This window comes from Anoplopoma fimbria, chromosome 8, assembly GCF_027596085.1.
Source record: "Anoplopoma fimbria isolate UVic2021 breed Golden Eagle Sablefish chromosome 8, Afim_UVic_2022, whole genome shotgun sequence".
Classification (NCBI taxonomy): domain Eukaryota; kingdom Metazoa; phylum Chordata; class Actinopteri; order Perciformes; family Anoplopomatidae; genus Anoplopoma; species Anoplopoma fimbria.
Genome location: NC_072456.1, coordinates 19,385,197 through 19,529,375, shown reverse-complemented (window position 1 = coordinate 19,529,375; position 144,179 = coordinate 19,385,197). Strand labels below are relative to the sequence as shown.

The 144,179-nt window shown below is 40.4% G+C and overlaps 5 protein-coding genes across 12 annotated transcripts; 1 reads left to right on the top strand and 4 right to left on the bottom strand.

Moving 5' to 3' along the window:
* Window positions 1-24,267: 24,267 nt before the first annotated feature.
* dmrta2 (DMRT-like family A2) lies at window positions 24,268-26,682 on the bottom strand. Its single transcript, XM_054602817.1, has 2 exons — window positions 25,825-26,682; window positions 24,268-25,313 (listed from the first exon to the last, which is right to left on the bottom strand). The coding sequence occupies exons 1-2, from the start codon at window positions 26,300-26,302 to the stop codon at window positions 24,439-24,441; spliced, it is 1,353 nt and encodes a 450-aa protein (XP_054458792.1). The 5' UTR covers window positions 26,303-26,682; the 3' UTR covers window positions 24,268-24,438.
* An 11,462-nt stretch (window positions 26,683-38,144) lies between these two features.
* On the bottom strand, window positions 38,145-99,794 carry faf1 (Fas (TNFRSF6) associated factor 1). The gene is made up of 19 exons (XM_054602476.1): window positions 99,437-99,794; window positions 97,041-97,109; window positions 93,709-93,755; window positions 90,559-90,824; window positions 90,357-90,448; window positions 89,682-89,773; window positions 81,598-81,703; window positions 76,534-76,620; window positions 68,565-68,660; window positions 68,291-68,414; window positions 68,133-68,196; window positions 67,930-68,011; window positions 61,292-61,446; window positions 56,350-56,486; window positions 56,157-56,245; window positions 51,153-51,233; window positions 50,332-50,409; window positions 46,406-46,621; window positions 38,145-39,198 (listed from the first exon to the last, which is right to left on the bottom strand). Exons 1-19 carry the CDS (start codon window positions 99,494-99,496, stop codon window positions 39,115-39,117), a joined length of 2,025 nt encoding a protein of 674 aa, XP_054458451.1. The 5' UTR covers window positions 99,497-99,794; the 3' UTR covers window positions 38,145-39,114.
* Window positions 99,795-101,360: 1,566 nt separating this feature from the next.
* On the top strand, window positions 101,361-111,486 carry cdkn2c (cyclin-dependent kinase inhibitor 2C (p18, inhibits CDK4)). 6 transcript variants are annotated; one of them, XM_054603124.1, is made up of 5 exons: window positions 101,361-101,509; window positions 101,735-101,784; window positions 102,607-102,724; window positions 105,550-105,902; window positions 110,915-111,486. In XM_054603124.1, exons 3-5 carry the CDS (start codon window positions 102,608-102,610, stop codon window positions 110,940-110,942), a joined length of 498 nt encoding a protein of 165 aa, XP_054459099.1. In that variant the 5' UTR covers window positions 101,361-101,509; window positions 101,735-101,784; window position 102,607; the 3' UTR covers window positions 110,943-111,486. The 6 variants fall into 6 exon arrangements, with proteins under 6 accessions (XP_054459099.1, XP_054459098.1, XP_054459097.1 ...); XM_054603123.1 differs by having other exon boundaries at window positions 102,425-102,724; XM_054603122.1 differs by lacking the exon at window positions 101,735-101,784.
* Window positions 111,487-112,070: 584 nt separating this feature from the next.
* rnf11b (ring finger protein 11b) lies at window positions 112,071-127,108 on the bottom strand. Of its 3 annotated transcripts, none has more exons than XM_054602466.1 (4): window positions 127,037-127,108; window positions 126,563-126,747; window positions 115,949-116,118; window positions 112,071-115,386 (listed from the first exon to the last, which is right to left on the bottom strand). In XM_054602466.1, the coding sequence occupies exons 2-4, from the start codon at window positions 126,683-126,685 to the stop codon at window positions 115,215-115,217; spliced, it is 465 nt and encodes a 154-aa protein (XP_054458441.1). In that variant the 5' UTR covers window positions 126,686-126,747; window positions 127,037-127,108; the 3' UTR covers window positions 112,071-115,214. The 3 variants fall into 3 exon arrangements, with proteins under 3 accessions (XP_054458441.1, XP_054458440.1, XP_054458439.1); XM_054602465.1 differs by having other exon boundaries at window positions 126,858-127,098; XM_054602464.1 differs by having other exon boundaries at window positions 126,563-127,098.
* Window positions 127,109-127,647: 539 nt separating this feature from the next.
* Window positions 127,648-143,781, bottom strand: ttc39a (tetratricopeptide repeat domain 39A). Its single transcript, XM_054602446.1, has 17 exons — window positions 143,677-143,781; window positions 136,649-136,780; window positions 135,842-135,882; window positions 135,564-135,631; window positions 135,383-135,447; window positions 135,142-135,241; window positions 134,666-134,731; window positions 133,686-133,794; window positions 133,534-133,601; window positions 133,386-133,445; window positions 132,405-132,566; window positions 131,720-131,811; window positions 131,300-131,420; window positions 130,485-130,596; window positions 130,168-130,282; window positions 129,802-129,918; window positions 127,648-129,469 (listed from the first exon to the last, which is right to left on the bottom strand). Exons 1-17 carry the CDS (start codon window positions 143,739-143,741, stop codon window positions 129,355-129,357), a joined length of 1,608 nt encoding a protein of 535 aa, XP_054458421.1. The 5' UTR covers window positions 143,742-143,781; the 3' UTR covers window positions 127,648-129,354.
* Between the last annotated feature and the right edge of the window lie 398 nt (window positions 143,782-144,179).

Sequence of the window (144,179 nt, the reverse complement as noted above, 5' to 3'; positions counted from 1 at the left end):
AACAACTATTTGCTGTGGAAGGATATAGTGATGTAATGCTCTGAATTTGGAATTTAGCATCTTTAACATATCTTCTTCATACTAAAGTAACGATGCTGTACCACCATCAACATTTACAGAATCAGACGCTTATAGCAGTAGATCTCCCCTCACAAGTGACTGAAACCACCATTCAGTGTGATACTTCCTCTTTAAAAGCTTATTAAAACACCCACAGCAACATTCATAATGTGATTAGTCACAAAAAAGTGGCAGCTGAGCTATTAATCTCATAAATAGAGGATGTGTAGGCATCGTTTTGTTCTAAATTAAACACCTTGAACCAGCAAGCAGACTGAATACTATCGAACTCAATGTCACTCAAAAACCGAAGTGCATTTGAGAAAAATAATTAAAATCAGCAAAGTGATTTGCTATTTGCAGCTCTAATACAGGTATTTACTTAGTATTTAAAGAGACCTTTAGAGTCTGCCTTAGGGAGAGACCTTTTTGGTTCATCAATTATTCACCAATAATAATAATAATAATTCACAAATGGATCATATTAGCAAAGTTTTAACCACCCAGCAATACATTTTCTAGACTCGATGATGTCTGGAAAAGGAGCCCTTAACCCGTGGACCCTCTCATAGTTTGACATCACACAAGTTAACCAACACAATGTGTGAAGATCATGACCTTCCACGCAATTAAACATCCGGCAAGCGTGACTGTCTGCAGATTCTTCTTATAGTTTTGGTGCAAGTTTATACACACAAGCATAAATGTGTTTGACCTTTTTCTTCAGTAGCCTAACAAAAACAGCAACATATGCCATCCTCTTGGGATTAAATATAACTAATTATATTAACAGCCTCGATCGTGAAAATCACATTGTTATGGTAGCCAGTTAAATAATCTACAACTCGGCAACAAAGTGAGTGGAAAAGACATTTAGGCTTTTGTTACTTATCAGGAATACAATGTCAAGCAACAATACAAAACCCCATCAATGCACTTGAATGTAAATTTGAACTAAAGAAAATATAATATTTTCTTGTAAAGGTCTATCCCCGAACTGATAACGCTAATGAATGCATCCTCTTTCTGCCAGTCCTCCATCAAAACATTACCAAATTTAATCGGGTTATCGCAACCCTATACCTTGTGTCAGTCATTGCACTTCCTGTCAGTTTCTTCACAATAAATGCCTTCCATAGTTGGTATATTTTTTTTTACTTAAAGCAGATGCAAGAAGTTCTCAGTGTGAATCAGTAAACTGTAAAACTGCTATCAATATGAGAATGAACGGATGCATAGAAACAGTGTTTGTTCTCATTTTCAGGCCAGATAGAGAAGGTGTCAAAAGTGAAAGAAGGGATTATTTGAGGATATTTTAGGATGTGAAAAGCACTCTGAAACACAAAAGCATGCATGTGACGTAAAAAAACACCATATGGTAAATGGACTTGTACTTGTAGAAGGCTTTTCTGGAACATTTAAAATGCTTTACCACCACATGTCATCATTCACCCCTTCACACCCATTCATACACTGATAGAAGGAGCTACCATACAAGCTGCCACCTGCTTATCAAGACTATCTAACATTCATACCCATTCATACAACGCAGGCAGGCCCTACAGGAGCAAGTTGGGGTTAAGTGTCTTGCCCAAAAACACATTGACATGGACTAGCGTACCCATGGATCGGACCGCAGATCCTCTCATTGAAGGATGACCCGCTCCCTCACTGAGCCACATATGTTAAAAAAACATAGCTTGACACAAACTCTTCTGATTGAAGTTCAGCAAAGTCTTGTTTTATGTTCAGTTTCTGTCAGCAAAGATGAGGCAATGTTAATACTCGGCTCAGGCTCTATGACTATGACCCGTGCTTCAGGGTGTAATTAACCAGCAATTAGCCAGGCCCAGAATCAGAATCCCTCATGATTGAGTTCACGTTAAGTTTACACGAGTCAGAGGGATTCTGGAGTGCAGCACGACTACGTTCATGTTTGGGGTCAGATGGGAAATGAAAGAATGCCTTTTCAAAATAAAGTCTTTAAATTCCCCAGTTTCCTTGACGCTACTGGTCAAGTGCATTAGACTCAAAAACAGCACATGGATTATACAAAAGCTGTCCTCCTGAATGGACATTCAGGCTTCATATTTTGTGATCTTGTGAACCTCTGAGCTGATTTGGACTGAAGACGGAACGGGCGCAATATCAGCAGGAACCACAACTAGAAAGTGTTAAACCTCACGATTTATGCACTATTATCTGTGGCCGTTTAATCACTGGCTTTACTCTGAAAACACACTGGATAAACAGCTCTCTTGGCCATTTTCTGTAATTGGACCATCAAACATCAGCGCTGCAACAACACAGCAAAAACATGAAGCACGATTTCTTTTTTTTTGACAAAGCAAGCTGAGCAGCACAATGTGAGGCTGTTAGCTTTGAGGCTGAGGCTTATGAGTGCTTTGGGAGAAAATGTCTCCTCCAATGTTGTGTATTAAGTGTTTTTCCACTAGTCCTAAATGTGCATGAGGATAAACATGATGAGGAACACAAGTATGGAAGTATGATTGTCAAATTACTGTAATTTTCAAGCATGACCTAAACGTTTTTCTTTTGTGCACCAGTTGACAAACTTTAACATACAGTATGTCAAGTGAACTAGTATCTCAAAAAGGCAAAACCAAAAGCACACAACAGTCCCACAGTTCAATGTAAATAGTTTAATTCGATGTAACTAATTTGTAATAAGATTTCCGGCAGCGATAAAGTCTTTAGATTATGAAACACGCACTGTTGACTTCAAAGAGGAGTCACATTTGGTCTTCGACTGAATCATCACCATGAAGATATGAGGTGAACTAAAAAAAAAAAAACATGGGGATATTTTGACAGCATAATAGCACAGTAATTTCTTCATTGTCTAATTCGTCCACATGGTAAAAACTATGAACCATTACTGGAAATCCACTATGTTTATTGGGAAGTTATCTTTCCTTTGTCAAAAAAGGAATGAAGAGCACATGTAATCCAAGAGTACTTCATCCTTTTCATTTAGGTTTTACAAGACTACATGATAATTCTCTATTTAATATGCTTGTTTTTTATGTTATTTTGTTACAATTACAATACAAATAGTAAGTTAATAAGCAAGCTTACGGTTCATCATAGGGCCATCAGTCATAAGAGGAAAATAAATCCAAGAGGTTTTCAAACAGTAGAAGTTAGGGAACAGATTAAGGGTGAAGCCAAGTGAAGAAGTTTGAAACATGCAGCAGCAAAGCAACACCAACACTCTTACAGCTAAAGATAGGAACCTGGTACTTTATACACTGTGAGTTAATGACCAATTAAGACCAGGTCTACAGGCAGGTGACTGATCATGTGACTGCAAAGGAGGAGGAAACAGTGAGGGCACCTAGTGGAGAGATGAGGCGGGACATGGATCGGAAAAGATCCATAAGACATGTTGGTCCAAATACAGGAAGGATGGTGTGAGGGTGAAGAGGTGGAGGAGGGAGACAGAGAGCCTCAGCTTATGTTTGTGTTAATAAACATGACAATGAGAACTGTGTTTCAATTTCAACTCCAGTTTATTTATACATTATTATTAAAATAGTAAATTAACAAGTAAAAACTGATTTGTGTACAAACTGAAAAAATGAGGGAGTGGACACAATGTCCTTATTTGAATATGACACCTAAAAACTCTACTCTTTCCTCCAACCAGCCTCCAGTGGAAAGATGTAATTATAAAACAGAAAGGATCCACCTGTTCTGTTGATGAATCATGGATTACATCCTGTATACAATAAATTGCACAAAGAATGAGATAGGCATGTTTCCACCTATTCATACTGTTGATGAATCATGGATAATCACATAAATTGCACAAAGAATGAGATAGTAGCAGTGCTCTAGACAGGAGGCAAGAAAGATTAGAAAACCTCAATCTAACTTGTTCTAAGGCTACAGACTGAGCCTGCAGCCACATGATGATCTCCCAGCCACCAGTCACCCTCTTTGAAATTTTGGCTTTTCACAATTTTTGCCTTTTCATTCTCTCTCTCTCTCTCTCTCTCTCTCTCTCTCTCTCTCTCTCTCTCTCTTTATTTCTCCCCTTTTCTCCCACTCTCTGGGATCTTCTTCCTGTAACAAGCCCCAGCAGCTGCAGTCGGCGGAGCAGCCCGGCTCGCTTCTCGATTCAGTGGCATCTCCACAGATGCCTCCCTGGAACGCTGCAAACGGCTATTACATAAAAGCTGAGTGACTTACAGGCAAATCCTCTCCACCCCAAAACTGCCAGAGCATACTGCCAAACCACAGAGAGAGAGAGAGAGAGAGAGAGAGAGAGAGAGAGAGAGAGAGAGAGATGGTGGTGTATTTTGGGGCGTTGAGAACTGCAGAATGTCAGCATTTAATCCCCCCCCAGCTCTCCCCATTTTTTCCTTTTACTTCTTTCTTTTTCACTCAGTCCTCAACCCCCTCCTCATTCACTGCAATTCCCAAACCACACCACACACACACACACACACACACACACACACACACACACACACACACACACACACACACACACACACACGTATCTTCATTCAACATGAACACACATTGTGGTTCAGTCTTTACACAATGTTGGAGGAGCAGCTTGTCAGAAGTGCTTCATCCTTCACGAATGTAACGATTTCATAAAAGGTGCATGGGTGAATATGTCTGTGCGTGCGTGCGTGAATGCGTGAGTGCTTGTGTGCGTGTGAATTCCGTGTGTGCGTGTGTGTAGCGGCAACTGGTCCGTTTTAAAATCTGGCTTCCCAACTGACACCAAATCTGTGTTTGTTGCTTCAGCTTCTGTGTTTCTCTGGATCTCCCTCCAATTCTCACCAGTTCTGGGCAAACAGCTAAAAGTGATGAGTTTAAGTATGAAGTTGTGTTTGAGCCGCATTCGATGTGTCTCTGTGTTTGTGTGTTTCCTGTGGAGTTGCTCTGGAATAGGAACACACAAGTTCATTGGAATGAAAATATTAATGACAACACACACACTTGCTTACACAGAGAAAATACATTTAGAACAAGGCCAGTGAAGCGTGTGCACACACACATTCACACACATAATCACGCATACACAAAATGTATATTCACACAAACATGCACTTCCCCGCATTCGCACCCTCTCTACACACAAAAATGCTTGTAGGAATACACAAACACTCACGCACACAGACACTCACACTGTGTCAGGGATCCTGCAGCATCTCTGGCTGGGCTACGGTGTCACCACAGTGTGTGAGCGCCACACTCTGTCACGCTGCCTCGCTGGCAACCGGCCTATCAAAACGCAGCAGCCCACACTTCCTGGTGTGATGGAACTGAGCCCGTTTCTCTTCTCTGTTTGTTTTTTTTTTCACTTCCGAAACGTCCCGCAGTTGTTGTCAGGAATAGTTGTGTCGGGAATTTTTTCAGATGGGAGATGCTAATATTCCTAAACACCTCAGTTGCTATTGACTCAGATGGATTAAAAGTCATTAGAACATGTGGGCTTTTGTGTGCTGAGCTCATTTCTGGCAGCAGCACATCAAAACAATGTAATAGGATTTCCTAACAGTGAAATGCAAATTTTAAATATTTTCCCTTTGAAGTGTTAATTAGCATAGGTAAATAGAATCCATATAACCTGCAGTACATGAAGCTATAACCGTTATAAACATTCAGCCGTGCTCTGTCATTCAGTTTTGTATTTTAACTCATGTGGTGAATAGTAAGACCCTGAATCGGTCATCTGATCCAAAGAACTCCAGCGGTTGCAGGTTTGATTCCCATGTGCTCATGTGCTCAACATCAGCTGTTTGTCTCCTCTCCTAATTCTCCTTCAGCAGGTCATTTACATGCTCACCTACAGTAAGGCACTCCAGATAATAACATCAGCTACACTGCCGAAAACCTAAAACACAATTTGTCTCTGATGATTTCATTAATTTTGCGGAGCAAGAGATTAAACTGAATTAAGTTTCCGGACTCCAAAAACAGGTGCTGGTTTTTACTGTAAGTGGTCCCTGAAGGTAACAATGCCATTACCGGCTGATTCTGCTGGGACAATACACTGTTTACCTTCATCCTGGCTCGGCCCACAAGACCAAAAAAAATAATTAAGGAATGCTGATGTCTGTGTCCTTGAGTCTTAAAATGTATCATTCCCGGAGTGCTGGCGGCTTGGCTCAGCGCTCCATCAAAGACAATTAGCAGTGAAGGTGTGAAGCCACTGAGGGATCATCTTCTCTTCACTGCACTAGCGACTCCTACTGGTTGGTCGGGGTCACATGTTCAGAGGGAGCCAGGATATGGGGGTGGTACTGTATCTCTACACAACATGGTCTCACCCCAATGCGTCAAATACTGCAGCTTGGTCAGTGCTCCTGAGCGTTAAACTATGACGTCAGTGACGGCATCAATATTCACTTGTTACATGCATAGTGTCTTTTCAAAATAAACTTCCATCTTCGCAGCAAGTTAAGTTTAGGTAACAAAACCATTTAGTTTAAGGAAAAGAGCATGTTAGATGTTAACTTGACTGACTAATGACTCACCTGACTAGCGAGTGACAAAGAGCCACTCACTAGTGACTTAAGTGAGTCATATGACTAATGACACTTATGACTCATGTGACAAAATGTCAACATTTGTTTTTAGTTTCACACGGGACAGCTGGACAAAAAAGTGATGTGGTAGTTTGACCAAACCTCCTCTTCTCCCGCTGGCCCTGTGTGGACTATCTCGCACTTTATACATTAGTTGCTCTGAGCGTGTAAGAAGCATGCGGGTGTGTTGACATTTGCGCTAATTGCAAGCTCTGTTTCTTTCATATTGCCGTTAAATGGTGCCTCCGTGTGTCAGTGCCAGATGATAAGGAGCAGTGACCAAGCTGCCGTGTTTGAAGCATTCAGAGTGAGAACAGGTGGTTCCAGTCAGACCACACCTTCTCAGGGGAGCCCTTAACTGTTGTGTGTATCATAGAGAATGTTTAAACTCCACCCCATCAATGGGCATGGTAGGGCAAGGGAGTGAATTTAAAAAAGATTTAAAGGGCACAAGTCATCCATTTTGTATTTAGGATTCTGCTTTAATGTTCAAATAACTCTGTCAAAATAACTTTGTTCAAGCGACTGTCTCTTTAAGCCCCATTCCCAGTCTGCTCTGATCGGCTTTGTGAGAAAAAACACGGTGCACCTTTGATTAGGTAGTTCTCAAGCTGTGGGGGGAGATTACATATATGTATATACATAATAATGTATTTGTTTTTACATACTTGTTTATATTCGATATTTTGCTTGTTAAGTTTCTCTTTTTACATAAATGTTTTGTTATCTGGGATTTTTTTGTAATTGCTTGTTTATTAGCAATGACCAAAATGTCACAATTTTGAAAATAACATTTAAAAAAGGAGGTGGAGAATATATTTATGGTTAAGTCCAGGGTCAAAAGGTCAACATTAAATTCTAATTTACAATGATAAACATGTTTCTAGCAGTAGCATTGCCAGTGTATTCTGCATAATTTTATTTTGTGTTTCTTGTAAAAGTCGGTGGAAGCAGCAGTCCTATTTTTGGATTTTGGTCTCGGATTTTTTAACATTCAGAATTTTGATACAGCTTCTCTTCATTCGCCAAAGCTCTGAGTCGACTGACAGTGTACATGTCTCACAGAGACCCCCAATGTTGGAATGAATACAAACGCTTTCACCATGTTTCTCTCACGATTGTCAACTGTCAACAAATTTGCACAGTGTAGAGGAGCCTTAAAGGGGACAATACCTCCTGCATTTACATTGAATATTGGCACTGGAAGTAAGTGGGCTTCAGATTTGTCAAATATGAACGTAATTAGCCATACTGGGCTGTTTCAGTGCCAACACACAGTGCTAGTGCATGATGGCGTGCTCCATGCACATCTGTAGTTATAGAATAATGATGTGCAAGCAATCTGTTAAAAATATTTATGCTACAGCTTTGGATGGCATAAGTAAATGCCTTTTTTTAATATATAGATACCACTGACGATGTTATTGCAACTATAAAAATATTTAGTTGTATAATCTTGACCAGACATTGCTACATTTGAGGATATTGTAAGAATAATTAAATAAATATTGATGTGGAATGTTATCTAGGAATTAGCACAGTTGATTTGGGACATCCCATTTTGGACTAATTAGGAAAAAAAGTATTAAGTAGCTCTGTGGTAATGTGTCAGCAGTCAATGGTACAGTAGGTTACAACAAACAGAGGCTTAGCTGTAACATTTGTCACTAGCACTCAAAACAACAAACATATAATGTGTACGCAGGCACACATTCAGATGCATCTATTGACAAATGCACACACACTCACAAACACAGTAAAAGGCATACTGGGGCACACAAGCAATGAACACTCTCTTCGTCACACACACGCACGCACACACACACACACACACACACACACACACACACACACACACACACACACACCAGGGGTTCAGCAGTTGTGCCTTTCCGTAGGATTCTCCTCTGGGTGCTGCGTCCAAGGTGAGTGTGCTGGCTGGCAGCTCCTGAGGAGTTGGTAGGAAGAGATAGCTGAGCGAAGCTATTAAAATACGGGCAGGAATTTCCCTTATCTCTCCCAGCGAGGCTGCTCGCGCCGCTTTGTGCTATTATGGAGATAAAATGCACAGAGGCTTGGAATGAGGGAGGGGTGGGGGGACGACGAGGAGGGGGACGGTGAGGTTGGGGAGGGAAGGCGCAAGAACGTCAGATTTATGGAGCTAGGGAAGCTTAAGGTTATTAAATCGGAAGATTACTCGACTGCGAAATTGTTGAAGTTTTTACGAGAAGTTGAGGGATTTAGGCCTGTATTAAACAGCAATGCATTAGGAGGCCGGCAATATACATTATTCACAATTCATTTTCACCCTTTTCTTCTATTCTGCTCACCCTTTCCTTTAGTCCCCTAGTCTTTCTTCTCCCGCCTTTCATCAAGCTCACAGACAATATCGAGCTCTCCCTAAATTCCTATTCAGAGGAGCATCTGCACCTCCCATTTCTGCCCCCTCTCTCTCTCCCTCTACGGCAGCAGCGTGTCGACAGAGGGGGAAAAAAAGAGCGAGTCAAAGAGGAAGAAAAGAGAAACAGCAAAAGAGAAACAGAGGGAGACAAAGACGCTCCGACTGAGAGTAGAGGCTTGTCATCCAATGTTCCAGTATTGACACCATTCACAGTGTGAGGCAATGCATACTTCTGCCCAGGACATTCATCACTGTCAACCCTTCAGAGAGGAGATTGAGGGAGAGGTGACTGTAGAAGCAAGGGAAGATGAAAGAAGCTCATATTTTTCAGTTAGATTTGAATAGTGAAAGCTGAACACCAACACTTTTACCGAGGCTAAGGAGTCTCTGGTACATTGTGCAGGCACATCGCTTTCATGGTGATGTGAGCATTAAGTGTTGTGACATTGAGTGTGTCTTTGGGCCGGTGAATAGCAACACTTCTCCGACAATTTGTTAGTGAAGGGCCTGCCCTAACAAAATATTTACAAATGTCAAATATACATCACTGACAAAAGGAGCTTCTACAAATATGTTCTTACATCTATTCTTTCAACATAATACTTCTTAATACAGGTCCAGTAATGTTTGTTGTTTACTCTTGACTCATATAAACGATAGCAGGGTCAGAAATTTGAACCTGATTCCTCGGTTTACAAAACAAAATCACTTTTACCAAAAGGATAATTTATATTCTTAGTGAGTTTTTTAAATGGATGCACTGTGCTTAACATTAGGACTCTGCACTTGTACAGAATTTATTTGTGAATTTGTTATTCCTATCGGTGTGTGAGTCAGAGGGATTGTTACTCCTTCCCCTACAGTTTTTCTGAAGAGAGAAAAGCATTTGTCTCTTTCACAGGGAGTCATATATATATATATATATATATATATATATATATATATATATATATATATACATTTGTCTCCCCTCTGCCCCATACACACACAACACACACAACACAAACAAACACCACCACAACCCTACAACATGCACTCTCCACCCTTCAAATATTTAAAAGGAATGTGTCACTTCAGATCCACGACAACAGTTTTCAAACACACACACAGACAAACACACACGTACTTCTCCTGGCTGGTGAAGTCACACACACACAAACCTTTCACCCACAGTTCCTCCATGTTGTCCATCATTATGTGCTTGGCTTCAAATGCTTACCATGCCTCTCTCTCTCTCTCTCTCTCTCTCTCTCTGCTTGTCTCATTCAGGTCATGCACAGTAAACAGAAAAAACTGTTTCTCAGAAAGGAACATCAGGAGGGGAAAAGTGAATAAAACATTTCTTTCACAACAAACCCTTTTGATAGCATGTACATATCAATATACAGACACACACACACACAAATAAACATCCCTGTCAACACTTCTTGCAGTGTCTCTCTACATATTCCTGCATTTCGTGCCATGGGAGCCTCTCTCCGTATGCATTTAAAGCAACAGAAATTCTATCTATTTCAAATGGAAGACGGCGGAGAGATTTCCTCAGCGATTATCTAAGGGCTTTGCATGTGTGTGTGTGAGCTTGTGTGTGTGTGTTGTTGACGCTGGTAAGCTGGTAAACACACAGCTGGCCATGCTCTTTGATACACCAGGAGGCCTCGAGGATATTTCACACTTCTTTTATACTCGTATTCTGCGGCGCACTTTCTCATCCTCTTCGTCTCTTCACCTAATTTGCACAATTTTCCTCCAACCTTCACTGACTGCAGTAACTCCGGGAGAATCTACGCACCCCCGACTGTGATCTGAGGGATGGGGAACTTTCTTAAAAGCCGGCCAGTCAAGTTATTTGTATGTATTTATGAGTATGATTGCCCATGTTTGTCGATGGGTATCTGTATCCTAGTAAAACTCTCCCATGGATGTTAATGTATGAATGTGTTTTTGGCACACATGTTCGTTCTCATTGTCTGCACTCATTTCCTTGTGTGATGAGACTGATAACATTATCACCAAATACTTGTGAGACGGCAGCATAATGCAGCTAAATATGGCCAGCTACATCTTGTCATTTATGGAGGACTCCCCCACTGTTTGTTGACACTCAGAAAGAGTGCCAGCCATCTTCCGCTTCACTAGATAATTCTCCTCTGTGGCGTAGCGGAGAGAAACTTCATTAACCCCACTGCCACACAGTCAATCCTGGAAATGTGCATGTGTAATGTGGCTGAAAGCAGCCTTTTAACGCCGTAAACACTAACTTGCTAAACGTCAGGATGTATTACACACTCCAGCTAAATCGTGAGAGAGCTGGTCTACCAGCTTGTGTTTCATGGGCTGTGGATATGTGCAAACGTTATGTAATAAATACTATATGAATGTAGATATGTAGTTTCAGCAACACTGCACTCACATCACACGGCCCCATGAAACATTTGTAAGTTGAATTTATGTTAATAGGACACTTTGCACTAGCGCCACATCCAACGCCAAAGTCAAACCTAGGACTGCCTTTCCCTTGTCAGTTCAAAACTCTAAATGAGCTTTGAACCTGCTTTAACTGATTTGTTTGCCACTTGGGGCAGAAGAAACAAGCTGACATACATCAATTTATGTGCTAGTTGCGTGTTTCTTTAGGCCCTGATCAGACAGAGCGCACTGTACTGCCTTTTTATTGCCTAAACTGCAGTATGCTGGCAACGCTAATGTTAGCTAACCTATTCATTAATAGTACAGTTTAAATGAATGAAAGCAATGTACTGCACTGATTTGTCTCCAGGCCTGCTGTTTTCTGTTGAGATCAAAGTAACTCTGTCTCATCATGGCTTTACACATCCAGCAGACACAAAGCACATTAGCATACATTTGCATTTGTGTTTCTGGAGACCTAATGAATGAAAGCCAAATATTTCCTTTTAATTCTTTTTTGGATTCCACCAACTCCTTGAGGGGAATATCTGACTATTTATGGGCTAAATGCTCCACTTTGTTCAGCAACTAGTTGATAGGTGTGTCCGTCCGTCGTTTGCAACGTGTTGTCACAGAAATACTTGAAATAATCACAACCTCTTAACAGCGCATTATGTGGAACAATTTCACATTAGGTTTGGACACAGAGGCAAAAAACATAAGTTTTGTGCTGACATGTGGGGAAGGTAAAGCTGAAAAAACATCATGGTTGGGCTTAAAATAAGTACGTAAACTATGTCAAATTTGTAAACACGTTGCAAATGTATCTTTTGCAACATTGCACCTGTCTTGAACTGTATATCATTATTTGTTATGATATAATAATGTTATTGTAAAAACTTGCTTATTTGGCTACAAAATGCTGTTTGTTTGTTTGTTGTAATCAAAGAGACATGTACACAGGCAATTCCTAATTTAGTAACTTTGCTTGAGGCTGTTAGTGGCTAAATAAAGCCTCCAGGGGCAAATTGAGCAACCCAGAACCCATCCTGCATCCTCCCAGTCCTCCCACTCCCTGAAGCCCACGAAGATGCTTCCTTGCGGGACACTACTCCCACTCAGCCTCGGGGCTGGAGTACATATGGATGTGTTGGAACCACCTTGAAAATCAAGAGAGAGAAGAAAACAGTTAAAATTAGGGTTTGTATTTACAGAATTATGTTTTCCACTTGTGTTTGTGTGCACTTTTGTAATTGTTGGGAGATGGATAGAATAATTTTGAGCTAAATAATGACTTTAGGGGGACAAACAGTCAGGAATTGCCATCAGTGATGGCACCCAGTGTAAACTTTGAGCTGGGCAGCTGCCTGCATGTCGTTTATTTCCTCCAGTATCTGCCTCCAGCACACTAACGCTCACCAGCCAACAGGCTCCTTCTGTTCCTTTATCACGCACACTGATATGCACACGAACTGTAGGGGTGCAAAGGGAGTAAATGAGCACACAAACACACACTCCAATTCTCACAGAGAAGATGAAAGGTACAGCGACTGAGGGAAATATAAGAGAAGACAGTGAAGATTGCAGCTTAACCTCTTGGCTCCGCTGTAAAGCAGCACTCAACTCTCTGGAGCCTCGCTGATAGCCATCTGTCTGGCAGGGTGAGACAGCAGCTTCACCTTCCCCACACGCCTGCACAACACAGGGGCAAGTACTCACACACAACTAGCCTACACTCACAGGTGATAAGTAGACGTGCTGTACAGTTTTCATTCATTCAACAGAAATTAAAATTCAGATGACTCTTTCTCTACTATATTAATCATGTGACCCCTGAAATTCACCTGCATGCCCCCAAGTCTCAACATAAAGTATTTTTATTTCTTCATTCATAAAAGGTTGTCTTTTTAGATATGCAGCATGTGCTGCCATAGCAATGATTAGTGTCTATTTAAAGTGAGCGTGGGACATTCATTGAGAAAGAATGAGCTATAACTTGGGAATCCTGAACAGAATCCAAAACACTTCAGATTTTGGCTATAAATTTAGAGCTTAGTCAATAGCTCCCTCTCAAGGTGATGGCTGAGCTAATGAAAACCTTCGCCGTACCCAAAACCTCACCCTCCTCACCCTCCTCTCCTCCTCCTCCTCCTGCAATCCTCCTGCCCCACTCTTAAAACATAAATTCCTTGAAATCCTCCCACTTCTCCACCTCCGCCTCCGCCTCCACACCCTTCTCCCTGCTCCTCGGTGTCCTCTCCACCCCTCGATCCATCTCTGTCCTCCTGATCAATAATCAATCTGCAGGGGCCGAGGCCAGGGACTCTGCGCCATCTGTCTCCATCGGCAAATCTGAGAGAGAGAGAGAGAGAGAGAAGAGAGAGAGGGAGGTAGGGAGGAGTTAGAGCATAATCCATCTCCATCTATCTCCATCCGTGGTCAGGTCCACTCTGCCGGTATAGATCATAATTTGGAGAGGTATAATTGCTGGTCAGAGACTTGGGGTGGATGCTGGAGGGGGGAGGAGGTGGGGGTGTCAATAATGTTTCTACAGTCTAGTCCTCCCCTCTGCCCCACCTCCGCACTCTCCTGCCTGACCCAGTTTCCCTCTGTTTCTCCTCTTCATCTCTGTCTCTGTCTTCTCCACACTTCTCCTGTTATCTTCACTTTTCGCAATTCAATTTACAAAGATCCACAGACCAAAACAACGTAATTCATCACTCTTCTTCTTCTTCTTATACTGTGTTGGAGTGTGTAGTTCTGTGTGGTGTGTGTGTTTGTGTGTGTGCATGAAGTTTGTTTTCCGCTCTAATCCTGGAGGACCAGCACCAACAACGCCTACCTTCAGCGTCTGTGCTGCACTTGACACCCGTTTGAGCGTCGGAGGAGGATGTCGCTGCTTTGATAATCATCTACCTAGTAACACCTGTCTCGGAAAAATAACTCTTGGCTCGACAAATGAATTGTCAAATACACTCGAGGATGTTGCGCAGAGCTTGCCAAGACCCAGAGGAGATGTTTCCAACACCCTAATTAAATCACACTATTACCTAAGCAAGTACAAGCCACGTGATAGCAGCTGTGAAAGAAGCCTACCCAGCAGTAAACTCATCATGTTTGTTTAAATCCACAGAAAAACATTTTATTTTATTTATTTTCATTCCTGAGGTTATGATGAAAAGAAAATCCATACATTTTGTTTCACTTTTGCCAAATTTGCAGAAAACAAATTACCTCTCATTCCCTAGAACATTGTATGTATATTATGCATACAGTGTACTATATTTCCACTCAGTCAGAAAAAAGCAGGTTTTTTCTGATTTTTTCTTAGTGTTTTCTTAGTGTTTTTCTGATAAATGTAGTCATGATTATCCTGCATTAACAAGACTAAGAGTCAAGAGTCAAACAGTTCTTTAACCTGTACTTTGTCACAACAGTGAGCTAAATGCTAACATGCTCACACTGCAAATGCTAACACGCTGATGTTAAGCAGGTTAAATATTTACCATGTCCACCATCTTAGTTTGGCATGTTAGCATTGTAATATTAACTAACCAGCTCTTAACACAAAGTGCAGCTGAGGCTGATGGGAATCTCACTAGTGTTGCAGGTATTTTGGTCATAAAACAAAGTACTGAACAAATAAATATCTCCAAATATATATCTCCAGATTTCCCATCACTATATGGTTAGTGACAGGATCACCAAAGTGATATCCTGAATGCGTCGACCACATTTCCAGGTAATTCATCCAACAGCGGTTGAAAAAAAAATGTAATTAGGATACATCCTCTAGGGAATATAAACTCTAGTACATGTGAAACTATTTCACAGGATAATTGAAAACTTTGACCTTCTAGTGGCACAAAAAGGAAAAGTTAAGGCATAAGCAATATCGATACAATTAAATCGCCATAGCAGTGTGGATATCTGTACCAAATTTCATGGCCATCCATCCAAAAGTTGTCAAGATATTTCACTAAAATCAAAACTGTCCACCTCTTTGTGGCGCTAGAGGAAAGGTTAGGGGATCCCCCTCCTGCTCCACCAAGCTATGCTAACAATGCTGTTAACTTATCCAATATCTCATCTTCATTAAAAACACAAGTAAGAAGGATGTGCCGATTAGAGGATCATTGGCTCATTAGCACAGTGTGTGTGTGTGTGTGTGTGTGTGTGTGTGTGTGTGTGTGTGTGTGTGTGTGTGTGTGTGTGTGTGTGTGTGTGTGTGTGTGTAACATTGCAGAAAAGATTCATCAAGAAGATTATTTTTGCGTTTTACTCCTGCATTTTATCATCAGTTAAAATCTATACTAAGGCACGACACAAATACAAGGACTAAATAAACATTTCCGCTATTTGTTACAGCTCAACCTACAGGGTGTGTCATAAGTGGAAAACACATAATCTCAACCCTTACACACACATACACAGACACACACACACATGCGTGGGCACTGAAAGAGCTCCTGTGAGTGAGAGTACCTGGTCTGTGAAGGATAACCCAAAGGGGAAACAAAGAGCCGATGAAACTTTAATGAGCTGGTCACGTATCAGCTGAAGCCTGCTGCAGCTGCACAGCTTTCTTTCTCTGCTCCGCTCTCAAAACACAAACTTCTCTCTCCAATCAAACTGATAAGGAGACTCAAAAACCCCTCAAACAATATATACATTAATAAATGGTTAAATTACCAACAGGCCAATACACTCAGCATGCAGAATCAGACAAAGTAGATTTGGAATACTTTTTATGGTTTACATTACTTACTTGGTTATTGGATGTGTGTGGTTTGCTGGCAAATAAGCACTAGAAAGTGTCAACAACTGCATGAAACCCTGTGTATTTTATCCTCATGTGTCTGTATGTTGTATGCTATATATATCAGTATTCCACAGCTTGTCTGGATTGTCCTAATATGACAAACTCTACCTACTTTGGATTTCATACGCATTAAAAAAGGCTAAACATTTGCAAATATTTGACCTGCAGGTCTTTAAAAAAAAGCACTGTTGCCATTTCTTCCCAATCCCTCAATGTATAATATACATACAGTGTACTCTATGTGATATGCTAATAAATTCTGAACACACGTTAAAATGATGCCGGCCTTTCCCAAAGCCCCCGTTCTCGCTGTTCCTCATCAATGCTTTCTGCTGAAACGTACGATTTGCAATATGCAGTTAATGAGTTGTTGAAGGCTGAGAATGAATCCCATTCTAGCCATAATTGTGTAAGGTTTCCCGAGGGGGCGACTGCGTGTGTGTGTGTGTGTGTGTGTGTGTGTGTGTGTGTGTGTGTGTGTGTGTGTGTGTGTGTGTGTGTGTGTGTGTGTGTGTGTGTGTGTGTGTGTGTGCATGAAAGTTTTTTGCATGTGTTCTTCAGCATGTATGTGTGTCTCTGTGCCTGACTGTGTGCCTGACTGTGTGTGTGTGTGTGTGTGTGTGTGTGTGTGTGTGTGTGTGTGTGTGTGTGTGTGTGTGTGTGTGTGTGTGTGTGGGTGCTGTGTGTGTGTGTGTGTGTGTGGGTGTGTGCTTGTCAGTGGAAACAGAAGCGTCTTTAATCTTCATTTGATGACTCTCACTCAGAGCAGAGAGGCTGCAAACACTGTAAGTAAAAGAAAGAAAGAAAGCAAGATGAATGGATGGAAGCAGTGTTGCGAAGGGCAGAGTGAGGAGAAATACAGAGACAGTGGGCGAGGAAGAGGACTGACAAACCTCTCCACAATCGTGAGGAAGATGTTGTGAAGGCGATCTCACCAGAAAAAGAGCCAGAGAGAGGGAAGAGCTGTTCTCACACAGACCTACTTCTGTCAGTCAGTGGAATGTCGCTAAACATTTAGCGAGAAGCTGCTGAGACACACAAACACACACACACACACATGCTCCACTGATACTTCACAACAAACAACAAATAAATGAAGGAAAAACATTAGATATTGTGCAAGTTGTGTGGAGGAGTGTTGATCAAACAATTCCTGAAAAGAGTCTCTAAATTTAACATGTTGAGGTTTACTATGACAGTGAAAGGTAGAGAGCTCATCATGTTTGACAGAAAAGACATGCTACATCTTTTTTTGTAGGATTGTATGCATGCACGCACACACATACTGTACACACGCAGCAGAACATGTGCACATAGCACACACAAACACACTCTTTCACATTCCAGCACACCTTATCTGCCCCAGCAGTGTTGACTGACACTCTCCACTTGAGGAGATTAAGTGTGCTCATGCTGTGTCGGCACAGCTTGACGTCCATTTATCCTTAAAACTCATATGAAGCATCTCCGAGAGCTCTGTGCCAATCACATGCACACACAACACCCACCCATGTGCATGTTCCCCAAATTTCCCCGAGCACACCTGCTACTTTCTTATGATGGCTGTCACTGGAGAAAATAAAACCAGTAGCTGCAGTTTTGCTTTTCTTCCCACTTGAATCAGATGTTTGCATGGTCACTGGGACCACTGGGACTGTGGAAGTAGGTACAAAGAAAACACATTGAAGATTCTCAGAAAATGAAGATTTCTTCGCTCTTAAAAACATTTTGTTGGTACTTGGGTTTTTTTTTAAAACATCAGCTGTGTGCTGTGTTTAATTGCCACGCAGAAAGAAGGAGCCTGTGGTGTTTGTGGTTCCAACAGCCGCAGATTTAACCAACACACTATAAATACATACAGACCATCTGGGTACTTGCAGGGTACAGATAATTCGCTGCCAACTGCTGCTGGTCTCTTTATGCCTATTAACATTAGAATATTATTAATTTTTACCATTTTAAAGACTAATGAGCTGATAATGGGACCAGGGTGGGCTACATGAGGAGCCCTTATGGGTCATACCGAGCAAGTAAGGGCCTAATTTGGTTATATTTAACAACAATTTGTGTACTATTTGGTTTTAAAAGAGATCTCACAGGTAGCAAGTCCACGTGAGGTTGATGGCAGCTGTGTTTTGGCTTTCTTGGATCTGTCCTGGCAGCAGTACACCAAAATGTGAGCTGTTTCTGGCAAAGTTTGGATTACCAACCAGCCAATGGGGACATCTTTACCAGGTTCACTTTGTGTCATTTGGTATTTGGTCATTTGTTCAAACCTACAATATCAGATAGGTGCCACAATTATTTAGTCATCTTCTAGAGGGGTCCTGTGTCAACATGTAGTAATAAAACCTTTAAATGTTTAGATTATGTTGGGCTCAAATGGTGCATAACATCGAATAGAGTAATGTTTAATTAAATTACCCCCAACAATCTGATATACAGACACCCTGAGGCCAGGTAGTATTTCAGTGTAGTAGTTCTGTTTGTTTTTTGTGTTTCTGGGCAAAATATATTGACACTGCCATCTGTAGTGTGCTATATGTACTGTACATGATGGGAACTTGGAGACAACAGGAGGCCCAACACATTAGAAATAAACAGGTTATTCCAAACACAGTTGTAGACCAAATTGAGTCCTAAAACCTGGAAATAAGTTAGTTTCATAGACTGTATAGGTTAGTATTTTTGCACTTCCGGTTCCCTCCTCTCAAAGTCATTGTTTTTAAATGTTTTTTTCATTACATGCCTGAAATAAGGTCTATTGTTAACACAGGCTTAAAACATTTTCACATCAGTAAATATTCTACATGTGATTTTTTTAAGCTTTACATGTCTTTAAAAAGGCAGTTGCTAACAAGTGGCAAAATTAATTTACAAAGTTTGTCGGGGTTGCCTCGCGAAATAATACAAATTGGAAATGGAGTGATGGTGATGTGAAGTCATGCTTGAAGACCTGGTTGTAGGGTGAAGTGTGTTTATTACCCAAAGTTAGATTTTACTTCTGGCGATTGCATTGACGCTTCCAAAAAATCATAAAAGTGGATCATAAACGTTTGTTTGCCACAGGAGGAAACCAATGCCATGCTAACTTCTGGGTTGGTCCACAAATCCCTCATCAGCACTCTGATTTGGACAGAATATAGACTAGACCCAGTTAGCTATATTGTTTTGAGCATATTTGCATACCTGGAATTCCTTTACAGTTGCCAACTGCGTCCTTGTTAGCTTCAAAATGGTGGACAGGTTTCCATCCTGTACTCTTGCTTCATGTCAGTTACAGACTCTGAGGACAAGACATAAATGGTTTTACCTTACATGCTTATTTTTTACAATAACATAAGATAAAATAATGGATTTGTGTCAAAATGTACCACAGAAAACTAACAAATACTGCTTTTCAACAGTGTTATTCCTTTTTTTTAAACCAAACAGACCTGCACAAAACCAAGATCATGAGCAACACTGTGTTTACAGGTCGTTGCTTAGTAGTTGCTTTGATGTGAAAGGGATGCCACATGTGATGGAAGGAAGGTTCGAGAGAGAGAGGAAGAGGGGGCAATATGTGAGGGTGAGGTTAGTGAAGGGCGATCCGCGAGACAGAATGATGAAAGGACCCTTCGAAGGACAGATGGGAATGAGATTCCCGAATCAATACCATCCAAGGGTGTTTTGTTATTAACGCATACAGCGAGGAGCCCACGTTCGATACTCCTCACCTGAATGCTCAGGCCCAGTACCCCTCACACACTCACACACACACACACTCACATATCCCCCTGTGCTTTTAGTTCCCTTCTACCACTTTTACACACTTTGTGACATTTTATGTGACACTGGAAACCATCATAGTTCTCAAAACCTTTTGCTCACAGTGGGAAACTGTCCAGCACCCCAGATTCGTACAGGCCCTAAACGCCTCGGGGTCATTTGTCACTTTGTACCCCTTTGTACTAGATAATTAGATATTTTATTTTGAGAATGCACCATTTAATCACAATACCAGATATCTTAAATAACAGTGGATGATAGTGTAGATGAGTTCAACTCCTGTGTATGGCAACAGTTTTTTGTTGTTTTAATGCTGGTAGCTTTATTATTGAGACAGCAATATTGTTGGTGAGCCAGCAAAGCTGTAAAATGTGCATACTGTAGCCCAACAGGACTTTATTTATTTCTCTATGTTGCTTATTCCATTATCTTTTTTTACTGTTAGTTTTCTTGGCTGTAAGAGTCAAGCCTCTGAATTCAGTGCAGAATGTGCACAATTGTTTTTGTCTCAAGTTGGTTTGTTTTGCCATTATCTATTTGTTATTCTGACAGTAAACCAAACAGCGGCTCCGAAAATGAAAATGGGTTTTATGTATGGAGTAATAACCTAAATGGATTTTTTTTTCTCTCTCTCTCTCTCTCTCTCTCTCTCTCGCACTCTCGCACTCTGGGAGCCTGTGGCCATTTATCTGCCAGTGTCTAATTATTCATTAGTGAACACAGAGAATAGAGGAATGCAAAACATAGTTGTGCATTCACTGTAGCAGATAAGCATTCCTCTGCAAAACTGACTCCCCTGCCTCCTTTTCTCCGTCATTCTCTCACTCTGGGGCCACGGGGGTCAACTGTCTAACATCTGTCATAACACAACATGTTGTAGATGCACTGTGATAAAAATACTAACAAAGCTGTGACTTACAATCAGGCAATTATGACTAAAACACACATAATGCCAATCACAGTGTTTACCTTCAGGTGCTGCCGTCTGCTGTTGTTTCAGACCACACAATAAGTATAACTGAGCAAAACACACAAATACTGCTGAATCGGGGTAATTAGGCAGCAACAGGGCTAATCCTGTTCAGGTTTGGCAGAAGGGCGGCAATACTCTTTGTCAGTGCTTTGCACACAATTGGCCAGCAGAGGACACTGTATGTTCTGGAACATGCAAACCAAATTGAACCTTATGTGTTTTAATGTTTACAAACATACAATAATAACACTAAGTCCTGTTTAACAAGCTTTTGTTAAAAATGGAACTGAAGCAAACACATTAAAACTTTTATTTAAACAAAATGCATATTCTGTACAGATGATAGTTCCAAGTGGGAGTAAAAATTCTGATTAAAACTCCAAACTCTGCAGCAAACACCCATTAACACATGCAGCTATATATCCCCACTGTATATTTGGGTATTACAGATGTCTTTCATGTACAATACTGTAGTTTATAGCAGAACTTTATCCCATTTCTTAGCCAAGACTGTCATCTAGTGGTGCTGTCTGTGTCACACACAACGGCCTCACTATGAAGGGAGTCAACATCCTCCACATAAGCAACCTCAAGTAGCATTGCGGTAATCATTTGATTTTAAAGGATGTCTGTTCTGCTGGATGACTACTGATTCTGCATTGAAATCCCGGCCTAACTGTCTTTCCACATTTATTCTCTTCTATCATTTGCATTCATCGATGTGGAAATGTTTTTAGCGCTCCTAGAACTTAACATCACTTGTCACATCATTTGATAAGACATGAGGGACACACGTCAGTTTATGGGATGTAATATTTAAGATATTTTAACTCCAATGTCACAAAATAATGTTGAAAGACTAAGAACCACTAAGAAAATATAGGCTGCATGAATGTATGTTCACCTTAGATCAATGAGTGTTAAGTGTAATTCACAGGATGCAAGAAATGACTATAAAGAGGATTATGTTTTTTCAATGAATCATTTATAATAAGAATCAATATTTTTGTGGCAGTTACACAACAAACTGCTATTTGGTGTTTTGAGGCCTCTCCTGCAGGTTTATGCTTCAGCACACCTGATTCAGTTCAGGTCTGCTCACCTTGTTCAGGCATTTCTGCTTCTACAGCTCAACCAATCAGCGTTAGCCCCTGGAATGCCATATTAGGTGGACGGACTGCTTGGTACTGACTTTGGTTGACCTGCAGGTGGCGCCACTGCTCTTTGGAAATGGGGAGCTTTCTGTGAAGGAGGTGAAATCCCCGAGTGGGTGGAGAAAGTGTTGTCATCTCCATATCAGTATAACCAGCGGCAAAAAATATGACAAAAAAAAGTCGGACATCGTTATTTACAGAATAATGTTATTAAGACATTTTTTTATTTTTTATTTTTTTTTTGGGGGGGGGGATTCATACAGGATTTGTAGTTTCACCAAAACATGTTTAGGTCAGTTTCTTCCCTGCCATAAAACCCTGTATGGTATGTTCCAATCATTTCCTTATGATACACTTACACCTTTTAGATTTGGTCACGTGAAAATAAATAAAGCATTACTTCCAAACGAAAAATGTGCCTAATTTTTAATTAATGCACAGTCTAAGTGTCCTATACTTAAATGAATGAGCTCGAATTTGACACCTTTTTACTTTACTTTTTTCTGGATTGTCACTGAACTACATTGAATCTGATTGTACCGTCGACTGCTTTATAATTAGGGGTTTATATGATCTAAGAATGACTACTTCATCCAATGATTGGATTTATGTTTTTTTAATTGATAGCCAAGAAAAACCTAAAAAGGCCCTTGGAGCTGGAACTGGTCCGTCATTAAAAGTAAATATTTTACTTCACACAGCCACTCTTGTCAACGTGTATTTACAATCGCTATAATCTCTATGAAACATCCGGTTAAGATGAAAAGTAAGACATTTAAATAAAAAATCTATTCTGCAGTGAACAGCTCTTTTATGAGAGAATTTAGTTCCAAAAGAAAACGCACTTTATGTAATGTGTGCAATGTGTTTCACTAAGGTTCAAGTCACCGCTGTGCTGCTGATACTGTGCTATTGAAACTTCAAAATATATCAGTATGTTGTTGTTTTTTTGAGATTCTGTAGAATGCAGATTGCTTCTGTTGTATTAAGAATGAACAGAGAATACTGTAGTCAGGAAAGAAATGTAGTGTGGAGAGCTAGTCTGTCTCATCTGACTCTAGTCTCAAAATAGTTTTCATCTGAAACGCAGGCTACCTTTTTCTCTCCATGATTTATCAGTACACACCTGCCAGCAGGCCTTTGTGGAAGTGCTGTCTACAAAGATTCTAATGTTTCGATGTTTGGTTGCAGAAACAAATGTTACCCATCAGAGGCCAAAACATCTGACACATGTAGAATGTCTTCAGCTTGTAGAGGCCGTTACAACACGCCTCGTTCTTGATGCTCCCTTCACAATTGAACATATGCAACACGCCGATGATCCCAACGCAAAATGATGATACTTTTCCACTTTCTTTAAAATAACATTTATTTCCAGCATATTCATACAATGTGACAGCACAGCTTGTAACATTTGAAGATGAACTGACTTAATCCAGCACTTTGTCACAAAATATTTGAGCCGACTAAAGGATAAATGAAAAGTCGAAACATAGCAGAGCGTTTCATATTACCAAATGCAATATATAATACAGGCAGTTGGAAATGAACAAAAGTAAATAGGTGAGATAAGTGAAATAATACATAAGGAAAAAAAGGATGGCATTTACACATCATTAGTTCAACTTGTACATCAGGAAATGGGGGTTAATATCCGTATAATCTACATGTTATAATAACTTAATTTTGCCTCATTTAATATTCAATATGTGTGTGAGAGGAATGCATATTTAAAGTTTTATTTTGAACCTCATGTTTCACCAACCAGCTAAATAATGTGATGGGCTTTAAAGAAACACAACTCTGATAAATCATGTCTTTGTGTCTTCATTTTATTTTATATCCTGGTGCAGAATTGACATAAAAAAAAATCAGTAATAAAAGCATGTGTATATAGTTCTAGCCTTTTTTTTGTGCAACTGGGTTCGCTTTTTTTTTTAGTTCACCTTTCCCAGCTTCATTGTGATTTATTTTGGAATCTATAAATATCTTTTTTTCAGTTTCAGGTTGTTTTATTGATCAGATTCAGGAATGTCATCCAAACATATAAAATTATTTTTGAAAATTACACAAGTGAGTTTAGTTTTTTGTTGTTTTTTTCTCTCTCTCTCTCTCTCTCTCTCTCTCTCGGACCTTTTGACTACAAGCCAGACAATCCTATTATGTACAGCAGCCTGCAGCCAAAACACATCACAGATTTTTCGCCAAAAACATTCAACACTTGTGGCTAAACAAACACAATGCAACGTGTCTGCATGCGGTCAGTCCAGCAGCCCTCACTGCTTCTCCGGCGTGTTGTTGACCAAAGGCCCGTACAGGCCGCTGGAATAGCCTTGCTCCTTGTGTAACATTGTCCTGTCCCTGATCAGGTCGCTGAAGGCATAGTCCATCGGGGGTCTGAAGCCCAGGGTGGGCATCAACCCGGCGGTGGAGTAAGGCGTCATGAAGGCCAGTCCCCGGCTGTGCGCAGAGTAGGCCAGCCGCAGCGGGTTCAGGCCCAGGTGGGTGCCCAGAGGGTAGGCGCTGGGGTCGCCGAAGTGCGGGGAGTTCGGCTGGAGGGGAGAGAAGGCCGAGCGGTTGCTGAGCGTCATGGCTCCGGGCAGCATGGGCCTGGTCGGTGCGGTGGTGGAGGCGGAGGAGTGGGGAGGCTGCTGCTGCACCCTCTCGGCCGTCCATGTCTCCTCCGCCCCGGCCTTGTTGGAGCCCTGCGCGCCGCTGTTGTTGAGGATCTGCTCGATGGCCTGCACCACGTCCTTACCGCAGCCCTGCAGGACGAGCTCCAGGACGCTGCGCTTGTGGCTGGGGAACACCCGGGTCAGGATGTCGATGGCGTTCATGTGCCGGGAGGCCGCGGAGGACGGGGAGGGCTCCTGCTCGTCCTTGTCGGTCTCAGAGCCGGAATCGGAGCCGATGGAGCTGACGGAGCGAGGAGTTTCCCCTCCGTCTTTCAGAGGCTTGGAGACCGGAGAGCTGATGAAGGACTCGCTGTCTCCGTTCTCGGAGCCCGAGCCTCCGTGGCGGCCGTCGGGGGAAGAGATGCCCGGGGCCGAGTCGCTCTCGGTGGACGCGGACTTCCCCGCAGTCTGCTGAGAGGAGGCGGATACGGACATGTGGCTCTTTTGAAACAGCTCGTACTTGTGGATGCTTGAATCTGTTGACACAAATAGAACAACACGGTTATTTAGATGATGGGGGGGGCATATGTCAACTGTTAACAGTAAGAAGAGTCAACTTGATAGAGCTGAATGAAACTCAGGACATACAAACTGAATGACTCTCAGTCTGAACATCTGCCTGTTAAACACAAACCTCAGTGCACACTGCATCAGGCCAGCCTCGACGTTAAATACATGACAGATGAGGCACCAATTTTTTAAAAAAAAAAAAAAGCCTGTGCCAAACAAAAGTTCAATATCTTCTTTTCAGGTGTCATGACATTCATATTGCAAACTCAACAAAATAGACTATCACAGTTAAATATGAATGGACGGAATAATCAACAATATTGAGGCCTTTATGAAAGCTACTTATTGAGAAATACCAATTCCTACTTCACTTATTTTCCCTTTTCTTTAGCCTGTGTTTTAAGGTGTTTTTAACACAATAATAACGAAGATCTGCACTTCTTATTCTACATGCTAAAGGCTGCTGCTGCTCCTCACCTGAGTTGCTCTCGCTGACGGAGGTGAACACCTCGTAGTTTTGTCGCGGTGGGATGATGCCGTTGGCGGCGGCCAGCGCGAGCCCCTCCGCGGTCCCGTACAGCAGCTGCAGCTCTCGCGCCTCGTTCTCCTCCTGCGCCTGTTGCCGCCGCAGCGCCACCTGCGCCGCCATCACCCGCTGCCTCTCGGCGATCAGCGTGCACTTGGCGCACATGCAGTCCTTCCAGCGGCAGTAGCGCTTGTGGCCCTTCAGCGCGGACACCACGCCGTGGTTCCTGCAGCGGGCACACTTCGGGGTGCGCGGGTATTTGTCCGCGGCGCGCAGGATGAGCTGAGGGCCGCGCATGAGGGTCCCGGCCATGGACACCGGGATGGAGGCGGCTGCTGCTGCTGCTGCTGCGGCGGCCGCTGCTGCTGCCGTGCCGTGGTGGACTTGAGAGGCGGAGGAGACTGTGGGGAGCTCCTGTCTCAGATCCATGGCCCGTGTTCCTCACTGGTGGGACTGAACTAACAAGAAAAAACGACTTTCTTCTGAACGATCTGTTTGATTTATACTAGCAGTGAGCTCAGCGGGTCATATCTGGGTGGTGAAGGCAAAGATTGTCGAGTGCAAAACAAAAAAAAAAAAAAAGAAAATCTATGATGGAAAGTCTAATGTTAACTGCTCGAGGAGTCTGCAGAAGAAGCTGGGATACTAAGATAGTGTCGAGTTTAAATCCGAAAGGAGCAGGAGCCGAGAGGAGCGGTCGTTCCTCCCCGGGAGAAAGTTCACACTGTCCAGGAGGAGCGAGGTTGCTACTCGTCGCAGCCTGAGACACTAACTTCCTCCAGAGATCGTCAGTGGATACAGATCCCTCTCTCCCCTCTCTATTGTTGCTCCTACGTTTTCATTAGACAAATTTGACAACAATGTGGCGCCTGTCATTGGCCAAAGGGGGAAGGAGCAATCTGATTGGCTTGCCTCTTTTTTTTCAACTGTGTCCACCTGAGTTCTTATTCCAAATATCAAGTGTTAAGAATCTGAAGGGAGTTCCCGGAAAGCTAAAATCGATGCTGTGTATATCCACAACAAAAAAAAAGAAGAATTTTATAGATTTCAAAACAATAAGCTCTATTATTCCATTTATTCAGCTTTATCATGGGCCGATATGCTGCCAAACAGGACACTAGAAAAAATAATAATAATAATAGCCCTGAAATGAGGGGAAAATGCTCATCTCTTCCAGAAACTTTCCGTTTATTTCTCGAGAAACATACTTTATCATTTGACGACATGATTGTGAGAGAAATCTCTACTGTACAAGATGTGTTTATCCAACTAATCATTACAGACAGGAAAAATATTCCGCAAAAATTAAGATGATGCGTGACTGTAATCTCATCAACCCGGAAGGTAAGTATCATTTATTTTATTGATTCAAGAAGAGGCGAAATTTGATCGGTCAGGAAAAAGTCTGTTTGTGAAGATCTCTCTGCAGGCAGTGATCCACCGGTAACCTGCACGGTTCATTTGGCTTCAGGAACAAGTGCGGAGTGTTAAACACTGTGCAAATGAAAACCTCGGCTCGTGGTGGCTACACTATAGACTACATGTAACGAAATCGATTTGAAATTTTAATTTATATCATTTTTGCATAATTAAGTCTATTGATGAGGAAAAAAAAAATCTGCTTCTTTTAACATGATTTTTTAGATGACTCTATGATGTTTGGATGTATTTTTTTTGATATAGCCTAAATAAAATCATAGCCTTTGTCTGGAAGTTGTATGTCACTGATTAAATGAGCATCAAACCACAGGTGTGTCGTTATTTCGTTTCTCAAATGTAACGTTACAATGGCTCTAATTAATCTGAACCTTAATAACGAATTAGTCGCTTTTATGCATTTGCAAGAATGTTTAAAAAACAAATATGTATTTTGTAAAATTGTTTGATTTCCTGCCGTGGGCCGTGTCCCACAATACATGTCTTGCGTTTAATAAATGAATTTGCTCCGCTTTCACGCATGATTGTACACGTGTAATTATTTAATTAATTTCAGAAATAAAACAAAAAAAGGATTTAGCCTTTTTAATTGTCAAATGATTCCTTTACCAAAATATGATTTTAATTTACCTGCGGAATCGGTTATGTTAGTGAGATTATAGCCTATACTGTATTTTTTAAGCTTACATTTTATCATTATTTATTTTTAGTTAAACAAAGTAACGTCACGCAGCACATACAATTTTTTTCAAATTAGAAATTGAAATATAGTATTGTAAAAAATAATAATAATATCGTTATAATAATTTTGTTTTTGTTGTTATTATTATTAAAACTATTTGTTTTATTGTTGTCATTAAAATTAACAACAAAAAAAGGTTAAGTCTACCAGGTTATAATTCATTTCTCTACTCTGACATAATATAATAATTAAAACAATGTGTCCTACTCCTTATTTATAATAAAGGCTAGCTGTATACGGCTTAAACAACAAAACAAAGAGAGGTGGCTGTATGCACAGTTCTCCAATTGCAATTTTTATTTAATTCATTTTTTTTCTAACTTGATAAGCGTGAAAGAAAAATAATTGGATTTACAAATGGTTTTCCTCAGCCTTCACGAAACGTTGTTTTTACTGGGTGTTGTCTCGTGACGGTCATAACGATAATACTCTCGTGCTTCCGCAGATTTAAGAAGTCCACCACGCGCACAGCTACAAAAGGGCAGCTCGCGCGGACCACCTGCTTCCTCACCTGTTCACTCAGCAGATGAAGCATGCAGGTATTTGAATTCAGATTAAAAAGTTATAGATGGTTTTTTTGTTTTTTCTCCTTCTTTTAAATCAACAATTGTCGGTCCCTTGGAGGACGACAACAACAACTGTCTTAGCCGAGAACAACAACCTGAAGGCGGATGAAGAGAGACGTGTCTGCCCGGTGCTCGGCCCTGCCTCCCTCTCCTCCCAGCCTCACTGTTGACTTCCTCAATCACTGTAAGCAAATGCCATCTGTTTCCCCTCGCCGCTGTCATCTGCACCTTAATTACCCAGCCAACAGGCTAATAGAGACGATATTAAAACTACATCTTTTTGACATTCAAAGTAATTATTATCTGCGGATCGGCCGTCCTGCGTGGAGGAGTGATAGTTGCGAACTGCAGAGAGAGAAAGGCCCCGGCGCTCATTGGAGGGAGGAGAGCTTAAAGGCTCAGGACAAGTAATATAAAAAATAATAATAATAATAATAATAATAAATAAAAGCAGCCTGCTCTGCTCATTAGTCTACAGAAGAGGACAGACAAATAACTGGAAGTTCCTGAAACTTGTGGAGATTGATCAGCTCTTATCATCAAGTGTCTCTTGTTAATAAAAGTGGATTTGAAGTGATAATTAGGCTGCTTGGTTTGTGTTATTTGGGCCACATTTATCCGTATGGAGCACTACGATCACACGTGGATTCCTCCTGGAGGGGAGTGCGCTGACATGATGCTTATCATTATCACTGATGTTTCTCGTTGTAGTTTGGCTGAGCAGAACGGAAAAGTTCATTTTTTTGGGAGAAATATGCATTACGATGGGGATTATGTTCGCTATTATTCCCCCAACCGGCCCAATTAAAAATGCCCCCCCGCGCAATTAAAAGTGACTGTGAGCACTTTAAGAAAACCCCACATTCTTTTACCCACTTCATTAGGCCGATGCATCGGGGGGAAGAAACCCGTGCGACGCTTTCATTTCTTTCAGGAAGGCCACAGACGAGTGGGTTTTTAACACCCTTTTAAGATCACAACAAAGGCCATGCTTGACCCAACATATGTAGCAGCATGTTTCCGCTGGCCCTGCACCCCCGGCGCGGCTTTCTAGCGGCCTCTCTCCTCTGCCGCTGCCCCGCTGCCCCGCTGCCCCGCCCTGCAGCCCGGCCGGGCCCGGATCCCCTCCCGCGCTCTCCCGCCGCAGCAGCCGGCTCTGTCGCACAGAGGCAGAGGTTAGAGTAGCAGTTAGACAAGAGGGAGGAAGAGAAAAGAAACGCACGGGGTGGGGTGGGGTTTTCTTTTTTTTTTTTTTTTCTTAACAGAAGTATTTACACGCTTGACGGGCACACGGTGAAGGCCCCGGGTTCACAGACCAGAGGCGGGTAACCTGCCACTTCACACCGGCTCCACTGCGCGGGGAGACGGAGCCGGCTCCAGAGAGGCTCCAGAGCAGGCTCCAGAGTCAGGCTCCAGAGTCAGGCTCCAGACTCAGGCTCCAGGCTCCAGAGTCCTCCAGGCTCCAGAGGCAGGCTCCAGAGTCAGGCTCCAGAGTCAGGCTCCAGGCTCAGAGTCAGGCTCCAGAGTCAGGCTCCAGAGTCAGGCTCCAGAGTCAGGCTCCAGACTCAGGCTCCAGAGAGTCAGGCTCCAGAGTCAGGCTCCAGAGTCAGGCTCCAGAGTCAGGCTCCAGAGTCAGGCTCCAGACTCAGGCTCCAGACTCAGGCTCCAGAGTCAGGCTCCAGAGTCAGGCTCCAGAGGCAGGCTCCAGAGTCAGGCTCCAGAGTCAGGCTCCAGACTCAGGCTCCAGAGTCAGGCTCCAGACTCAGGCTCCAGAGTCAGGCTCCAGACTCAGGCTCCAGAGTCAGGCTCCAGACTCCAGAGTCAGGCTCCAGAGTCAGGCTCCAGAGTCAGGCTCCAGAGTCAGGCTCCAGAGTCAGGCTCCAGAGTCAGGCTCCAGAGTCAGGCTCCAGAGTCAGGCTCCAGACTCAGGCTCCAGAGTCAGGCTCCAGAGTCAGAGGAGCAGTGGACACATGGAGTTTATCACTCTCTATCCACGCTGTCACACAACACTGACATGTGTTCAAGCTTGACTATAGTGCTGGTGTTTTTTTTTATATCGGGATATGATGGCCTGCATTGTGTTCTTTTTGCACCACAGAATCTCATACATGAGGTATGAAATTCATTATCAACATTTTAATTGTGCCTTGAGAAGAACTGGTGGGGGGGGGGGGTATTCAGGATCATTTACTTCAGTAGCAGGAAATTAACATTCTCCAGTATTCAATATTTAAGTAAAATTACAAAAGCAGTATCAGCAAAACATCAAGAGTGCACATTCTGCATATAATAATTGTGAGATTATATTATATATTATATTAACCTATTTTAATACTATTCATTGTTTTAGGATGAGGTGGAGCTCATTTTGACTTTGTTGGCTATAGTTTGATCTGGAACAATCCATCATGTTCTATAAACTCCTGCCATAGTGGAGTAAAAAAACAAAAAAAAAAAAACTAGCATGGATATATTGATGTGCACTTGAGCCCAGCACTTGAGTAAATGTACTTATTCACAACTTAAAAGATTATCTAGAGTGTGATTGGAGCCTTGCAGTCCAGGCGTTCAGAAGTCACAAAAAGAAACAGCCATATAATCTAAATGACAGCAGGACTGGCTGAGGCCATGTGCTGCAAACACTCCAGCTGAAGAGGCAGAGAGAGAGAGCTCTCTCTTCAGCCGCTAGAATAACACTTATCTGTAAATGGGGGATAACCCCTCCACGGCTATATGAATATTTCAAAGATTTCAAGGGTCGCTCTTTGCCAAAGCTGTTGGCCGGCACTCAGGCAACCCCTCTCTCTCTCTCTCTCTCTCACACACACACACACACACACACACACACACACACACACACACACACACACACACACACACACACACACACACACACACACACACACACACACACACACACACACACACACACACACACACACACACACACACAACACACACACACACACACACACACACAAAAAAAAAAAAAAAAAAAATCCGTTTTTATGGCCCCAAGGTAGGTTGGCATGGATTATCTTTGTTTAGTGAATGGGCTACAAGTGTTCATCAACAAGGCGAGATTATTGGGCTCCCTTCTGCAAGCCCTATAGTGGCATATAACTCTAGTGTGTGTGTGTGTGTGTGTGTGTGTGTGTGTGTGTGTGTGTGTGTGTGTGTGTGTGTGTGTGTGTGTGTGTGTGTGAGAGAGAGAGAGAGAAAAAAAAGACAGAGACAGACCTACACACTGCAGCCAATTAAAATGCACTCTCCCCTGCTCTATCCCTCCACATCTGCCTCCTTTTCTCCACCAGCGAATGGCGCAGAAAAGAAGGAAGCTCATGAATAGGCGCTCATTGAGATCACAGATGGAGTATGGCTTTCTTTTTGCTAGAAATTTGAGAAACACCATTGTCCCCAATCAAAACTCAATGTGTTCGCCTACAATGGTGCCGGCTTTGAGCTCCGCCGCTTCAATTGGCCTTGTTTTTGAAACTTGAAGTGTTCAGCACAAAGACTTGGCCCTCCTAGATGTCACGACCGCTTCGCTTCAGTGTGTGTGTGTGTGTGTGTGTGTGTGTGTGTGTGTGTGTGTGTGTGTGTGTGTGTGTGACTGTGTGTGCTCAGTAAAAAAAAAAAAAAAAAACACAATTAATATGAAGCTGTAATTACTCCCCTTCACGCCACTGCACCCATTCAGGACCCCACTGGCCCATTTATTGCTTTATCCCATGCGGCTGATAATCCGAATGCCACAGGTTTTTATAAAACCTCTGCAGCCTGGTGAGGAGACAGATCTGGAGGTGCGCATATAAAACATATATATAAAAAAAAAAAAAAAAAAAAATGTTGTACAGTGGGCTGCATTGATGACACGTTTAAAAAGGCAAGGAAGTTAAATACTGATTAAATAAGAAATTACGACCGTTTAATTGTTGTAACTTGTTAATAGTTGCGGATTTATTAGCGCATTAATATTTAGATTTGGGAATAGACTTTAGGGCTCACAGCTGTGCGGGCATGTTGGTGTAATTATCTACCATATTTATGAATTTAAATAAGCCTTTATCAAATACCTTAATTTATATAAAATGATATATATATTTAAAAAGTCTGCTTTCTTTATTTTCAAATTCGGAAGCGAACAATTAAATCAATACAATTATTATTTAGATGATTGTTTTGTTTTAGAAATATCACTAAATGCAGAAACCGTTTTTTTTTTTTTTTTTCATTTTCTCTCTCATTTTTTTTTTTTTTTTCTATCTGAAACTTTATTTTTCTCCAGCTCCTCTACCTGCTGGAGCCACATTTAAACACGGCTTTAATGAGGCCAGGGGCCACAGCAGAGACGCGCTCTCTCCCCATCAGCGCCCCCTGGTAGCCTGCAGTCCACACCAGCAAAACCAGTACAACCAGCAGCATTTAGTGAGGTCATATTCAATGCACATTGTCGTTATTTAAGAAGTCCTACTGAATATATAAAATACATTTTCTCTCTGAGGAATCTTTCTTTAAGCATCACATATGAACGCTTCTGATTGAATACCAGATGGATTTAAATGTCAAAACGAAGCTATTAATCTATTAAGTTATTGTCAGCACATGCACCACCCCAAACACATTGGTTCAGATTTTTCACCACATACATTTTACGCTGCAGACTGACATTCTTATATATAAATTCTCATATTCTATGATCTGTCTGCAAAGAAAAAATATTAAAACGAGATGTTTAGTTGGTCAGCTGACCCTCACCCCGGCAATTTAACATAACCTTAAACACACACAACAAAAGTGGCATCGATTTCATGAAAAAGACAAATACATTAGGACAAATTATTTGCGTATTAAAATGTACAGTTCTTGATGATCTGGATCAGTTTCTGATGAGAACAGTAGCAGGGATTATTATTAAGCATTATTAAAAAGTTGATTTATTTTTAACATTTTTTTTTTAAATCACCTTTTTATTAAGAATCATCAACGTAAATATTTCCCGGTTTGTTTTTGAATGATACCGACAGCAGACAGCACGATGGAGAATCCACAGGTCTGCTGCATGACCGGTAACATCTTACAGAGAGATGTTAACCTAATACAACTGTGTTGAGACAGTGACAAGTAATTAGAACAGAAGGTAGAATTAAATACATTTAATTGTTGTCCTACTCGTTATATGGCATTTGCTGCAGTACTATTTCTGGCTATTTATTGTTGTTAGATTGATTAATGCCTGTATATTTTCTAAGTTTTTTTTTCTCTATTAAATGAGTGTGCATGTTAATAAAGCACTGAAAAAACAATCCTGGCCTGCACATTAGAGCCATTAAAGAAATTCCGACCCTTTTAAGGCCAGGTTTTTAAAATGAGATTGGTTACATGGCTGCAAGGAAAATGTGTTTTGTTTTTTCAAGATAAAACCCGAAGTCTCTCCATGTCTATTGTGTCATTAACAAACAGTACTGTGAACAGAGAGAGAGACAGAGAGGGAGAAGTGACCCTCCCTTTGTGCCCCCCCCCCAACAGTTTAAGCTGCATAGATTCTGTTTCTTTGGGCAGGACCGGCGTCTCTGAGAAAGTAAACTTGGGGTGACCCTCCAGGTTAGGCCAGTCTGGGATACAGGCGGGGATCCTGTGATTCAAGGAGCCGCCGTGCTCTGAGATCTCGGTGGGTCCCACTTCAAAAGGAGGGAGGAGAGATCACTTGTGTCAGGAATTTTGTTCCCTCGCCAGTGGGCTGCATTCTTGACCCCGGCGGAGCTGGTTAAACATCATGGACGCTTTCCCTCTTTTGTCATCGGAGAATCAAGACAGCAACCTGATGTTGCCACCACTGAATCTGTGTCAGGGGAGCCGGCAGAGTAAGCTCATTACCACACAGACACTTTCTCATCCCCCTGTGTCACATTTAAGGGGTGCTGCTTAGAAGGCGCTGATTAAGACATCTTGCCCAAGTTTGACTAATATGTCAGGGAAAAAAAAAAATTAGCTTTTTCCTTTCTAAAAGAAAAAGGGACTAAATAATCAAAGCCAAAAATAAATTTAAAAAAAGCAAAGGCCTAAAGATAAAATGGCGTAAAATTTGAGATTTTGAAGGATGCTTCATGTACTCAGCTTCTTCAAAAAATGGAAAATATGACATGAAGAAGAGAGTCCATGGCATTCAAAATCATTTTTCTTCCTCATGACTCTGAATATGTCAAAACATAATATATTAATTAATGATTTACTTGAAATTGTTCTTAACTACCAAAGAGGCACAAAAACTGATCTCAGTGTCTCTATTGTGCAACAGGAAATTACAAATATTTAATTGTCGTTTATAATCAGTGCTGTATTCAAACTTTGAATTCCAAAATAAAGAAGTACTAATGTATCTAACCTGTTGACAAACAGCTGTCATTCTTCCTTCCCTAACACAGTCACAAAGCTGATGACTTTTCCCCGGTGAAACAATAACAACTGATGACAGGTTTGGTCAGGACTCAGAGAGGAATATCATTATGTCTCATTGGCATTTTTCCGAGCGTATCACCGTCATCAGCTGCAGCGGCACAGAGGAACATGCCTGTGCACATCACATCCCAAGAAGCTGCGTGATAGAAACTGTAATCTCACACCTGAGAGGAGCTGCACTATGCACACCGTTCCCCGAGGAAGACGCACTCTGACAGACGAGCAGAGGTGCACCTGTCTGTCTCTTAAAGAAACTCACCGGTCCTCACGCTCACTGAGTTCCCCGCCCTGCTCTGACCTCGCCCTCGCCCCGAGCTGCACTTGTGTCTATGTCACACACACACACACATACACACATACACACACACACACAACACACACACACAGCCAACTCAATGATCTATTTGTACCCTATATCTAATACAAATGTCAACCACCGAAATGTAACATTTGCCCTTAAGAGCCTGAACAAAGCATTTCCCTTGAATTAAACTGGGCTCCAACTCTCACTTGTCAACTCAAGGACTCGTCACTGACCTGTTTGGTAGAATTTTAGAACTTTACATTGAGATATTTCAGGGGGAAAAGTCCAGGTACTGATTAAAGAAGTCAAGACATCATGGCCTTATCCCTTTAAAACTGAAAAAAAACTCAGTTAGATTACATGTTTCTGTCCTTTGCTTTTTCCTCAGGATGGACGTAAACAAGTTTGGATGGACAAACATTCACACAGATCTGGCACAAGATTTAAACGGTACTTTCTTGACCAACCATATGCATCATAAAGCATAAGTTCAGGCAGAGCCATTGGTGTAATTTCCTCACAGAATCAGGAATGAATTAACTGGGTGACCCCGTCGTTTGATTTTCTGTAATTTTAGCTGAAAGATCACTGAGAGATATTTGAACTATGTTACCTGTTGTGTCTTCTTGCAGCCATTGCAGTAAATGTCATTCATCCCTCCATCATTCCTACAGCCAGCCAGAGTCAAGGTCACGTCTATTGCTCCGACAGAGAACCTCTGGAAAGGCTGAAAATATTTGCCACAATTCATAGATTTCATGGACAGTCCCAAAGATCTTTATAAAAAAAAAAGTGTCAATTAAACATCTGTAATTTGCTTACTTTTGGTGATTTCCTTGACTGAAGTATTTTCAAAACTTTCGAGCACTTGCTTTCAAGTTTGAAGTTCTTTGCGAGGCAAACCTAAGTCTTAACAAATAAAAAGAGATTTTATTTCCTTGAGTAACAAATATCAAAAGTCAAAATTCAGGATACTTTTGTCACAAATATTTAGTCACACCTTGTCTCACAACAAAGGTTAAACATGACTCGCTAACTGTTTTTTTTTAATTAAGAGTGATAGAGAGACATAATTTGTCCTGGAGTGTTTCTGTCTCACTCTCCCTGTCAGCGCCTTAAGCGAACACTCTTGTCTGGTCAAACCCAGGGAAGTTCGGCTGGCTGAGCACATCAGGGCGACTCATTCCTCGCGTGAGAAACCAGACGAACACATGATGCATGTGTGATATACTCACTGTGTGTATAACACAAGTAGCCCCAGTTTTGCATTTCTTGCAATACCAAAGTCAAAGACATGGCTAAGGTTGACCTTTTAAAAACATTTTAAGACTCCTATTTTCTAGGATTTTGATGGCAGTGTGCACAGAGAGGTTCATGAGATAATTGTCTATTTTACCCACAAGGATTAAGACGAAGCTCGCAGAACTCCTATTTGAAGAAAGACAAACTCAAACAGCTTGAACAGACTTGCTTTCCTCTCCTCATTTATCATCGGAGAAGATTTAAACTACTCTGGGACTAAACAGGGTCTTACTTTGTTCCCCTAAAGAGACAGAGTTCAGTATTGAAGTCAGTTAAAGTCTGTTTTAGTAGAAGCCAGAGTTTACATCCACTGAAGTCTGACTTTGACTTTTACAAGAGATGATATTTGTAAATGTTCCTATTAAAAGCTGCTTCTTATGGAACATTTCAATATCAATTTAGAGACTGACATCAACTTTGTTCTGTTATTACTTTTTGATAAACTTTTCCCGTATCACAGCACTAATCAATATTATAGATTCAACAATTCCTCCCCAGTCTTACAAATCATCAGCTCTTGATCTTCACTAATTACATATTCTTGTAGCGTTTTTTTTTTTTTTTCCTGACGCAGTTTGTTTGTGAGGCGTGCTCTGCTGGGGTTCTCAAACTTTGCCTTTAGCTGACAGAGGAGCCCTGCTACAGATGGAGGGCTAAGCCTATGTGATCTCTCCTCGCTGAAGGCAGGAAATTAGCTGCGGTGTGGCTGATATTACCAGGTGGCATGTGAGTGAGAATATTAAATCACTGCAAAAGATCTGTCGGTGGTAACAGAGATGTCAAGATGCAGATCTAAACTCTGGTATCTGTAAAAACTGACAATGGAGAACCTGGGAAAGACTGGCAGCGTGTTCAGGTCGTATTGGTTATAATCAAAGTGGCATAAAACAGCTCAAACATTATTAAGAAGTAGAACATGAATGGGAACACCGCACATCAAGATCTCTAGCAGCCTGGGTCACAAAAGGACTTTTGTGATTTGCTTCTTTTAACTTTTGTGCCTGGTGTCTCACCAGTTTAAAGCAGCCAAATCTAAAAAGTTTGTTGTGACAGGTTTCAAAGCTCCCAAAGACATCCAAAGTTTCTAACTCAGATTTGTTTAAAGAAACTGATTTCCTAGTTCCATTAATTATCCATCATAAATTAATTATTTAATTATTATTAAATTATCCCCCCACGATGCAGAAATCGATACTGATTGCAAAGTTTGATATTAAATCACATGGTCTTCCATCTACTCTAAAGATTTATCTGCCCCCCATGACAAATCTTTGCATAACTAGAGAGAATTGAGAAGAAAAAGAAAACACGTTTGAATAATTTGAATGTGTGTTGTGTGTGTGTGTGTGTGTGTGTGTGTGTGTGTGTGTGTGTGTGTGTGTGTGTGTGTGTGTGTGTGTGTGTGTGTGTGTGGTCAGGATGTGTTTCAACAGATTTCCGGGCGAGACAAATTGATGTTCATATTCATATATTTTATATAATGTATATCAAACTAAAACTAATACAGCATCAAACTTAAAAAGGATCAAGAGAAAAAAAAAAAGAAAAATAATAACTGAAAACTGAGCAATCCGCTGGCCTGTGGAGCAGTGGGTGTTAAAACCAGGTGGAAAGGAGACTGAGGGGACACTGCAGATGCTGCAGGTGTCCCATCACGTCTCATCCCCACCAAAGACAGCAGACGGAGGGATGCAGGGGTGGAAGACGGGGCGGGAGGGGACAGAAAGTGGAGTTTGGGAAGGTTAAGGGAGGAAATACAGGTGGAGATGAAACAGCCCTGACTTCTGCCAGGCAACATCTCTTCTTTGCTGTTTATTTTATTTCCATTTTTTTTTTTAGCATTTTTCTGATTTCAAACACAAAAAAAACATGTTCTAAAAAAGCAGCCTTGGTGTGTTGAATGTGGACACAAGGGGAACAAGTCCAAGTTTTTTTTTTTTTTTTTTTTTCCTGTGACAAAGATTTGTCTTTTCAGTCTCTCGATTCTGGTATTGTACTGTGTTGTCGGGGAACGTGGAGAGGTGAAATGTGAGAGACAGAGAGAGAGAGAGAGAGATAGAGATAGAGAGAGAGAGAGAGAGAGAGAGAGAGAGAGGTTTGGGGGAGGTGAATGTTTGGCTGTGTGCTTGTGATACTGTCTTTGCTCCTCTGTGCAACACGTGTACACTAGGCATTCATGTGCCACGACCAGGCCGAGGGCAGAGAAGCTTACTTGCACTTGTGTGTCACTGGACGTGCATGCCAGTGTGTCTATGTACGTCTGAGAGGATTGGTTTTGTGTGTTGGTGTGTGTTGGTGTGTGTGTGTGTGTGTGTGTGTGTGTGTGTGTGTGTAGGCCCGGACTGGTGGGGCCCATGCTCGGTGACTAGTGTGTGTCCAGCCAGTTCATCAGTCAGTCAGTCGGTCCTCTCAGCTATCAGAGGACCAGTTCCTATTCTTTAGCCTCCAGAAAGAGCGTCTCCTGCGGAAACAACTTGGCCTCCAGCAGAGTCGACCCCGGATCCAACTGGGTGATCTGAGAAGAGACAAAGTGGGGGGGGGGGGGTAACTTATGATTAGTTTCATTATTGATTAATCTGACATGTATTTCTCTTATAATTAACAGATTAATTATTCAGTCTATAAATGTCAGAAAATAGTCAAAAAAAATAAAAAGCCATCACAACTTCCAAGATGCCAAAATGTCATCTTTGAATTGACTGTTTGGTTTGACAAACAGTCCATAAACCCAAAATATTTATATGTACAATTGTATAAAACAGAAAAGCGGCAAATCCTCACATTTGAGGAAACAGAACCAGCAAATGTTTCGTTTCGTTTTGTTTTTTTAAAAAGAAAGAAAAAAACAAAACAATCATCAAATTTGCAAAAAATGTTTCTGCCAACGGACTAATCCATCAATTGACTAACTGTTTACTCGCTGCTAAATGCCTCATATTTGCCTTCTTTTCCAGCCTTCAACACTGAGCTGCTATTTTTGAAGAAGAGATTTTAAGTTAAAGTGCTCAGCAAATTGGGTAGCAACAATATAGTTAGACAGTAGACAGACCTGTATAGTCTACAGGCCTATGTCACACAGGCAACTATGCTTTAAAATCTCTGGTTTAAACCTAAAATATTAACTTTCTTAAAAGTTGTTTTCAGATTAACTATATTAGTGTGAACAAGGCCTCAATCATTCTGCACTACTGAACTCCTTTGCTGATTGTCTCACCATATATGCCCTGCAATCCAGACAGCGAGAACAGTGTAGCTTTACTGCTGAGTTCATTGAGTGTGTGTGTGTGTGTGTGTGTGTGTGTGTGTGTGTGTGTGTGTGTGTGTGTGTGTGTGTGTGTGTGTGTGTGTGTGTAAGAGTGTGTATTATTCTAACATCATGTTTTTAAAAAGTCAAGGCAGTAATCTGAGCAGCTAGAGCTTCGTTTCCCTAAGAGGGCCTTCAGGTTTATTTTCTTAAAAAGGCTCCAATCCAGAACAAACTGATGAACGTCACAGGACAGGACAAAGTGTGTTGTAAAATCTGGTTGGTGTATGTGTGTGTGTGTATGTGAAAGCAATAGAGAGAGTAGCGGCTATGCAGAGAAGATCTGTGTGTTATTGACGGCTAATAATGCCTAATTTCAGCTGTGACAAAGGTCAAACAGAAACGTAGCGGAGAGAAACATTTTTTTGTGCGTTCAATGCTCTCTCTGCCCGACAGCTATCGACTAAAAGCAGAGGAATAATGCCGTACCACCCACAACGGAGGTGATCGAGTTAGCTGACATGAAGGGGGTCTGACCTATGTTTTTCTCTTAGCTTATGTGAGCTAATCACTGGAGGGGTTGTGTTACATCGGGCCAATCTAACACCTGGGCTGAATGGGCGAGGTGGTGTGACACCGAGATGTGTCCGGGGCTTATCTGATGACTGCTGCGTCGGCCCCTCTGATTAGGGCTCCTATTCTAACCTCACAGTGGGATAATTAACCGTGTCCCTGTACCTGCTGTAGAAGGTCGGGGGGGCAAGCTAGCGTTGGTAAAGGTCGACCTCACAACAAGCAGAGTGATAGGTCTGAGACGGACTATTGTAGGGAATGAAATGTGAACTCTGACCTTGAACTGAACCACAACCTCACCTACACTCACCTCCTGCAGACTATGTGACAAGTGGTCTAGCCAACCAGTATTTTTTTTAAAAATGCAAATAAAGCTCTAAACATAAATCCAATAAAAATCGAGCGTAATTTTCTTTATTACATTTTTTTAAAGCTCTAATGAAGAATTTAAGAGAGATAGCAAACCATCTCAAACAATGGTGATAAACAGTGAAAAACTTATATTTGAAGCAGAAAAGGATAAAACAATCTACACATTTAAACCTGTGTTAAATACAAAATCTGTAAAACTAGAACGTGTTTTTGAGGACTTCGAGACGAGGGTGAAAAAAGAGGAAAAAGGAGGACATATCAGCGTCACACAACCTATCCATCTCCCATGGGTGTTTGGAAATGTCGGCAGTCTTTGACTCCATGTCTTTCATCTCCTTGTCCTCATTTCAACGTGTCATTTAGCCTCTTGACTTTTCAGCGGGGTCCCTGGATGCCCGGCGGTGGCAGGGAGGGGTTGCCTCACCTAGTCAGCTGCCTCGTAGCACAGTGGGGGAGCGAGATGCCATGAAGAGAGCTAAAATGGTGTGTGTCTCTTTATGAGTGTGTGTGTGTGTGTGTGTGTGTGTGTGTGTGTGTGTGTGTGTGTGTGTTTGCTGCAAACATATCCCATCCCCGACAGTAGGGAGAACGACCAACAGGGCTGCTGCGTTCTTTTTCCCACCTCAGGAGCAGCGCGTCGCAAATGGCTGCCATGCTAATGAACCCGACAGGCTGTTATGACACCACAGCATCAGGTAGGAGTAAATGAGGCTTTGGGGTGGAGCAGGTGTGTGTGTGTGTGTGTGTGTGTGTGCAGACGTGTGTCTGTGGTCTACATATAAGCCTGTGTGTGTGTGTGTGTGTGTGTGTGTGTGTGTGTGTGTGTGTGTGTGTGTGTGTGTGTGTGTGTGTGTGTGTGTGTGTGTGCTCTTAGTGAATTCAGGATGAGAGTTTGTGCCTGGTATAGTGCACCAGGGAGAGACGATGGGGGGAGAGCAGCATCTGACTCTGAAAAAGAAAGTAGGGAAACAAGATGCCACACTGACACAGGAGACGGGCGCCATCGGTGATTGTTTACATTGTTATCCAATTAACAGACCATAAGCATGGAGGCATCTGTCAACAAACAAAGCTGTTGTTTTTCCTCTGCTCTGCCTAAGCCATTTTCTCTCCTCCTGTGCCTACACAGCCATGCATACATTCATACATACATACATGCATACATACATAAATACATACATACGTAAGACCGACACAATCTAGCTCTCCGCTTTGCAGTTCAATTTTTAACCTTGAGTCAATATGATTTTCATCCGCCAATTTAGATCATATCAATTAGCTAAATTAGGGACTGACTATTTTAAAAGATGAAATTCATTCACAAAGATTTTTCATCTGTCTAAATAGCATTTGTGAAAAAAAAAAAAGGTTTTCCAGAAGTTAATTAAAAATCCGCAAATGAACAGAATAAATACTCCAAAGAGGTAGTAATACAATATCTAGAGGCTCAGCATTAAAAAGCCTAATTTTAAAACTGGAACTAATTAAAAACACAGATGGTTCTTCTCGGCAATCTTTGATATTTTGTCTGTACTTTCCTGTGCAAAAAAATCATCTAATAAAAAAATAATCAGCTAATATCAACCCTGTGTATTTGATATGCTCAAAGAGCAGATTTCAATCGTCAAAACCACATAATTAGCACTTAACGTGCAGTTTAAAATAAATACCATAACTGTAGGGCACTTGATTAAAATGAATAAAATACACTAATAACAGAGGAGGCGACACTAAGCAACGCCGAGCCGTGAAAGAAAAGAAAGGGAAAATAAACACAGGCCCTCAAGATGTCCGTTTCCAACATAATCAAACGTGCAGCTGAAATAACGCATTTTTAATGAAGCCATTACAGGCCCTACTATGTTAATTAAAACCAAATAACTTGTCTGTTTTAAACTAGTGTTGTCAAGTGTTTATTTGGCCAATTACAAAAGCAGTGGGGGATCATTATCTGCTGCCAGGAGCGTTGACAGCACGTAGCGCCGGGGCGTGAACAGAAAAGAACAGACCAGAATGCGGTACTTCAAAGGCAGAAATGAACCGCACAGACCAGGCGGGGGGTAGGACTGAGGGGGGGAAACAGAAAAACTGGGAATAGGGAAGAAGAGAAAAGGAGAGAGCAAGCTAAAGGAGAGAAAATAAATAAATACGATTAAATAGTTTATGCTTTAAAAATATATTTACAGGGTATTTTTTTAAAGGCTGAAAAAGAAAGGGATTTAAAGGGGGGGGGAGTGAGAAGGCATATGGAGGATACAAAGGCTGGAGAGCAAAACAAAAGTATAATTGAGCAGGGAGGTAGAGAGGCAGGGGGAGAAGGAAAGAGGAGGGAAAGGGAGACAGAGGGAGGGAAAGCTGGGAGGCAGAGGAGCAGGAGAGGGTTGAAAGTGAGGAAGGGGTTGAGATCCTGAGTTAAACTCAGACGTTAACATTACAAATGTTAATGTAACAGGATATGTTTCGAATAATAAATTGTTCCTGGTAAGGTTTTGACACAAAAAGTAAATCATTTTTAAAATATACTCTTTTGCCCTTTCTAAAAATAAAAAAAATCGAGAACACACACAAAAATGTGTTATGCACAAGAGGTCTCCTACTTCACAAAAAAAGTCTGTTTTCAGCTTATGAGATCTGGAGATGTCAAGTTTCCACGTGTCACTTGTGTAAGCTTCCAAAGTAATTGTGAAATCACAAAATCATCTTGTACAAACGCGTCTTAAACAGCCTTCTGGTGTCAAACTCACACTGCAAAACGAAGCAACAGTGAAGTGAAGTAACAATAAGCAAAGCGCGTTCTTCTATCCAAGATCAGTGAGATACCGGCCTTTATATTTAAGTGTATAGAGCCACATTTCACGTCCATGTGACCTCGGAGAAGAAGCAGAGTGCCGAGCAGCTCCATGAAGCTGTGGGTTTGTGTCATGTGGAGAGAATATTATAGGAACAGTCCTGCGGAGGAAACTTTGAGTGAAACTGCTTATAAAATAAACCTCCCTAGTTCTTCCTGTGAATAAGATTCTTTGGTGATAGCAGGACGAGAAAAACCAAAACATTCCGGTATAACAGATGTCAAATCTATTTCAGTACAATGCTCAGCCTCTTCTGTGCCACTGTTTATTTGTCCTGCATCTCAGGTTTTGTCTAAGAATCATTCGGGCGAATTCACCGACAGAGCTGGAAGACGGATTAGGAGAAGGTGAAATAGAGTACAGTATCGCAGTGAGAAAACTAATACGCTGCTTTGACAGTGTTTGGGTGTCTATGAGCAGCCGGGCAGGAAGAGCCGACAGCCGATTATTATACCGGCAGTCTAAACATGTTCACCGCGAGCCGAAGGAAGAAGACCTCAGGCCGTTCAACGGTGGGTTTTGCGCTCAACAAGTATCAAAGAAAAAAGACGGAAATTCTTGAATGGGGAGCTGAAAACTGAAACACTAAAAGTCTCCCCCTCCTTCCTCAAACTCGCTGACAGTCATAGAAACGGAGAAAGGGTTAGCTCCCTGAGCACGGCTAAGCCTAGTACAAATGATGCCAGTGTAAGGCCTGCTGTAGTGCTGAAGAGATAAGCCACTGATACCAAATGTTGGGGAAGAGACTGAGTCCAAAAATTGTAGACTAATAGACACTTATCGCCGGAAAAAAACCATGATTTGAAGACGTGATTTGACTCTAATGTTTTACAATGAATTGTCAAAAGATGATTTACAAAAATATGAATACACCTGTGTGACCAGATGTACTGATGGCAATACAGCCTGGTTAATAGTTTTGTGACGTTTTAGCCAAAAATATTTCAACTCAACTTGAGAAAATCCACTAATTTGTTCTACAGCTGAATGTATGGAAATGAAATAAAGCGGGCTTGCGAGGAGGGAAATAGCAAAAGAAAGAGTGACACTGCACAAAGCTGCTGAAAACTAGAAAAAGGGAAAGAAGGTTTCAACAGTTGTGCCGTATTACAAATGCAATAGTGGTCTATCCTCTATCCTCTGATCCTGGCAGAGCAACAGTGAGAGCGTCTGGACGGGATGGAGGCTTTCTATGCTCCCTCTCATTTAATTACAACACAGAGCTGCAGGATTAGACAGGGGCCTGTGTTCACAGCCTCATACTGGCACTACCACTGAGCTGCTTCTCTCCTCTCTTTCCCCAAATCTCTCGCCTTTCCTTTTTTTCCTGGAACTATCTCCCATCTTCTTCTTTTTAATAACTTCCCCACTTGTCATCTCTATCCTTTTCCTCTTTCAGACTGTTTCTCTGATTAAATCTCGTCTTTGTTTAAGCTTTTGTCTTCTCTGTTCTCTCTTTTCGACTAGTTCTGCAGTCACCATCCCCTCCTCGCTTCTCTACCCCTCTAATCCTCCCATCCTGTTTTTGCCGGAATTTCATCTGCGATGCAGACACATCTTTATCTCTGTCTCAAACACATGTTTACTCTTGATTATAAAGAGACAACTGTGAATCCTTTAAGTGACAAAGTTGTGAGCGGGGCATGTGTTTGCTTGAAAATATTTGTGCATGTGTTGAAGTGTGTGATTGTGACGAAATGAAGAGTGTGAGCTACGCGTTAATGTGTGTGTTAGTTTGAGGTGTTTGTGCCCTGGCGGTCTCTACAGACTACGATGGCACACTGCCTGGGCAAGCCTACACACACACACACACACACACTCGCACACATACACACCTCTATACAACCAACACCACCCACCCCAACACATGCACTCCTCTCTTGATTAATGGAAATCCCATTTTTGTTTCCAGCAGCATGGCTAATTAAACTGGTAGTTAAAACAGAGCTCATTAGCTCTCCGCCACGGAGCGCGGCGGCTCGGCCCTCTAATGACTGGTTGTAGAGGGCTGAGTGCTGCCGGGCGTCAGCAGAAGAGCCATAGAGAATACTGCTGTTAGTGCTGACAACTGTATCCTAACACAGTCATAGTGTACTGTATTCACAATGGACTGATACTAATTAATATTCACTGAATAAGACGTGTGCGCAGGTGGATGGATAAACACCGGGCTTAGCGTGCTCCATCACAGGTACGAGTAAACAAAAGCAGCGACACATCAGTGCTGCTGCAGCAACAATGATGACAAAAAGCACAAAAAATAATAATCAATCAGCCACAACAGATTGCCTTAACTATTGTGCCTGCTGCTCTCCACTCACAGCCATCGACTGAGGTTCAGCCCAGGCCAGAAACGGAGAAAAAAAAAAAGCCAATTACAGCTGTGGATCTCTCCAGCAGAGATGTTAGCTGTGGTCGAGAACACTTCATAACCTGCTGCTACTCTTCTGCAGCGAGGACAAATTTGGCACTTGTTTGTGTGGGCAGAGAACAGTTATGAAAGACAGCACAGAGACAGAGATTTGATAGCTGTGACGTATTTCCCTCTCCACGTGTGAACTGAACAGCTTACATGTGTTGGTCTTCTAAAAGCCCTTTCACTGGCCATACATTGGCAGGAGAAGTGATTTTTTTTTTGTAAACCCGCAGGCTTTCTAAGTAAGAGAGGAAGGTGTGACACTCACATTTTTACGAGGGAAGGTGGTGAGGAGCTTGAACTCTTCGAAGGGGTACCCCTTGGAGGCCACAAAGTCGAAGAGGACCTGAAGCTTACAGCTGCCCTGGAAACGCCTTTCCAGAAACTGGCCACTTGGTGTGCGGACTCGCAGTTTGCTGATTTGCTCTCCTGAATCCTCGTCGGGCTCTGGCGGTAGGGCCTGCTCCAATGACAAGCGGATTGCCTGCAAGAATTTTACTTTGGTCAGTACAGCACATTGACAACTATTATCCCCACATTATAACTAGAGAAAAACAGGATTTCTATTAGGCAAATGGCCGAATTGTTTAAAAGATGGACTTCCCTGTTTGAGGAGAAAAGAGGTCAAATCAACAAGGCAAAGACGTTTCAAATACAAGCCTCCTTCAGACTCTTAAAAGTATTTTTCTTACTTCACAAAATGATGCACACTATTCTGTGAATACTAATACATTGAAATGATTCCAGGAAATGAAAGGAGTAAAAAAAAAATCTAGATAAAATAGTGATTCACTGTGTTGAGTGAAGGCAGATATGTTTACATACAGGTGCTGGAGGGGTGCAGCTGTCATTACTGGTGCTGCAATTCTTTTTTTTTTAACAAGCCTATTAGCATAATAAAGACGATATGAGATCATTTTTTTCAGTTTGTTGACAGCAAAGGGAGCATGACCAATATTGTGACAGGGTGGAAAAAAATACTAGGTTAATAGAGTGATGATTAGTGGATAATTTACTAAAGGGAGGATACATGCTTTCCTGATAAAAACATCTTCTAATTTAGCTTGTTTATTTGATTGCACATTTAAAAACACCAAGTTAAAAGACACATATTCATAAAATGTATTAAATAATTGCAGGAGAGGAAGGAAGCTTATACAATATCCTATGGAAAAGAAACCAAAAAAAAACAGATTCAATAAAATATAACTTCAAAAATGACCCCTGGCTCTCTGTTTATAGTCAATTCAAACCAGACATTCAACAGTAACTTTGGCAGTTATGAAGATGACGACACATTATCCGTACAAGTGTGAAAGAAAAGCCAAGCAGTTGCTCCAAAAGTCTGATTGCAGAACTGTTGCTTCTCATTAATTGAAGGATCTTCTTGTCCTGAGAATGTTATTGAATTAGTTGCCCTGTGTATCACCCTGTTCCCTGCAGCCTGATGAGGCTCAGAAGGTTGCCAGGTAGCATTTCAGTATTTTAAAAAACAGCCAAGTGTTTTCCTGGTGCTTCATGCTTTCTTGCTCAGTCTTTTAGGGGAAATTGAGATTGTGCTTGTTGAATATCTCAGCGTCTGCCACAAAAAGCTTAAAGTCTCATAAGAGCTGGTTTTTAAAGACACTACATTTGTAAATACATTCTACACCAGAGAGAGAGAGAGAGAGAGTATCTCATGGCACTAAGACAACCATCAACTGTCACCCTCAACAGTAAAAGTAATCAGCTCTCCTGTGTTTCAAATATCGCGCTTCAGCTGCTCCCTGGAGCCTCTCTTCTCTCCCCCTCCTCCCCCCCCCCTCCCCCCCTCGCCTCCCCTCCTCCCCCGGCTTGTTGTTCCTGTTTGGCCAGCCGGGGAGCATATGCTGTGACAACACGCCCCGGCTTTATTTACAAACCATAATGCAATTATATTTCATAAGAGTGTACAACAGTAGCTCATTAGCAGCTTCTGGTGTTGGGTGGGCAGGGTAGCACGCGTGCCGCTCCACCATCAGCTCCCTCAGGTATAGGAGCTGATGCTGACTGAGTTAAAGGGGCCCCCGGGGACTGACTTACACACAAATACACACATAATAGACAGGCGCGCGTGTGTGTGTGTGTGTGTTAGGTGGTGGTGGTAGGGGATATACACAAGCAGACAAGCAGTCAACCACAGACACAAGCACAAACACCAACACAGGTAAGATGTAGCGTCCCTCAAGAAACCACAGGACACGCGTCTGGTCGAGGCTCGGGGCCCCGGGCTGCTCCACACAAATAATCAGGAGCATCTATCCGTCCATTTATCTGCCTCTCCGGCTCCGCTCGGCTAACCACAGAAAGCAAACAGATGACGGGTGGGGAGGGGGGAGCACACCTGACAGCCGCACAACTGTATGCTAAGATCCTTGAAGGAGGTAAATAGTAAAGTCAACCTACACAGGTGCACGCACATACAACCCCACCTCAATTCACCAGCTCCTACTTTCATCTCACTCTTCTTTGCACAAAGGCACAAAATCTCAGAGAAAGCATTCCCACTAGCATTGCCCCGCTCTCTGGGGCAACTGATGTTTTTGTTGTGTCTGCAGTTTCTGTCGTATACTATTTATACCAGATTAATACTTCATAAGACCCAACACAAAACTGTCAACAACAAGAAGAAAAAATATCTTGAGTTCAGAGGTAAAAAAAAAAGTATAAACAGTGTATTCTTGAGCTTAAAGAGTTGTAAAGTGCAACAACATTGCAGTATTATATGAAAATATCTATTAATATTACGAATCATGGCACAGTATTCAGATTTATTGATCTTTATTTAAGGATATTAGAATGTTTAAGTGCCAATATAGTAAGCCAGGAAAGGCAAAATAAGTAGATAAAACATGTTTACTTGAATAGGTATATGCAAATGAGGACCATTTTTTTCCTTAAATATACATTTCTTCTACAATATATATTGTAGAAAATACAATGTCTGATTTAAGCAGCTAGTGAATTATTGTTAACTTCTTACATTACTGGTATTTCAACTTTTGTGGTTTCTTATGTACAGTATACTGTACGTTTTTTAAAAATAATTTTTTCCAAAAATAAAAATAAAGCAACAGATGATTTTTAATGCCAATTCCCAATAGTGTTTTTCTTTCAGTCTATTTGTGGACCTTAAATTCTTCAGAATTAGTTCCCATTTCAGATAAATTTTAGCTCCTGCTTAACAGTTTAAGAAACTTAAGTTGCAATTGTCCGGGTCCAGCAGCTGTTGTTAGCGCTCATATTTATGAATATCTAGACTGTAGCACAAACACAACACCAGTATGTGAGCACAGGAGACACCATGGAAACCATTGAGCTTGGGAAAAAGGGAAAATTGATATAAGTAGGCAACACAGGGCCATAGTGGCTATTGTTGTTTAAAACACACAAGCGTGCATATCGCAGTTTGGTTAGTGGACTACAGTGGTATAATTAAGAAGGGCCGACCCGGGGCTCTTTTGTTGTTGTCTGTTTAACTTAAGTGACAAATAACCTGAGCGAGCTGGGTCACCCAATACCCCTCAGCGTCCTGAGGCTCTCCGCTCTGCTGTTGAGTAAACAACAATCAGCGGGACTACACTGTATGACTATAGACTGTTTTACAACATTGGTGCCATAAGACAATTATTGTTTGTCTTGCATGCGTGACGGTTTGCGTGTCTGCCTCTGTGTGTGTGTGTGTGTGTGTGTGTGTGTGTGTGTGTGTGTGTGTGTGTGTGTGTGTGTGTTTGCCCCCTCTTCACAAACAATAATTGTTTTCAAGTGAATATGTGTGTTTGCTTAGGTTGTGTTTGTGCACAAGCCTGTGTATATGAATTGCCTCAGTCTTTTGTTCACTTGGGTTTCAATATGAGGCATGTCTGCTATTCCAATGTAAAGCAGTCAAACAGAACAATAACTGTGTGCATGTAAGGTGACATTAACAGGAACGTGTCTCGCTGTAATTAGAATATTATATTCTTCGGAATTGTATGCCTGTTCGGCCACACTGCACACGCACCACTGACTGGGAGGCTTCGCCAAAACCACAATCTAATTGACTCATAATTGGGAAGTGAAAAAAAAAAAAATCACTGTGCGCTGGCAAAACATATCCATGTTCATCCCTGCACTGATCAAGTTGGAATATTCATTTTTATGTGAGTATGATGTGCGTCTGGCTGTTCTTCTCACCTCCTTCTCATCCTCCTGCTCCTTTCTCATCCGTTCCAGGCGAACCTGCTCGGCCTCTTCTTTCTCTTGGGCTTCTCTCTGAGCAAAGAAAAAGATGCAAAGGGATCCAAATCAAAATGTGACGTTGATTGCCAATGACTGGTACTATGTTTGCCACTGGTTGACAAGTTTCCTCTGAATAATTTTTACAGATATCTAATTAGAGATCAAAGAAAGTTCGTTTCTTTTTTTTTTTAGATGCTCAAGTATCTAAATCTAATAAAAGCTAATGACATGACACAAAATCTGAGAAATCTATGCATTTGTAAAGCTGGAATGAGTGTTTATTTACTTGATATATGACTTAAATGATTATGTAATTATTCAGAAATTTGCCGTATAAATTTCTATCAATTGACTTATCTATGAAGCGAGTAACAGTTTTAGCCCTAGGTTGTTGTGTTTCATTAATATACCTTTTTTGCTAAAAAAAGTACCAAACCCTGAAAACGACAGCAGCACTGTATTTCACTTAATTTAGCAACACAAATTAGTTAAAATTGTACAATAACAACATGGAGGTGATGCCTGTTTAAGAAATAAAATGTAAAATCGTAGTTGAAGTGGTGCTTATGCTTTTTTGGTTTAACCTGTACATTTAATTTATTTATTTCCACATTAGCTGGAGCCGAAGCGTCAGCTAATATTCCTTGGGTCCACTACAATGCAATATTCTATACATGCCAGCACATAATCACAAAACTTGATGCTGGTTAGTATACCACAACTGACTCAGAGCGCATTCATTCAAGAAGATGATTTGTTTCATTTTTCTAAAATACCTTTTTACGGTCAGCCTCTAAAGACACGCGGTAGGCCTCGTCCTGTTCTCTCTTCACGGTCTCTCTCGCCTCACGCTCGTCCTGGGCAGAGACAGGGAGAAAGAAAGTATTTTTTTTCCATTAACTAACAAACATAATAAAAGGACACACCAGGACAAAACATCTAAGCTGAGGTGCCGGTTGTGGGAGCCAGAGAGAGTCAAGCAAAAGAAAAATGCAGCATGTCAAGTGTGGTAACGTACAAACACCAGGTATGAAAGAGTAGCACCAGAGGGGATTCTTTGTGACCGTGCTGTCATTTACCAGACCTTGAGCCTCTTTTATGTTTCCTCATCTCAGTTTCACCGTCCCTTTCTCTTTCATTCACTCTGCCTCTCTCTTCCTGTTTGTACAGAGGGAAGGGGACAGGCGGCCCTTCTCTTTTCTACCTGCTGTGGCTACAAAGTGTTTTATAAAGACGGGGACTAAATACGAGCGCCCATTGTGTTAACAGTGCACAGCCATTAGTTTTCCATTTTCTGAAGGCCCATGCTGTGTGCAAGCCCCGGATATGGCAGAGGAAGCTTATTGTGATGGTCAGAGGGCTACTGTGCAGCTAAGCAGTGGCTGAGCAAAAGGACAGTGTGCATTGTTGTATTCAAACAGAAAATGCAAAGGATACATTTTGTGCTTTTGGCCCCGCATAATAGATGGACATTGAAAGGAAACTGTAAAAGAATGGCAGACAGGGACAAAAGCATCAAAAGTGGCCGACTTCAATAGACTGGCCCTGAGTCACGCAAACAAGACACACAATAGTTCACGTTTGATACCCATTTTGTACTGTTGTAATGTGTTTTCAAATGCACCATCTGCCTTGAATGACCTAATGCGCATGAGAGGCACGAGGTGAAATGTAAACCCACCATGTATCTGCTCAAAAACAATGTGATTTTAACGATCTTATCTTTGGAGGACTCAACAGCCTTTTTCTACATCTATATCTTGGCTTCTCATCATGTTGGCTAGACATGTGCAGTCTTATAATGGTGCTAATAAACTCCCATTTCATTGGTCAGAAGTCAGAAATGCAAGCTATCACACGTGTCATGTTTGATCACATAAGAACTTTTTTTGCTTTTGGCAAAACAAATTTGCTGTTGTCTGTGTGGCATAGAGCTACTTTAATTGGTGGAAATTGTTTATGTAACTATTTGATTTTGGACAGCACTGGGGCTGTGTGACTCACTGTCACTTCACAGGAAGAAGGTCCAGATGTTACGTAAAATTTCCCCAGGGTGCTTCTAATATCAAAAGATATGCCTGCGCCGAAAGATGCTGCCCATCTTTCGGCGCAGGCTGAAAACTCACCTCTTCATGAAGCACTACCCTGAGCCTTCCTCGTAGCACTTATTGCATTCGTAACAGTTCGTTGCACTTATTGCATTCGTATCAGTTCGTTGCACTTATTGTATTCGTATCAGTTCGTTGCACTTATTGTATTCGTATTCGTTTATTGCACCTATCCTATTCGTATTAGTCTGTTGCAATTATTGTTTTCGTAGTAATTTGCCTCTGCACTATACTTTTGCTCTGGTTTATGCTTTTACATGCTTGTTTAAGAAAGGAGATGCACTTATGACTTCTGGTGACTAGTAGTTCTCTTGAATACCTATGTTGAATACACTTCCTGTAAGTCGCTTTGGATAAAAGCGTCTGCTAAATGACTGTAATGTAATGTAATGTAATGTAATGTAATGTTCGTGCTCTTGACCAACGCTGAATGTTGGTTAGTTTTGGCTGCTTACTACATGAAATGCATGTGAAATGACCTAAGCTGAAAATAGCCTGTGATGCTGACAGACGCAGCCCACAAAACCTGCAGTGAGTCGTCCGTTACTAACTACTAAGTTAAAACACAGACAACCATAGGAATGACTGGCGAGTCAAAAAGGTTGGTTTAAGGCACAATGTGGCTGTCCAGCTGCTCCATTTCCAGACAGACACAAAAGTCACTGTCAAAGTGGAATGTCTGGGTTGGGTGGAGGTCTGTGTTCATGTCTGAGTTTGTCTTTGGAAAGGTGAGGTGGAAAAAAAAAGGAGAAAAACTGAGAGAGAGAAATTCACCAAATGCCTCAGAGCTGCTACAGTGAAGATGGGATTAGTCCAGTGTCAAGGCTGACTTCACCTTGGAGATGGGATAGGTCCTGTCAGATACAGGATATACTAAAATCCTGTGGTTATTGGTACTAATCATGAATAATCACACTGGAACATTATGCTTTCATCATCAATTATACTCTTTACGCTGTCTTTTTTGACATTTTCACAAGCCATTTCCTTCTGACAGGCCACACCTGGGTAATTATCACACTATAATACCTTTCATAACAGCTTTACTAAACTCTTGTATCATGACAAATCCAATGTATTATTTTTCTGACAGATCTCAAGCCAGTTGTTGCAATAATTATTAAAGAAGTGATGACAGCGCAGTAATAAAATACAACTATTTTGTGCAGATGCCATTAAAAAAAAAGACAAAAATCAGCTTGTAAGAAATAGAATCATGCACAATCATTTTCAAAACAATGCTTAAATCCTTGCTTATCAGCAGATCAGCCAGGTCCTCATTTAACTATTAGTTGTAATATTTAATTTCTGCAAATTTCTTGTCTTGAGTTCAGACAACGTTTATCATTACAGAACATCAGTTTATATTTATTTTTATACAAAATATGCGGTTGTATAGAAAAAAACGTTTATCTTTATCAGAATAAGGCATTGGCAAAAGCATTCTTTATGCATCAGTAGTCTACAAAGTGTCTACAAAGTAATAATCTATGATACAAAGTAGGAACCTACAGTACATTCAATGATTGACAGTCTGATCTGACACATAGACATACTCTGAATACCTCTTGTTGCTTCTGGTCATTGATGATTATTTGAGGTGTGACAATCCAAAAATGAAGCCAGAGCATTGTAGCAAAAATAAGAAGAAGTCTAACCCTCAGGGTGTGTGTGTGCGTGCGTGCGTCAGTGACAACCACTGTTCCCATGATTGAAATGCTATGACTTTCACAATAGCATTGTTGGAGAGGCTGTTTAGTTGACTGATTATTCTAATGTTAATACGCTGTGACATCTGTCATATAGATACTGTAGTTAAAAAAGAGGCACAACAACGTTAGTGAGTCGGACGAGGAGTGTGGGAATAAGAGAGACGACTTCACAGCCGACACAATGCACAGACCGAAACATCTGTATGTGTGATGTGTAGATAGAAGAACAGGCTCTTATTAATGAATACAAATCTCTACTACATAATTTTCTGTATATCTTGAAACATAAAACATGAATTTAAAACACTTGTTAGTCTAAAATGATACTTTATATTCTGTATTGTTGCTAATTCCTAAACCTCTGTCCATAAATCCATAAGAAATGGAAAAAAAATAGAGCAAGGGGGGATTACTCTAAAAGTCAGCTGACTTAAAACCTGTCTGGAAAAAAATGCTTTGAGTGTCATTCATTCTCTTGTTTGATGTCACTGAGTAAACACATTAGTAAATGGTTAAAAGGTTCAGGTGAAAGTCTTTGACAGTGAGGGGACCTCCTTGTCCTACTGTCCCAGAATCCTGTCTATGACATGAAAAGACTCCCACCACTGTTGCCTCACTTTCTTGTATGGAGTGTATCCCTCAATGGTGTTTGTCCACCTTCTACTGGGGTAAAAGAGGCAGTCGACAGACACAGAGCAGCATAATGAGTCTGAGTCCTGTACCCAGACAAAGACAGTAGTTGGTACATTAAACTAGAACCAAAGGGGAATGAGGTGAAGAGGTTAAGTAATCTCTGCTTGTCATTACAAGAATGCAGCACTTTAACAATACCGTCTGATCCGTCTCGTCATGTTGTGGTTTATCTCTTAAGCAAAACTTAAAAAGACTCAAATTGTGGCCACCAGGGCCTTTGAATGTGGCTATAGACATGAAAAAATAAGATAAAGATGGTTTGAATTGTAACGAGAGGTCTCAAATACACCAAGCCAGTCAAGTCACCAATATGAACCTAAACTTAAAACCTTGCACTTAATTACACTCTTCATATACATCCATGACTTTTGAGCTCTGCATTTAACTCATCCTAAGGATTTTAGGAGCAGTGCGTTGCTGTTAAGTGCCGATGGTTCAGTGTCTCGCTCAAGGACACTTTGACATGCAGACAGTAGGAGCTAGAGATCAAACTGCCTCCTTTCTGGTTAAGGGACGACCCGCTCTACCCACTGAGCCACAGCCACCCCGAAGATTAGCAGATTAGTTCATTTAACACGCATCCTACCAACTGGGGTCAAAGCAGACCTTACAGGTATACTTTTTGTTATATCTTACGACTGCTTTATTCTATCATTCAATAATTATTGTGACTTTGTCAATCAATTTGTTGCTATCAACAACATATCATTCTTTATTGTATTTATTATTGCTATTAAATAAATATTTAATACCAGTGTAATGAGGTCCTGGGGTACCTCTGTCAAATGCACCTAATTGCAGGTAATAGATAAAATGGAATAAATAGATCAAATGTTTGCCACGGGTCCTAATTTAAGGTACCACACACTATCAGAGGGTTAGGGGCACTCTGTCAGTCATTCTGAAGGAGACAGACACAGATGCAGCAGTCACAGATTTCCTGGTGTGCTCTGTCTATTTTTCATTTTACAAAGTATGCAAATTAACTGTAACTTTCCCAAAATAAAAAATAAATGTTTGTTTTCTTACAGATTACATTAATTACATAACTAATAATGTTTTGAGAAGATATAAGTTAACATCTTGCTAGGATGGTTTTTTTCTTACACAATTTTATTCCAAGGGAATGCAGTCGATAGTCATGTATGATAAATACGTTGGTAGTAACTTTTCAAAATAGTCTAAAACATGTTCTTCATGTTTAAAAATCAGAGCCCGACATTTATGTCTCGCTGTCACAGGCTCCGTGATTGTACTCAAACCTTACCTCATCTTTGATGTCCTCTTGTTGTTGTGCTGTGAAGATCTCCATTGCTCCCATTAACCTCATCATCAGCTCGTCCACTGTCGTATTGCCTGAAGATAAAACAGTGTGTAATTTAATCTTTGTGTTTTTACAACAATAACAGACAAATACACAGTAGATGTTATCATAATAATATTAATAGAGTTGTAATTACCTTGAATAACATTTAGAACTTCATTGGATGTGCGTTTGCCCATGACTATAAGGAGCAGGGGGAACTGGTCTGTCTTGTATGTCCGTATGGTCTGTGTCACCACACTGCCAAAGTGCCTCGTACACATGGTGAGTAGTCTGAAAGACAAATTTATAATAATACAATTAAAACGATTATTTTTATTCTATTAAATTATTTTTTTCTTGGAGCTGAACACATATTTCAGAACCTGTTGTTATTTAAAGTAAAATACGTAGACCATAAAGCAGACATTTACAAACACATGCATGCACAAACAACCATTTTTACAATGTATGGAAAAGGAGAAGCATACTCCAGTTTTTCCAAATGCAGTAGAAAAGAGAAATACACACAACTCGTGGCATTAAGGACTTTAAAACCAATTCTGCATTTTCTTATTCCATCAGAGTGACATGCTATCTCAATTGGAACCGTAGATGAATTAGTATTCCTCACCAGACACCCAGAATTGATAGGGCAAGAGAGGATTTCTTATTCCATTACAAAGACAGAACTTTTTAAATTAACATTTCAGAGAGGGAAAAGGGTAGCAGGCAGCCGGGGCGCCGCCAAGCTCCCTGTAAATGTCATAATATTAATGAATGGCTATAGACTGAATGCAAATATAGATTAGCTTTTTCTCCTGCTTTTAATAAGATCTACTTTAATAACTGGTTGGTAAAATAGAGAAGTAATGGAATGGATGGAGGGACAGCGGGTCAGAGGAAGAAGATAGATGGAAGGTATGCTGTCTGAGGGGGGGGGAGGGGGTGTAGTAACTCATTAAAATATAAAACCAAAGTGGAGGGAGCTACTTGCAGACTTCTCAAACTGTGAAATATAGTACTTGGGCTCATTGTGGTGCTTTTGAAAGTAATAAACGTACACATAGATGCTGAAAACATGGATGATAGAGTTGAGGATCAGTGAAAGCTACAACCACAGAGCTCAAAGCAGAACTGAATTTTAAATTGTTTCAGGAATAGGACACAAACACTTTGACTGACCCACGTCTTGCAATGGAAAAAGTTGGGTACCCTGAATCCTACTGATTATTTTGTCCTGACATTTGTCCCTTTTCAGACCTCGACCCATAACAATAGCCTAGAGAGAAACTCTAACCTGTAATGAAAGGCCAGGGAACAATGGACACTAACTTGAAGGGTAACCCAATCTTAAATCTCCCATCAAACACAAGCCAACCCGCTTTGGTTTCTATCTCAAAACTAAGGATGTCAGTCCACCACCGTAAAATAAAATCATCATCACAACATAAAAACTACTCGACCTGTAAACACAACATAAACCTGTACATGTATCCGCTGGAATAACAATGGAAATGCTATAACCAGCATATGAAGCTCTTATGAATCAACCACTAGAACAAGTATGGACACAACTCTAAGGGCAGGAGGAAGTCAAGCTACTGCAGAAACTGAGTTGAACAGTTCAGAGTGGTCTCATCCAGCCATAACATAACGTGGTAAAGAATGCAGCCGAGTCTTTACCAGACCTGCGGCCTTTAAAATCCTTCAGGGGTAACTAAATGTAGAAGAAACACCTGCGCTGGAACATGAAGCTAACTGCTTCGATGGTTAATGTGATTGACAGCTTCTAATTTGTCACCAATCCCATCTCCATCTCTCACCGTACAGCCAGACAGCTAAAATAGTTAATGTTTCCCTGGACTGTCACATCACATTTCTTCCCATCAAAGTGGTGCGTGAAGATGCGAGTTGACTGGTTAGACCTGACATTCGCTCCACTGAGCAGCTGATGAATCAGGCCAGTACAGTAGCACTGCAGGGAATGTTTTTGCCAGCCACCTGTACGGGAGTATGTATGGGAACCGGATGCTCTGATTGCTCACTGTGTCATACACACTTTGTTTCAGAGCAAACATGGACATGTTTTGATTTGAAAATGACATTTTGTTCTCCCTCTCAAACCAGTTATGGCTTCGGGAAGGAGGATGTCAAGCGGAGAAGTCGAGTGTACAGGTTTGCATGTTGGTTTGTGCTCTTAGCGGTTAAGACACCAACTTACACACAAAGGTCATTAACAATAACATGAACACCTGGGTTTTTGAGTCATTCAACAATAATCTCTACAAAAGAAATAGCAAGACAATAAAGTCACTTTAGTTTACTTTTTGAGGTAAACATTATACAGATATGCAAGCATGGAATAATATGTGTAATAGTTTTGAAGAAGCAAGACCCTCGCTAATAAAAACATCTACTTTAAGTGTGTTTATCTACTTATAGTTTCAATATTTCCCATGTGCCATGACAATACAGCTCCTGTACAATATATAAGATTCATTTCCCATGGGTGACAATTACACTGGCATCCAATCAGCAGAACTGCATTTATGCATAATTAATCATTTAACTGGGAGGCCTGTGAGAATACAGAAAGCGAAGCAACGGGCACATTCCAATATCAGCAGGTTCAACTCACACTCACACACAATCAGGATACCTTTCTAACAGCCTGTGTGATTGACGCCAATCACCAGTCACTTTGGATCAACCAGAGAGCGTGAGAATGCAGAGAAGTGTGTGTGAGAGTGAGTGTGTGTGTGCACATGTGCATGCATGCGTTAGCAGCAAAGCTGTGACTAGCTGTGTGTGATGAAAAGCTCCAGATGTTGCCTGCCTTTTAATGTGCAATAAAAAGGCTCAGCTGGGGCAAAAAGCAAAAGGCGGCCAATGGGAGAGAAAGGAGAGCGGAATGAAGGAAGGAGGGAATTTCCTTAAAAGAAATAATGGAGGGGTGAGGTCAGGGCGAGTCTTTCTTAAATGGCTGCTACCAGAGGGCAGGCTTAACTCTGGAGGTTCTGGGGAGCGGGATAGGGTTGAGGTAGTGGGATAAAGAGAAGGGAAATAAAGAGAGATGGAAGAATCAGGAAGGAAAAGATGTAGCAGAAACATGAGGGTAAGTAGAAGAGAACCCTGGGCATAACGGTAATGAGCAAACCAATCATAGCCTCAGCAGGTCCACCTCTACCTCCAGCTCTCCACAGCGACACAACTGAACCAACAGGGGATCAGATCGTCTATCACACATTGTAGACTAAATTAATTTAAATATTTTGCGATACAAATATACTATCCTGATAAAAAACTGTTGCAAGGCCCGTGTAATAAACCGTCACGCACAGACCTTCCAGTTACCAACACAGACTGCTGAAGCTGCACCCAACATTTTCAGCGTAAATGGAGAGATAGAGATGTTTGGACTCCAAGGGAGTCCTTCGTCTCCCACTGACCCTCTATTCAGACAGCTTAGTCAAGATTGCCCAATCAGGGGCCTCACCATGCAAACACAACGCCTTTTGTTAGCACGCAACCTCGGAGCTTCAAAAAGAGAATGAAGTGGAAGAGAGAATGAGAGGACGGAGATGCAGGGTGTGAGCAATGGAGTGAGAGTTGAATGCCAGCAATTAAGGTGACGTCCACACTAATGCGAATCGATTTGGAAAAAAAACGCTGTTTATGTGTTAAATGAGGTTCCATCCGCGCTGACATTTTAGATCGCTTTCTAAAAGCTCGCCGTTCACACTGAAATGACAACACACAGATCTCATTTTTAGCCTTTTGTAGGTTTGAAATGTTAATAACCATATAACTTTAAGTGACGGGTTGGGGCAGAGCACTAATTAAAACTACATTAACCTTCTGATAGAAGTATCAAAAACAATGATACTAGAACAAGATAGTAACAGCTTCCTTAACAGGGTATTCTGGCAGTTTCCAGAGCCGTCTCCACACAATCAAGCTCCTCTCCTACTGAAATGCATTCAATATCCCTCTTTATTAGATACAACTCAGTATGCAAACAGTCCAGACCTCCAGACAGTAAGTCACACATAAATAAAACATAAGGATTAAACATGCAGTCAGGGCTTAGAGGTTCAGTTATTGCTCTTCTTTAACTTTACAGTTGGATAATGCAATACTAAACATAGAATGATTCTGATAGCTGCCAGGATCTCTAAAGGGGTTCAGAGAATTCAATAGTTAAAGGGCAATTCAATTCTTTAAACAACCTGGGTCTTACAGTTTTGGTCATAAATTCAATTGATTCAAAAGTGTTTTCTCACTCGATCCATGATGAGACTCAGAAACCAGGGAATAGAGTAGAATAAATACCACTGGCTTTAAAACAGAATCCATGTGATATTGCAATTTGAGATATGGGTAATCATTTAGCTCCCAAAAGAATTAAGGCGCTTTTTTTTTATACGTTAAAGTACTCATGACAAAAACATATATAAATAAGTGAATTAATTGCACTACAACAAACAACCCCAGTGTGAAAAGGCCTTTACAATCTTAAAACTGAAAACTACCTGGTTCTAGAAATTTGCCATCAGGTTCTGACACATTAACAGAAACAAATGTGATACTACAATGTAATCCAATAATAGAGCACAACAAATTGCAGCTGTAAATTTTTCGTAAAAATGATTCCTTACTTGTCTTGCAACAAAAGTTTAGGCTAATTAGTGTCACACAAGTAGTATTTTATTACCAAACTATTGTACTTACTTACAGTTTACTTTAAAGTTGTCACTACTTTTGTGTCAACCCCATGAAGGTGTCCCAAACAAAATATACACAGAGTGTATTTTTATTTCTATCGGAATGTAACAAATTTAAAGCAATATGGTTTTATTGTATGAGCCAAACTTGTTTAGGGTGAGAAAATATTATTTTTTAAAGAATAAATCAAGCAATATCATACATTTAGTGGAAAAAAGAATGTACTGAACTTGTGTCTTTATTCATATCATAACTGAAAAACTGAGTAAAGCCACCGAGATTCACAAGAGATAAGGGAACAAAACAGAGCATGCATTACGGAAAAATCCTGCAGCTCTATGACCGGCAAGAAAATAATCAAACTCTGATACCTGGCTTTGTTAGCTTCTTTAGTGACATCCCAGGCCCATGTGATGAAGTTCTGGCTCAGGTAGGAGACAATGGAGTCAGCGCACATCATTTGGGAGCAGAAGACGTTGCTGAGGACACTGTCATCATTGTGGAGGTAGATGGCCAGAAGCTTTCTCTGTGGAGAGGAGCGGAACAGAAAAGAGGAAAATAGAGTTTGAGATAGTGAAAGACAAGATGTACTCAGAATGTACAACTGATTCCATATGGACATTTTTGCTTTTTGCAAAATTTTAGATTTGATTTTTCCTTTTGTGGAAAACAAACTTTACAGATAACAACATTGGATGACCAACTTCAAAACCTCAGACAATAATGATCTCTCATCGGTCATTGAAATAATAAAAAAACAACATTCAAAAAATCCATTGCTCGCAGATCTGTGCTGCTCTGTAGTGTGAGATCTCTCAGCCACAAGTGGGTGTCTCATCACTGCAGAGACATTTCCCCATTACATGACCATAAAGTGACACGAGGGCTCTCTGGGTGCAGAGCCAGCATGACTTCTGCAGACGACAGCAAGGCCACAACTGGCAAAAAAAAGCAAATACCACGCAAAATCAAATGGAGAGCGGTGTAAATAAAACTCCTCTTGGAGGCGACGAAGATATGGAAAAAAACAAAAACAGACAAATCACTCTATTTATCTTACACCAAATGCCAGCAGCCTGTTCAGGTTAGTAGCGTCAGGGCCAGACAATATTGACGAAGCTCCAAATCCAAGGATATTGACACCATCATATAAGCCTGGCAGATTCTCCCTACTGACAATCTAATTAAAAAACAAACACACCCACAAACATAAAAGGTTCCAGGGGACAATGTTGGAAATAATGCTCTCTAAATTACATGTCACTTCTCTTGCTATATACGAACAAATAAGAAAAACTCTCTCAGTCTCAGCTTAGTTCATTTTTAACCATGGCTGCAGCGGGGGAGTCAAAAGGTCGGTTTCTCAGGAGCAGTAATCTAGGCTACGTACGCCAAAAAGCAAAAAAAAAAATCTACACAGGGCGTAAAAACGTGGAGGGAAGTGAAAGGAGAAGTTGTGCTATACTGTGGCCTGTGTAGAATAGGAATGGGAGAGCACTGCTGTGTTTGCTCAACGATTAGCGCTTTAGAATAATCTCCGGGGCTCCTAGAGAGAAGGAGCTGGGGACTCATTCATTGGGCCGATTCAACGGCCTGAAAAGATTAAACACTCATGCTGAGAAGACAAGCAAATTCAGTCTTGAGAGAGGAATGAGTGTGAGGGGAGGGAGAGTTTTACAACATGAAAAAAAAAAAAAAAAAAAAAAAAAAAAACCTGATACACGCTCAAACACAGACATCTCAACACACATGCGCAGATGCACAAACTTTACTGTGTGGTACCCAAAAAAAAAAGAGAAGGACTCACAAACACACACATGCATGCTCAATTAGAGCAAGTGTAAAGACTAATCAAAGTGGGCATATTCGCCAACTGAACTCCTTCATCTTAGTTAAACTGTCCGTACCCCTCTGTTCCCTCTCCGCTTTCAAGTCAGATCTTTTGTATTGCCTGTCGGAGCAGGGAGGAGCAAATCCCTCAGTTCAGCTAAATTACTAGGTCCAACCTGAGCTAGATAGTGACCCCATAGCCCTTCCTCACACCTGTTCACCTAAATCTAAGCTTGCTTTGTGTGTGGGAGAGAGAGAGAGGCTAAAGATTTCATGCAATAAACAGTGTTGGCATTGAGTCAGCTTGAGCTTCATAATCAATGTTCCCCTAACTCTAAAGGTAGATTTATAGAGATGTTTTAATCATTGCCGTATTTAATAGAAAATATATAATTTTTCATCCAGATGTACAATGACAATGTTTTTCTCGTGAAATAAAACCTCTGTGGTTTGTGTTGAATATCTGTGGTCAACAAAACAGATGTAGTATTTACTGCACAGTACTGTAGCCACCATCCTGGGCTACGGCTGTATCCCTGTGAATTTACCACCGCAGTAAAGCCAAGTGGAACAGTACAGAGTCAACCGTCAAGTGCATTGTGTTGGCTTCTTTAACAGTTCAAATAGTTGCCATTAATCTGGCTTAAAAAGTTGAAGAATTTAGTCCTAAACATTGATGCTTAAATTAGTTAACATATTTTTGCTTTAAATGATTCCTGTTATTTGATTTAAGTGACCTGTGGACCAAGCATTACAACACTTAATTCAAATTAATATTTAATTGTATGCAGCTTACTTTAACACTTATAACAACAGTGTTATGCAATATTTGGTTTAAAACGTTACAATCATTAATAACATGCAGAGGAGACGTGACATTTTTGCCAATTACCTTAGTAAAATTTCATAACACTTTGAGAGTGAATGAAAGTAGCAACTTTGACAGATATTCACACACACACACACACACACACACACACACACACACACACACACACACACACACACACACACACACACACACACACACACACACACACACACACACACACACACACACACACACACACACACACACACACACACACGTTAGAAAATGCGTATATATGTTTTAAGGGATAATACATGATGATCCATTCAATTAATAAAAAGAACAGCAGGACATAGAGGCTATTATTCCACTGCACAATTAACTGTACTGTTCAGGGTCAATTATACCACGGTCACCTGCCAGACATCAATGTATGACTAGTAAAGACATTTTGGGAAAGTCCTTGTACTACATTTTTCAACATTAAAATATATTGTATATATCTGTATTATGGTTAATTGTATTTAGAAGAAGCCATAACTGTGATGATACTATCCTCCAACCAATCATAATCAGGTATTCTCCACAGCCATAGAGGAATATGGATTTATTGGTGAATAGATGATGCAGCCTAAACAACAGGGCTTTCTGATTATAATTAAAGATTATGCGTTTGAAATCACTCCACATGATTTACTTTTGACACTTTATTTGAGTGTCAAGAGTAAAAACAGCTCCTATAACACCACATTACTTATTGCTAAAAAAAACACAATGCACCCAAACTAATTCCTCTCCCCTCTAGCCCTTAATTAGAAAGTATAATTCTATATTAAGCCACATTAACAGCTGTGGAGAGCACACTGTGTTTAAGGTAAAGCTAATATTAATATCACTAAAACCCCAGAAAATACAACAAAATATGTCTCAAATCGCTCTACGTACTATACTGTATGCTGTATGTGACAGGTCATACAGTTTCAAATTCATTTTATACTGGAAGCCTCTTCGTGGGAACTCTAGGGCTCAAAATGTTTCCTTCCAGAGATTATGGTTCAATCAAATACCTGTCTTCTGTGGATGACATTTGTATCACATCAAAAAAGAGGCTTTTAATCAAAGGTACGATACGTTTTACAGGGTCCAGAGGAGCCCAGTGAGTGAGATACAGACATAAACACAAAGGTACAGAGGGACAGAAGGACTGAGAAGTCCAGATAGTGATTGTTCTACAGATGGCCGTCTGGAAAAGCAAACACTTCAAAATGAAGAGCTCAAATGACTGATCTAATGACCCTGAACACACAGTGGGGAAACGCATTCAGATCGATGACCAACCACACAGGAGGGTCTCCACACCCTGCTGAAAACACATTACGTCGTTATGACAGGAAAACGGCACCAAATTCTGAACCGAAGTGTGATTACACTAACCACATACATGATATTCACACTTTAGTTTCCTGTATTGATTTAACCCTTAATCCATCTAGCAATCATTACAGATTGCAAATAATAAACCATGACTGAGCTTGGGATTTACACTTCTAGATCTGACAGATATACCTACATCTATATGCCATTCTGATTTACCAGTGCTCTTTCCTCTTGACTATGAACGGCTATTGCTGGGTTTTTAAGCGGATACTTGGCGGTGATAAATCCGTGAACTCCCCTCTCCAGCGAGGCTATGAATTTTGATGTGTCTTTGTGTGTGGCAGACAGGAGAGCGGATGGAGGAGCGGAGCGGAGTGGGGTTAGAGTGATTAACCACTGCGTTGATGGGGATTTAGTGCGGATCGTGGTTAGTGATGGGTGGCCTATCTCTCAGTGCGCCCTGACTAACCACTGATCCCCAAGAGGGTTCAGCTCAGCTCAGCTCAGCTCTGCAGTCCAAAGCATTTTCATTAAGGATGGATTGAGTCTATCTCAACAGTCCCCCAACACACACCTTCAGAAACACTTCATCAAATGTAGTGTTTTGCTTAGTGATTAGCCTCTCCCAGGCTTTGAGAGAGTGAGACTGATTCCTCTGTTTATAAACCCACTGAGTAGTCCCCCTTCAGTCAAATCTGCCCTTTTCCAATATCCCCTTAATGAAGTAGGCTTTTTTTTTTTTTTTTTTTTTTTTTTTTTTTTTACGATGGAGGACACAAAAACTAGATTACATTTCAAATGGAAGCAAAGAGCAAATGATGGGATGGCTGGGTAGATGGAAGAAAGGGGGGCGGCGTAGTGGCGCACATATGCTACTGTGTAATGAAAGCGTCAAAAGCAGCATGTTTTGGCCTGTCGTCTAGGACGCTTGTGACAAAACAGGACAAATACAGAACAGATCAAATAGCTTCTGTTTTCATGCTAAATTCTTTGCAAGTATCCAGCTTCCCCAAAGCCATTCTAACCACAGCACAGTTGGCAGACTAAGTCAAGCTCACCCAGAATAAAACTCAATACAGTGAAAATGAATACTATTTCGCCCCAGCGCCGTGTAGAGCACGGTGGTACAGTACAGAGTGTGTGAGCACCAGGGAGACATCGGCCATATTGTGCTGGCTTAGAAGAGGAGATCAGCTGGGAAACAGGCGAGAAGCCAAGCTGCTCTTCAGGCTTTTTATTTCTCTGTTTATTTCACACTCTCCATCACCTATCCTCATCCTGCAACCTCTCACGGCTTTATTCCTCCCTTTCCTCTCAGTCAGTTCGTTCCTCTGACTGTCACTTTTGGTACCATCATGTCCCTTCAGACCATGTTCTCCGTTTTGTGCCCTCGCTATCATATTCTATTCCAGCCTCCCTCCCTCTCTCTCTCTCTCTCTGTGTGTGCCTGGTGAACTGAACCCCCCTAACATCTTGCTGTGTCCTCACAGTCTAATAAGGCTGTAATCCACACAAGCTGTTAGTTGATACAAGCATCCTTAAAAGGACAAAAGCCAAAAAAACAAGCGGGGAAAGTGGACAGCTAAAAATAAAGCCTCAGCTGTCAGGGTGAAAATTTGATGAGGGTTTTGAAGAAATGACATCAATGTGGCTACAAAGCCTTCCCCAAACAGCATTACACAGGCGGTAGAAAATAACAGTAAACATTGTATGAAAAAGGACTTCAACTTCGGAGTAAATACAGTATTAATGCCAACACACTGCCAATGAAAGAAATGTAACGCTGCATGAAAAGTTATTGTCAATGATATGCCTATGGGTTGAATTTGTTTTGTTCGTCTTTTTCAGTTCAGTTTGTGGTTGGCGTATGCCGTTATGATTTTTCAGACTCTCTCACTCCCTCTATGGAGTTCTGTGAGTCATGCAATCAATAACTCATAGCCAGGCCTCTTTTAGAAATACAGCTAATTAGCATTGAACCTATTATGTCCTGATTTAAGGGTGTGTTTGTAATCTTTATCAGGTGACTTCAGAGTTGAGTTCTTTTCCTCTTGGTGTTTATATTGTTTGTCAACTAAGGCAGCGTTCAGACCAACAATAAGACCTGTGTCAAAAAAATGCAACCTCTCATGAGACAGCAGGAGCACCAATGCAGAGGGTTCCAGAAAAAAATAAAAAAGGGGGGTGTTTAGCAGAAGAGTTTTATCTTGGCTAAACGTTTATCACAATGCTATATTTTCAGATTAAAAAGTTAATTAAAGTGTTCTCCTCCATCCCAATGTTTAACAATCCAGTTAGCACAATGCTAAACTGTTCATGCAACAGGGTATCCTTCCTGCAATGCGTGTGCTTGCTTTGTGTGTGTTTTCTTGTGAAACCACCACCAGGCCATCTCAGCAACATAGACTGACTGGTGAGTTATGATTAGAACCAACATCCCTGACAAGGTAGCCATTCTCTATCATATTCCATCTTTACATTGTGTGTGTTCACAAAGCGCTTTTTCTAATTGATATAATCTTCACAACTGTACACACTAATAAAGATCAATCTACAATTTACTGAACCCTGGACTGCAGACTAGGCATTCACTGAAATTGGTCATAACTCTGGCCACTGTGTCTTTAATTCCCACCAACTCATTAATTTAGGAAAAGACATTGGAAACGCAGCATCTCCCTGGACAGATGAATGAATGAATAATAGCAGTAATAATACCCTGCTTAGTCCTCTCCTCTGTGTTGTCTTAAGCAAAGAAAACTGCTCAAAAAATTAAAAGCAGGGCTGGTCTACGCCAAGCAGGGATGACATCAGTGCTAAAGGACAAGCCAACATTGGTAACATCAGTGTTTCGTATCTTACAAAGTCAAAATAAAAAGAGTTTGAAATATAAAAGGGGAGAAGAAAAATAGGATTTTGTTACCGATTATAAATTCCTGATAAATTAAAAACCTTCCAATGAGGCACCAAACAGTCAATCAGCGTACTCACATCTCTGGCTTTGCCATAGAAGGCCTCTTGAGACGCCGCCTCCAAAGACCCAATGAAGAACATTGGGTGGGTCTCTCCATACCTAAAGGACACGCAGAACAGACAAGCAGTACACAAACACATTGTTACATGACAGCCTTCATTGATTTCAAAGTCCTTCAAATCAAAACGAGATGAAGAGAAGCAGCTGACACTTAGCTCACCTTGAAGAAAATTCGGCAGTAAAGTGCAGTAAGGCATCAGCTTCGTTCTCACTATTCTCTGGCACTGTGAGAGGACAACAAAGATGTTATAGTCAAGCTTTGAGATGCATATCACTGGAATTTAATACAATACGTGGAGCTGTATCCAGTGTTCTTACTCATAGGTGCCTTCCGACAGGTAGAAGAGCCCATTCCAAACATCTCTGAATCGTCCACACCAAACTCTGATGCATCCTCAAAATCATCCCCCTCACTGTCGCTGACCATATGGACATCTGCACACTGTAAACATAAACGATTCTTTAATTTACTGACTCATTTCAACAGAGCTTATAGACAGAAGCATTGTCATACCATGTTTTATGTGTTAACATGTATATACAGAGCCAGAGGAGAAAGCAATCCACAGAAAAACAGAGTGTGTGTTTATACCTCTTCTGTGGGTTCCTGGGAATTGGCTGGTGAGGACCTTCGGCAAACACTGAGGTGATGGCAAGGATAGCTGATCCCAGAGACAGCTAGCGTCATCTGAAGACGGGGAACATAATGAAAGAGTGTTTAACAAAGCAAGGCCAACCAGTTGTGTAAGATCTTAGCCTCAAGTGATTAAAGTCTGTTCATCAGGGGGAGTGAGTGATGGTCATTTCTACTCCTTACCAAAGACAGAAAAAAAAAAAACCTCACAACTGACTCTACCTTCTAAAATATCATGACCTACTTTATGATTTTCAAACACAGATTTGCCCATCTCCCTAATAAGGGGAGAAGCTTGATGAGGTTTCTGCACACCTGGAGTAGCGGTTAGTGTGATGGTGGTTTGTAGTAAGAGAACACCTGACTAATGAGCTCCCAAATCCAAAGCCAGGACTGTAAATGTCAGCGTTCAGCAGGGACTCATTACAGCTGGTGTCTCCTGGATAAGATCCCACGGGACATCAACAATACAGGCAAGGTTGTTGCAGGACAAAGTGCACAACTAAAGATACTCGCTTTTACGAACCAAAACACAAGCTCAAAAAAGTGACCACTGAGAGCAGGACTGGTGACTTATAGCATGAATGTAGTGAAACTTGTCACAATAATGCAACAATATATTCACCGACGTACTAATTGTTTAGAGCAGCGCAGAAAGCCCAGATGCAAATACTTTCTGGGAGAGTGATCTTCTACACAACAGGGCAGAGCAGTGCAGGCTGGGTGTGATAAGAGGCAGAGAAGCTGCTCGTCCCCTGCAGAGGTCCTGTGATCTGCTCCATTGTCGGGTGCTAAGACACACAAAGAGCAGCTGGACATGGTTGAATCAGGAGACGATTACATGCAACGCCAATTGAGTCTGAAAAGGGCTACACAAGACCGCAGGGAGTTTCTCTCTCTCTTTAAAATAGAGCGGCTCCTCATGCTGGCCTCAGCTTCTATAGCAGGAGAGAACAGTGTGACCACTAGACCTTGTCAGCAACATGGACTTACTAGAGAGTACTGCTGTGTACTTGGCACTGATAAGAACCCACATATCTGACAAATTCTACACGGTCTATGATTTTTCCATCTTTGCACACTATGTTATCATTTTGATTGTTAAAAAAGAACTCTGCCGTAGCCAAGAAGGCAAAATATTTGCACAAAAAAAACCATTTGGACAGTTGTGGCTGAGATACATGTGTGACTAGGTGCAACTAGTGTTGTGCAATATGTTGGCAACGTTTATATCACAGTATCTATTCCCTTCATAACTTTGGGTGTATTAGACCACAGTGGGCAAGAAAACAATGGGGATGACTGCTTTACAGTGATACTGATGAAGCCACTTGATTGGTCAGGTGTTTATTTAACTGGTTTAACTATAAACAGACATCCCGGTCGTAATTTGTATTCATAAACTGTTTTTTGAAACTACTTTTCAGAAAATATACTTCACTATCACACTACTGATTGTGAGATATAGAATCACATATATCGTGATGGGTTAGGGTTTTAATTCATAATCCCCTACCCTGGGTTGCGGCCATGTTCTTTGTCCCTTAGATGTGGTTTTTCATTCAGATTAGAAATTATATCAATTGGTTACATAAAGATTTTTTCCCCCTGAACTAAGATAATGAACTCTTTCCTGATCCCAAGGAGAGGTACAACTATTTCACAATTTATTACAGCCAGAGAAAAAAAAAAAAGTTGACTATGGATATACTGATTACAATATTAACCACTGTGTCTTTAATTCCCACCAGCTCAGTAACCAAGGTGAAGATATGAGAAACACAGTATCTCCCCTGACAGTTTGAGAATGAATAACATCCTGATTAGTTTTCCTCCTCCATGTTGTCTTAACCAATGAAAACTGCTCAAAGAAAGCAGTGGCTGGACTGCCATGCGATGTTGAAACTACAGAAACAAAGAATGACATCACAGATAAAGTGAAAAGCCAACAGTGACACATGTAACAAATATGAAAAATATGTCTGTTGTTTCTCAGTGAAGACCAGTCAGTCAGCCCAAAAAGAGTAACAAAGGTCTATACACAGAGAGTAGAGGATTGCATTTCTTGTGTATTACCAATTAGTAGCGAGTGTACTCTTGACAATTAGAAGTGTGTAAATGTCACAGCAAAGAGAGCGGAGTATCCCTGGAACACCTACGAAGAACACTTAACTGAATTGCCCCGTCTTTGCTCATGTAACTTAACTCTAACTAATTTAGAAGTCTGGTCCTGTTTACTAGATCACTGTGTTATTCATGTTTTTTCCACAGAACTCTACAAAGTAATGGAACAAAAACATAATTTCTCCAATAGTAAAAGTAAAGTAAGTTAAGAATACTTTTTGCTGAACAAAAGAAAAAAAGAGACTTAAAGAGAAGCTATTGCCATTTGAGACATGATGGGTCTCAGGCCTGAGGGGTTGAAGTAGCACTGAGAGAGAGTTGTAGGTATTGAGCCGGACAAAGATATACAGGCCTTCAGGATGTGAAGGCATGTCCCCGAGTCTATTCTGCCCATTCCCAAATCGAGTGGCAATCAAACGTGAGAATCTTAACAGCGGCTGCCGAGAGGATCCCCCATAAACCCTTTACCCCCGCCACTCACAATGAGGGGCTTTCGTCTGAGGGCCTAATAAGTGTATAAATAAAGTTGATCACTTCCCCCGTCAAAGACAGCCTGGAGGGTTTGTGCTGACATGGATGCAAGGAGGGGAGGTGAAAAGGGAGAAAAAAATGAGTTGAGTGCCTCTCAATCCTCTTCCTCGCTTTGACCCCATGGCTTCTCCTGATGTTGAGGTACACAAGTGCAGCTTGGCGGCTCAGTGGTAAAACGTGGAAACAAGGCTGAAGCGCCGCAGGGCACGGGGGTTGGGGGGACGAGGTTAACCCCCCCAAATGACCCTCTCCCACATCTCCACACAAAGGAACTGGCTCCTCTTTTTTGGATTCTTTTAATTAACACTTGCACTGAGGCTCTAAGCATTCAGGGGCCGATACAGGGAAAGAATTTTCTCTCCCTTTTCCCCCTCCCTCCGTTCCCTGTTCCCTTCAACCCTTTCTTCCCTTCTCTACCCGTCTTTCTCTCCCTTCATTCTTTCTGTGTTTCATTTTTTTCTTTTCTAGTGTAGGCAGTGTTTGGATTAGGTGTCTGGCTGTGAGTGTGAGATAATTACTACTGACAGCTGCACTGACGGCAACCACAACCACAGTACCACCTTACTCAACTTTCTCTTTGATGGACCAAGGAGAGAACGGCAACAAAACTAAGGGAGAGGAGGCAGTAAAGGGAGAGGAGAAGGACGGAGGAGGAAATACTGAGAACATGAGAAAAACTAATACAAGACTACTAGAACATAACAGGGAGGAGGAAGCCAAAAAAACCCACAAAAAACAGGCCAGGTGTGCCTCTCCATGAACACCTAGTGGTTTCCTTGTTCCGAGTTCCATTGAGCTAGCTGAAGATATGCCTTTTCTGATTAGCATCTGGGCTCCTGCACAGTGTGTGTAATGTATGTCCACACGCAAACAAATGCAAATACAGATCTAGAGGCTCAGGTAGGCATAAACAAATGACTGTTGGATCAATGGGATGCTTAACAGACCATTGCTGAACAAGCCATTTCTGTGAAATGTGAGCTTCACCGAAGGCAACGAACAGTTAGAAGAGATCGATAATGAGACTGACGGACTAACTTGGTGCTGAATGTCACCTGAAGGCAGCCAATCGCACAAGGGAGGGGGGCTCTGCCCGAGCTTACTGCTGAGCCCAGTTGCTATGGAAACCACCAGGCCCCCCTCAATAAATCCCCAGTTTAATAGGCCCCTATCAGGTAGAGGAGGATTCCATTAATGCCAGCTGGGAACTGGAGGGAGGTGCTGGCCTACAAGGCCAGGCACCTCCGAGGCTCCGCAGCATTAATACATTAGCAAACACCATGAAACACTGCATAAATGTCAGCAATTACTGGCTAGAAGGAAGGGTGGGTGGTGGTGCTGGTTGAAGAGATGAGGGGATGTAATAAGGATGTCCCACTGGCTGTCAATCACTCCAACAGGTGTGGAGGAAAGACTGCCAATCAAAACAGCTCCAATGAGAGGAGGCCTATTTGGAAAGTCTCCATGTTGTATTGTTTAGGCGAAGAAAGAAAGGAAGGAAGAGAAGAAGACGGAGAAAGCAAGGGAAGAGGCTCAATCAACGCATTTCAAACAGTACAGGATATCAATGTGTGTCTCATATCAACTGTTGCCAAAACCTCAGTCATCATCTTCAGCACTGTTCAGAACAGCTCTGCGAAAGCCACGAGAATCAATACCGCATTTTCTTTTCTAACGGAGGGCTTTTCTAGTACTGTCAACACTGTTGTGATGCAGTTAACCCGATGACAATTAAAAGAAATGCTAAAACAAACACACACAAAAAAAGACTGACAGTGTGATCCTCTACTTGGATACTCTGGCAAATACTACAAACTGTCTTGTAATGAATCTATGAGGAACAGTGAAATCATGGCACCTAAAAAGTATTTTCAAGAAAAATTGAACTTTCTGACTGTGGCCAGTCATGTGTCAGGTGTGCTTTGGGTGTCACACAACGTATTGAAACAATGACATTACAATTCTTATTAAATTGGAACAATGTTTGATAGCTCAACGGGAGAAAGGTTAGCAACAACATTTGAGGGTTGCATTGTGGGAGTTGATGAAGATAAAAAAAAAAAAACAGGGATAAATAAGTAATAAATGTACATACAGACAAATATTAACAAACTAGTACATGACTTAGGTCAACACAATCTGCCAGCAAGCAATGAGCATCACTCACGTTGCTACTGCTTCAACGACACTTTGTGCCACTTCGTTTAACATTCAGCTTCCTTGGTCTAACATGAAATACAATAACATAGTGCAATGAATGGACTGATCTGTTGTCCAGTGCTACTTGAGCATTATCCATCCAGATCCAATTTCATCCCTCCATAATGATTCAGAGCACAATAAACAATGAAACACATTCAGTGGACAGTATCAGGGAGGGTGACGTAAAACACAACTAGTTTCCCTGAAAGGTGTGAATTTCTTAAGTTCAAACAATACATAAACAAACAATGACACCACTCAGATATCTCTTCCTTAGAACACAAGCACTGAGAAAGAGATACTCTGGACAAGTTGATCAATAAGATGACCTATAATAAGGAAAATATTTATGCTTATTGTGCCTGAAAAAAATTATATATTTTTACATCTTAACTTGTGACTATTTAATACAGTAACTGCAGCGTTCAACCTGTATTCATGATATTGTTGCAAATACAACATCGCTGTTTCCGTAACATTTCCAAAACAACACTTAATCTAAAACACACATTTTCTGCAACAAAAAAAAATGAATATTGAAACCTAACTAAAATTCCTAAATACTGCATTAATGCTTACTATCATGAAATTGACTTAATACAATATTGTATAGTATAACAACTGATAAAACCAGGAAATGTATGACCTTAACAATCAGGAAACAATTTCTAAAAAAATTCAATTTGACACCCGGCCAAAGACACAGTGTGTACACTATGGCACATTTGCAAACACAAAAATGGAAATATGAACACACCAAAACGGTAAATGCAAAGCAGAAACTCACAGTTGTATCCCCAACTTAAAGGCAAAGCATAGTAAAGTAGTAATCGATTCTGCTGAAAGTGGGCTAATGTGCAGATCTAAACGTAATCTGCGGCCTCTGGCTGCCATATTTATTGGCCTAAACCCCGGGAGATGAGACTGGGCTAATGAGCTAGACACTAACACTGGCTCCCTACCCGCCCCGCCAAGCCCTGGGCTTTCTCTGTTAATACCATCCGACGTTTCAATAAGAGGGCTGTGGCTCGAGCAGAGGCCATTATTACACTTCTGTCTCTGTGCTTTTTAATATCTCCTCGTCCAAGAAACAGACGCTGCAGATGTGTGTTAGCCAGGTGGCGACCGGGCCTGTGATGCCACAATGAGCTGCAATCTATTCATGATCCCTGGCAATCATATCCACAGCTACCTAGGGGGCCGAGCCGAGGTTCACTGATAACAAGACTACGGATCACAAAAATACTAAAAGGTAATAATATGTTTTACTTTATCCTTACTTATTTTAAGATTACATTGAGATTGGAAGGGCTAACTTGGTGATGAAGCTCACAAACTGCTGGTTTTAATGATTAGGTCACACATTTTGGCAAATTAAATATGCACAAATGCTTTAATTCCACTTAGAAACAAACATTTTCTATTTTACAAATATCTAAAAAAATATATTGGTTTTTTTCCTTAGCAAAACCTACAAGGGATTTTTGAAATAGTGATTCCTGACAGTTAGTATAGTTATTTTAGATTATGCAATTCATGTATCCAACTATTCAAATAACAATTCCTAACAGTTGCAAATTATTTTAGTGATGTAATAAGATTTCCATTAATCAACGTCCTAAAAATTATGATAGAAAGTGCAAAGGTATAGAAGTGAGGGAAAAACATTTTTGAATATTTCTTGTAAATTCCAAAAAGTAATTAATCACTGAAAACAAGTTGAAGCATTGTTCCCTTTCCTTTCTGTTCTCACATCACAAATTCAAAGTTAAATCTACTGCCGCTGGATGCAGTTTAAAGGTATTTGAATCTGAGCTCTCTTCCTCACTGTGAACAGGAAAGTCATAAAGCAACAGCTGCATGTTGTGGTACCAACAAGGAAATGTAACTCATTTGGTGCCATAATACATGAGCGCAACTCTGAGGTCAGTCATTGCGCTACATGGACACAATGAGCTTTCAGATTTGAACAAAGATTCGTATTTCTGTTTCAATCCCAGGCTGTTTACTGATCACATAGCTGAATGTCTACAAAGATAATGCTAACAATAATAAAACTGCATCATAGCAGTATGGTTTGTTTGGTGGTTACCAGCTTAACAATTGTCTGCTCTTAGCTGTTATAGAATGAAATAAAGCAAACTATTTCCTGGAGTGAAAGGATGCATTACCTTTTGTCCTTTGCTCTTTTAGGAACATTCACTGTGTAACGTATTTGCTTTCACTGTTAATTTTGAATGCTCTACTTCGAGTCGCATAAAACAGGTGCAGTTATTGTTCATTCTCTCTGAGTTTTTGAAACATAAATAATGAATAACACATAGAATAGACGGGATCCACCAAAGCACATATAGGAAAAAAAGTTTTCCTTATTAATCACAAACGTGCACTATCAGAAATGAATGGAATGTCTGTTGTTACGTTGCTACAGTAGAGCCTGCTCTGGCATACGACACATATGATAACACTTTGAAAAAAACAAACACTCCAATAATCACATCGATCTAAAAGGAAAACGTTAGCTAGGGGTTAACACAAGAATGTGTGCACAACAGCTCCTCAATGTAGCATGATAACCCATCCCATACAATTAGCATGGGAACACATAGGCTGTCAAAGAAGGGGTGAGACAAAAGGGGTCAGAGGTTCCTCAAGGTTCTGTATGAGGGCTGCTTCTGATCAGCTTGACTGTGTGCAGGGTGAATGGCTGGGAAGAGCGACCCTGGGACAGGAGAGGTCAGTGGGACTCAATGATGTGAGCTTTAATGTCCACAGATAGAGGACACAGGACGGGAACCGTCTTTGACATCTTAATTAGCTTCAACATCTTACTCTCATGATTCTGACAGATGGTTCCGGGATTGCTTACAGAATGTGGAACAGTTTCCACCTTTTCTATCAAAATAATGTAAATCAGTCATCTGCGAACCATGGGCTTTAATATCTTTGAGAGAGCTGTCTTGGAACGAGGAATCAGTGAGGGCAACATACAGGCAGAAGTGAAGATAGATATCGATATTTTAACACGCGTTACATTTTGGATTGTGTTTTTGTGTGCCTGTGTTCTTACAGAGTCATCGGACGCTGACACGGGCCACCCGTCCCACTGTTGATGTCGGACTGGGATGTTGGTCAAGTCGGAAACGTTTCTCTTCACCTGCAAACAGAAAGGGCAGATACGATTATTAGTGTTTAATCAAAGTTTTAAAAAACACAATGCTTATGATACAAAAAGATAAAAAAATAAAACATTACAGACAGCTCAACTATAAATCTCCACTAAGAATTTTTAAATGTATTCTTCACCATCCTGTCAATATTAAGTAATTTAATAACTGGAGGTAGAAACAATTATACAATATATATATTATAAATTATAGACAGGGCTACATCAAAGTATCCTCTATTCAGCAGCAAGAGGAAAAAGAAGAATGGAGGCAGAAAATGAAGAAAGAGATGAGTCAAAAAGAGAGAGGAGGAAAAAAAACAACAAAAAAAACAGCCAGTGTTATCAGCATTCCTTAGATGCCACAGCTAATGCCCAGCAACAACAGCCCCACGCTCTGAAATGAACAGTATTTCTCTTTTCCCATTCATGCGCAGACGCTGTATCTGCATCACTTAATAACATTCCGTGCTCTTAAACAGTTAGCAGCCAGCAGCGCCTGTCCCACCGAGCGCCGCGTTACACCGTCCAGTGGGTTGTTGGTTTAAAGCCCTAACGCCAGCCTGATGTGCGCCAGCCTGAGGTGATCAAAGCCCCCGTCGGCGTCTGAGCACTGGCGGCCGTGGATTCTAGTGCATTTGTTCAGCAAAATTCTGGCCTTCAGGCCCGCAGGGCTGGACACTGATGCTGAGAAAACTGTCAATTGTGGAGCAAAGATCCCTCTACACACGGGTCAAATCCTGTCTTTGTAAAAAGCACTGAAGAGAGATGGATCCTTGGGCATATGCAAGGCTGCTGGTCACAGAGGTGGAAACTTAAATACGCTACAAACACAAAGTCAAAGCCAATGTCAGGCAAAGCAGGAGAGCAGCTACAAAACACTGAGCTAAAAAGACTGAAGGGGCAGAATTTCACCGAAATACTAATATAATATTGCTGCTTGAAAAAAATTACTTTATTTAAATCTGATTTCATCCACTTATCAAGACAACACTAAATATTCTATTAAAGGTATAAAACTATCAAAGAAATTATATTTTATTTGTGTTGAACCTGGCATAGCAGAGCAATTTCTTCAGTACAAACAAGCTGAGAAACAAATAAAAGAACAATAATAATTGAGTGGCACAGTCCATCCTTTGTCTTTCTATCGTAAATCCCACACCACACTGCTCGGGGCCTATCCTTATGAAGAGATGCTATGGCCAGGATAGCAGACTGGGGTCAGAGCGGGTGGCCAGTGTTATTACAGAGTGTAATATCTATGTTTGACCAGCCGGACTACAGGGATTTGACTGACCGGCTGGCCAGCCGATGAATAGAGGGGAAAAGGGAGGAAAGGAGAGGCATAAACACTAGTAATGAAGAGGCTGCAGTCAGAGGTTAAAGCAGCATCAGAGAAACAACAAACTAACACCCACCACAGAGAGAATGAAGGTGAGAGGTGGTGGAGGAGGACGAGGGGGAGAGTGGAGACAGACAGTGAAAGGCACCTGGCAGAGGACAACCTGATCTCAACACAGAAAGAAAAACACAGCTACACACCAGGCTTGACCACCTGAAACTGCACCAGCACAATCTGCAGGCGCTCACACAGGTCTTCTCTCACCATTTGGAAAGTATGGTGCTATTATGAGAATCTTAAGCAACCATATTAGAGACAAAAAAAAGTCATTTAGAACGTGGCAACAGAACAACACAATGCTCTGGCTTCTCCAGGTAGCTGAAGTTTTGTTTTTTTAGCAGCCCTCCGTTACAAAGCATTGCCTGTGTTGGCTACAGCAGCCAGCATGCGAGGAGCAATACTGTCTCATGCTGCCCCCTGTCTGCCAAAACACACATCTCACTGAGAAGTTAGACCGCAACAAATTAAAACAATTCTATTTCATCCGACTCTGAGTAACTCATTTTACATAGCAAATTTAACTCACTATTCCCATGTGTTTGAACTAAAACAGACTAAAACAAACTGTTGTTGGAATGCCACTATATGACACTGGGCTGTGTTAAGCAGAACATGGCACCATTGATGAAAAGTATCCATCAGCCTGACTTGGACATAAATAAGCTAAAATGTAAAGGAAATGTCTTTAACAGAGCAGAACAGGATTTAAATTAAAGTCTTAGTGACAAATACAGCACTGCTGATTTATGTGTTGCTGTTCATGTTGAGATGAGGCAGGGGAGTACGAGCCAGTTATACACAACATTAGGCTGGCTGTGGTGCTGAGCTGCTGGGCAATATGCCTCAAGGCAAAATTAATGATCCAATCATTGTAAATGCCAATTGCCTGTAATCCCTGGCTGGAAGCAAATCAAAGAGAAGGAAAGGTTTCCGTTAAACAGTCACAAGCTCTCTCTCGCTCTCTTTCTTCGTCTCCCCCAGGCACCAGATGCCTTTCTTTCATTCCTTTCTCGATCCAACCTTCCTTTTTCTCAGCTCTGTAGCCCTGTCTGCATTTGGTTCCTATATGTCTCCCAGCTGCGGAGTAGAGATGGGGCCCAGGCCCCGGCCCCGGGGGGGCAGCAGAGGAGGGAAATCCCCAGGACAACTGGTCTGGTCACGGACAACCCGAAACCAGCAGCTATCCCTATTCTACCCTCTACTTCCCTGGCAAACATTTGCTCTCCAGCTTAGCTCAGAAGCTAGCCAGCAACTTACCCCCACACTCTTGTCTGGTAATGCCAATCAGAGTCTACACAGCCCTGAGCTCTAGAGATGGAGAAAAAAGAAGGTAGAGACGGGACGCTGGGAGAGAGAGAGAGAGAGAGATGGAGAAAGAAGGAATAGAAAGGGAGGGGCAAGGGCAGTTCCCTGAGAGCCACAAGGCAAAGCAAGAGCCTTTGGCAAAGACAAACAAGAAGATAGGAGTCTATCCCTATTGATATGCACAAGCAGGGACCATCGGCTAGTCTTCAGCTAAGACAAAGGGAAGAATGGGGAGAGAAAGGTGCTCTGTAGTGGAGTCCATATGTGTCTGTGAGTGGACACAGTATGAGCAGAAAAGGGAGTCAGACTGGCTGAATATGGTGTTACTTCTTTGTTGCATTCTTCTTATGATGACAGAAATACACTCCACCTCTTGTTTGTGTCTCTTATTATTGTTTTTAATCACAAAACAAAATCCTCGTCTTTATTATAAGCATCACATATTTCCCCAAAGCAACTTCACTGATGTCATCCACAACTACTTTTTAACTGGCCTTTTTTAAGTGACAGTGGTTGCACCTGTAGCACTCCACACTGGCTACTGAACCCTTTGAATCAGTCCCAACATAGTGTGCACACATGGTTTAATGATATATTAGTTCTTAGCACATTGATATTACCGTGTTAAAAGAAGGAAAGACGCCCGTTCCCTGGCTAAAGAGTAAATATATAAAGAGCATGGTCAACATGGGGCAAACAGAGTGCAGATCTTTGCAGGTTAAAGTTCTGGGCCTCATTTTCACCGCAGGGGGCCTTCAGATGCCTAAAGACAAGCATGCGTAAGGAAAAGACCGCGACATGGAGGCCTGTTTAAGCCCACATTGTCCCTTCTCCATCCCCTATGGCCTCTTACAGCACCCCCACCAAGCCAACAGTCCTTTGCCTCCTTTCTGTGTCCATGGTTCCCCCCTCCCACACTGCAGGGACCCCTCCCCAGTGTTTGTAATCCCAGCAGAAACACTTAAGGTTCACAGTGGGTGCTCATCAAAACCATCTGCCTGAGAAGCGGGTGAGAGAGAAAGAGAGATGACGGAGGGAGGAGAAGAGGGAAAGAGCGAAGGAGGAGAGGGAGGAAACCAGGGAGGCGAGCTGCCTCCTCCAGTTCATATGTTGGTTGTACTAATCTGTTCAATTAGCACCATTACAAACCCTGCAAGTAGCCTGATTATTATTAGTGTAATCTTCACCCGCACCGAGGAGCCAGGCCTGAGCTTCATTGGTTGCAGTGAGCAAAAAAAATTACTTGGGATAAACACCTTTTATTGCGGCTTGAAAGTAAATAATTAGCTGCATAGAAAACGTGGAGACCATAAAAAGAAAAACAAAATGAAAACTCAAAATAAAGTGTGAAGCTGCCACATGAATGAAAACAGCCAACAACTGACATTTCCTTCCCCATGTATTTTTGGTGGAAATAATGATTACTTAACATGTGAAGTAAATCACTATCTTACCTGATCAGTCTTTGGGGAGCTTATTTCCCCTCACCTGTGGCAATAAGTTACCCGCTGTGAATAACAAATGCCTGCTCAGGTCTTCCTTGGAGGGTTAGTACAAGGCAGTAATATATGTATGTGTATGTGTGTGTGTGTGTGTGTGTGCATCTGCAGAGGAGTGCTGATCTGAACTCACAAGGGGCCAAACATTGACACAGACGCCTCACACTTACTCATCTACATAGGCAAGCACACATATATTTTCATGCTCTTCAAATCCATTTGCAGCTGTGATAGTATTAACGGATGGACGACGAGGTGTACTGCCTTCACACTGGGTCCAGTATGAGTTACTATGAATATTTAATAGGCCGCAGAATCTACTGTTTAGTTTCAGATGAGGAGAACGAATAGTACTCTGTCTCTTTCCATTTCTCCTGCATTCCTAAATCAAACAATGTTCAGTATTTAAAACCGCCTCCTAGACTGCTGAGAGACAGGGAGAAAGATGCAGTGTAGGGGGGTGGGGAGAAAAAAAAAGAGGGGGGGGGGTTGTACCAGACTGCAGCTGTGAGAGTAATTATGTGCTCGGAAATGTGATCATTTGTGATGAATAATGAATCGATGGCTGAGATAGACTAGCAATGTTTGGCGAATGGAATGAAAGCGCTGCTATGGGAAACTAGACTCAGGTACAATAATATTATTTATGTGTGAGAGTCTGTGGGTGAGTTACTGAGAGCTTTTTGAGTGTCTGGGGCATATAAGGTGACTCTCTGGTGTCCAGTATGGTCTGTGTCTGCGTGCACGCTGGTGTCATACCTCCTGTATGGTTCTGGAGCCGGGGAAGTTGAGACTGTAGTCCCTCTGGGCCTCGCGGTGGCTGATGACCAACAGGAAGTTCTGGTTTAACGAATCTGGGAGATCGCTAAATGAGGAGAGAAAAAAAGAGAGATAAAACATTTTTTTTAAATAATTTGATGCAGAAAAGGAATGTGGAATAAAGGCCAGGCATAAAAAAAATACTAAAGACTAAGAAAACAACAAAAAAAAACATTATCACTAAGAGCCACTCAGTCAAGTAAAGGGCAAGCTGAAACTTGTCAACTAGCGGTAACCTGCTGGCCCACAGGGAGGTGGGTGCCTCCTCTGGGGGTGAGTCGCCCACTTCACTGGTTGTGTCCTAACAAGCCTGGCCGGTGCTTCACTCAGCACAGCAGGCTACCACAGCTATGACCACCTGCACAGTGACAGCATGGAGTCCATCAATCTGCCTCATTGCTAATAAACCTGGCAGCTATTATGAATTAAACCCAGGAGGGCCATCAGCACCTACCTAACTAAAAACCAAAGATGCCTTAAAAGCAGGATTTTACCGTGACTTACACATAAGTGACCACAGGGGAGGGTCTCGTAAGGGTCTCGACCAACACCAACAACTCAACAGTTGCTGCTCCAGGTACTGAGTTTTCTGGATTTTTCCTTTTGTTACAGAGTGTAGACAATTATGAATGTAAGATACCAGCAACTGCTTTCATTCTCAAGCCAAAGAAGCAAATGATGAAATAAAGAGCCATTATTGTGCATCAAGACAAACCTCTTTAGCAGATGCTGCTGTACTTCACTGCCTTTCTAGCTTCTGAAACATGACTGTATGGTGATTATAGCCATATCTATTAAAACTCATACAAGTTCATTTCAATTAAAGGCTACTGTAAGCTGTATCAGACACCTGAAAATGTTTCTATAATTGATAAATATGTAATGTTCCTACACTAAGCTACTATCTCTATCTGCATCAGTTTTACAATGAAAAATGACTCAATTCTAATTGAAATTCATTGTATTACAATATAGAGGTAAAATAATAATAACACTGACACGTTCTGTGGAGAGAAACTTGCAGGAGTATTAATTAAAACTAATAAAACCAATTTAACATAACATTTTATCTCACCTCCAGCTGTATGAATAATCCGACGCCTAAAAGATCAATCTATAAATCAAACTATTCAATAGTGTTGAAAACTGCAATAATTCAAAAAAATTCCCTCAAAGCATAAACAACATTCACGGGTGGGCAAAACATTTTAAGAAAAATGCTGTTTACAGGTAACCACTGGTCTGAGATGTTCCCCCTCTCATATGCTGATTCCATTGTGAGCAGAGACCTGGCAATGAAGACGGATCTGTTCGAGAGGCCCCGAGGGGTCAGACTTTCTGGACTGGCACCGCAGCCCGCTCTGCAGCTTACAGCTGTGACGGAGACGCTGTGAACGATGCAAACGCAGACACTTTGTGTGCTTCACGTAGAGAGGAGGAGGTGGGGGAATCAACTTTTGGAAGCTTCATTTACAATAAGCTGTGAGGTTAAGTAGCGTTTTGAGCAAACGCTGGGTCTGTGCGGCTGAATATCAATGGGAGGCTTAAGGGCCGAAGCAGGCACTTAATCAGGGCTCAGAACCCAAGGAGAGGAGGAAGAGTTGAGAGAAAGAGAGGGATGGGGGAATTAATATGTAGCGCACACATTAATTATGCAATCACACCCTTAATCTGCGCAGATCTGGACGAGCTTATGTTAACAGAAGCTCAAATTTACTGTAATGACAGCATATTTACATTGACTAAAACTACGAAATCAATATGTAAATGTAATGTTTGTTGTAGCTAACTGGGGAAGATTGGAAAATGTGTGGAGTGGGAAGGATGGATGCATATGTAATAGGGCTGAGCAGAAGGAGGAGAGAGATGATGTGTGCGTGTGCGTGTGTGAGGGGAGAATGAGAAAAATGGAAGGGGTAGGGACACATAAATAAGGATCTAGCTAATATCATGATTATGTTTGGACACAGTCCCGAGCTACTGCTGGCAGGCAGCTAGACTCCTAAATAGACAGAGATGGAGGGTAAACTGAGTGGAAGTGTTACTCTGTCCTTCCAAGCAAAGAAGGAACATCCTAGCAGTCATTCATGGCAGACCGACGAGCCATTTGGTGAGTGTGTGGGTGGAGTTCTGTTCAAGATTTACTTTGAAAAAAAGAAAAAAATCAGATCGCTCATTGTGCTCTATAGTACAAATATAGCTACTCAAAATATCAAATGCATTCAGGCGGGGAAAAAAATGTGCCATCTGTCTGAAGAGGCTTGCAGGTTAATATAAACAAAACACGCATGTTTCAAGTCCAACATCCCTTTGTCTCGACTGCTTTCACCACTGATGTAGTCAAAGCAGCTGTCATCTGACAGAAGCGGGCCCTTCCAAGCAGTACCGGGTTGAAATGTGGATGTCTCCGTGTTTGCTTCTGCCTTCAGAGGTCTCTTTCTCACTCAACACACACACACTTGTGACATCCAGGTCGGCCTGAAACATCTCTGGAGGTACTTGACATGGCATAAGGGTGCCGGGAGGAAAATGTCATTTAACTTTATGGACAGAGAAAATGGAGCGTTTTGCAGGGGAGAAGAGCAGGCTAAACAGATTGGTTTCATTCTGAGGTAAGCCCATCGCCTAAGCTGTGAGTCCCCACGGCACAGAGCAGACTCTAGACCTTATTAAACTAGCACTGCCAGACACAGAGGAACACACACACAGACACACACAAATTGTGGCATGTGCCTGCAAAACACAAATACCCATACACACACACACACACACATTCTCTCCAACCTCTCACACACTGACAAGCACTCACGACCATCATGCGTGTGTTTCATCCGATTAGAGACACACAAACACATGAAAACACACAGACCAGGTGAGTTGTTTCCTCTAATTTTGTACAGAGGAGGTCATGAAGAACACACAAGGTCTTCTTACCTCCTCCACATTTTGCATCCACAACAAAGCAGAAGAATGCGAAACCGTTCGGGCTCTGCTCTGTTCTGGTCTGCCATCGTGATCCAACGATAATCAGCATGCTAACTGATAGATACTTCCCGATTAGGCCTGCTCTAGTTAGCTAGCTAGCTAGCTGTCTTACCTAAAGCATCTGTGAATCTGCTACTGGATAGCTGACACACAGAGGGAGAGATAAGCGGGGGCAGTAAGCCGCGATAAAAACACACAAAACCTAATGAATCATTTTTGCAATTTCGAAATTCCGAGAGTTCAAATTAAAATAACCTTTCCTTGGCAAACATGCTTCCTGAGAGCAGAGCGGAGAACAAACGGGGAAGGAAACAGGCTCCATTGAAATATTCATCAGGCCTTCATCATTTATGCAAGAGATTAGGTCCTCCTCAACACCCCTCTTGTATTCACAGGCAGTCATCAACATGGCCACAGAGAAAAAACCTTCTTCAGACCAGGCTTTTGACACTGCAGTACGAACGGCACATCACATCGCTAACTAAATAACTACCTGAGATGGATTGGTGCTCAAAGGAAAATCTCCCAAAGCCTCAAGATTTATTTCTAATCAAACAAGACAACTAAGAGGAGTTTATTCAGCGGGATCATAATGACAGTGGAGCACTATTTAATCAGTCGGTTTGGTTTAGGTGTGTGTGCTGCATGAGCCAAGCTCTACAAAGTAATTGCCAGGGATATTACCATTTAAGGGGACATTTGCATTTTTACTCAGCAACAATTTGAGGCAAATAAACATTGTGAAATTAAATTTGGGTGGATAACTGCAAATACAAAACTAGCAAATAAAGTAATATAGGAGACAGTGGTAGTTTTATTAACCTTACTACAAAACATTTAATTAAAGAGAACAATTTGAAATCAGAATATTGGTCGATTTCTTGGACAAAAGCAGTAGAAGCCACAACATTGCTTTTACTAAGAGTAATAATAACAATAAATATATACATTTCTTAGGCTTTTAAATATTTATCCTGGTTTCATAACTTAACACAGAATTCCTTACAGCGGCATTGCACACCTACATACTAAACCACAGTAGCACAAATGTTGTTCTGTATCACCTGTGCTGCACAGATTATGCACAATTTATTATTATACAGCAATTTAATGTCTCTTGTGTCATAATCATAACACAAATTGTTGTTGCCTTACACTGCACCTAATAAAATTGAGCTATTTATGGTCTCCATATTTGGCATCCGAGTACAAATAGCTATGAAAAACAATTGTATGATCTTGTTTTTTTATTATGGATTTACTATTTTTTAAAAGAGAATAGAGGATATAGTCTGGAAACAGAAATATATTCCCATGCCCTTTTTTCTTCTTTCCATACTTATTAAACTATTAAAATCGAATTCCATACTTACATTTTCATATGTTTATACATACCATGTATAAAAGAAACTACACCACGGTCGCATGAGGGCAAATATACACAACGAGGCTTTAAAGTCTGCGTGATGATGTTTCGTAGACGTATTCTGCCACTTGTAGTTAAGGGCCTTTTTAAAGACACTTGCGTGGTATCTACTGTCGTACTTTGTATAGCAGAATAAAACTTTTAAATCTCTTAAAATGGTGTTAACCACAGAGCTTATTTCAGACATCTCACCAAAAAACTATTGAAAAAATCCATAGACTTTGAAACAAGGGAACCGAAAGTGCAAAAATGTCTAACTAAATTCAGGGTTTTAGGAATTCTTCATTCCTGCACTCGACGTTTCTAACAGACTCTACTTTGAGCAATACTGAGGGTGGGAAATCAAATTAAAGTACAATGAAATAACATTGTTTTTTTAAGGAAGAGTTATACATCTGTGATTAATAATTGGGGCTGTAATTTAAAGCACAATAATTTGGTTAATTAATATTTTTGTTTTGAAAAATGATGCAGAAGTAGATAGTGACACATTACAATCTTGAGCTGGCATGATGGTGCTAATGTGTGCGTCCCTCCCTTCAAACTTTGGGCTTAAGCCTTTACTGGCACTGAGCTCAGTCTACTGCAACATATTTGCACACAAACTGCACTTACTGTGGATTTATGGTGTGACCACAGTTTATTTTTACTGCAAGCTAACAGCTTGTCTGGTCCCGCTACAGGGGACTGCTCCCCCTCCTACTCTGTGATCTGTCACCTATCCTCTCCCAGTATGACAGCATGGTCACCACACACACACACACACACACACACACACACACACACACACACACACACACACACACACACACACACACACACACACACACACACACACACACACACACACACACACACACACAAATGCATGTGCATGTGCATACACACAGGAGCCCACCCACTCCATTCAGCCCCAACTGTCCTCCACCAAAATAGCTGACAGAGAATAATGAGCTCCTGACACCCAAAATGATATCGATAACACTTGGAAAAATGGCAACGGCGCTGCTAAAAAGACACAGCAGTAAGTGGGGGAGTGAGAAGACGAGGAGAGGGAGGCGAGGGAGGGAAGACTGGGGAGATGAGGGCCATTAGCTGCCAACACAATATAACTACCACTTAGCCTAACTAGCAGGCGAAGCGGCAAACTGCCAAATGACTTCTTTTACAAGTGTTCTGGTGACATGTGGATGCTTGCTTGGCTGCTAACATGAGGAAATGTGGGGAGAGTTACAGTGCAATTTTAATTTAGAATCCACCGTCAACAAACAAACAAGGGCCATCATAAGTGACTCTATTAACAACTCTAATAAAAGGTAATGCACCTGAGAAAAGTGCTACTGAAAATTGTCAAAACATTCTTTATTATGAGCCAAAAGGTGTCCTTAATTGTTTTATCAAATAGTTTTTTTAATTCAGGCTTTAAACTGACAACTGTAAAAAACATCATACGACCATTAGTCATAAAGAAAAAATTACATTTTCATTATTGTGTCACACATATTACTATGCCCAGCCTGCATGGGCCTACAAGACACCATAAGCTAATTGAAGCAAAGACCAGAGTACAGCTTATTCAGACCATCACCATCTACAACAAAATTCATAAATCGCTGACAAAAACACATACTGCATAGTACTGGATAAATCAAAAATAATTACTAATCGAATAATCCATCTTGCCTTCTTTTGAGAGAAAGTTAGCAAACTTCAAAATTGAACAACCATTCCAATTTTTGCTCATCTGTAAACCACATTATTTCACAGTTTTGTCAGGCCATTTCATGGATAACTACCCCTCTTAATTCATCATAATCTGTCAAGTACAAAATGCTAAAGGTACTCACTGTCCAGTTGGCCCAAATCACACAGCTCTCACAATCGGTTTTACTGCTGGATAATTTTGAATTGATCAACCTCAATGGCTGAGAATAGAATACCAGCCCTCAACTGTGCAACTGAATCTCCCAGAGCGCTCCAGGCAGAGGTAAGAAAGGACCCTCTTCTAACCTCATAAGCCATAAATCCATCAAGAGAAATAGAGTATTTACATGGAACATATTGTAATGGGGCTGAGTCAAAACAAATTTTTTGTGTATTTATCACCATACCATTCTTTCTGAAATGCAGTATATTTATGCGTTGCTCCATCTCCACATATAACACCACAAATTAACCACAGTCAACATATTCGGTAGGTCAGACTCAGCCAGTAAAATGATATCATCCGTTAATAATAAAATACCCTATTTAATGCCTAAATTAGATTCTGTATGTGTAGAGATAAATCATTCACAAATGCAAAAAGAGAGAGAGGCTATCATCTTCTCCAAAAGATGTATCAAACCAATCAGTAATCATATCATTGATCTCAACACAAGCAACTGTGTGACTATAAATCCAGTCAAAGGCTTTTGGGTAATACGGATGTCATACAAAAATGCATCATCAACGTCAGGCGAAGTGTGTTTTCTTGACATAAATCTGCAAAGTCTGTCTTCCATTTTTCAAGCTCTACCTCTTTTTTTGTTTTCACTGTTTCATAGTTATTTATGTCTGGAATGGTTGTGGGTGGTTGATTTGTAATGCTTGCCCTCTTCTGAACCGTCTCTTATGGGACCGTACTCTCTTATCAAAAACAAATTCAGTTTGCCAGTATTTTTGCCAAATTCTTCTTTTATCATTCCAAAGTTGTTGTTTTTTTGTTCTGCTATACACACACACACACACACACACACACACACACACACACACACACACACACACACACACACACACACACACACACACACACACACACACACACACACACACACACACACACACACACACACAGTATGTACCCTCACACATATCTAATTTCACAAATCCAACGCGCTTATCCTCATATTAAAAATAAAAAGTTATTGGACTCCCTGTAATACGCAAGTGAAATGAAGGTAGAAATATGAGCTCTTTGGATGATGTTTACCTGACACTGATGACAGGACAATCACATGTTCAGCTGCCACCCGTGATTGTATTACCGCTTTGGCTTTACACTGAGCAGCCTGACATTTAAGGAGGAAAGGTTGCTGATACTGCCACAGATTCACTGAAATGAACAGGACAACTTCTGGATGGAGAACACTGGCTTGATGAAGCTTTATAAACAAATCTATTGTGTCACCGGGTACCATCATAAATATGAAGGGAGAATATCATATACTGAGTCCAGGAAGAGAACGATGGGAAACAACCTTTACCAAGCAACAATTTCAGGATGAAAGAAACAAAGATGGGAGGGGAAATTATTATTTACACAACGGCGGTAGATGTTCCTTCTCAAAATGTCACAATGGACGTGATAAAAAGAATGTGGACCAGCAGGTCAAATGTCTCTTAATATACCAATGAAAATGGTGTTTGCTAGCTGGATTCTGGATGCTTCTTCTTCATAACTGGAAATAGACCGCCACCTGGTGTTCGCTATTAGGTACTACGCTCATACCATCACCAGGAGTATTTCATTGTTACTAGAGTAAGTGTACCAGGATGGGATGAGGAGGAGGATTTATTTTGAAATTACAAATAATAAGAAGAGTGAAAGAGTGCTGAATACTTATGATAATACCTGTTTTTGCTGGTGCTGGCAGTAGGGGCGATGTCTGGAGTCAGGACATACAGGCTGTTGTTCTTGGGCAGGTGTAAACTTCTCATCACCGTCTGATTACAAACAAACATACAGAGATACAACTTCAAAGTAGTTCCACTCACAAAGAAAGTACTTATAGCTGTGGGGATTATGCTTTCTTAAGGGAATATACTTGTGCTCGCTTCATCTGAATGTATACTTCATTCATCTCCTGACGATTATATTTAGTGAAGGCTGTTATTCTGCACTACTTGGTTATAGGTCAATATATATTTGTTTTTAGGAACATCAAATAGTTGCACTGATTGTCGAGTAGGAAACAGGCCTGTTTGCTAGACTAATGTTGGCTTGCTGGCAAGAGCTCAGTGACTGAGCAAGGCCCTGACTAGGTTTTATTGGACGTTTTTGATAACAGCTTTAAAACAATGTCATGTATGCTATGTTCTTATCCTTGCAACGAAAAGTTGAAATTAAAATGTTTAGATCAAGACACAGAACACACGATAAAATTGCAAAAGTAAATCAAAAGGAAGAAAAGATAAAAAGCTACAGGTTTAGCTCATATCACCAGTGCTGTTTTTTCTTTTTCTTCGTCCTACATTATGTTTTCCTCACTTGCCTGTTAGTGAACATTTATAGGGTCTGTTAACTCACACTATCGGATACATCTCCGCTCTTCCATCCCTTCAGCTGCATTTTGGACGCTTGAATCCCAAGCTCTGTCTCGAGGATTTGTTTGATTTCTCCTGTAAATTAGATTCATGCAGAGGAAAATGTAGATTATGCACAAAAAAAGGCAGTGTGATATGTTGAGTATTGTACACAATGTGTATATCAGTGTGTGTGTGGTGCTCACCGACTGTGCTGCCTTCCTCCAGTACCAGCTCTATAGTGCGCTGCCGGTACTCCACCCTGAAGTTGAGCATCCGGGGCTGGCGCTCTACAATGTGTCGGGAGGTGGGGTTGACGGGGCAAAAAGCTGAAGTCGAGGACGATGCAGGAGAGGAGGACGAAGACGAAGAGGAGGGGGGAGGAACTGAACCTCCTGCTGCTGCATCGGCTGCTTCTGATTGGCTCGGAGGACCGAACATGCTGGACTGGCTCGCCTCACTGGAAAAGTTACTGCACAGAGACGACAAGGTTAGTAATGGTGTCGAGGATTGACTGCTTAGTGCATATCTCAGGGTCTTTCATGCAAGATCAAGACAGAAAAAAAATCAATCGTATCTTTGTCCTCATCTATAGCATAGACTGTATAAAAAACGATTGGTTTTTGGACTGACGCCATCATGGATTTTGGCCGTAGTACAACAAAACGCTGAATGTGACATATTTAAGGCAACCTAAGACAAAAATCCAGATAACTCCCAGACCGGACAATGTCGCGGTAGTGACCTGTCAATCATTAGGTAGCACTGCCCGAAAGTGTAAACTGCTTTATCGTCTATTTCACTCTAATTGGGACCAGAATTTAGTAAAATGAACATAATGCTGTATTGCAGAAGACTTGAAACTAGCGATTGAGACCATGAACTCATGTTTAAAATGATTACTTAGTAACAAATTAAGTGAGAAGTAGCAGCATTTCTTAATAGACTTATATACAATAAGACTTCTGGGAAACCGGCTTCCCACCCTCCCTACCGCACAATATCTGCTTACTTCCTTTAATGCTTTTCTCTTTGCTGCTTTCTAAATGTATGACCCATGTTTCACACAACACAGTAAATAATATATTTTTGTCTCGTGTCCATGAACAAAGTGTGCCCTTTGTTCCTTAAGTGTAAGAAGCAACTGTCTCCCAAGAACAGAGTGCCAGACTCAGGCTTTCCAACAAAGGCTTTCATTTATCTGGCCCACCACAGTAGAGAGGCCACTGTAGGTCGACTGTCAATGGCCACAAAACCTCTGTGTACAGAATAGGAAAATAGGGTGGGAAATGAACCCAACCAAATGGAAGCACATAAATCCTTTCTCCACCAGCCACATCAGCAACAAACAAACCAAATCATTTGAAGATCCAAATCTTTCCTGAACGTATAATTGGACCAGTAGAATAGTTAATGGAAAAAAGTAAGCCGGTATTTAATAATTATATACTGAACATTGACCTGTTCTGAGATCGTTTTAGATTTATTTTTTCAAGTGGTGGAACGATTTATCTGATATAAACCCTGTGTAGGAGCTAATCCCACTTTGTGAAATGAGAGCATCTGAAAACCATCTAAATGGTAAATGGTTGTAATACCTACACAAGGGGAGCCATACCATGAGTACATGCAAGTACGTGGAATATGTATGGATATGGCAGTATTTGCAGAAGGCAGACAACTACTATCTCATATCTAGAATCTAATGTGTATTGTTGGGAGATGGATACAGATAATAAACAAATGAGACAGATATTTAACTCCAAGAATCAAAAGGAAAAGCAAGAGAGATCTTGCCAAGACGATTCTTACACTTCTCGAAAGCATCTGAGAAAAAGAAACAAGTAAACCTAAACTTGGCACAGAAACACTGAAGGCCGTTAAATTGTCCGTTGTTTTCGTTTAAGCGTAGTTCCCTGCTGCCCTAGATCGAGATGGCACTGTTTTCCTGTGTAGTCCAGGGGGTGTCCCGAAGCAGACAGGACTGGTGAAACCTTCACCCGTGGACAAACTGTAAGCGTTATTTACTACCAGGAAATCATTTTGGGTGCCCTGAGGAATTTTGGTTACTGATCAACAACGCAAGCCTCTTATAATTCCCAACCTTCTCACGAAAGAGGACACAAGGGAGGAAGGAAACGCATTTCAGATGGGAGCGTTGGCGTAGCCTCCAACTGGCTCCAGATCAGGTCCCGTCATCGGAGTCTGTTTACTGGGCAACGCCAGCTTACGCGAACCAGTGCCAGCCACTTAGCAAATGTGTTGGCTGCTGGTCACGCTGCCAGCCAGCCTCCATTCACAGCAATGTGTGTGCCCTTGAGAAAGACCAGCAATATTCTCATGGCCCAAGGGCCTGAACCACACCGGAGTATGGTGCATGCATGCACGCACGCACACAAGGGTGTACACAAAATAAAGCGGTTTAACCGAACGTGTCCAGTTTGAGAGGGTTCAGATCAGCCCAGTGCATTCAGGAGAAACTAACCGTTGAGAGAAAATGAAGGGCTCAAAGCCTCTTAAAGGAACCTTTTATATTCAGAAACTGTGTATAACTTCACTCTTGGCAAGAAGTATACTTTCAGTTGCAGCCTATTATATTATTCCTCTATTAAAGTGCAGAATAGAAACCAGGGCAGGAGCAATCACCCCCAACTCAGTAGCATCTAAGTTAGTGTTATTTGTGGGATATGAACGATGTTGTTTTACGTCATGGAAGTGGTAATACAGTAAATGTATTGTCATCAGTTCTGCACTAATGAAGTAGTGTACAAACTATACCCACCGTAATTAGGGCAAAAGCCAAACTCATGGAAATATGTATTCTGTCTGTAAATATAATATTTCAGTTATTGTTGATTTTCTACTGTTTTTTTATTGCTTATTTATAATACTTGTTTTTTTATTTCATTTTTATCTTGTCTTTCTTTTACTATGTCTCTTGTGTGCACTTTACCCTATGCTGCTGTAAGCCTGCAAATTTCCCCGCTGCGGGACTAATAAAGGATTATCTTATCTTATCTTATCTGGAGTAAAATTTCCTGAACATGCATTTAGGATTTGATTTCACATTTCCTGCATTTTTTGAAAGTTGTTGATTGCTAATCTACATAGTAGATGCACAAATAGACCATAGACGCCAGAGACGCATATTCCTCAGTGACCCGTTTCCCCACTGCCATACCAACCATTCATATTTCCATTTACATCGATCATTCTAGTGAGACAACAGAAATAACCAAAGTGCACTGAAGTGTCATCAATGATGTGCATGATCAGGTAGCATTTGCTCAGTGTTGTTCAGTCAAGTAATACATTTTCTCTGATTTACAATAAATGTGTGGCAACATGGTTATTACCTTTGTAAAATCCCATTCTCCTGTGGTATCACTCCGTTGATGGCTGCCTGTAATGAAAGTGGAGTTAAATTATACAACACAATATAATGCAGTTTAACTTTGTTTAAGTTTCTGTATTGTGTCAGTTTCCAACTCTTTTCTATGGAAAACGGTTTACTGTTCACTGGGATACATAAGTTCAACCGACCCCATCTTTAAATCAGTAAACTGCCAGATGACAACACATGGAATAACAGCTAATACACAACGAGCATGTTTCAAAGAGACTAGCAGACACTGTGGCATATATTTCTATACAGGTATATTGACAGTAGCTAAGAGAATAGCAGTTCATTTCCAAATTGAACAGTAAGTAAATAAATACATTTGATCATGGAAAGCTTTTTGTTTATGCCAACAACTCTGAAAACTGTAACATAATAAAGGGAGTTATGCCTCATGTCATTCAGAACAACCTATGAAAAAGACAAGGAATACTTTCTGTTCCTAACATGCAACAATCTTTGTCAAAAATAATTGTGCAATAATATAAGCAGTAATATTTCACCACAATCATAAAACTCACCCAAAAAACAATCAAACTTAATTTTAAATTGAGCTTCCACTTAAATATCTTTTTTATCATTAAGTAAAATTAAGGGACCTACATGATGGCATATTACCTGCAAATGTGACTGATTTGAACACCTAGCCAGTCCACATGTAACCAGGCAAAATGTTCTATATTTTGGTTGACACTCTTATATTATGTTTGTCAAAGGGTGTGTTATATTCTCTGTCTGGAGAGGTTTCAAACTAAACCTAACTAAATGAGATAGAGAATGATAGAATATTCAAATAGAGTGACTGGTCAGAACAAAGAGAGCTGAAAGGACAAACATGACAATAACCGCTTTGCACTGAGCCTTTGTTTGAATGGACAATTGATTGGATTTCTCTCGAACACTCACTATTCTTCACTGCAAAAACAAGCAAAATAAAGTAAGTAGTCATGTGCTGGCATAATCATATCGCCTGTTGGTTTTGTATTTAACGAAGGACTTATGTAATGGCAAAAGGGTTTCAAACTGACGCTGGATGACAAACAAATAAAGGATGGATATCTTAAAACAAGATAATGCGACCTGTCCTGCTGCAGGAATTGTTCAGGGAATGTTCAAGAAACCCAAAAGGTGCCCTGTGGAGATTTCTTGTAAACAAACTTAACTTTTGATTCTGTTCAGTGTTTCTCCCTAAATCATATTTTGTGTCTTCTTGATACTTGAATTATATTATAAGACACAAGGTGAATGCACTTCCTTCCTCATAAAGTATTGGCTTTGTTTACATTCAGGTTCATTTGCTAGCAGTCTTCTTCTTCCCTACCTGAGTTAGTGCACTGTTGCATATCTTGGCACATTACCGCCAAGGTAAGATAAACAAAGCCGAGAGCTGCTCAGAAAAACAGCTACATTGGGTTAATTGAGGTCAAAAACTTGTCAGGGCACCTCTGAGCTATTATTATGTTAACGGCGCGGACACTCAATCTAATTCAGGCACTTGTATAAAGCATTGATGTCGGCATGTTAGTAAAGTGCAGCAGACAGTGGTGGCAGTGATCAGGACTTAACATACTGCTGAACAGGCGTCTTTGGTCACTGAAGATGGCACAATTTATTTGCTTCTGGCCTTTTGCGAAGAATATTCTTGAGATTCTCATCTCTTTAACATTAGTCCTTTGTTTCTTTATTTTCTGTTATAAATACATGTTTTACACAGTTTCTGCTCTATTGCTTTTATTTATTTTTTGGCTGAATTTCATTTAGCTGCGTCAGTTTCAGGGTCCTAGTATTGCTGGTTCACTGTCACACTGTTTTAGCTTAGTGGAATAGAACACATCTAATGTTATTGTAAGTAGTGACACCTGCACTTTTCATACTGACAAGTCAAAAAACTTGTTGTGAGGAAGGAATCCAGCTTTTTAAAAGCCACAATATGATGTTCAGGAGTAGAAACAGGTTTGGGTAAAGGTTACAAAAAGTAGCTAATGTTTGACAAAGGCATTTATTCTACGTTTCACAACACTGTTCAGATGTCAGATCTCTTTTTGAGTATCATAACATCCACTGTAGCTTTGAAAAGTGCCTTTAAGAAAGCTGTAGTTTGCTGATTAACAGAAAAGAAGAGAGTGTAGTCCTTTATAGTCCATTCATTTAAGAAAATACAAGTCATTAAGTCATAAAGTTAAGTAAACAAAAATATAATCAGCCAGTAATTCCCTTTTTGAGTGGCCTGCCGGGAGTTCATCAGTAAACTACGATGAGAATTCAGACCAAAGCAGATGACTTAAGTGTGTTGGTTGAGATAGCTAATGCTAGGATACAGTTCTTTTCTATTTTACACATTAAAGAGCATGACGAAAGCACTCTAATGTGCACTGTGTATACAGATTGAGAAGAACCTAATGCATTAGCCATATTGTGGCAATAACATGATTGTTTTGGACCACAGGGCCCATACAGATGGGCAGCAGAGGAGTGGATTGAGTTACTTTTATATTGCATATTTTTACCTCGGGTCATCTCCCCTGAAATAAAAAACACCTACAGTTTTAATGAATGCTAATGTTATTAAAACATTAGCATTCAGGGTAAAAGAGCAATGGCAGTATATCTCAAAGCAAATCCCTTAATTAATTAATGCATGTACCGTTTAGGCTTTTAGTCAATTACTAATTATATTGGTCACAAGACAAGAATCTTAACAATTCCCTGCTCTGCTAAACAAGATCCTGGGGGGACCCTTTCATTTTTGTATTCATCTACCCCACTCACACATGCATGCATAGGAAAATTTCTTTTGCCAATTTTTACAAAAACTACCTGCTACTGCAATAAAACTGCAAGTCATCAGTTTACAGGGGCAGTGAATCCAGGCCCCACTGTCTGTCCAACCACTGCCTGGACTGCTGATACTGCCTGTTTTGAACTCCTGCCAGACTAGGTCTAAATATAGACTGACCCCTTCAATGTGCACTGTGCAGTGAAAAGCTCCTTTACTCAGACTCATCATAAGTTAATATAAACTTGGCAGAACACATTCTTTCTCAAAGTGAGTGTCTCTAAACTCAAAATTCACTCTACCACACCTCTCAGGACACCTTCTCCCTCACAGTCACCACATTGTGGATTGCCAAGATGCCGCCTGCTTCGCAAAACATGTTCGCTAAAAATGAAGAGATACTTTGGCCATGTCATTATTACACGCGTTATTGGATGTTAACTGCCCTCTTGAACTTGTACCCTGGTCGAAGTCGAAGTCTGTCTGGCAAAGCCTACAGATAATGAACTTACCACTAAATCCCAGTTATTAAGCTCTAACAGAGTGATTGCCTCTGCAATGTTGTCAATTCCAGTGCAAGCCTGTGAGAAGAAAAGCAAAAGAAGAGGAATTACAAGACAGAAATGCATTGTATGAGATTCTGCAGCAGTCAGTCTTATGAAACATTCTGATGCCTGTACATAAAAAAAAGACATTCACAATAAAACAGAAGAGAAAGAATGAATTTTAACTTTACTATAGTACCACCCATAACAGAAACCTTTAAAGTGGTGTCAGTCTTCACAAGAACGACAGCCTCATTTATGTTTTGATCAAAAAAAGGACACAAATTTTCTTTGATTTCTGCCTGATACCTTGGACTCTTGACTCTTGTAAAGCAGGCTTAACAACATGTTTCTATAGTAATATTATTATAATATTGCAATATTGGTCAGGAGGCACCAAAATGGATTATAGCTGTCATGATGAAGTGTAACAAAGGCATCATTATCTTTTTCGACTGATCCTTGTGCTAGTTTAACTGACAGAACCAAAACTCGTTCTCTCTGATAAAGTGACAACAAATTGGCACAAGCAGTGTTAAAAGGCTGTTCTCCCTCATGCTGGTGCAAAAAGGCCCAAAACCAGCTAAACCTTTACAAAAATTGCTGAAAAAGGTGTGCAGATCAGTTGACATCCTCTTCTATGTGTTTCCCACCTATTGGAAAGAGAGTGTATTTGTACCTGTGCCAAAGACAGAACACCCAAATATAGAGCAGTACCCTTGACATCTTTAGTCATTAAATTATTTCAGAAGAGGGAGTAAGGACCGAGACAATGTGTGGTTGGTCTAGGGGGTAGATTAAGAGTTAATGATGCAACTGCTATTCTGCAATTACAAGTTTTAAGTTTTTTATTTTTCTATAAAAGCTGCATTGTGGGTTTTTTGCAGGAAAACTTTTAAATCATTCTAATCTTAATACAAATGTTTTTGGGGTTGGCTTGTGGGAATGACACTACAGAGTGTAGACAGTCCAGGGCGGTGTTTCATGTCCACTCTATTTTACAATATAATGACTGTAGTAGCAAGCAGAGAAACAGGCATTTCCTGAAGTATGAAGACTATTGATCTAAGTTTACCATCAGGGCAGGAAACCGACCATTGACCTGTTAAGGATGAGTTAATTAAATATTTGACGACCATTACTTAATCCAAACAAAAGTAAAAACCAAGGATATGATCATTTCATTAAGGTAGCATGCTTCTGCCATCAACAATTAAAAGATAAAAAACTGACATTTTCAAGTACTGTCATCAAGCACCCTTGATGACAATAAACTGAGAGTTTTAATGCCAACACAGAGTAAAAATAAAAAATAGCCAACACATACTTTGTTTCATGCAATGGTTAAATGTTTACATTTTTAGATCTTGAAATCATTTTTGTGTTTTGATGAATTGGTGCTTATGCTGTCAGTTTGTTTAGAAGTTTACGACCTCTTTCTTGTAATACTGAGGAGTGAAATATTAAATGTTGTATTCATATCATCTTTGAGCAACAAGCGCTGAGATTTATGTCCAGTCAAAATCATCTACTAAAGAGAAGAAAAATAGATTTTTCACTTTAAAGCAATCAAAAATGTATATACGCATTTATTGGTGTAGGCTGATGGTTTTCAGTCTATTTGTCTTTGGCTAACTAGTTTTTGGTGTTAGATGGCATTAATGTTGTGCGTTTGATATTCAGTATCTGTTATGTAGAGCATGTTTTGTTTTTTGTATTTACAACTAGCTTGTTTGTAGAGTGGAGTAATTACACAATACATACGTTGTGGCCTGTTCTAATCTGAATAGATCATGAACAACTTGTGTTGTCAAAATTGTTTAGGTGAATGTTTAGGTAACAATCTAACCCGAAGGCTACAATAACAAACCCATGAGAGGGACACCACCAAACACAAGGCCTGGGATTCACTTTAGTGGAAGGATACCTATCATGTATTAAGCATGGAAACCAACATAACAGGATGCTAAATGTGGAAAGGGGATCATGATTTGGTAGCCTAAAACATACTACCCTACCTGCACATTTGGGCTAAAAACCAGATATCTGTGAGGAGGATTTAAACCCCTAACTGTGACTGGGACTGTGTGTAAACAAGCTGGTTGAGCACCGTATCAATGTAGCTCAGCAGACTGTCGTTATCTGTCTAGACACAACACATCCACAGTGCAGAGCTTACAGGTAATCATTGCCACCCAGAACCAGTTAGCAGGCTGTCAGTGTGTTAGCTCGCTGAGCTAGCCGCAGAGAACAAGGCTGTTTACGACAACAGGCAGTAAACGCGTGCACGGTTGTTGACAGTGGCTCGAGACGATTCAAACAACAGATAGCTTACTAGTAAAACAGAATATTTGGGGACACACCTGAAAGTCGGCCAGGATCATTTCTCTATCCATGTTGCTCTCGCCGCTTTCGGAGGCCATGGCAATGACTGGCTAAAAGCGATTCTTCTTCCACTGGCTCCCGTCGCGTCTCTCGCCTCACAGAGCGACACTGAGTCCTAATAAAGCCTTTTACTGAGACGTGGCGACGAGGGAGGGGTTTGGTAAATTGAAAATAGTGAACTCAAAGGGGAACGAACCGCTTCAGATGGACGAAATCCCGTAAAGTAGCGTTACAGGGTTCAGTTATCTCCTATCATTATTGTCATCTAGTCCATTGCTTTACGGCTGACGTAAAGCGGCTGCAGCTGGCGCAAAAACACGCGCCGAAGAAGACGTGTGGTTGATACTTAAACAGTGAAGTTTTAAACGACACCGTCTGTCTTTATGGTGCTGTCGCCACGGAAGACACCTGACAACATATTTCATTTTCTCATAGCAATATGTTCAGACGTGTGTAACTTTGTAATTAGGGGCATTCAAATGCGCATGCCCAGTTATTATATTCAAATGATCTGGTGTTGGATAGTGACATCACTTACAGTAGCAGTCAAAAGTTTGGACACACCTTCTCATTCAACTACTTTGAAGAATGTAAAATATAAAACATATTCTGGTTTGTTGAGCATTTGTTTGTTTACCGCATAATTCCATATGTGTTCCTAATCTACAATGTAGAAACAAAATAAAAATAAAGAAAAAACATTGAATGAGAAGGTGTGTTTAAACTTTTGACTGGTACTGTAGGCTAACTCAGAATATAGAGACAAACGGCATAGGTTAAATATTCTATAAGTCTGGGTTTTCCACGTTGATTAAATTGTGTTTATAGTCATTTTCATCCCACTATTGAGATCCACGGGCCAATGCCACAGCTGGAGCAGAGAACAGTCTGGACATGATGGGTGGATGTAGGCCAAATCCTAAAACTGGTGCACTAACAGATGCAGCACCGCGGGGAAGGGACAAACAATAGCCTAATGATTTGCCATGCACCTGTGTAAATCTCATATTTATATAGAGCATTCTGTATCTTTAGACACATAATAATTCAACTTGAGGATTGAAAATGTTGCAGAGAAAACAAACAGGCAGATGCCGTAGCATTGCCTCTTAAGTGACAAGAAATAGCACAAGAGGAAACACCAGTTTCCGGATATATGAATGTGTATGGCAACACAGGACAGACGGCCATTGGCTGGAGTGAACCCAGATTGATCCCTGACACACACAATTACACAAGACCAACATTGGTGTCCATGAGCACAGGCACAACAAGCAACATGTTGCGTACCTGCAGGTTGTCCATTACACCTGAGAGCGAATGATGACGTGACCTTATTTGACCTTATTATTATGTTTATCCCCACAGTGCTATAAGCCTACAGTAGCCTATACCACACTAAGTCTGTGTGCATGTCGAAGTGGACATGCCCCCATGATCACTCTACTAGTTTTAAAATAATTCTTAATGTGAGTGTACAGTAAATCACTTGTATACACCTGACCTCAGTTCTGTGGTCAGCTTGAATTAGAGGAAATATCATGTCCCATCAATAGAGGGCGTCATTGTAAAAGAAGACTGATATATGTTGCCCATAGCAGATGATGACACCATAAAAAAAAAGCCTCTTTTGCAGTTTTCACTGGAACTTATAAGCAGTGATTAAATATGAAACACATTCTATTGATATGCTTCAACGTCACTGTTTTCTCTGTAATAAATGCTCTGTATGTGAGCAGTGAATGGTCGCATCTTCCTCTTTCTCACAGCATCATGATTACGCAGTGATGAGACAAACAGCGTCCCGCCCATCGTTCAGCTCCTATCCAATCACGCCATCATCTTTGGGGGCCGGGTAATTCAAATGTAGCTTTCTCTGGTAAACTGTATCATTGGCAAACATCCGTCTCCAAATGAAGCTCACTTTGTGATGTCGGTGATATTTTAGGAGCTTTATAATGTTCGGACATTAAGCCTGTATACAGCACATTTTGGACCAGCGTTTAAACGGACATTGTTGTGATATCAGTTCATGGAGGATCATCAATGAGGTTGGTTGACTGTGAAAATGAAAGTGATCTCGTTATGATTGTGAATCTTCTGTGCAGATCACGTGTCGCATGTTGATTTTATATATATCAATTTTGGCAAAATCATCTGGAAAAATGAGCAGGAAGTGACTTTGAATGACATCGCATTTAACCATTTTTACGTTTGATTATTATTATTATTATTATTGCTGATGCCGTTTTTTTTTGTTTTTTTTGCATTTTCAGTGGCCGAATTTGAAGGATGGCTTGGTTTATGGTTTTAAATCACATATAGAGTAAGGTGTTTTTTTCCACAATAACCAATTCTACAGATTTACGATTAAATGACTGGTGTTGTTATAGAGGCAGGTATGTGAAATTCTATGTATACAATAATAGCCCGAAAATACGTGTTGTCTCTGCGGGTCTCTTAAAGGCTGGATAAGGAGACGAGACACATATTCGGTTAAATGCGTCATCAGCCCCAGATAGGACCCTCTAAACATCAGATGATAGGACAAGGGGCTGGGACTAGATGGTGCTCTTACATCATGTGGAAAAACGACCGTTATTTTTACATTGTTTCCCTATAATTATGACCTACAATGCGTAAAAGTGAATCAAAATTGAGTATGCCAGTCAATCATAGGTAGCAGCATCCATTTTCAAACTCGAGGTGTAACTGATGGACTTTATAGTCATACATCTTAAAGTAATTGGATGCTTATCAATTTGAATTTGAATCAGTTGGGTGGTTTATTGCACATCTATATATATATATATATATATATATATATATATATATATATATATATATATATATACCAGCTACATATCCTACATATATGTTTAATATATAGGGCAAAACTATTTACATTTTTTGAGCCCCCTAAATCATTTTCAATATAAGCTAATTTATTTTAATTAACTTTACAGAGGAACTCTTCAAGTCAATCCCCCATGTGGTGTAGAGGGCGGTGCCTATGGGATATACTTGAGCTGAGCTCCAGTTTTGGTGGCAAAATATGTGAACACAGCACAGCATCAGAAACCTTGCTTTCTATTTGAAAAAAAAGATAAATACAAATCAAAATGATAAGATAACTCTTTATTACAAGAATGGCTGACCCACTCTGCAATGCCTCTGCCAGTGGAGATCTACCCAAAGTGTTGGTTTTGCTGCGAAATGGAGCAGATGTTAATGGCTCTAATAAATACAACAGGACTGCACTGCAGGTCGGTAAAAACTACTTTCATCTATTTTCTGTCGTTTTAAACTTGGAAAATAGTTGTTTTTTTCATGGTCATTTTTGTAGCCTGTGGTTTTACAAACAGCTTGCTTTACTTCCTGTGCTGTTGTGCAGGCCATGCGGCCTAGTCACAGTTTATCTTCAAATATCCAGTAGGCCTTGTTCACCGAAATTTAACATGAATTAGTCTAAATAGATATAGTCTTAACATTAAGAAATCTGTGAACAGATGGCAGAGAGGAGTCTGGACTTTGTAGCCCTCTTTAATCTAAATACAACAAATGTAAACAACAAAGTAGTTTATCAAATTCGTTTAGAATCGTTTTTATAGTTTTACTTAATTCCTTATTTAAAATCGGATAATCATACATGTATAGATTAATGTGAGGAAATCTGTGTTGTTGTTTTTTAATGGAACAATAAGAGGTCCTTTTGGCACTATATTTCACAATCGAAAGCACATGTCCAGACATATTTTGCACTTGATCTTGGGAAAGAAGTTACTCAGATAGAATAAAGAGTAGGCCCATATCAGTTATTGGATAATAAAGTAAACCGACACTGAACTTGAGCCACAAAATGGTGGTGTTGGTGAGGAATATGGTGAGTGAGGGCCTGTCTTGTTATCATTTCCTGCTTAAATACTTTATTCACCTATTTTTTGGCCAACCATTACCACTTGTAGAGATCGTTTGAATACTGTTATCTCAATATCAAAACAATAGTTTAGTAATTCAGTCTCCTCATCTTCAAAATAAATCTGATTTAAAGGCCCATTTTGTATGCAGCTCATGTTGACAAAAAAGCTGCATCCAACTTTTTTTTCATATAGCCCCATAGTTAATAGGCCTTTATTCTAATAGATATACATTACATTACATTACATTACAGTCATTTAGCAGACACTTTTATAAGATAAGATAAGATAAGATAAGATAATCCTTTATTAGTCCCGCAGCGGGGAAATTTACAGGATTACAGCAGCAAAGAGGATAATGCAAAACAAGAGACATAGTAAATAAAAAATAAATAAAAAACACAAGATCAAAATAAGTATTATAAATAAGCAAATGAGCAATAAAAACAGTAAAAAAACAGTAGAGATCCACAGTAAAAAATATATATACAGACAGAAATTATTATAAATGTTGTATTGCACAGTGTATTAATGTATTAGTGTATTAATGTATTAATGTATTAGTGTATTAGTGTCATGTGGTCTGCTGGGAGCATTTATCCAAAGCGACTTACAATAAGTGTATTCAACATAGAGGTATTCAAGAGAACTACTAGTCACCAGAAGTCATAAGTGCATCTCCTTTCTTAAACAAGCATCTAAAAGCATAAACCAGAGCAAAAGTACAATGCAGAAACAAACTAATACCAATACAATAAGTGCAACAAAATAATACAAATACAATAAGTGCAACAAAATAATACAAATACAATAAGTGCAGAAACAAACTAATACCAATACAATAAGTGCAGAAACAAACTAATACGAATGCAATAAGTGCAGAAACAAACTAATACCAATACAATAAGTGCAGAAACAAACTAATACCAATACAATAAGTGCAGAAACAAACTAATACGAATGCAATAAGTGCAGAAACAAACTAATACCAATGCAATAAGTGCAGAAACAAACTAATACGAATGCAATAAGTGCAGAAACAAACTAATACGAATGCAATAAGTGCAGAAACAAACTAATACCAATACAATAAGTGCAGAAACAAACTAATACGAATGCAATAAGTGCAGAAACAAACTAATACGAATGCAATAAGTGCAGAAACAAACTAATACAAATACAATAAGTGCAGAAACAAACTAATACCAATAAATAAGTGCAGAAACAAACTAATACCAATGCAATAAGTGCAGAAACAAACTAATACCAATACAATAAGTGCAGAAACAAAATAAGTGCAGAAACAATAATACCAATGCAAAACAAAACAAACTAATACCAATACAATAAGTGCAGAAACAAACTAATACCAATACAATAAGTGCAGAAACAAACTAATACCAATACAATAAGTGCAGAAACAAACTAATACGAATGCAATAAGTGCAGAAACAAACTAATACAATAAGTGCAGAATACAATAAGTGCAGAAACAAACTAATACCAATACAATAAGTGCAGAAACAAACTAATACCAATACAATAAGTGCAGAAACAAACTAATACGAATGCAATAAGTGCAGAAACAAACTAATACCAATGCAATAAGTGCAGAAACAAACTAATACCAATACAATAAGTGCAGAAACAAACTAATACGAATGCAATAAGTGCAGAAACAAACTAATACCAATACAATAAGTGCAGAAACAAACTAATACCAATACAATAAGTGCAGAAACAAACTAATACCAATACAATAAGTGCAGAAACAAACTAATACCAATGCAATAAGTGCAGAAACAAACTAATACCAATACAATAAGTGCAGAAACAAACTAATACGAATGCAATAAGTGCAGAAACAAACTAATACCAATACAATAAGTGCAACAAACTAATACCAATACAATAAGTGCAGAAACAAACTAATACGAATGCAATAAGTGCAGAAACAAACTAATAGGAATGCAATAAGTGCAGAAACAAACTAATAGGAATGCAATAAGTGCAGAAACAAACTAATACGAATGCAATAAGTGCAGAAACAAACTAATAGGAATGCAATAAGTGCTATGAGGAAGGCTCAGGGTATACATATATAATAGACATACTTTAGCAGCTGTTCCACTCAGAGCATCCTCTGCTGCTCTCCTCGCGTTGTCTCCGTGCAGGTGGTGAAGCTGGGGAACGCCGCTGTGGTCGAGGCTCTCCTGCTGGAAGGCGCTGACCCCAACCAGCGCGACCCGGTCTGCGGCCTCACCGTGATGCACGACGCGGCGCGGGAGGGGTACCGACAGTCCGTCAGCGTGCTGGTGGACCACGGGGCGGACGTTAACCTGGTGGATGAGCGCGGGAACCTGCCGCTCCACCTGGCCGCCATGGAGGGCAACCTGGAGGCGACCCGGCTGCTGATCGGACTCACCGCGGACCCGCGAGCCCCCAACGGACAGGGGTACACCGCCGGGCAGCTCGCGCACATCCACAATAAGGAGGACACCGCCACGTGCATCCACGAGTATTTGAGGTCGCGTGAGTGGTCCGCATTTTAAGTTTTTTTTTTCCCTTCCCACAGATCGAAGTGTTTTTTTTTTAAATGTACAGTAGCAGTGAAAAGTTAGGACACACCTTCTCATTCAACTGCTTTGAAGAATGTAAAATATAAAACATATTCTGGTTTGTTGAGCATTTGTTTGTTTACCACATAATTCCATATGTGTTCCTTCATAGTTTGGATGTCTTCAATATTAATCTACAATGTAGAAAGAAATAAATAAAGAAAAAACATTGAATGAGAAGGTGTGTTTAAACTTTTGACTGGTACTGTAGGCTAACTCAGAATATAGAGACAAACGGTAAAGGTTAAATATTCTATAAGTCTGGGTTTTCCACGTTGATTAAATTGTGTTTATAGTCATTTTCATCCCACTATTGAGATCCACGGGCCAATGCCACAGCTGGAGCAGAGAACAGTCTGGACATGATGGGTGGATGTAGGCCAAATCCTAAAACTGGTGCACTAACAGATGCAGCACAAACAATAGCCTAATGATTTGCCATGCACCTGTGTAAAGCTCATATTTATATAGAGCATTCTGTATCTTTAGACACATAATAATTCAACTTGAGGATTGAAAATGTTGCAGAGAAAACAAACAGGCAGATGCCGTAGCATTGCCTCTTAAGTGACAAGAAATAGCACAAGAGGAAACACCAGTTTCCGGATATATGAATGTGAATGGCAACACAGGACCCCTGACACACACAATTACACAAGACCAACATTGGTGTCCATGAGGCACAGGTACAACAAGCAACATGTTCCATTTAAAATAAGATAAAATAAAATAAGATAATCCTTTATTAGTCCCGCAGCGGGGAAATTTACAGGATTACAGCAGCAAAGAGGGTAGTGCAAACAAGAGACGTAGTAAATAAAATAAAAATAAAAACAAGATCAAAATAAGTATTATAAATAAGCAAATGAGCAATAAAAAACAGTAAAAACAGTAAAGAACAGTAGAGAATCCACAGTAACTGAAATATTATATATACAGACAGAAACTATTATACCTATTGTATTGTACAGTGTATTAGTGTATTAGTGTCATATGTGTTCCTTCATAGTTTGGATGTCTTCAATATTAATCTACAATGTAGAAACAAATAAAAATAAAGAAAAAACATTGAATGAGAAGGTGTGTCCAAACTTTTGACTGCTACTGTATATTATTTAATCACTCTTAAGCTTCACAGTACACAGAATTTGCATTGCATTTATAAAAAAATAAATAAAAGCTGAATGGTTGCCTAGTAGGCTCTACCAATTTAGTATTCAATATAAAGTTGTGGATTTGTGTATGCTTTTTCGAATAAAGAATATTTCTGTTACTCCTCAAAAACAATGCTGCTGGAGAAAACTGTGACAGTGTTTGTGCCTAATGGTTAAATTATTTTTTGACAGAAAAGCTGTTGGTATTAGCATATTTTCATGTTGCATATAAGAGAGTGAAGAATTATAATTAAAACAAAACGATTAGACCATATAGGCCGAAATGTCATGTTGTTGATTTCATGATGTGTTCACCCATGACCACAGCCACTTTGGTTATGTCAAAATGAGCAACACTCCCATTAGGTAAATTCGTTTGAAGAATAATAAAGAATATATAAAATATAAATGCCTGAGCCCATTTTAGACCGTGGTATAAAACGGATTGTCACACTTTCTATACGACGAGTGTTTATAAGGTTTCAAAGTTCGTTTAGTTGTCATTTAACAACACAAGGTTGCACAATGAAATGTAAGTTTTAGCCCTTTCACGCCCCACACACATACACGTGAACAAATATTTACATTAGAATAGAATAAAAGGATATATTCATTGAAATAGACGAAAACATATTTAGAAAAAATCCTTATATACTTATTACTTTGTTTATGGTGGGAATGAAGGCAGTGCAAACGTGTATTAAAACATTGTATGTGTATTATTTACAGTCGTATATCTCCAGCAAACTTAAAAATGTTATTATACACTTTATGATAAATAAAGTGTTTTTTTTTAGTTTTAAAGAGAACTTATTGATGATCTTTTTATAGCCTTGTTTTGCACCACCTTTTCAGTCGGAATTCGAATTCTGTAACAAACACTTGTGTTGGTCCTAGTGAAAGGGTATCATTAAAAACAATAAATAATTTAGCAAGCTCCCATTTGAAGCTGTGGTTATGGGCATGCTTTCATGTCTTGATGCTTTATTATCGTTCTGATTGGACTAGTTTCAAAATACGAATAATATCACTTTATAGTCACAAGGTGGCTTCAGCCTGCAACACAAGGCCTGGCTCGCCGATAGCAGAAGCAGCTGTGGAGGCAGCACATGAAGGGCTGAGCCTCGACTCATAAACCGGTAAAAAGCGGAATCGAAAGTGGAAGGTTGTTTTTTTTCTTGCTGCTGCTTCGTTGGGACTTACCAGTTGAGTTTGAACACAATATGATGCTTCACATTAGATTAAATAAGTCAATGTTAGAGACCAGTAAGGATTATGGGTAAGGACAGGTCAGGCTTGGGTCAGGATTTTTTGCAAATGTTCAGAGAATTAATGTGAGTCAATACAAAGTCTCTCTGTAAGTGACAAAAGTGTGTTTGTGTGTACGTGTATGTGAATGTGTGTGTGTGTGTGTGTGTGTGTGTGTGTGTGTGTGTGTGTGTGTGTGTGTGTGTGTGTGTGTGTGTGTGTGTGTGTGTGTGTGGGTGGATGGGTGTGTTCATTTGTGCCCAGATACTTACTGATCCTGTTATTGTGCTGGATAGAAAAGGTCAGTTTAGGCTGTGCGACGGTGAATTTTCATGTCAGGCCTATTTGTTCTAATTCTTTTTTTTTTTTTTTTTTTTTTTTTACTTTATTCGTTTGAGAATACATTTATTTTGGCCTTTTATTTCATTTAGGCACAAATGTGTTAAACGACCGTTAAACCATCATAGTTTCATCAGTCGTTTTCATAGCTGTTAAAGTTGTGACCACGGGGTTCATGAGAACAATCAAAGGAGTTTTTATGGCGTGTGGAAATTCAAAGAACATTCCAACATGCACATTTAAAAGGGATCCAGAAAAAATAAGTTGATCAGTGTCTCTCCCACATTATCAACAGTCCGTACAGGCATATAGCAGATCCATACAACCACTTAGCTACAACCTGAATATTTTCTATCTAAATTAAAGCTGTAATTCTCTTAAATAAATAATAGAATAAAGCTCAATGAGAGAAAAAAATGTGTGGTCTGTTTAAATCTAATAAATGTAGGTTCAGATCAGCTGAATCCATTTCATCATCATCCAGCGTCAGGCCTCCTCGTCGTTGACTGTCTGTTCTCTCGCCCTCCCTTTCCTTTCTGTGTGGCACGTGATCGTGTGTGTACGCGCATCTTTCTGCCTGCCTGCCTCACACTATTGTAAACGAACTGCTAAAAAAAACAAAAACCCAGTGTTAATGCACTGCAGCATATTAAGAAGGCACAACGGGAGCACAGCGCACATCCATCAGCCGGCGTTGCTTCACTGCGGAGCCTCACAGCGGAGGCCGCGTCTTAATATCCAGTTTGTATTCTAACAGTCCACAAAGGCCTTGACATTTTAGTTGTGATGTGGATTATTTTGATCTTGAATTAGAAATCAAACGTTAAGTAACGATACATTATAATCCCCAGGAGCTTTATCACATTATCCTCCGCAGCTTCGTCCTTTTGTCACCGAGTGACTTTTGAATTTTGCCCTCAGGAGCTGCAGCCTGTTTAAAACAGTTTTAAGGCCCTCCTGTGACTCATAAATGAGCCGGCTATTGTCTTAATCAACCGGATCTGAGTTCGGATTGGTTTTAAAACGTGAGACAAGACAAGACAAGACCTGGACCATGAGCGAGTCCGCCTGTCAGCACAGAGGCGTCTGTACAGCCTGTATAGTCTGTATGTTAGTGCGATAGGGGACAGGGCTCCATGAACCTTTCCTTTAAAAAAGTATTAACACCATAAGTGGCATAAGTCGAATATACTCTCTGAAAGTGGAAAAAGGTATCACAAGTTTCCTTGTGTAAAATGCATGTCTGCAAATTATTGGTGAAAAAGTATATATATATATATATATATACACACACACATATATATATATATATATATACTTTTTCACTAATAATTTGCAGACATGCATTTTACACAAGGAAACTTATACATATATGTATATGTATACATATATATATGTATACATACATATACATATATATATGTATACATATATATATATATGTATACATATACATATATATATGTATACATATACATATATATATGTATACATATACATATATACTTTTTCACCACCATGTGTGTGTATATATGTATGTATATATATGTATACATATACATATATATACATATACGTATATATATATATATATATATATATACATATATACATATATACATATATACACACATATATACATATATACACACATATATATATATATATATATATTTTTCACCAATAATTTGCAGACATGCATTTTCCACAAGGAAACTTGTGATACCTTTTTCCACTTTCAGAGAGTATATTCGACTTATGCCACTTATGGTGTTAATACTTTTTTAAAGGAAAGGTTCATGGAGCCCTGCCCCTATTGCACTAACATACAGACTATATATATATATATATATATACATATATATATATATATATAGGCCAGCTACATATCCTACATATTTGTTTAATATATAGGGCAAAACTATTTACATTTTAAAAAAAACCACATTTGTTCACCCCTTTTGATATACAAATCAGATCAGGTTTATTGTTTTCATTTAGTTGCATTGTTCTGTGTGTCGTGGCAAAAAGAAATACAATACTATGACGTTTAATTCTCATATTATATGCCTATTGTATTGCTCTTATTTATTATTGCATTATTGTCACTTAGTGTTTATGTTTGCATAAGGATAAATTTGTGATATAAACTCACTAACTTGTTTTTTTCTCTCACACAGACTAAAGGACGAGGAGGATGAAGATTAGAACCCTTCTGAGTGTCAGGGCGGCGGTAAGGAGGCAACAGGAGACGGTTTTACAAGTCCAACACAAAGAAAATGGTGCGAAACAGGAACCAGGAATATCCACGGGAACCTAGACGGAACAAGGCAGGAACGCAGAAGACATAACAGACTAGACAAAAAGCAAACAAAAGACAGGACTATAAATACACAAGAGACTAATCAGACAGCAAGACTTAACCCCGATTGAAAATCATAAAGATAAAATGTTTTTGATGAAACTATCCTGCTTGATCTACTCAAAAAAAAAGGTTTGGGCAACTTTTTTTTCCGCATCAGATTATTTTGGAGATCAGGCAGGACTAGTCTCCAAACTATTTACATTTTTTTTGTTGTAAAAAATGTCTTGTCAACTTTATTTTATAATCATTCAAGACTCGTGTTTTAAACCACATTTAAGAAAGTGTAATTAACAAGATAATTCAAATCAGAAGTGGTGGGAGACGCTGATGGTTGATTAACAAAATGTATAAAGTAAAAGTATTACCTTAAGCATATGACATAATAAAAGGCAGAAATGAATCTCCGCTTGTTCTCGTTTTTAATCAGTGTGTGTGTCTGTGTTTTAAGGGCTCAAAGTCCTGTGACAATTTCCCTGTGACCTTCTAACAATATTTCAGACAGAAGTGACTTTCAATTTATTCTCCAAATATATCAAACCAGATTGATAGGTTTTGTTGTTCAAACATACAGTAGTATATTATTTCATAAACTGGCATTTTAAAAAAAAAACACTGCTTTTACACCTGGTCCACTTCTGGGCACACAGGTGAAGAAGACCAGGAGGAAAAGGGAGCAATATTGATGAGACGAGGGACATTTTAAGAGGAATCAACTGATTGTCAAGGATTGCTAACCTGAAGTTGACATTATGTTATGGTGGTTTGTATATATTTATTAAAATATCCAAAATGTACATGAATATTTTGATATGTATATATATTGTGCGAGGATCTACTAAGGTATGAGGGATAAATTACATATGTATTTGGTATTAATAGAGTCCAGAAGCTCAATCAAGCCATGTCAGCATGTTAAATAAAGAAACCACAGGAAATAGGAGGAAATAAACCACACCCAGTGGCAGTTATGTTCTGTTGCAATGTCTATTTATTATTTGCCTGTAGTACATAGCATATTCATATTTATGCTTACAAACAAGGAAAGGTCTAACAAGCATCCGTACACAAACATACAACACATACCCCACTCACATATGAGCAAACCTCCTTGTTCAATCCTGTACTTAAAAGCAGAAAATCCACCCCAAAACAGCACTTATCATTCCTTTAAGTGTGGACATTTTCCAACAAACAAATCTGTTCCGAGAGTCAAAGTCTGGACCAAAGCTCTCAGTGGCTCGTGATTGAGAAACATTTTGGGCAGCTGCTTCCTTTTTAGTGGAGGACAGTTACTGAAAAGAAGCATCTCCACCAAGTTCCACAGTATTGCATGTGCATGTGGTTTCGTAAGAGTGCAAGTCTTCACCCGTGAGGATTCTTTTTATTAAATGAGTCTTGATGAATTTAAGGAGCTATGGCAAATAATTTCATGACACGGTTTTTGTTTATCACCCAAAATGCCTGGAATGCATGACGCATTTCCAGTTCCAGCCAGCTATGATAAGGTCCAGATTTCTTCTGTTAAAAAAAAAGCAAAGAAAATTGCATACACTTCAAAAATGCTTTTGTTGCCAAACTGTCATCTGATATATGAAAGAAGTAGGAACTAAGAGCTTAGTCATGGAACAGAAATCCGATCCAAACACCACGATACTGTTTATTGTGCTGTTTGGATTGGACAGTTTATTTATTCATTTTGTGACAATGAGATTATAAAAATGTCCTTGACATGGCATGTATCTAAACTGTCTCTGTATCACCCTTCATGTTCCACATTTTTAGCAGCTGATGCCATCCTTTACCTACGTTTGAAACAAAGGCCATGAAGCTCCACCTTGCTGATGGAGGACCACATAAAGAGTTACGTAGATTAAAGTACTGTGCAAAAACTAAGGTGCTGACTGCCAAACCCCCCCCCAACCTTTCTTAAACACACATAACAAAGGTCATGAAGCCTAATACAAACACACGCAAGTACGCACACACATACACAGATCACTGAAGGCATGTTTACAAACTGTGTTGGATCTGTATCATACCCACTACGCCGGGGGAGCTCAAATTATTTACCTTTTTCCTGCATAATTCAAAGTCCTGCCGGCTGACCTGTGTGCTAAAGTTAGCAGGGAGAAGGACAGCATAACTGAACAATTGTATTTCTTTGTGCTTTAACAGTAAACTTGGGGCGATAGAAATTTTTAAATGAGGCGAGGAGATCATTAAATGAAGAAAAAACATAAATGGATAGACATATAAGCTTTCTGAAGTGAGAACACGTCAGCAATGTATAAAGGCTTATTCATACCACATCAGATAAGTAAGCGTCTTCAGTCATGTTCACTGTCACAAACTGTCACCGGTGTTCTGATGGTGCAAGCGTTCAACCGTTTCCCCTGTGAATGTTTGCTTTGATCTGGTTTTATGATCTGGTTGTTGTTTACAACAAGACAGGATGCTGAACGAAGCCATTGAATGTATGCAAACACATTCAAATGAGCCAAACTTCTTTATGTTTTTAATTCTGTTCTTGATTTGTCCCTAGAATTACATGATTTGGACGATAACAGGGGCTCCAAACTTGGAATTAATTAATTCAGTAGTTTGGTTAAGGTCACCAGTAATAATGTGCGTTTTCCACTCCTGGTCCAAAGAGAGTGGCTTTCATTAACAGATCATTGCAATGGTACTGAGAATGTAGGTAAAACAAATTACATACCTCACTTTGACATAATCACTGAATGCATATGGTCTTCTCTTGTCACAAGTCTGATTAAGAAGTGCAAACACCACTGATTCGTATCAACGGTTTGTTAACCGGTCAACTTGTGCTTTGGCCAATAATCTGATCGCTCACTGCGATTGAGAAAAGTCACGAGGAGTCGATAGCTTGACAGCAACAGTTGGCCAGCTATCCACCACATTAGTGGCTCAAGCACAAACTGTTTTTTCTTCTTTTGCCTTAAGTGTTGCTGGTAAACACTGGTTTGTCAAAGCCCTTATGCTAACGGACAAAACAAACACGGAACAGATTTCACAAAGCCACGGGACGATCAAACAATCCACCGACCACATCTTCTATTTCTCTATACAGACAGACAACTCCAGGCCCAGGTGCTGTGGACCAGTGGAGGCCTGTGGTTTGTCTGCAGAATATATATATATATATATATATATATATATATATATATATATATATATATATATATATATATATATATATATATATATATATATATATATATATGCTATTTGCAGTATCAAGTCTGATGTCCAGGTTTAGCAGTCTTTAAAAATTACACATCCGCAATCCGTAGCAGTTTTTGCAGCAGATATGACTCTGCATCAGGCATCTGTGTGAAGACACGTCCAAGCAGCTCGCAGAAGGGACGTTTCCTTCCACTTGTCCTGCAGTGTGGCGTTATAGTAATCAGGCTTCGGCAGTCCAACAAGCACAATCTGCGTTAGCTGTCCTTCCTTCTGTATTGTTCATATCAACGATGGGAAGTTAATAAAGGAAGTGTGTGTATGGGCTGTTTGTATTCGTGCATATAAAAGCAGATGTTGGATTTGTTAATCATATCAGTTAACCATCATCCTTTCCCTTTACACTGGTACCCTCACATCCCCGACTGTCAGTTCCAGTCTGTCACGCTCCTCAGGTCTGCTCGGTCCAGCCCTTTCCGGTTTGTGAGTAACACCAACACTCTGTTCGGTCCTCCTGAAATCAATCCTGTCCAGCAGGCCAACGGAGGAACTTGTGCGGCACACGCATACACACAGGCATTCTAGCTCACACAAGCACACACATATACACACACACACACACACACACACACACACACACAAGAGTTCATCCTAAATCTTTTACAGCGTCACTGCTTTATAAACACCTTACTAATCCAGGATACAGGTTAGCAAGTCGGAAGTTGTGTGCATGTCTATGTGTTTGCATATTGTATGTGAGTGTGTGTGTGTGTGTGTGTGTGTGTGTGTGTGTGTGTGTGTGTGTGTGTGTGTGTGTGTGTGTGTGTCCATTCTGGTTCACAGGTGTCTATGGGCATATACAGTGTATGTGTGCGGGTATGTACGTGTGTGCTTTCATGCGTGTGTGTGTGTCAGTTGGTCTCGTAGGAGGAAAGCAGCGCGGCGTCCACAGGCTCCATGCAGGAGGGGCAGGTGAAGGATCTCATCAGCCAGTCGTCTATACAGTCCATGTGGTAGATGTGCATGCAGGGCAGGAACCGGATGGGGTCCCTGTATACAAAGTCCATCATACAGATGACGCACCTGTGCAGGTGAACACAAGTACATTTTGTTAGGGCTTGAATGAACAGCAGAGAAACGCAAGAAAAGTTCAACAAAAAGTGCAAACATGATTTTGCCACTTGACACTATACTTAAATGACTTGAGGTGCATTATTGATTTTTAAATGTGAAGGAAAGTGCAAGTTTCTGACAAATACAAATCAAGTAGATCAGTGAGTTTAAAGTCTCAATAGGCATTTACTGATAAGAAAGAATAGCTCCACTGCTTTTAACTAAAAAAAATGATTGGTAAACATATACTTTGCAATAAAAAAGTAATATATCATATACTACAAACATGCCCTGCTTTTACAGCAATTTGCATTTATCTAAAGTGCCACAATATTATAACATATTGAGTATGTATAAATCATCCATCTCTGTATTAGAAATTATTTCAATAAAATTATTTCAGATACTTTGTCATTCAATTTCATTCTATTTAAGGCATTTTTAAAAGACCTACAACCACCCTGATTAAAACACAGATCACATAACACAGAACACAAGATCATTACACAGATCAGTCAGCGTGGCTACTCACTCTCTGATCTTCTTCTCAGACCCATCCTGCCCCGGGTCGTACACGCCCTTCGGGAGGTGCTGGATGAGTCCGATTCGCTGTGCGATGCGAACCTGCTCCTCCTCCGTCAGCTGAGTGGCCAGTCGGGCTTGGCTGGGTGTTGGGTGGTAGACAGGCACATGGATTTGCTCCTGCAGAAAGAGAGAGAGAGAGAGAGAGAGAGAGAAGAAAAAAAAAGAAGGTCAGACTAAATAACTGTCATGTGGGGAGGATTTACAGAGCGAAAATTCATAAGTCACAATTACTTACAACCTCATGCAGACAATTATTTATATTGTTCTGCTGCTTTCACGCTACAGCTCCAGGACAGTCATAGTCAAGTGTATACTTCTGAATAATAAGAGTTGGCTGGTGGTCTGGTTTGTGGCAGGAAATATTTTGACATTGTAGACAAGCTGCAATAAAACGTATATTCTCGTTTCAAAAATCTCTCACCACTTCCACACGTTCTATGAACTGGGACATGAGCGCTTATAATAATGTCACCACCTGCCAGTACAATACTGGAAAGCATTAATATGTTAATCCCTCACTCTGAAGGGCAAACTTCACTTTGGCACACTACACAATGGAGGTATCAGTTGACTGTTACAGTTTCACAATCCAACAAACGTTATTAGTTTTAATATGTAACTATCCCTCTGAAAAAGAAGGCCTGCAAGACGGAAACTAATAACTATTGTCAATAACTGATACAATCAATGATTAATTACAAGCCACCAACATTTATGTGCATGTTGTGGGATTATGATCACAGACAGTAGATGGTAGTGTTTCCCCATGACTTGTCCAAACAGCAGCTGCAACAGACAGCTCCATGGTTGCTATCGCCTGACTCGGTTGAGGGTAAGAAATGTTTTCAATCTGAAGTCTACAATAAAGTGTAATGGAAGATGAGCTCTGCTAAAGTGGTTCTACTGGGAGTCAACCACAAATAAATAAGTAAATAAATAATAATAAATAAATACCTGTGAAGTCACTAAAGCAGGAAATATGTGTTCAAAGTCTCCTAAATTCATGCCGGCGTGAAAAAAACCCCATAGCAGGAAATATGTGTTCAAAGTGTCCTAAGTTCATGCCGGCGTGAAAAAAACTTCAAAGCAGCCAAAAGTCTTTCATTATGTCTGTCAGCATTCTTGCACATATCGGTGCCCAAAACCACATGAGAACGAGTGCAATGAAAGTAACATCAAATCAAAATGACAAACGGCCTTTCAGTATCAGACTGTAATGAGTAAATTGAAAAAAAAAAAAAGTGACAATTGACTAAGTATATCAAGTCCAGCTTGAGTATTAAAGCTAGGGTTGGTAATCTTGAGAAACAAACGAGTAAGCAACATCGTTTTAATTATTCAGCCTAAAAACGCAGCTTAGTGTTGCCACGTCTGATCCCATGAAAGAAGCTAGCATCCAAAGTCGCCAAATCTTGTGAGAAAATATAACAAGAAAATGTTTCTGGATAATATTACTGTAATTTTGCTTTAACATTTAAGATTCTTAAAGAATTGCACAAAAAAAGAAAAATATAAACAATTAGACCTAAAACTGGAACATTAGAAAATAGAACTGAAAGATTCTGACATGACTTTAACTGAGTATTTTGGGGTTTTGGACTGCTTTCACAGACATTTTCTGACATATAATAGAGAAAACGGTCTGGCCTGTAAACCAACCAATAGTGAAAATAACTGATAGTTGCAGCCTTAAATTAAGAGTTTTTTCCCCTAAAGACATATTTATTGTCAAACCCTTTTATATTATAAATCCCAGAACTGTCAAAGATGAGCTAACATAATTTCCCGTATGGAAATTACAGTTTTATCTGTTTTACCTAGTGTGGTCCTCCTTTATATCCTTGTAATTGAAAAAGTAGAATCATTTGAAGGCTAAAACATATGGTAGAAAACAGTTTCCATAAATTCAGGCGAGAACAGGAACATGCATTTAGTTTTCCTGTCTTGTACGCTACCTACGCTTCTAAGTATCTTCCTCCTCCTTAAACAAAACTTTCTATTCACTCAACTCTCACAGTTTGCGGTCTATAATTGTGCGTCTTCCTTCCTTCCCGTCAAGAGTACTAGTTCCTCATCTCCTTGTGTGACCCCACGCATTCTCTTCTCCTCCTCCTACAGCATACCAAACCTTCATGGCAGGCACCTGAAATGATCTAACAGCCTGGTCGTGGATTAATCCGAGTCTCTAATGCCATTATGTGAGCTCTATTGCTAACTACCAGTATATACACACTCTAGAGAAGCACCATGTACTTGAATGAATGGTGCTGGAGATGAGGCCGGCCTTAGCAGGAGATAAACCTATCTGCACCCTTTAACAAAAAAAACCAAACATGTATGATTGTGTTTCTGATATAAACATTACAGTAACTGCTGCGCTAATCCCTGCGTGTTAGGTCGCGCTCTATTTTCTTCTTTCATTCTGGTTGAATGGTACGGTTGTGAGAGGGCTTCAATACATTTCAATGACGGGTGTTTTCTCATGTTCTTATTTAACTGTTGCTCAGAGGTATCTTTGTCTCCTTCTGCCCTTTTAGTGGTCAGTCTGGTTGAGCCATTTTACAGCAATATGTTCTCGATGTACAATATTTCCCCTTTTTTTTTTTCAAACTCCCCATGCATACAACATAACGTCTATTTGTTAATAGTGCTTTCTATACCCCATAGAGCATAGAAGGCCATTCAAAAATATTAAGTAGTCGTCAAAAGCTATCTTTTTAAGTGAAGGGTTTTCATGGACAGCATGCAGAACAATGATGATCAAGCAAGCCAACACCGCAGCATTTTTAGGCAAGAGTTTGCATAACTTTAGTAGGTGAGGCTTTCTGCTGTTCCCCTGACAGCCTCTCCTTTCGCCCCAGTCAGAAAAGAGACGGCAGCCAGACAGCAGAGATGAAAGCTACAGACAGGGCCTCAGAGTGGGGCACCAGCTGTACTCTGTGTGTGTTAGGGCAGTTAACTGTGCCATGGTCAGCAGTATCTCCCTTCACACACGGCGTGTCAGCTGGGCTGTGACAACTGCTCATTATTCCACCTCAGGTTGACCAGAGGGACAATAATCATAGCGATAGAGGGTGAGAGAGGGAGGAGGGGAGGGTGGGGGACTGAGTTGGTTTTGCCAAAGAACAGACCCTGGCTCCCTCTGACAAGTAATGCTGTTGGCTGCTGAGCCGGGAACACAGCAGCAGAAAGTCTGCCAGGCCCAGACGGCCAATGGTGAACGGGTAAGTAGGTGAAGATCGTAGACAACAAGGAAATAGAGCAGATGCGAAGAGTGCGAAAGTGAAAATGGATAGATGGAAAGGGGGAGGTCCCCCATCAACCATCACTAGTTGAAATTCAGAAAAAACAAGCGTGGGGAAATAAATGCTTGAGGCACAAAGCAAACAGACCACAGCTTCGTCTTAAAGAACACATACACACACATAGCCCAGTTTTCACAAATTGCTTTAATGTAAATGAGTGTGTGTGACCATGTTAAGGATGTGGTTTAGAAAGACAAAAGCCCCTTTATCCTGCTACATCACCAGTTCAATTATTTAGTGGTGCTGTGTTTTGGTATTCACACACAGATAGTTTGCCGTGTTCATTTGACTAGTTCATGAGAAATATGGTGATTATGTTAGTTGACCACATACATTGTATGACACATACAGTGTGTCAATGTTGAACCGCCGCTTGGCTGTCAGTGGAGGTAGTCAAAGAGCCGCATCAACGTCTGTTAAAGCCAATTCATAGTTTCTTTTTTAATTACAAAAGGCATAGTCAGCGTGGTGATACTACCAGACACTAGACACCAACACTGTTTTGTTACATCTCACGCCGGCATATGTTCTTTGCAATAAAAACAAGAAGGGTCTTCTGCAGTCTTGCAGGCTACACAAAACACCCCCTGAGATAACTTCTGTGATTAATGTACTTATTTTAACATATTTTTCTAAACCTAACCAAGTAGTTTTTGTGCTTCAACCTAACAAAGAAGTTATTGCGCCTGAACCTTACCGGGTAGTTTTGTCACCTAAAAGTTTTGTTGTCAAAACCTTACTGAGCTGTGACAGTTTCCAGCTTGTGTAATGTAGTAGGTGTGTCCTGTAGTACTGTGAACTCACAAATACACCCTCTTTAAGGCAACGGTACACATATACATGACTTCCGCTCTGCCAATCCTATTAAGTTGATTTGAAAGGGAATGTCCGTTCTACTCTTATTCCATTGTTATGGTCACCAAGTTAAGTGACTGCTCAAGACAAATTCAAAAGTTTTTGTACTCATAGGAGAACAGCAACGTGTTGGAAATTGACAAAACAGTAGAGTAGTTCTGAATACTCTCACAGACTGCAAAACTGATTTTTAAACTTGTTTTACAATTAAATGTCTCCCCCGCTGGACAAAACAAGTATAGATTTGGAGGGATGATCACTAAAAGCATCACAAGAATGCTTTCTATCGTTTTCCTCCTGTTCTTCCAGAGATTGGGTCATCTTGATGGCTACGGACAACTGTAACATGCAAAAAAAAACAAAAAACAACTGTTGCATGCTCTTGTATTCTGGAAATATTACTGCTTTATTTCAGCTTAAGCTTGAAAGCTCTTGAATTTGAGCTGGCAGACTGCTACAGTAGAAATGTATATGGGGATGTGGGAAAGGGGTTGCAGACAGGCGGCATGCTGATGACTGGGCTAAATTTCCGTTCATAACACATGGTGTTAGAGCAGCTTAGTGATGAGACATTACAAGTACAAAAAGTGCACTTCTCTCAAATCTGTCTGCAAATCTTCCAAACCTCAACCATATCTTGCTTGCCAGTTGTTGCTTTATCTTTAGTGCAACCTAAGCAGTCTCAATATGCACTTAAAGGGAAGAAACACCAGATCCATGAAGCGTTAGCAGGCTGTGAAATCGTAGCTCTCGTTCTAGTGACTGCAGAGAAACTAAATCTTTGAACTAGACCTGCAGACACCTGCCAACAATACAGGCGAGCATGCACTCTGTTGATCACAGACATGCATAAAGGCAACAATGTCAACAATGGGAGGAGGAGAAGAATGGACTTTAGCATCAGAGGATGTGTGTTAACTGCTACGCGGGACAGTCTGGCGATAACAGTATGTGTATGGCCCTTTATTTACGCATAACACATGAGTAACATGAACATAATTAACTAATCTTGGTGGATAAGTGCATTTAAGGGAAACAAAATGAGTTAAATAATAAACAGCAATCTTATATTTTTTATTTTACCACTATTTACAAGCTTATCATGCCAGAGGAGCATCAGCCAATCAAAACAAGCATCATGGGAGTCTGGACAACATTATACAGACCCTTAATAACAGCCTTTCACTTCGTTATATTACTGTAATATAATGACCAAAACCAACTTGATCATATGAGCCAACTGCCATTCGAAGGAAAACGAGAACTAAAATATGAGAGGGAGTCGTGGAGACAAAAGGAGTCATTCGAGTCCTGGTCATTGTGGTGCGTGTGCTCAGGAACAGAAACCCTTATGTGGCTGTGTGTCACCCAAAGCCCACAGACCATGTCACTGAACGGCTGTACAATGGCTTGTTTGTCAGCACAACCTCCTCCACACTCCCAATGTTTCTGCTACCATATTAGGGCAAGACTGCAGGAAATCTGTCACACGGGGCTCTCCGATAAGGGCGTATCACTGCCTTAAAAGGCTCAAATATAATTATAAGCACACTATTTATGATTTAATTGACTTAATCGTGTCTTTGGTGACGTCAGTTACATCAAAGTTGTACTCAACTGCCTGATACATTACTGTTATCTGAACACAGTGAGGAAGCCACGTTCTTTTCCGGCCTTCCCTGATTGTAGAATAACCTACAAGAATGCCAAACAGGTCAAAAGTGTAGAGACCAGCTAAAGTGTAAAATAATTAAATAAATGTTATTGCCCTGGTCCTCCAGGTTTGGAGTTGGGCTAAAATCCCTCTACCTTAGAACAGAAAACAGAAAAGACCTTATGCACCACAATAAGACAGGCTGCAGACCACAGTATCAAAAATTAAAAAATATATTTTTTTATAAAGCTCATTACAAGTGTAGGTTGGGTAAGCAAATTTTCTATATTGGTCAATAAAGATTGTTTTGTTTTGTGATGCCTATTTGGCTATAACCTTTTGTGCTGATGGCAATATGTGTTACCATGGTTACCAAATTATTAATGTATGCGTCACTCATACAAACGGCTTATCGGCTCCTTCGCAGCCAGAAGACGGATTCTATAGTGGTTGAACTTTTGCATTCATGCCAAAAGTCTGCTTGGAAGCTGGAAAGCAGAGTCTCAGTCGGTTCTTCCCATCTGCTGCTCTCTCCCACGTCAACACTCCAGGTTTGACAGCTAATTATAAACAACCTCTAAAGCAAACTCCTCCCCCCCCCATTTCATCTGACCAAGTTGGCTGAGCTCAAACCAAACTGCTGACTGCAGGCCCTTTTCATCTCGACAGCAAGGCAGGTGGTTGACAGAATCTGTGCGTTTCAATTGTGTGTGTATCCAGTACAGTCAGGGTGTGTGTGTGTGTGTGTGTGTGTGTGTGTGCGTGCGTGCGTGCGTGCGTGCGTGCCCCCTGGTCTACTCCACCATCTGAACGATGATTCGGCCCTGTTTTTTCTGCAGAGCAGCAGGAGCTTATTTGACATGTTTTAAATCATTTCTCTCCCTCTAGGCCTCATGTTCACACAAAAAGTGAGAGAAACAGTGGGGAAAAAAGCCGAAGTGTATTTGAGAAAGACCCAAGTTCAGCTACATGCATACACACACAAGCCTGACTAATCTTTTAAAGTCTGCAAGGTGTTCCAGCCAATGAGGTTTGGCCGTGAAGCTAGACGTCACAGCAGTATAAAAGGCCTTTGTGCAAAACTGAATGTGATCAATGAAAACTCCTGTCACAGCTCGCATCTATGAGACCTGTGACAGAGGCATTACAAGCAATACCAGGGGGCGGGCATAGACACACACACACAACACACACACACACACACACATAAACACACACTCACCAACTCTCTCCCTCTCAAATGCCAACACACAGGGGGGGCCTTATCTCCCACAGCCCGGTCCCACAGCGATGAGTCAGCACTCGTCTTACCAGCTGCTTTCCAAATCACCACACACAACGTGTTGAAGCAACACACAGGCACACACACACTTCACAACTGCAACCATAAACAGTATTAGGAGCACAAACAGAACGGCACCTCCCTCTGCTGTGAAGCCTCCCCAGTTGATAGGAAACAAACACAAACTCACACACTCACACACACACACTCACTCATTTTGACAAGACATTAAATGGCCCACTAACCTAAGTGGTTGGCTCATAGCTGATCTCATCCACTTTAAGTCTTAGCTTTCAACATCCATTCATGCACCCTTCCACCCAGTCTATGCAGACAATGACTACATGGACTGCAATGTTCCCTTTTAAACCCTGTTTTACTGCAGTACCTGTTACATTATGCCATTGCCTCTGTAGAATGAGGGGGTCAAAGAATAAAAAGGTGTGGCCCTTTGTATCTGTAAGCAATTACTAAGCTAGACAGTTGTAATTAAAAATATATATATTTCCAACCTCCACTGACTCTCATATATGGCTCAGACCATGTGGATTTTTTAAAGGTTGCACATATCAGGAAACATGGTGTGATCGACGTCAACGTGACAGACAAACTCAAGTAGCAGCAGACGTTCGGAACCCTCAGGGTGAGCTTCTGAAGAGTTGAACTATTCTACCTGCACTGAATACATATTTGAATGAAATTCACTCCCTGAATTCCCAAGAATCTAGCTTGCTGCTGTTCCTTAAAGTTATCCAACACCTATATCACTCTGATACTATACATCCTAGTCTCTGACTGTACTTGTATCTGATTGTACTATTTTAACTATTCTGACTGTACAGTTTTAACTTTTTGTTTTTTTTATGTCATGTATTATGTTTTGTCCTTTCCATGGACCCCAGGAAGATCAGCAGCCGCCAAGATGTCAGCTAATGCGGATACAGTTAATAAACAATAAACCTATATCACTTATGGGGAAAAAAGAAATGGACCCCCTAATCTAAATAACTGATTGTGCCATCTGATTAGTGGACATCAGTCTTTCACATCGCTGTGGAGGAATTTTGGCTCACTCTTCCTTGCAGAATTGCTTCAATTCGGCCTCATTGGAGGATTTTTGAGCATGAACTGTCCATGCATCAGAATAGGATTAAATTCACAACTCTTCCGAAAGAAACCTTTTGAAATACATTCATTTTCTGTAGCTAAAGCCCAGCCACAACTCATCTTTGTCTTGGACGTCACAGATGGGATTTCTGGCATCATGTTTTTCACCATGAGTAGTAAACCTCGCCCTCCGGTATGAAGGAGAGATCACCATCAAAGTGAGAACCCTGGCCTTTAACACCCAGGTCCATACTCGACAGCTTTTAAGAAAACACCAAATTCACTTTCAGGTCGAGTATAGTGGAGCCTTTAGTCCATTTTATTAACACAAGCAGCACTTCCAAAGTGTGTTAATCTCAACTGCAAGCACACAAAAAATGTGTGCTGTGTTCTCAGGCTGGGTTCAGATGGTGAAGGTGCCGATTACTGTGGTCACCAGGGAGAAAAGAGCTGGCAGGTCTGAAAGAGCCCTTTATAAGTAGGTTTTAACTAGTGCGCTTACCCTCTTGTGAAACTGTCCATACAAACAAACTACTCACAGATTTTCTCAACCCAAGTGAAAGCTTAGCTAGAGCTCTTCCAAAGAAACTAAGCAATGTTTGTGTTGTTTATTACGCCATCACTCCTATGATACCAGAGCTGGCTGCTTTGGCCTAATTACACACTGTTGTATGCCAGACATGACTTAATCGTAGCATCCTGGAGATGGAACCATACCAAGGACTCCTGGCCCCGTTCAGATATTATCTTTGTTTGACTCTGATGCAGGCGTCTGTTGTGTTCCACTGATAATAAATGACAAAGATTAAGAATGAGATCATGAAATGTTACCAGAATATTTTAAGTTTGCATGCACTGCTTTAACCTCAGTTTGTTCCTCTCTAAATTATAAGCACGCATTTGGGTTTAAAAATATTTTCTAATCATGCAGAGGACAAAATAATTTGCAATTTGAGTCTTCAAGGGTTTTGAAAATACAGCAAAAATGTGTTTTCAATCAACCTTCTGTTTAGAGAAACAAGCGGTTACCTATGTGACCCAAATGAATGCTAATACATGAGAGGCACAAACTGGGGTAAGAAGCTGATCCTTGTCTAAAGGCCTAACGTGTGAGTTTTCAACCAGTAAGAGATGTCAATCTAGTATGTGATACCCATGTGCTACTTTAAAACCAAAAAGTAACATACTGATGAGACTAGAAATTGGAAACGTAATGGCCAAAATTTTTGGCCATTACGGTGCATTATCAGAAATGATTTTCTTCCATCTTCAACGTCCTCTTGATGTGCATTTAAGACAGACTTAAGGAACCAAAAAATACCATAGAGCCAACAGCCGGAGATTTCCTGGTCATGGCGAGAGTGAATTAGATCTAAGAAGGGAAATGAATAATCTGTTCATGACATTTTAACAAATCTATCTGACATATTAACACCTATTTGTCTTAGTATCTATTTATAAATACAAAGTCAAGCATTTTAGAATCCAGTTAAAAAATGATGAACGTTTTTAAAATGTTGCGGTTCAAATGATAGATGAGAATAGACTGAGACAGCGGTGCAAATTTTCCCCATCATGTTCCCCAATAGTTTAAGTAGTTTTCTACAGTAAAAGCTCTCATGACCAGAAACCACCTTCCGATTCCCGTGTTGCAAAACACTTCTGTTAGATCTACAGATAAGGCCTGGCTTAACCTAGTAACAGGACAACTGCCAAGGCCTTACATAACTCATACCAGCCGCCTCTCAACAGAGGAAAAAAAAAAACACACAAGTGAAAGGTAACACTGTGAATCATATTTATGGCTACACATGGTCAGCTCTGTTTGCAGATGGTCTAATTCAGGAAATAACGACACCAGACAAACAAGCTGCTGACCCGAAGATGATCAGACAAAGAAGCAGCTGGGGAAAGTTATGACAGCCACTATTTTAATAACCTACCATTCTTTATGTACAATTAAAAAATAAACTACAGTTCATACTGTTGAATTGAACTGCAGGTCTTTGTTCATCCCCATTCCATGTGAGCCCAAAACGACATGGTTCAGTGTGTTTGAATGTGAAGTATTACACATTATGACATCATGCTGGATTAATCATGACATGACTACAGGGGAATGGTAGACAAAGACAGGACCTTGGGATAAAACAAAGAGGATTAGTATCAAAGCCATGGCGGGGTGAGTTGGCTGGGTTGCAGGCCAGGAGAGTAGGTCTTTGTCAAACACCTTGGTGTCCCCTTTTTGTTGTTGGTATCAGCTACAGAAAGCAGAGCCTTACTGGGGCCAGACGTGCTGACATCATCTGAACTTCACATATGTTATGAATGGTCATGTTGTGGTGCAGTTAAAGTTACCTGATATGGGGGCGGGGGCTCCTGGTCGAGGTCAGCACCGTCCCCGTAGCTGGCCCGGTCCGACTGGGATTCATGTAGCAGAGAAATATCATCCGAGGTGGGAGATTTCAGACAGTTTCCCATCTCCTCCCTCTTCGGTCAAACTCTCCCCTCTCCGGCTGTCGCTTTGCTAACCTTCACGGACGCTGTCAGCAGAGGAGAGAAGGCGTTTCTCCATACACAGCTGATGGATCCGCTCTCCCAGACGGCGGGAGGGCTGCTCAGCTCAACAACAACAACAACAACATAGCGTTACCTCAGCTAGCTTAGCAGTTAGCCACACAAAGAGCTAGCTTGCACAAAGAGCTAGCACTCGGGAGCATCTACTCGGTTTTGCTTAAATTTCACGGCCGAGACAACCTGACAGGAAGTTGTATCCAACCTGGAAGCGAGACGAAGAAATGGCTAATATCCTTCCTTTTAAAGGACACAAACCTCAACGCGGATTTCCTGAAGCCCTCTTAGATGTCACGGACTTTCCAGTTACTCATCTGCTGGAGAACGACAAAAGGTGGCGATGTAGCAACACGAAGCCCCGCCCCTTAAAAACCCAACCAATGAGCGTTCGGCTACATCCAGCCAGCTCTCGTTGGCGACCAATCAGATTCGGGATCACGTTGCCGTTTTGCTGAAACATAAACACAGAGCTAAAAATCGATAAATGAGTCTTTGTGTTTGCAATTTTAGGCAGGTTATGCTATTACCAGTACTGGCCTAGAAATATTTAGTGATCGCCAACTCTTTTGAGAGTCTGTTGCTCATGAATTGAACACATCTTTATTTCCAGTTGAATATGATGTCTATACTCCTATACCCACTGTCTTCTTGTCCCTGGCTACCATTGCCTTGCACATCGACAAGATTAAATGACTTAACTGTATCTAGAGGATTAGATCACACATATGAGCACAAAGAGTGCAATGATTTGCAAGCAAGCAGTATCTCTTTGTTCTGTAAATAATACCTCTTTGTACAGTACACGTTGTATTTTGTGATTCTGATTGTGGTGCACAAATGACAAAAATAAATAGACACAAAATGGGATGGGTTTTTTTAGTTGCTTGTCATCATATCATCATAAATTACAATAGAAACATTCAGTATGTACAGGAATGTCATTCTGCTCAGTAGTAGCCGTGCCCAATAAAATATGCTGATTGTAAACATCACAATGCCACTAAATCTGGTAAATTTATTGCAGCTATAGCTGCACAACTTGATTTTGAAATTTGAAATTTAAATTGAAAAAAAGAAAAATAGGTTTAATCAATTATCAGTAGATTAAATATTATTTGATACCTAAATATTCAGGAGAGCTGGTAAAACCAGATTGAAAGTACATTTCCTTCACCATAAAAAAATTTCTAGTCATTGTCCTGAATCCCGAACCTTAATCTAATCATGAATAAATCAGCAGTGCTCTTATTCCAACACTTGAGACACCATCTGAGTTACCAGGTTTTGGACACTGTTGCTGAGACACAGCCCTTCAAATAACCTTGCCACCAACATGATAAGAGTTGACCCCTTTCTGTCTTATCATCAATCATTAATGGTTGTTCATATATAGATTATTATTTGAGCGTGGATAAAATGTCCATGTCCCTTGATAGGTGGTTGTAATCAAGCATGGCAGATACAGGAGCAGCAGAAGACATTTGCAAAGCAGGAAGTGGTGGTTCCTGTTCAGAGCTTCTTCACTCACTAAAGATGCAACAGGCGGACAAGCACGCAGTCCTTCGCTGCTCGGCGTGAATGGCCTATTTGTTTGAGCTCAAGTACTGTTGGAGCCTGTCCTACAAGCAAGGAGGAGAAAAGGAGGGAGTCTGCCTTTCTAAAAGACACATTCATCTGTCCTCTTAAAACAGGACAATTTGTGTTATAAGGTGTAATTTACAATACAACTCTCGCTGAAACTCTTGATTCTTTGACTCTGGAGAGTTTGCATGACTGGCTGATTTCCAAAGCTCTGTGCCAAAGCCATTACATGTGACTGTAAATACAACAGGATTGCAGATTTAATTATTTCATCAGAAGGAGACTGAAAGAAAGTATTCTCCATGAAGAAATTTGCATCTTCAATATTTCAATAGGTTTCAAATAAAGGAAGCAAATGTAAAATAAATAATAACATTTTCACTCACTCACACAATGAACCACAGTTGATGGGGTCTAAAATGTAGGTCATATTGGTTTTGATCAATTATCTAAATAAAGGTGAAATCTTTAAACTGTTCCACAATACGAAACAGTCCTCATGGACCCTATGGGTGACTTTGATGATATTATATGTACCTGATGTCAAACACATAATCATTTCATCAATCATTTTTAATTTATATTAAAAGATGTGGGAGAGCTTTGTACAAGCCAGGTCAATGGTGCTGCTGGCCAGGTGGAGTTAGTGTCTGTAATTTATATGGGGGGGGTATTTGGGACACCACCCTGAACTGGGCAAATGTTTATCCTTGGGTAGTAGTGGAGGCAATCTGCAGTATAAACTCCACAAATGTCACCTGGTTTCCTACTCTTATGCGCCCCTTATGGGTGGCCACTGTGCTAGACAAACAAGCCTGCTAGAAGTAATGTTTCATTAATATAGGCACATTTCAGGCATCTTCTCCTACCCTTCTGATGAAAAAAACATTCAAATCACACGCTCAAATGGGCGTAGCTGGGTTGGGCTGAGTGTAAAATTGAGGGACTGCAGTCGGAGAAAGCTGTCTCTGCTCTAGTGTGCCCTCCTCTGTCCGTTATGGGCTGGAGGGAACATGGATGCCGTTCTCCACCGCACCCTTGGCCTTGTGCAGAGCAGCCTGAATACGGAAGTGTGTCCGTGATTCCATCGAGTAGTGTTTGTAATTTTGCCTGAAACAGAGCAAACATAGTCATTTATAAATAGCATCAGGGATAAATCTAAATCATATCCCCATTTCACATTGGCATTGTAACAAACCCATGAATCAAAAGGATGGTTTACAATCAGGTAGAAGCAAACATTGTCATTTATTAAAAAACACTAGTTGTAAGATTTATTGAAAACCACAAAGATTAATTGGTGTGGCATTTTTAATTTTAAAAACAATGTCAAAGTGTTGACTTGTAGGTATACACTTTGAAAAAGTGGAAAATCTTTGATTTAAAAATCTTCTCTGCGAGCACAGATGATTTGAATATGTTTTGCTGGTTGACAGACTTACTTTGCGGTTTCTAGGAGTCTGATACCTTCAGCCTTCCTGCCTTGCTCCAGACACAGCAGGCCATGCTCCAGCAGGGCATTAGGAACCAGGTAGTGGTCGTACTTGATCTGAGACTCACTGCGGATAATGTCAAAACACAGTTGTTAAAGTTTACGTATGGAGGTGAAGTCACTAGGAAATAAGATGCCCTTCAACTGTTGTGTTCTTCGTTTTTCAAAACAGAATCACCTTTTTTTCATCAGAGGATTTGCAACGAACACATTTTTAATGATCAGGCTAACTGGTTAAACTAGAGCATCTGTTTTTCTGTTTTTGTTGAGCGTGCATATAACTACATGTCTTTGCACATTACTGAGAGAGGCTTACTTGCAGAGCACAAGGGTAAAGTAGTGTTCGGCTTCCTCTTGATGCCCCAGGTGTTTGAGACACAGTCCCTTCAAGAGGCTCAGCAGACACTGGTCATCTATGGTGAACTCAGACCCTGACAGACACACAACAGGACAGATAGCACAAAACATATTACAAATAAAAAGGTACAGTAATTCTGGACAAACATTCAAAAAGATTATAGCATCTAATATAAAGGCAATTCATGTTAGCATATTAATATCAACAGAAAGTAAAATGAGAATTTTTAATTCATTAGAATGATCCTCTTGGCTCTAGTAAGTAATTGTTCATACTTGGGGTGCTGTCGAGTTTAGCTTGTGCCTCTTCCAGTGTTTTCAGCATGCCTTCAGTCAGGTCTTTGTGTTTCCCAATGACTGTGTAGCCGTTCCAGATGTACATCATCTCCTAGACAACACAAAGACAATGTCAAAATCAGATCATTGTGATTGATAGAGGCTAACATTAAAAGGTATTTCCTCCATGACTAAGCTCAGCTCTCTTTTAATGGATTTGACTTAAACAAAGGTTATTCTTTTAACACTAGTTCTATGAGCACAGTTGGAGCTTTTATAAATGCCTACGGTACAATAATCCGGCAGCCAAATTGTCAGCAACTCAAGGAGTGCAAGAACAACAAAGTTAGAGGGCTCCACCCTTGCTCATAGTGTTAGGATTACCAGGTCTATCTATCTAATACAGTCATTGAGCATTGTTCTCTGTCAACCTTCTACAGCCTTTATTACCAGCTGAAATCCCTGTGAAACAGAACAGATGTTATACCTTGTAAACCTGGTTCTGTGAGCACAGGGTTTCCTCTTTAACTCATTGCACTGTTGCTTTTATCTGCTGACTTTGTAGAAAGCAGCTTTCATACAATATAACTGATATTTATACAGCCACAACAAGGAGGTATGCAAATTTCCGCATGAGGTTTACAGAGCTTGTTATAGGACAAACCCATTGTGAAACAAACTACTAGAATTTCACTGATATTTTTTGATCCACTCCCTTCAAGAAACAATGTTCACACTGTAGGTACTGTGTACATATCCTGTCAATCTACAAGTAAAGCAGTGCGATGTGGCTAATAGCCTCGTCCAGTACTGACCAGTGGAGGAGCGGGAAGAGGAATTGGGTTTTCTGCAAGGTAGCGACGGGCTTTCCTGATAGCAAACTTCTCAGTTGGTAAAGATTTCCCCGCAATCTTCTGCTTCAGCCCTGGGACCTGCCTGAAATATAATAAAGTATACACATACGTATCAGAAGTAGGGAGAAAATCTGTGACACATAGTTTACTTTCCACCAGTAATTATATATCTGCTTAAAAAAAATCCATTGGTGGAGTATTTTTGATGCTGTATACCATCAATAAAACACGTATTATGTTCATATTCCCTACCAAAGACCGCCTCTTCCCAGGAGAAGAGATGGTCTCACAGATACAGCTGAATAACTGTCACAGTGAATCATCTCTATTTCACTGTGGTTTCGGTAAGTCGTTTTAATATCGCCTAAGCTTAGCTCATACCTGAACAGAGTGAACGCAGTCTCCCCGAAGGTTAGGCAATCATCTGGAGTCAGCATGCTGAGGTATGCTGCTTTCATATACGCATAAGTAGCCTGAGGGAAGGAAAGAAGTGGTTACTACTGCAATCCCATCTTTCCGTTAGAAAAGAGATGAGAGAAAAAAACTATGACTGTGAGGAATTTAGACAGTTAGGCCAGCGGTGCACAACTCAAGTCTTAAGTTTGGTTTCAAGACATTTATTTGAATTATAATATTAATAATATTAGGATCAGCTACTACGAGCTGCATAGAAAGCGTTCTGTCTCTCTAAATAGTACAAAATGTAATAAAGTTTCTTTTTCACAATCACGATCAAACATTGAATGTATATTGCTACGTATATTGTTGCTGCAAGGTGCACTGCAACTAACGAGGTGAGGGAGAAAAAGGGACTGACTTACAATTTAATTGCCCTTCTAGAATTGAACTTGGGAGCAATTTGTTTTTAAGGTGTGCGTCATAACCACCAAGACGCTCAAAGTGCTAGTGATATTTATCTTGGAATGATTACGTTTTTATTATGTTTTTCTATAAGCTGAGACAACATTTCTGTTTATGGAAACCGCCTTGAATAATTTGATAAGTCGACATTTTTCATGACACTAAGAATAGGATTGAGGTCAAATCCCAAACCACGGTGGCCCACCTTGGACCAAGTGTTCTCCTTGCTGAGCAGGTCAGCGTAGAAGTAGGCCATCTTCCAGTGCCTCTTGTATGTGAAGCACCACATGAGCTCCCAGTAACACATGTGGTGGAACTGCTTCCACTGCTGCTGGACCTCGCAGCACTCCTCAAAACGCTTGATAGCCTGTAAAAATTCAAACCAGTTAGTATCTCAACTTCTTAAAACATATTCAGTGTGAATGCTGATTTGTGGCAAGCGACTTGACACAAATTATGTTCGAATAGGTCGATTATGTGTGGAGGATACAGAGGGCAAGTTTTGTTTACTTTATCAGTCGATCAGGACAAAGTCAGTTGAAGGACGTTAATATTGGAAGAAGTGACATATATGTCTTCACTCAACGTTTAAATGTTTTCTTTTGCTACTGCCATATCTAAAAAATAATTATAGCCATACAGTATTAGAATGTTGGAGGTGTTTCTTTTTATTTTGAATTATTCTTGTACTTGTTGTTTGTTTAGCAAGGGGAAAATGTGATCCAGTGCTGATGGAAATATATCAACTCAAACACTGGAATAATACACTCTTTAATATACACATATAATCCAGTAGAGAAGCTTAAGCAGCAGCAAATGTTTCTACACGTTAAACTGACTGAAATATTTTAAAATGCAAAGCAGGACACAATTTTTTGGGGGTGTTAATCGACCCTACATCTGTGCAAATGAACTGTTCATTGAGTATTTGTGAAATGTGTGTGGACAATTATCATGACGATAAGAGATCAAAATACATCAGTAGTCCCAAAGTGACATACTTATAAAGAGGTGTTTGCTATATTAAAGTTTTACAGGCAGGCAGACTGACTATCAAAACAGTTCTCAGTAAAAAGATGACCACATCCTTTGACCAACTCTTGCACTGAAATTCAAACAGAGGCTCACAGATACATTTGTAATGCATGACGCATAAAAACAAAACCCAGAATAGACGGCCACTCACAGCATCCAAGTTGCCTTTAATCTCTTCTATTCGACCAGCGAAGAACAAGAAGATGGATCCCTAGGAAGAACACCAGCCACAGTTTGTTTGGGAATATCTGTAATTATGCAGGATTTTAAAAAGAAGTGTTTGTTTAATTCTGGCAAACCTTAGGATATTTTTCAAGATATGGCTGCAACAGTTTCTCTGCATCTTCAACATCTCCTTCTCCAGTGCCTGCGAGACAAAACATAACAAAACCAGATAAGATCCATGTCTGTTTTCGAGGCTGGTTGCAGCTGCCTGTGTGTCCTTACTCACCTAGTATGAAGCTCATGAAGGTGTGATAACAGAGCAGCAGCATGTTACAAAGAAAGGACCTGAATGTGCTCTTTGCAGAGCCCTCCAGAAGCTGCTGAAGACCAAACTCCTGCATGAACAAACACACACACAGACGGGCAAACAAGAGTTGTTTGAATTTTGCATCATTTCAGGGAAGATCTGCTGGTGAAAGCTGAAAGCAACATGCAATCTGTAGCAATTTTCGGAGCAGGAAAATCACAGAGGCAAGAACTACATTATAGTTTTCATATTAGGTTTGCGTTGAAGGATAAACAGAATCTGCTTGTTTACTTTTAGGCATCCAATCCAATCTGAACCAAGATCATATGCCACAGAAAGGCTTGTGTGCAAAATATGCAAATATATATATACATACATACAGTGTCTGGATCATGTCGGCATAACTTCATATTTCAGAATTCTATGTCAGTCTTTTTTGGGGAAGTGGAAGATAAATCAATTAAATTATGAGAATAATACCCCAAGAAATATTTGGACCTAAATGCTTATAAACATCACTTATGTGGTTATTACAATAGTGATGAAAAAATAATGTATGGTGCAAAAATGAATATAAGGAAGTCGTGTTCCAGAGAAATGGTACATTCATAAGTTATCGCGATCAAAGCAATATCTAAGCCATTCACTCGTGGTAAAGTTTCGTTTCACTAAACGTGTTAGGTTCAGCACTGTCAACTCAGTACTAGTAATATGAGCTTCAGCACACATCACAGGAAAGATTTACTCTGAATCAATGAACCAGTGAAGCTGATATTACAGATATAATTTACGCCTTCCACATGCACTTCTTATTGTTAACAGTAAAGACCCAGCACTTCCCACATCACAGAACAATCCCTCCCCTGTCAAACATCTCTGAGTCGACCCATTGCGCCCTCAGTCCTGCCCGCTGCTCCTTCTTTCAGCCATAAAAGCAGTCACACGTCAGCAGAGCTCACCTTATTACCAGTGAAACCGACAAACTCCAGCAGCTTGAGCGTCCGCGTGGGCAACATTGAAATCATCTGCAGGAAGTAGACAAGGAAGTGCAATTGAAAGGCCGGCAGCAGGATTAGAGAGTCCTCGTCCTTTTCTGTGTCATTAGGACACCAGTTGTTTCCAAAGAAATTATCTTGACTTTCATAAACATACTTTAAAGGATTATGGGTTGTACAGAACTGTCCAAAACTACTTCTACTGCAAATAAGTGAAGCAGGTGAACATCAAACAAGAGCACATTGCTTGTCTGCATGTTAACTTATAGCTGATCTTATAGGTATATATTCATATTTTGCTCTTTATGTGCTTCTGTTTTATTCATTTAGTTCAGGCTTGATACTTTCTGGAAGACCTGTGTCCCAAAATTCATGATGCCAACAACTTGTCTTGTGACCCATGTATGATAACAATTGCAAACATTCAGCCCTTTACTTACTAGGTTAAAGGCTCCGACTCCCAGTTTAACGCCACCCTCAAAATGGCCGTGGTTTTCACCGTGAGTGTATCCAGACGACTGGAGGACTGTGTGAAGCTCTCTGTTGGGTAAAGATAAAGGAAGCAGGTTAAGAAGGTGCACTGCAGGGTTTTACAAGGTGATGGGGGAGAGAGAAAAAAGATCTGCTAGGACAGGACAATGAGATGAGGACGATATTATATGCTGGACTTTAGATTCTCACTTGTATGTCTGGTAGCTGTTTCTAACTTTGATTCCCCCTTTGATGAAACTGATCATGTTTTCGTCCTGAACAAGAGAGCAGGAGAGGTAAGAGAAGGAGAAGAAGCAGAGGATGAGTTTAAACAAACATGGAAGCATCAGAGGTGTCAGATTCAGTGGCAGGCTATCTGGGTAATCCTGACCTGAAGGAAGGTGAGTGCTGCCCTCTGCAGGAGACACTCAGCATAGCAAACTTCAGCATGAAGCTCCTCTGAGGGGAAAAAAGATTAGTCACAGTTATCTCGAGTCAGAGTAATGACAAAACACACATACACACACACACACACACACACACACACACACACACACACACACACACACACACACACACACACACACACACACACACACACACACACACACACACACACACACACACACACACACATATGCCATATGCTCAGCACAGGATTTTACTGACCTTCTGTGAAGTTCTTGGAGAAGCTTGACTTCTTGCGTTGCCTAAATGAGGAAGCACAAAATATAAAAACATCATGAGTATTTAGTGGGCTTGTTCTGCTAAAAAATCCTCAGGATTGTTTTTCAGCAGCACAGCACCAGCCTGTCCTGCATTGTTTTGCTTAAATTGTTTTAATGCAAATCAGTGACTCAGCCTATTTCTAGTCATTTTCAGGATGCTGAGCTGCTGCCGGGTGAAGTTACAATAAGGTGCTGACCGGGCATTAAATCTCCTACAAACAGTCACAACATTTAAAAGGAAAACTGCAGCTCTGACCTCCGATCATTGTTCTTCCGAAGAAGAGTGGGTGTTTATGTTGGTGGGCGGATGAGATGTACCGTTAGTCCAACACTGAGTCATGACAGATTCTCATAGCGGCTCCAGGAGTAATTGACAAACATTTGTGAAATTCCTTCATCCAGTGAGTCTGTATGATCTCAGCATGTTCTCTGGTTTTGGTACGATGGTACGAGTGGGAACCAGTGTTCAAAAGGTAAAGTATCATGTCTTGTGTGATTTAATGTCTAAACGTTTGATCGTCACTTTTATCAGTTTTTATTAATAAAAAAGTGAATGAGATGTATCTTCAAAAATCTAACTTTTTTGTTTGTGAATAAACTGGCTTTGACTCTGGTCCGACTGCCTTTCAAGAGACAAAAAATGCACTTCTGCAGCTGACTAGAGAGGAAGTAAAAAAACAACCTTGTCACAGTTTATCAGCATGTCATTAGGGCATTATGACACTCCAGTGTTGTTGGGAAGACTCACCGCTGACAGATGGCCTGGGCCTCTTTCATGGTGTTTCCCGCAGTCTGGATGTGTTGGGGGTCAAAGGTCATCATGGCCTGCATCTCCAGGATGGTGGCATAGGTCAGAGCGTGGTACATGCTGTCTTTGGTTCTGTTAAAAAATTAACACAAAATCTTTGTTTTTATTTACATTACAAGAGGAAGTTAAAGATGTCACATTATCAGCCCAACTGTGCTGAAAGAGATGATGAAGAGGAGAGAAAAAACGTTTTGTTTGATTAAGTGAAGGGTTAACGAGTCAAAGACTGGTAACCTAATCAGGCAGTACAAACGAGAGATGCCACAATGTGGGCACAGAATATAAAAAGCTGTAGTCTGATATGTGATTGAATACATGGGGGACTTTAGCCACACGACTACACAGGATGAAAAAAGAACAATTTGTGTCTATTTGTACCTGCGGTTGTTGGCGTGTCATGTCACACCCTGTTTTTAACCTGCTTCTTGTAAGTTTAAAGAGATGAAGGAGGAGTAAAAGTGATGGATGCCTCACACATATTTCCAGTAGATGTACTTGTTGTTCCAGTTAAAAGAGCTTGATGTTCCAGTCTTAAGTCATTATAGAAACATCTTAAAGTGCAACACAGTCCCCTCCCCCCCATGTGGATATACTGTACATTTGTATTTTTATTTAATTTAATTTTTATTTGTATTGTATAATATGTTGTATTTATTATCTGTTTCTATGTAGTTGAGCTGCTGCAACACCCGAATTCCCCCCATGGGGATCAATAAAGGAATATAATAATAATAATAATAAAGATCCTACACGTAACTTTCATTTTGTATTGATTTTAAGGGTCCCTTTGTACGAAAGTGGTAGTGTTTCCAGACACCAAAGTTTTTTAGAAAACCTCTCATTTTACTGCAGCAGGGGTCTGACAGTCTGCTCTGTGCAGTCCTGGTTCTGTCAGAGACCCACCTCGAGTCTGAGATGAAGGACTTTCTGGTGAACCTGCATGATTTCATCTGATTTTGCTTGGAATCCGACCCGGTGGCACAGATGACAAGTATTAAGAATAGCTATAGATACAGCCAATCTTCTTGCTGAGGGTATAATTTACTTTTGTGGGTCATAAAGAGGCCTCAGTATTAAATTGACTAGTTCAAAGTTCAACACAGTAACTTTAAAAAAATTAAACAAAAAAACAACAAAAACATGGGTGGTTTAAATAGCTTAATATACTCTGTATGTAGCTTTGTATTGTATAACTCAAAAATACAAACACACACAAAGAAATGGCAGAATAATTTAGGTAAAACATGGAGGCAGAGGTGTGTAGAGAAGAATGCTGTCAGTCTGCATCACTAACATTTCACTGCTAATCACCACAGACTCTGCCTCTGTGATGTCACTTTGAGCTCCAACCAGTTCTCTTTATTGGAAACTGAATATGCACAAACAGATTTTTTAACCCATGGAACAAAAGCACAAAGACACACCGCCGTGAAGCTGTTTAACTTTTACTTTATACATATATTTGCTAAAGACAGAAAAGACAAATGTGAAAGTTGTATAGTTTGTGTAATTTTTAGTCTGTCAGGTTCATAAAATAGCGGCGATAAATCAGGGTTTTAATGGTTTACAGAGAGTGGAGTTCTGAGCTTCAACTCTTCAACTGAGGGAATCAACAGCATAAATTCTACCCAAGTGACCAATCAGTAAACACGAATCAACTTACAACCAGGAAGCAAAAGCAGAGAGTCAGAGAAGGCGGAGGTAGAAGCAGAGAGATTTGCCTGCCTTTCATTTCCATTATGTCAGGCTTATGCAAGACAACAGCCCAAACTCAAGCTGAGAAACCTTTTACTATGGAGCTGGGAGGTTAATTGAATTGCTTGTAGCCGTGCTGAAAATGGCGGAGAATTCCAAATATTTCACAGCAGCACTCTAATGTTTAATCAGCTTCATCTCAGGTCTCAGGGACACAAAGGTCCTAACCAGTCTGACAGCACTGAAGCCGGGTGTCCCAGGTATTTTCACTACAATGTTCCATGATGCGAGGAAGAGTTGTTTTGTACTAACAAGAAACAGAGGTGTGCACGTGGATCTTGTTGTCAGTTCTGAACATGTTAGTAACAATCAGGCAGTGACTCAGCCTTGGTACCCCTAAGGCGGAGTCCCTTATCGCAGTGGCCCTGATTCGTGTCTAGACGGGGCCTTTGCTGCATGTCATTATCTCTCTCTCTCTCATGTCTTTCCTGTCTGTCATCTTGCTATTCAAGCAGAAAAAGCCCACAAAAAAAACATTGGAAAAAGGAAGTGGAAGGGGTGTCTCTACATGCAAAATAGCGTGTTTTTAGCAGCTAAGCTCTAAAATTTGATATGAAATAGTGAAATCTTTACTGGAAATGAGCTGTGAATCAGTCATAGAAGACACATGCACAGCTCATCTATCACCACGGTCAGTCGCTGCATTGTATACAGAGTGTATGTCGTACTTCTACAGTACACCTTCCTGAGTCCACTGCATGCTATGGCGGTGAGGAATGGGGCAGGGCGGTAGGCATAATGTGAGAATATAAGACTGTATGCATGTTTGAACAGTGAGCTGGCAAATGAAACTAGGCCAGATGTTGGATACCTCCTACTTAGCAGGTATGTTTCTACAACGTTGAGTCTGAAGTGGCTCCTTGACTACGACTCAGAGGAGGAAAAACTTAAAGCATGGGCCTTAAATATCTGTACATTATGAGAGAGCAGCAATTTAAAGAGAGAGTCCCACTTATAGGCCTTTAGTGCCAAGTATGAGTTGCTCACTGACAGTGATACTGATACATGGACAATAGCTCGGACTACACATCTCTGGTCGGTGATATTAAAGCAAATATACACTTTAAAAACCACAACACTGCACTTAAAAAACTTTAAGTCATCCCAAAAGAGAATACAACATCTTGAATACACTTTCAATGGTTGATTCTTTTCACAGACGTCCCTTGTATCCACTATTCTGTTCGTTCAATAGTTTTGTAAGACAGTTTATAATACCCAAGATTACATCTCCACGTATAGTATTGGGATTCATTTCTGTATCAGTGAATCAGTGTCTTGCTCAAAGACATGTGTGCATGTGGGTAACTATTTACCTTGCTTTAAATGGCTGACACAATCTACCAACTGAACTACAGGCATCCCTCTCTCTTGCGAATGAGGAATTCAAATCAATTCAAACCAGCCAAATATATATATATTTCGATCTGAAGATTCAACATCCCTCAATATTCAAAAATATCAAAATTCACACATTTTATCAAGATAATCGTCCACATAATGACAGTCAGTAGCTCAGTGATCAACCCGCTGAAAAACAATTCTAAGAAATTTTCTCATAAGAAATAGGACTCTTTGCCCATCTCAATTTCCTTTGACAGTAACACTCCTATAGCCAGAATTTGAGACTTTAAACTGTCCTGTGGTGTGAGTGTAAGGGCATTACAGCTGTAATGGCTAACCGTGTCTTCCTCCCAGAGCATGTTGGACTAGGCTGCCATTGACCATAAACAGGAATGTAAGGGTAAAAGTAGATTAAAGTTAAAGTACATGCAGATGATGAAAGATCTTTGAAAGATCACAAGTATTTTAGTTTCATTGTGCGTGCGTTCTCTGTAGACTCACAGCTGGAGGTAAGAGAAAGCAGATCGAAGGAGTAGATAATTGGAAAGCACCCGTGGTTGCTGTGGTGGTTTAACATGCAGTGTGCTGCATGTTTCCCCAGTCTTTCAGAGAATCTCTCTCACAATGCAGCAGATGTCATCACGCCTTATATAATATTACACAGGTCTGATGCCTCAAGCCATCACGGAACTCTTCTCTGTGCAGCAAACAGGAAAAGATCTGAGGAGTTTGTGGGTGTTACTGGGTTTTGTAAATAAAGCCAAATAAAAAGCCAAATAAAAATAAAGTCCTGCCTTAAGAGTGCTGCATCAAGATGATATAAAATAAGATATACTTTATTGACCCCCAGGGAAATTTGTCTTGGCCTCCAAGCCGTTGCATCACACGATACACTTGCCATCATCACATTTCTAATGCATGCATAGGACATAGATCATACACATACTCATGCATAAACATGCTTAAATACACATGTCGACAATAGTAAAGAATAATAAAACCAGGTGTGATAAACACATAATAAATATTCAAGTCACAAAATATTAGTCCCCAATGAAATCATATCCTATAATACCACATAATTTGATGGAGGACAGAATGAATGAATCTTTGTACCGATTTAGCCTGCAGATTGGCATTCTGAACCGTCGCCTAAAGGCAACAGCTGGGATTCTTGGTTCAGAATATGTGTTGGGTGTTTTTTTTCTGTGGCTCCCTGAGCACAATTTACTTTTATATAACGGCTGAAGGTAGTGATTTTCTTTTTCCCAATGATCTTCATGGCCTATTGAATAAGACGTGCAAGCTTAGACTTTACCTGTCCTGACAGGTTACCCTACCATACTTGAATGCCATATCGAATTACACTCTCTAAAATCATTTGATAAAACAAAATCATGAGTTTAATATTAACACCATAGAGTCTATCTGTTGTAGCCTCGAACAAAGGTCTTCAACATGCACATGCCATGTGGACACCAAGATATTTATATAAAGAAACCTGATTTATGGGTACATTGTGAATGCTTACTGGACTATGGTCACCAATTGACTTTGGGTCGAATATAATTTCCTCAGTTTTCCTCACATTCACAATAAGGTGGTGAGCATCCCACCAGTCTACAAAGTGTTTGATTTCAGAGTGGTAAAGTGATGAGTCTTGAACTTGCTGTAGTAAGCCGAGAATGGCGATGTCATCTGAGAATTTCACAATGTAATTTTGAGGAGAGTTTTGCTCACACAACTATTCATATATAATGTGAAGAGAACTGGGGAACTAACACACCTTTGGGGGAACCTGTGCTATTAAAGTTAGTGTCAGTAATTGCCTTTATTATCTGTATTATTTATCTTTACATGTAGGACTCTGTTCCATTTGATAATAAAATAGTTTATACTTTATCTGTTTCATTTCATCCAGTAATAAATAGGGCTGAATAGTATTAAAAGCTGAACTAACATCAATGAAAAGTAAACGTGCATATGGCTTACTGTCTTCCAACTGTCTAAGGTCTAAGTGGATGATAATACTAACTGCATCATGAGTGCTTCTTTGTTGTCTGTAAGCAAACTGTCGAGGGACATTCAAATGTAAAACAACACTACACAATAACACCTGGTTAGATCGACATGCAGGCCCTGACTATTATAGGATAGACGTATCTTATTTCTTAAGTTTCACGCTTGCTGAGCATACAGCCTGCCAAGCCTCAGGTGGCAGAAGCTAGAGGTGTTTGATTTAAACAGATTTTCCCTCCAGGTTGAAATCTTTCACTAATCCAGATCTAAATACCAAAACATATTAAGGTATATGACAACAGGGCAGTCTCTTGGCAACAGCGTATTTATGTAATGCGCAATGTAAGTCTCTAAAACTGAGCCTGAGCTTAGAAAAATCAAACAAATTACAACACTCTAGACTTTTCAGATACTCAAAGTGCGAAACACACCTAAACAACAAAACCAAACTGACAATGGCTGTCAACATAGCCTTATAGAACTAAATAATAAAAAGAAAGAGCAGGCTGACAGGAAGCTGGTCTTCTGTCTTGATGTAAGCCCGCCCTGAAAAGAAGAAACTGGGGCCCGAAGAAGGAGTGGCCTGCAGTCACACAGAGTATATAGACGGTGAAAGATAATACCAAAGATGTGATAAAGTTTCTGATTATAGAGGACAGAATGAGCGGTGAACAATGGATGAACTTAACGACACAGTGTTGGAATACAAAACTGGAAGAGGGGTGTGACTCCGGAGAGAGAAATGTGAATGTAACACAAAGCAGCATTCGAAGCAAGAAAAACTTTCCGCCATGGAATAATCTAATCAGCAGCATCGGCAGCGAACATACTAGCTCCTTTAACCCTCCCTGGTGTGAGAACTATTATCTCTGTCTCTGCCCTGTTACTGTGCCCAGGATTGTGTATTTACATTTGAAATGTATTGCTTGTGTATTGATTTGAAATTGGAACTGTAACATTAACAATGAGGTTTTCCTAATTTTATTTAGCAAATAAATTGATCTAATGGCTTTCAGGAGGGCAAACTCCCATTAGCAAACAATTGAATGTATAAGATCAGGAACTTTGTTATTAATCAACAAAAGTAATTCAGTCATAGAAACAAAGTGTTTTTGACATAAAACATGTTCTATAATATACTTCCCTGCCTTCAAATTTGAAAACAACTTTCAGATCAACTTTGGAGTGAGATGAGCTCACTTGTGAAAAGGAAAAACAGGCCCAAGAGTCTACTCTACAGCTTTCGTAGCAGCTTTGTGAGGCCGTTCTTATAGCCACAGAGGTGCCTTGAGCTAAGAGCTAACATGTTCACAATGACAATGCTAACATGCTGATGTTTAGCAGCTATAATGTTTATGTACACCATATTAGTTTAGCGTGTAAGCATGCTAACATTAACTAATTTGAACTAAAGTCATAGGTCTTTTTCACAGTATTCTGACTTTTCATAGTATGAAAAGCACAGGTGTTACTAATAACATACATACTGTACAATGTCTCTGTTCTGTTCAAGCGTCCCTGTAAACCATGACAGTGTGAGAGAGAGCCAACGTGCACAACACCAGGACCCTGAAACTGAAGCAGCTAAATGGACTTCATCATTAGTTCTATCATTTACACCTGTGTTTTGGCTATTCGTCAAAATACCTCCAGTGAAATAGCATTATGGTACTTGAATGCTGTTTGCTGTTGGGATATCTTCAGCTTCTAACACCTGAGAGTGCAAAAATACCTAAAAATACAGTTGCTTGCATGCATACTATCAGTTGTTTGTCTCTTATGAGCACAATGCCAGGTGGGTCAGAGCTGAGAACAGCAGCTGTATGAGCAGGTTCAGGTTGTTCTCGTACCTGGATCTGAGCCGAGCCTGCGCCTCCTCAAAGTGGTTTCTGAGGAACAGATCCAGGGCGGCCATGCAGTCCTCCAGAGCCAGCGACAGGTCTGACCGTGAGCATCTGCAGGACCAAAACAAACACACAAAATCCGACAGGTAAGCGACAGGTTTGACCAGAGCCAAGTAGGGGGCTTGAGCAGTTCTGGAACAAAAAAATACATTTGAAGTATCTGTTTTATTGAAAAATTATACTGTTGTTGAACATGTTTGTATTGGACAAATGCTCAGTAAGTCAAGTTCAGTTTAAATTCACAGTTTGCAGAAATAAGCCTTCCGGAAAACCGTCTTTAAGTGGACCATTAGTTTCAAATTAAACTACTCTGCCTCTCTCACTATTGCTCTCATTTTTCTCAACAAATACCATCTCCAAGCACTGACTCACAACAGCAATCTTGATATAGTCTTTAAATACATGCTCCTCCTTTATTAAACCCTTTTTTATTCCTCTACTACATCACA

Bases quoted from the DNA above. Each gene is read 5' to 3' on its own strand.
- dmrta2 (XM_054602817.1), bottom strand. From the start codon at position 26,302: ATGGATCTGAGACAGGAGCTCCCCACAGTCTCCTCCGCCTCTCAAGTC. The intron at 25,314-25,824 runs GTGAGGAGCAGC...TTGTGTCAACAG, and splicing joins CGTCAGCGAGAGCAACTCAG to ATTCAAGCATCCACAAGTAC.
- faf1 (XM_054602476.1), bottom strand. From the start codon at position 99,496: ATGGCCTCCGAAAGCGGCGAGAGCAACATGGATAGAGAAATGATCCTG. The intron at 61,447-67,929 runs GTGAGTACGCTG...TCCTCTCCACAG, and splicing joins TCTATGGCAAAGCCAGAGAT to AGAAAGCTTCTGGCCATCTA. The intron at 51,234-56,156 runs GTAAGGTTTGAG...GTCTCTGCCCAG, and splicing joins AAGAGGACATCAAAGATGAG to GACGAGCGTGAGGCGAGAGA.
- cdkn2c (XM_054603122.1), top strand. The intron at 102,725-105,549 runs GTCGGTAAAAAC...GTCTCCGTGCAG, and splicing joins ACAACAGGACTGCACTGCAG to GTGGTGAAGCTGGGGAACGC. The intron at 105,903-110,914 runs GTCGCGTGAGTG...TCTCTCACACAG, and splicing joins TGCATCCACGAGTATTTGAG to ACTAAAGGACGAGGAGGATG.
- rnf11b (XM_054602466.1), bottom strand. From the start codon at position 126,685: ATGGGAAACTGTCTGAAATCTCCCACCTCGGATGATATTTCTCTGCTA. The intron at 116,119-126,562 runs GTAACTTTAACT...CTCTTTCTGCAG, and splicing joins AGCCCCCGCCCCCATATCAG to GAGCAAATCCATGTGCCTGT. The intron at 115,387-115,948 runs GTGAGTAGCCAC...TCACCTGCACAG, and splicing joins TCTGAGAAGAAGATCAGAGA to GTGCGTCATCTGTATGATGG.
- ttc39a (XM_054602446.1), bottom strand. From the start codon at position 143,741: ATGGCCGCCCTGGATCTGTTCCTCAGAAACCACTTTGAGGAGGCGCAG. The intron at 135,883-136,648 runs GTGAGTCTTCCC...TTCCTCATTTAG, and splicing joins GCCCAGGCCATCTGTCAGCG to GCAACGCAAGAAGTCAAGCT. The intron at 134,732-135,141 runs GTAAGTAAAGGG...TACTTCCTGCAG, and splicing joins GAGTCGGAGCCTTTAACCTA to ATGATTTCAATGTTGCCCAC.